The sequence below is a fragment of the Bubalus bubalis genome, chromosome 22 (assembly GCF_019923935.1).
Source record: "Bubalus bubalis isolate 160015118507 breed Murrah chromosome 22, NDDB_SH_1, whole genome shotgun sequence".
Taxonomy (NCBI): domain Eukaryota; kingdom Metazoa; phylum Chordata; class Mammalia; order Artiodactyla; family Bovidae; genus Bubalus; species Bubalus bubalis.
The window spans coordinates 28470483-28614661 of NC_059178.1; the positions used below are offsets into that span (position 1 = coordinate 28470483).

The 144179-nt window shown below is 38.5% G+C and overlaps 1 protein-coding gene and 1 long non-coding RNA gene across 6 annotated transcripts; one reads left to right on the forward strand and one right to left on the reverse strand.

Moving 5' to 3' along the window:
* Positions 1–7499: 7499 nt before the first annotated feature.
* Positions 7500–32852, reverse strand: LOC123331251. Of its 2 annotated transcripts, XR_006547809.1 has the most exons (3): positions 32590–32852; positions 31247–31404; positions 7500–7594 (listed from the first exon to the last, which is right to left on the reverse strand). It is a non-coding gene; the product is annotated as an uncharacterized LOC123331251 (long non-coding RNA). The 2 variants fall into 2 exon arrangements; XR_006547810.1 differs by lacking the exon at positions 32590–32852 and having other exon boundaries at positions 31247–31420.
* Positions 31498–113272, forward strand: RBBP8 (RB binding protein 8, endonuclease). 4 transcript variants are annotated; one of them, XM_006079188.3, is made up of 20 exons: positions 31498–31633; positions 48336–48438; positions 51913–52118; positions 61403–61445; positions 64679–64774; positions 74509–74621; positions 78833–78899; positions 86825–87000; positions 89094–89198; positions 90587–90672; positions 92212–92324; positions 93619–94498; positions 94581–94707; positions 96664–96752; positions 99687–99801; positions 103048–103191; positions 106600–106669; positions 108579–108675; positions 111416–111557; positions 112862–113272. In XM_006079188.3, the coding sequence occupies exons 3-20, from the start codon at positions 52010–52012 to the stop codon at positions 112957–112959; spliced, it is 2670 nt and encodes an 889-aa protein (XP_006079250.1). In that variant the 5' UTR covers positions 31498–31633; positions 48336–48438; positions 51913–52009; the 3' UTR covers positions 112960–113272. The 4 variants fall into 4 exon arrangements, with proteins under 4 accessions (XP_006079250.1, XP_025129450.1, XP_006079249.1 ...); XM_025273665.2 differs by lacking the exons at positions 31498–31633; positions 48336–48438 and adding an exon at positions 48890–49054 and having other exon boundaries at positions 51900–52118; XM_006079187.3 differs by lacking the exons at positions 31498–31633; positions 48336–48438 and adding an exon at positions 48890–49054.
* Positions 113273–144179: the final 30907 nt, after the last annotated feature.

Genomic DNA, 144179 nt, shown 5'->3' on the forward strand with positions numbered 1-144179 from the left:
GGAGCTTCAGCTTCAGCATCAGTCCTACCTAATGAACATTCAGGACTGATTCCCTTTACAATTGACTGGTTTGATGTCCTTATGGTCCAAAGGACTCTCAAGAGTCTTCTCCAACACCACAGTTCAAAGGCATCGATTCTTCAGCACTCAGCTTTCTTTATGGTCCAACTCACATACATACATGACTACTGGAAAAACCATAGCTTTGACTAGACAGACCTTTGTCAGCAAAGTAATATCTCTGCTTTTTAATATGCTGTTTAGGTTGGTCATAGCTTTTCTTCCAAGGAGCAAGCATCTTTTAATTTCATGGCTGCAGTCACCATCTGCAGTGATTTGGGAGCCCCCCAAATAAAGTCTGTCACTGTTTCACCATCTATTTACCATGAAGTGATGGGACTGGATGCCATGATCTTAGTTTTTTGAATATTGAGTTTTAAGCCAGGCCCCCAAATTACAGAGGCCAACTGATGAAGCTAAGCTAGTAGAAGCAAGGTGAACACAGTTATCATAAGGAACAGCAAGTTCATTGAGGAAGTTGGCAGGTAGGGGGAGGTCTGAACCACAGAAATATATAATTTTTTAATAGGGCACAGTACATGTGGGGCCAGATAAATGTGCAGGCAAGAAAAGTATTGCTTAATCTCAATGATGAAAAGAAATCAAAGATGGATGAAACAAGAGACTGAGAGTAACTACACCATTAAAAAAGATACAATCCCTTGGTTGATTCTAATAACTGAGCCGGTTCTCAGAACCAGAACTCACTGATAAAAGGAGAAGCTAGGGTCCTGAGGATCCTAAAGCACCACAGCAAGTATACACAGGATACTTGTATTCAAGTATACACATGATTCTCTTGTTCTTTCCCAAAGACTAGAAACAATATAGGGCTTCTCTTATAGCTCAGTTGGTAAAGAATCCACCTGCAATGCAGGAGACCCTGCTTCAACTCCTGGGTTGGGAAGATCCGCTGGAGAAGGGCTAGGTAACCCACTCCAGTATTATTGGGCTTCCCTTGTGGCTCAGCTGGTAAAGAATTTGCCTGCGATGCGGAAGACCTGGGTTTGATCCCTGGGTTGGGAAGATCCCCTGGAGAAGGGAAAGGCTACCCACTCAAGTATTCTGGCCTGGAGAATTCCATGGACTGTATAGTCCATGGGTCACAAAGAGTTGGACACAACTGAGCAAATTTCACTTTCACTTTCAGAAGCAAAATAAATATTACTCAATATGGAACTAGCTGTGAAAAAGAATGAGGCATCTCTCTTTATATTTTTATGTAGAGATCTCCAGAAAATATCAGTAAATTAAAAGCAAGGTGCAAATCACTGTATATAGTGTGTTAACTTTTGTGTGAAAGGAAAGAATACTAAAATATACACACACTTGCTTTCATTTTCAACACGAATTAATGAAACGCTAAACTAAGGAGGAAAGTGTTATACTGCTCAGTCATGTCCTGATTCTTCCTGACTCAGGAATCAAACCCAGGTCTCCCAAAATTGCAGGTAGATTCTTTATCATCTGAGGTGGCTCAGGTGGTAAAGAATAGGAGACCTGAGTTCAATCACTGGGTGGGGAAGATCCCCTGGAGGGAATGGCTACCCACTCCAGCATTTTTGCCTGGAGGATCCCATGGACAGAGGACCCTGGTGGGCTACAGTCCATGGGGTCGCAAAGAGTAGGACACGACTGAGTGACTAACACAAACTATAAACAAATATAAAAGACATTCTGGGGATGGACAGGTTTTTTGCAACACAAGTCAAGCTTTATTGAAAGCTGCAGTATTAAAACAAATTCTTTTTATAATAAACATTCTTTAAAATTTTTTAAATCTGAGCTCATCCACTCATCAGATTGAATAAAAAATTAAAATAGCATGAATTTGTGCACATTGGAATTGGTTCAGGATAGATGTCCATTCTTTTGTAATGAAAGGGCATGGGAACAGAATTTCTCTGTACTTTATTTTACAGCATCAAAAGGAAAAGGAGTCATTCTGAAGAGTTTTCACTGGACAAAGGACATTTTGAGCATGAAAAAATAATATTTTTTCCAACCAATTAAAGTCCAACAAATATATATAAATCCATCATTTCATAATTAAACTAATTTTAAAAACATCATTTGTTACCATTAGAGGTTTGCTAAGGCACACAAACTTATTATTTGAAAAAAAAAATCATGAATAAAAGGAAAGAGCCAAGCACTTACCCTGCTTCCATACATAAATTCTATTTTAGAGAACCAAAAAATTGATAAGGGAAAGCTTTTCTTTATAGAATTCCAGCTAATCCATCACCATTTTGGAACCCTAGTGAAATAATGGATGTAAGCAACAACCATCAATGGGTGCTAACCTAAACCCTAGGTTAAAAGCTAATGGAAGTTTTCTAGTGGGTGGATCAGGCAAGCAGCACTAACAATAGGACAATTCTTAGTTATCTCCAGATGTGACGTAATAGGAAGCAAAAGACACCACCCAAGAAACATCCTCAGTTCAGTTCAGTTCAGTTGCTCAGTCTTCTCCGACTCTTTGTGACCCCATGAATTGCAGCATGCCAGGCCTCCCTGTCCACCACCATCTCCCAGAGTTTACCCAAACTCATGTCCACTGAGTCGGTGATGCCATCCAGCCATTTCATCCTCTGTCGTCCCCTTCTCCTCCTGCCCTCAATCCTTCCCAGCATCAGGGTCTTTTCAAATGAGTCAACTCTTCGCATGAGGTGGCCGAAGTACTGGAGTTTCAGCCTCAGCATCAGTCCTTCCAATGAACACCCAAGACTGATCTCCTTTAGGATGAACTGGTTGGATCTCCTTGCAGTCCAAGGGACTCTCAAGAGTCTTCTCCAACACCACAGTTCAAAACCATCAATTCTTCGGCTCTCAGCTTTCTTCACAGTCAAACTCTCACATCCATACATGACCACTGGAAAAACTATAGCCTTGACTAGATGGACCTTTGTTGGCAAAGTAAAGTCTCTGCTTTTGAATATGCTATCTAGGTTGATCATAACTTTCCTTCCAAGGAGTAAGCGTCTTTTAATTTCATAGCTGCAGTCACCATCTGCTGTGATTTTGGAGCCCCAAAAAATAAAGTCTGACACTGTTTCTACTGTTTCTCCATCTATTTCCCATGAAGTGATGGAACCAGATGCCATGATCTTCGTTTTCTGAATGTTGAGCTTTAAGCAAACTTTTTCACTCTCTTCTTTCACCTTCATCAAGAGGCTTTTTAGTTCCTCTTCACTTTCTGCCATAAGGGTGGTATCATCCGCAATATCTGAGGTTATTGATATTTCTCCCGGCAATCTTGATTCCAGCTTGTGCTTCTTCCAGCCCAGCGTTTGTCATTATGTACTCTGCATAGAAATTAAATAAACAGGGTGACAATATACAGCCTTGACGTACTCCTTTTCCTATTTGGAACCAGTCTGTTGTTCCATGTCCAGTTCTAACTGTTGCTTCCTGACCTGCATATAGGTTTCTCAGGAGGCAGGTCAGGTGGTCTGATATTCCCATCTCTTTCAGAATTTTCCACAGTTTATTGTGATCCACACAGTCAAAGGCTTTGGCATAGTCAATAAAGCAGAAATAGATGTTTTTCTGGAACTCTCTTGCTTTTTCGATGATCCAGTGGATGTTGGCAATCAAACCTGATTGTAAACAAGTCTCTATAACTTAATACCAGTGTTTAGGAAGTGCAGGATATAGAAGAACAAGTTAAATGACACCAGTAGGTAAAAATGTGCTGAATGCAGAAGATTCCACGGAGGAATGAACCGGTTTGTCCTACTAATCAGAAAAGACAAAGAAGTAGGACGATTACAGATTAAAAGAAACTTGGGAAATATAACCACCTGACGCAATACATAAACTTTGGATCCTGTTTTCCTATTGCTGCTGTAACAAATTAACTGAAATATAGTGGTTTTAAAACAACACAAACTGATTAGATTGGGCTTCCCAGGTGACTCAGTGGTAAAGAATCTGCCTGCCAATGCAGGAGATGCAGTTTCAATCCCTGGGTCAGGAAGATGCCCTGGAGAAGGAAATGGTAACTCACTCAAGTATTCTTGCTTGGGAAATGCCATGGACAGAGGAGTCTAGCAGGCTACAGTCCATAGTGTTACAAAAGAGTTGAACATGACTTAGCGACTGAACAATAACAACAACCAATTATCTTATAAATTTATTATCTTCTGAAGGTCAGAAGGCCAAACATGGGCCTCTCATGGTAAAACATCAAAGTGTTGGGACTGTGTTCCTTCTGGAGACTTTAGTGGAAAACCAGTCCCTTGCCTTTTCTAGCTTCTGAGGGCTGTCTACATTCTCTGCTCACTGGTACCCTTCCAGCAATGACATCACCCCAACATTTACTTCTGCCATCATCTCCTTCTGTGACTCTGACCTCTTACCTCTCTCAATAAGGACCCTGTGATTACATTGAGCACCCAGATAATCCAGGATAATGTTCTCATCTCAAGATCCTTAAGTTAATCATATCTGCAAAGCCCCTAGTGCCATGTAACACAGGCTCCGGGGTTTAGGATGCGCACATTTGATGGGGTGGGTGGTGATAAAAAGGCACTATTCTGTCTACCACAGATTCTGATTCAAACAAAGAAACTGTTTAAAAAGGCACTTTTCACAGAATTGGAAAATATGACCATAGGTTGGGTACCATATATAGGAACTGTTAATTTTTAGGTATGATCATGGCATTTTGGTTATGTTTTTAGTGTAAGCAATCTGTTGGAGATGCTTACTGAATTATTTATAAATGAGATAACATGATATCTGATATTTGCAATAAAATGCATTCTAAAAGAATAAGAAATAAATGAAAACAGAAAAATGCAAAAAATTGTTAGAGTTGAACTTTGATGACATAGGATTCAGAATATTTTTCTCTCTACTATTGTATATATTTGAAAATGCCCACAATTTAAAAGGTTTTTCTTTTAATCAAAGATAATTTAATGCAGTCTAAAAGAAAAGGAATAGACAGAAAAAGGGAGAATTAAATGTTCCAGTGAAGAGTTTTTGTCTATATATCTTTGCATACCAGTGTGAATATATGGCAGGATAAATTCTTAGGCACAGAACCGCATTTAAGATGTTGATAGTAACCTCTTTACATGTATACTGAAGTTGAAGAATTAAGCCACCAGAATGTGGATGAGCCAGGTTTCTCACTGTCAGAGATGGAAGAGGCAGATAAACAAGAAGGGAAGGATGGAATGAACCCTGTGGTGCTGGATCAGAGTCTGAGACATCAGTAGGAACTCATGTTTCAATTAATTTATGTACAGAGAGATAGATACAGACCAATTATAAGTGTATGTGCATACATGGGTTAGTAGGCATACGTATTAATATATTACCCAGCTCAGTCTACTAAGAGGACTGAGAAACAACCACACCTCCGCAGCAAAGAGCAAATGCAGAACCCACTTCTTGGTTTCCAAATACCATTTTCCAATACAAGGAACTAGGGATCCTTGGAAAAATGGTTAATTCTAGAGTGGGGGCAGGAAAAGAAAATAAAAGAGAAGTCTGGAGTACCTTGTAATAACAGAAAGTAAGGAAGCTGACAAAAAACAAGACTGGGGCATGTCAAAGCAACACAGGAGCCAACCTGAAATAGGTCCCATTGGCCAAAGCTGGAACTATTTGAGCACCAAAATAAATAACTCAGTGTTGGATTGTAATCCCAAACTATAAAATAAATATACATGAGTCACTACTAACATACATAAATGGTTAAATAAACACAGTGAATGGGGACACAAGACAAATTGTACTTATTGTGCATAAGTTTTTCCTCAATGAAGTTGAAAAGGAAAACGTAATTGCTGAGTCAATTTACCAGTAGTGTTTACAGCTTAAGTAAAACTCTTTAGACAGTTTGTATAAATTATATATTCAAATATTAACCCCAGGATATTGGAAAAATAGAGTTTTTACCTTTTTCTGTCTCAAGGAGTTCAGAGTGCTATTCTCCATGTATCTAGTGTGTGGACCTTTACTTAGCGGACATTAAATAGGAGTTTTGAAATCAGCCGGCTCAAGCAAAAATCAGGAACCTTTGCTCAAGCACAACTATAAAAAGAGAAATTGTGCTTGTGTGTAGGTTCCATTCTATAGTCCATGTCAACACTGTGGCCACCATGTTACAGAGGACTGCTAGTAGTAACATGAATACCAAACTCTGGTCTAAAAGCTACAGGATTATCAATCCTAAAATATCAAGTAAAAGTGATTTTGAAATTGTTAATTCCTCCAAAAACAGCTTTTTCACACAACTGAAGATATGTGCACTTATTTTTTAAAATGAAGTTGCAACATCATAGAGAAAGTCTACAGACACAACAGAATAATGTGTTTCACAATTAAGCTCAGATCAGTTACATTTGGTAAATTGAACAAAGAGGCAATAATACACATCCCCCAGTGTGTTACAGTCCTCTTTTTAACCAACAAAGAATTGAGCACTTTGTATTAAGCAAAACACTGGAATTCGAGTAAAGAGGCTAGCTGATTATTCACTATTTTTATATAGAGTTTCTAACATTTACAATGGAAGATGAAATTTTTATACCTTTAGACATGAAAGGAATAGGAATAATGAAATCATAAAATATGCCCTGTATTTACTGAAATACACCTCAGTAAATGACAGAAAAGGGGGATCATGCAAAAAAAAAAAAAATCTAGAGATATGAATGACAGTAAGAAAACAGCTTGAAACTTCAAATTACACAGCTAGAAAATAGAAACTTTGATTAGTAATATCAATTACTGTCTTTTGCATTGAAGAGATGAAGTCTTTAAGTAGTCCCGTCCTCCTTTTCCCCTTCTCAGCTATAGCTTGCTCAGTGATCTGATATGCATACCGTCCTCATTCTCCAAGGAATAACATGAAAGTGATTGTTTGAAAATAAAATGAGGGTTTGAAACCTTATACTTCAGAAGACAGAATCAGTTACCTGACATTTAATCCCAGTCCTCACTGTGTTAAGAATGTCAGTGTTTCACATGCCCTGCTCAGGAAAAAGAGTTGTTTCAGTACACGCTTCTGTGGTTTCATTCAGTTTGGTTACACCTCAGGGAGTTTAATTTCATGCAAAGCTTTCAGATAGTGCTTTCCAGTGATAGGAGCAAACACAGTATTATTAGGCAGCAGTTGGAAGTTTAGAAAAAAGCGAAAGCAACCCAGACTGCTAATGCTTGATGAGAACTTTGGCCTTGTCCTGGAATTAGCCTTCAAGAACTGAGGAAGATGCGGAGCGTCGGCAATTTCAGAGATAATAAAAAGTGTAAACATAATGGAAAGAAAGACAACCTGGTTGTATGTGGGGCTTATCTTACGGCTGTAACGAGAAATGGCAGTGAGAAGTGGATGTCAGAGATTTGACTTTACTGATTTCATGCGAGGCTTAAGAATCAGCCTGACTGGAAAAAGAGCCGTAAAACACCTGCGCTACTAGTCCACACACGAACAATGCGTTTATTTTCAAACAAAGAGCAGATAATGCTCAAGCTTTCGAAGGGGAGATCCATTCTTCAGAGAAAGTGTGGACACCTGAAAGAAACACAAGGAGCATTGTGTTTAGGAATGAAACATGTGATCTAGGGAAATGCCAGTTTATCCAAGCTTTGGCTGGGTTACTGCTTTGTTAAGAGAAGGGACATATTTTTGAAACAACGGTGATTAACTGAGTTTTAATGTGCCTTCTTGTAATTACCTATAATTTTCAAAGATTACATTGCAGCTTGTAAGCCTGGTTAAAGAACAAATCAGGTGATGTTTTCTTAAAAATACTTCATATGTGTTTATTGTCTAGAATTTATCCCCAAACACAGAGGAACTCTTATGTTTTGCCACTACTAATTTTATTAATACAGTAATTTTGTTGATTCAATCTGGTTTCTCTCTCTGCCTTTGGTTTCTTAATATGGTCATATTGCCATCAGTTATTCCATATTTCTCCAAGTTTATTAATCATGCTGCTGCTGCTGCTGCTGCATCGCTTCAGTCGTGTTTGACTCTGTGCGACCCCATAGATGGCAGCCCACCAGGCTCCCCTGTCGCTGGGATTCTCCAGGAAAGAACACTGGAGTGGGTTGCCATTTCCTTCTCCAATTACTAAAAAAATCATTCTGCACGATTGTGATTTCAAGTAAAATAAACTTTCACAATTTATCTTGAGTGGGTCTTTTTAAAATTTATTATTATTTTTTCCTGGCTGCCCTGGGTCTTCATTGCTGCTTGCAGACTTTCATTGCGGTGAGTGGCACCTTCTCATTGTGGTGGCTTTCCTTGTTGCAAAGCACGGGCTACAGGACATGTGGGCCTCAGTAGCTGTGGCACACAGCTCAACAGTTGTAGTGAACGGAGTTTAATCGCCCCAAAGCATATGTAATCTTCCCAGACCAGGGATCGAACCTTTGTCCCCTACAATGACAGGCAGATTCTTAACCACTGGACCACTGGGGAAGTCCTAGTGGGTCTTCTTGCTCCATGTTCTCCTTAATTCAAAGGATAACACCTGAGTGAGTTTTTCTTATACATTCTAGAGCTCATAGACACAAGAACCCTCTGAGTCACAACTTAACTCAAAGCCTGAACATAGACTGCTAGCACTGCTTTTTAGATCTCATGCTATTTGTGGACAAGGGAGTGCTCTTCTGGCTCTAGTCTTCTGCAGCTGTGCGACTTCATGCAAGTGTGATACCTCACCTCTCCTCCCCTCCTTTCTCCAGCTGTAAAAATGGAGAGCCAACTATCATACAGGAGTATTCTTAATATTATATTTTTACAGTTAGCACTTATAAAAATTTGCCAATACATTTCACTCTTTTCTTCTGCATTCAGTTGTCTTCTGACTGAAGTACATTGCTCAGTGTTCTGTCACCCATGCATATCCCATGGGACTGAAAGATCTCTGCTTTAACCTAGTCCTATTCTTGTTCCAAACCACCTGATATTTGTCAAAGATGTGTTTCAATTACAACTCTAAAGGAAACACAGTCCACTGCCTTGAACCAGTTCTAGCCTAACTTGCAAGAGCAGCCCCAGTGCAGAGGAATCCTAGAAATGTCCAAAAGTTGCCTTTGCTTCATTACCCTGCTAAGATCTCTGCCCAAGGCCTTGTATCTTGCTAGGCATGGTATCTTCCTTGCACATTAGTGCCATATGCAATGGAGCCTGAGGGACTTCATGTGGCCCAGCTATTTCTGGAAATCTCTACTCTCTCCCTCAATTTCTTATGACACATCTGCCTTTTACCCCATAAAATTCCCCACTTTTCTCCCTTCTGGGAGAAAGGGTCTTTAGAGCATTAGCTCTCCCTTCTCCATTCCTTGATCAATGAATAAAGCTTCTGCTCTGCTTTGCCAAACCTGGTCTTGTTCAATTGGCTCAACTGGCACCAGGCAAGAGAAGGACCAGTTGGGGTCCACCTGGTCTGAGACAGTTGATAACACTTTCAAAAATGATCTGTAACTATACATGATGATGGATGTTAACCAGACATATGGCAATCATTTTGCGATATATATAAATATCAAATCACCATATTGTATACCTGAAGGTCATATAATGTTATATCTCAATTATACTCCAATTGAAAAAAAAAAAAGCAGTACATGGTTCACAAAAGATGCTCAATAAAATATCTGCTGAATGAAAAAACTTAAATCTAATCAACAAACCTCTGCCAAGTTCTCACTAAGTATAGAATTGCTAATACTATGAGAAAAAGAACATACAAGACTAACTTGCCAGAGTTAACCTCACTCACTGAATAATACTTGCAGAGGACTGTCTAGAAAGAAATGTGATGGATGTCTAAGTTTCAACTTGATGTCAAAAAAATTTTTAATAAAAACAAGAGAGATCTCTAATCAACAACCTGTGTACAACTTACTGAACTAGAAAAAGAACAAACTAAATCCAAAGCTAGAAGAATGAACAAAATAATAAAGATTAGAGCAAATATAAATAAAATAGAGACTAGAAGCACCATACAGAAAATCAATGAAACCTAAAGTTGGTTCTTCAGAACAATCAACATGACTGACAATCTTTTAGCTAGATAGACTAAAATTCAATTAATAAAATGAGAAATGAAAATGCGGATATTATTACCAATTCCACAGAAACAAAAAAGATTATAAGAGAGTACTATGAACAAGTTCATAGCAGTATTATTCATGCTAAGACTCAGAAGCAATCCAAATGTCCATCGACAGACAAAGAGATAAGCAAAAGTGGATAAGTGTACAATGGAATGTTATTCAACCTAAAAGAGGAAGGAAATTCTGCAATATGCTACAACATGGATGAACTTTGGAGGCATTACACCAAGTGAAACAAGCCAGTCACAAAAGGACAAATGCTCTATGATTTCACTTCTATGAGATACTTGGACAGCAAGCAAGGAAATGGGGACTTCAGTCATACGACCACAAGAAACTGAATTCTGCCACAGCCATATGAGCTTGAAAAAGGATCTCAGCTCTGGATGAACAGATAGTCCAGCCAACACCTGGATCTTTAAACTTGTAAGGCCTTGAGTAAAAGAACAAACAAGAGAATGTGGCCTATAGACAAGAACAAAACTAAACAGTCAATATAAATCAATTTTTTTAATATAAGTCAATTTTGAGATGGACCAGATGTTGGATTTAATGAAGATTCTCAGAAGCTATTGTAAACATATTCAGTGATGTATAGGAAAATATATTTAAAGGGAATATGGACTTAATATGTGACTAGATAATAAATCTTAGAAGAAAATATAAGCTATAAAAAAAATAAAATCTATCCTTAGATTAGGCAATGGATTCTTAGACATGGCACCAAAATCATGAGCAACAAAAGAAAATTAGACAAACTAGGAATGCTGCTAAGTCACTTCAGTTGTGTCCGACTCTGTGCGACCCCATAGACAGCAGCCCACCAGGCTCCCCCGTCCCTGGGATTCTCCAGGCAAGAACACCGGAGTGGGTTGCCATTTCCTTCTCCAATGCATGAAAGTGAAAAGTGAAAGTGAAGCTGCTCAGTCGCGTCCAAATAATCAAAAATAAAAAATGTTTGTGCTTCAAAGGACCCTATTAAGAAAATAAAAGATCATCTGCAGAACAGCAAGGTATAGGATTTATGAATCACATATCACTTTTAAAGTTTTTGTTTTATATTGGAATATGGTTGATTTACAGCTCTGCATTAGTTTCAGGTATACAGCAAAGTGATTCAGTTATTCATATACACCCATCTACTCTTTTCCTGTGTAAGTACAGAATATTGAGTATAGTTACCTGTACAAATCATGTATCTGATAAAGGATTTATATCTAGAATATATAAATATCTTACAACTCAATAGTAATGACAAATATCCCAAGTAAAAAATGGGCAAGGATCAGAACAGAAGATAAACAAAAAACCAACAAGCATTTGAGAAGATGCTCAACATCATTAGCCATCAGGCAAATGGAAATCAAAACCACAATGAGATATCACTCCACATCCACTAGCATGACTTGAAAAGTCAAAAAATTACTACAAGTGTTGGTGCGAATGTGGAGAAATCTGAACCCTCCCGTGCTACTGGTGGGAATATGAAATAATGTACCTGCCTTGGAAAACATACTTCCTCAAAAGGGTAAACATAGAGTTAGCATATGACCTAGTAAACTTAGAGTTAGCATATGACCTAGTAAACTTAGAGTTAGCATATGACCTGGTAATTCCACTCCTAGGTTTCTACCCAATAGAAATGAAAATATATATTCACCCAAAAACTTGTCCACAAATGTTTTAGCAATATATTCTTAATAGCCAAAGGTAGAAACAATTCAAATGTCCATCAGCAAACAAATGAGAACACAAAATGGGGTATATTTATATACTGGAATATTATTTGGCAATATAGAGAAATGAAGTTCTGATAAACATTGCACCATGTTCAGACCTTAAAAAAAGAAACAAAAAACCATTTTGTGTTTCAATTTGTGAAATGTCCAGAATAGGCAAATCCATAGAGACAGAAAGTAACTTAATGGTCTAGGCTTTAGGGGGGTGGGGTGCTGGGGGTAATAGTTAAAGGATACAGGACTTCTTTTTGGGGTTTCAAAAATGATTGTGGTGATTAATGCACATAGTTTTGGTGTCATATCTAAAATCCATTGAGAGACTTCCCTGGTGCACAATGGATAAGAATCTGCCTGGCAATGTAGGGGACACAGGTTTGATTCCTGGTCCTGGAAGATTCCACATGCCTCGGAGCAACTAAGCCCGGGGCCACAACTACTGAAGCCCACGCACCTAGAGCCTATTTTCTGTGACCGGAGAAGCCATCACAGTGAGAAGCCTGTGCACCACATTGGAGAGTAGCCCACTCTATCTGCAACTAGGAAAAGCCTGTGCAAAGCAACAAAAGCCCAGCACAGTCAAATATAAATAAATAAACAAAATTAAAATCCATTGAGTTGTACACTTTAAATGAGTGAGTTGCATTTTGTGAATTATTTCTCAATAAAGCTATTGTTTTTTAATGGATTAAATAAAAAGTTCACAAAATGAGCATAACAGCACACTGGATAGGACAACTGAAAGAGTCAGTGAACATAAAGACAAATCAACAGCAATTATACACTGAGAAGAACAAATATAAAAATGATGTAAATACACAAAGTGGTTGAAAGTAAAAGAAGAGAAAATAAATGCTATGCAAATAGGAAATGGAAGAAAGCTGGTATGGCTATATTAATGTCAGACAAATTAAGATTCAAAGAATATTACAAGGGATAAAGTGGGAAATTTCCTGATGATAAAAGGACAGTTCAGGGGGACTTCCCTGGCTGTCCAGTGGTTAGGACTCTGCTCTCACTGCTAAGGGCCCAGGTTCAATCACGGGTCAAGGAACTAAGATCTCACAAGTCATGTGGTGCAGCCAAAATAAAAGAACGGTTCATTAGGAAGACCTATCAATCTAAATAAGTACATACCTACTAAGAGCTTCAAAATCCATTAAACAAAAATTAACAGAAATTTTTAAAAAAATTTGTTAAAGAAATAGACAAATCCACAAACAGTATTAGACATTTTTAATAACAGTCTCTCAGTAACTGATTAGCCAAGTAAACAAAAAGCTCAAAAGGAAGTAACTGGTAACCTATGATTTACCAGTTACTTCCTTTTGAGCTTTTTGTTTACTAATTAACCTAATCAATGTTGATAAAACACTCTAGTCAATAACTACAGAATGCATATTTTATTCAAGTGTACATGGAAAGTACACTAAGGTAAGATATATAATAGGCTATAAATAAATCCTCAACATTTTCCAAAAGTTTAAAATCTTACACAATTAAATTAGAAATTAACTATAATAAGATATCTAGGAGACCCACAAACATTTTTAAATTAAATAACACAATTTTATGTAATATTAAAGTCAAAGAAAAAACTCACAGGGTAAATTTAAAACATTTTTGGTGTGCTCTGTGACACCCTTCTGCTGCCTTTTCCAGGGGCAAGGAAACAGTGGAGATAGGCTGATGAGGGTCTAATCTAAATTATCTTTTGCATTCTTTTAACCTTTCTTTTTAAATAATCACAGATTCACAAAAAAGTTGCAAAGGTAGTACTGCTGCTGCTGCTGCTAAATCACTTCAGTCGTGTCTGACTCTGTGCGACCCCATAGATGGCAGCCCACCAGGCTCCCCCATCCCTGGGATTCTCCAGGCAAGAACACTGGAGTGGGTTGCCATTTCCTTCTCCAATGCATGAAAGTGAAAAGTGAAGACGCTCAGTCGTGTCCAACTCTTAGCAACCCCATGGACTGCAGCCTATCAGGCTCCTCCGTCCATGAGATTTTCCAGGCAAGAGTACTGGAGTGGGATGCCATTGTCTTCTCCTCCCTGAACCCTGGCAATCACTAATTTGTTATCTCTATCTCACAATTTTGTCATTTCCAGAATTTTATATAGCTGAAATTCTATAGTATGTGGCCTTTTAAGACTGATGCTTTTTCACTCAGCATAATGCACTTGAAATCCATCCAAGCTATTGTATGTGTCAATAATTCATTCTTTTTTATTGCTAGCTAGTATTCCCTGGTACAGATACACCACCATTTGCTTAACTCATCACCTATTGTAGGACATTTTGATTGTTTGGAGCTCTTACAAATAGAGAGCACTGTGAACATTTATGTAAAGTTTTTTGTGTGAAGATAAGTTTTCATTTCTCTGGGATAAATGCCAGGAGTGTGACTGCTGGGTTACATGTTAAATATATGTTTAGCTGGGTAAACACAAGGTGGATATTGAGCCGGGCAGGATTTGGATAGGCAAGTAGCAAGGAAAAGCATTTTGAGCATATAGTGTTCTATGTACTCTATTATTAACAAACTTTAAGGAAAAAAAGAAATTTTAAGGAATGCAGCTTCTTTCTTAGTCAAAAATGTATAACCAAAATAAAAGATAAGGAGATATGAAGGACAGGCCACACAAATTTCACATAGAAAACCCCCTGAAAAGGTCCTTTATTAATCTATTTCTCCCAAAACTCACTCCCTCTAGTAATTGCCATATCTTTTCAAGCTCTACTCCTTCTCTTCTTCTCTGTAGCCCTTACACATCAATCTCTCTTCTCCTTTATAAAAAGGAGAGTGTTACTTCCCTAACTCCTCCCAAACTCTTCTAACATCAGTTTACAAAAAGCAAAAGGATTATATCATAACTTTCACCCTTAAATGTTAGGAGAGGAAACAAGTTGTGTATGATATGCGAGGTAACCTGAGGGAGGAGCAGAAGTTTTACAGACAGAAAGAGATTTTTTTTTTAACTAGATTTCAGTATGCTGCTGCTGCTGCTGCTGCTAAGTCACTTCAGTCGCCATAGACGGCAGCCCACCAGGCTCCTCTGTCCCTGGGATTCTCCAGGCAAGAGTACTGGAGTGGGTTGCCATTTCCTTCTCCAATGCATGAAAGTGAAAAGTGAAAGTGAAGTCGCTCACTTGTGTCTGACTCTTTGAGACCCCATGGACTGTAGCCTACCAGGCTCCTCCATCCATGGGATGTTCCAGGCAAGAGTACTGGAGTGGGTTGCCATTGCCTTCTCCATACTTCCGTCTATACATGCCTAATTGAGCGCATTTATGGATTACTAAACATAACCCTCAAATGATGGCTTTTAAAGGCAAAGGAAAGGCAAAATGAAGATAACACTAACAAAGCAAACACAAAACCAAACAAGGAAGCAGATAAGTCTCTTCTTCATCAGCCTCAGTTCAGTTCAGTTCAGTCGCTCAGTCGTGTCCGACTCTTTGTGACCCCATGAATCGCAGCACTCCAGGCCTCCCTGTCCATCACCAACTCCCAGAGTTCACCCAGACTCACGTCCATCGAGTCAGTGATGCCATCCAGCCATCTCATTCTCTGTCGTCCCCTTCTCCTCTTGCCCCCAATCCCTCCCAGCATCAGAGTCTTTTCCAATGAGTCAACTCTTCGCATGAGGTGGCCAAAGTACTGGAGTTTCAGCTTTAGCATCATTCCTTCCAAAGAAACCGCAGGGCTGATCTCCTTCAAAATGGACTGGTTGGATCTCCTTGCAGTCCAAGGGACTCTCAAGAGTCTTCTCCAACACCACAGTTTAAAAGCATAGATTCTTCAGCGCTCAGCCTTTTTTACAGTCCAATTCTCATGTCCATACATGACCACAGGAAAAACCATAGCCTTGACTAGACGGACCTTTGTTGGCAAAGTAATGTCTCTGCTTTTGAATATGCTATCTAGGTTGGTCATAACTTTCCTTCCAAGGAGTAAGCGTCTTAATTTCATGGCTGCAGTCACCATCTGCAGTGATTTTGGAGCCCAGAAAAATAAAGTCTGACACTGTTTCCCCATCTATTTCCCATGAAGTGATGGGACCGGATGCCATGATCTTCATTTTCTGAATGTTGAGCTTTAAGCCAACTTTTTCACCCTCCTCTTTCACTTTCATCAAGAGGCTTTTGAGTTCCTCTTCACTTTCTGCCATAAGGGTGGTGTCATCTGCAATATCTGAGGTTATTGATATTTCTCCCGGCAATCTTGATTCCAGCTTGTGCTTCTTCCAGTCCAGCATTTCTCATGATGTACTCTGCATATAAGTTAAATAAACAGGGTGACAATATACAGCCTTGACGAACTCCTTTTCCTATTTGGAACCAGTCTGTTGTTCCATGTCCAGTTCTAACTGTTGCTTCCTGACCTGCATACAGATTTCTCAAGAGGCAGATCAGGTGGTCTGGTGTTTCCATCTCTTTCCGAATTTTCCAGTTTATTGTGATCCACACAGTCAAAGGCTTTGGCATAGTCAGTAAAGCAGAAATAGATGTTTTTCTGGAACTCTCTTGCTTTTTCCATGATCCAGCGGATGTTGGCAATTTGATCTCTGGTTCCTCTTCCTTTTCTAAAACCAGCTTGAACATCAGGAAGTTCACGGTTCACATATTGCTGAAGCCTGGCTTGGAGAATTTTGAGCATTACTTTCCTAGAGTGTGAGATGAGTGCAATTGTGCAGTAGTTTGAGCACTCTTTGGCATTGCCTTTTTTGGGATTGGAATGAAAACTGACCTTTTCCAGTCCTACCTTCATTTAAAAACAAAACAGTATAATCAAATCTCGCAAGAGGCCAGCCAAAATAATTTTTAAATTACTTCTTCAATTATTTAAATAATTCCAATTATCATTAACAATGAATTTTATTATGCACTGAGATTTTACTAGTAATACAGCTACATGTATATAGTTTATGAATAAATAAAGACTCTGATGGTGGAAAAAATTGAAGGCAAGAGGAGAAGGGGGCAACAAAGGATGAGATGGTTGGATGGCATCACCGACTTGATGGCCATGAACTTGAACAGACTCTGGGAGATGGTAAAGGACAGGGAAGTCTGGCATGCTACAATCCATGCGGTCGCAAAGAGTCAGGCACAACTCAGTGGCTGAACAGCAACAACAAAGATCAACAATCAGAAAGGTTTAGAGACCACTGTGCTAGCACCATTCTCTCCAGCTCTCTTACCCTACCCTACTCCCACATTAGATTCATTAGAAGCTTTCAAAGATCCTTTGTTGTTGTTCAGTTGCTCAGTCATGTCCGACTCTTTGTGACTGCAGCACACCCTGTGCTTCACCATCTCCCAGAGCTTGCTCAAACTCATGTCCATTGAGTCAGTGATGCCGTCCAACCATCTCATCCTCTGTCGTCCCCCTGCCTTCAGTCTTTCCCAGAATCAGGGTCCTCTCCAATGAGTCAGCTCTTCACCTCAGGTGGCAGAAGTATTGGAGCTTCAGTCTCAGAAAGATCCATTGATTTCCTAAGTTTCTCTATTCCCTCTTCCCACAAGGTGCCTGGAGGAAGTCTGGCGTTGGGTACCAACTGAACAATCTGACATCTGTTTGTCTTTGCCTCAATTCTAGATAGGTTGCCTGAGCTTCCTTCTCACATTCTAGCTCAACTTCCAAAGCTGGGACCAGAGCCAATCTTTTAAGTTTATATGGTTCATTATTTTGATACCCACCTGGCCATCCTCTCCCTGGTACCTAGGAAAGAGCCTGACAGCCTGTGCGGCTGGGACAGATCTCGGAACAGGGCAAAGAAGGACAACACCTATAGTTCTAATGAGTCATTTACAATAATTTACTCTTGGGATAAAGTTCTTAAAATCTAAAGATAAGAATAAACTTTATTTACAGGTGCTTTTAAAAATAATCATGTAGCCTTAATGGGAAAACTAAGAACCAACTGTCAAGTACCAAACACCTTCCCTATATAAAGATACATTTACACTGATACTTTCAGAGTCTCCAACTCTGTTGGTCTGTGTTCCTTCAAGATGGGGACTGTGCTTCATGCATCTTTGTTTCCCCAGGACTAGCACTGAAAATAATAATTAGTATTATTTGTAACACTTGCTACTACTTTTAAAACATTGACCTCATGCCAGACTCTTGCTAAACACATTGCAAATATCCCATTTAAGCTTTTTAATAATCTTATTATCCCTCTTCATGGGTGATGTGACTAATCTCAGAAGCCCAATAATTTACCTAAGAATTAAACAACTAACACAGGGTTGAACAGGGATTTGAACCCAAGCCTTTCTCATTTTGAAGCCCAGATTCCTAACAACTGCACTATAAGGCCAAGGAGGAAGGACCTGAAGTCGTAGGAAGAGAGAAGTTTGCCACTGCCGTCTAAGCCAGAAATAAAAGCATGGTGCTGCTTAGAAATGTTACCTCCAGCCATGTTTCCAAACTAATTATAACTTCTCTGGCAGTAAAGACACTTGGTCAATACACTCTCAGACGTTGGAAATCTCTTTCTAATATGTGTCACAGCAAAAAATACACAGGCATAAAGTAAAAAAAAAATATATATATGATATATGAACTTTTATAAAGGTGGCTGAGGTTACCTTTCCTTGGTGAGTCTAGTAATTACTGCTGGCACGTAAAGTGAAGCTATTTGCAAATTCATATCTCTTAATTTGGCACAAGGTAGCAATTTAAAGGAAAAAACTATGGGTGGAAAAAAAAAATCACTGCTTACAGCAGCATTTAGAACCACAGTGATGCAATTTTCATTGCATGTCTCCTCAAGTTGGAGAATTCATTAGCACCTATGTAGTACTTAGGTAATTTTGTACAAACCAAGTTGCAATATTTAGCCATAAGTTCATCTTGCTTTGTAGTTTCATGACTTCACATTAGAAGTTTAAGTACACCAATTACATCAACATTAAATACAGATATAAAATACCCAGTTCACATTCTTTCTCTTTTAAGTCTTGATCAATCATAAAATGTTCTCACTAATAAATTCTCAAGGGTTTGTTCTATTATTTAAGTTAGTTTTAGTCATAAAAATTGGAACATATACAATATTGCCCTTTTCAATTCTAAGTACATTTTAATTTACACTATTTATGCTGGTTTTTAATGGTTTTGTTGTTGTTCAGTCTCTAAATCATGTCTGACTCTTTGCAACCCTGTGGACAGAAGCACACCAGGTTCCTCTCTCCTCCACTGTCTCCTGGAATTTGCTCAAATTCACGTCCATTAAGTCCATGATGCTATCTAACCACTTTATCCTCTGCCACCTCCTTCTCCGTTTGCCTTCAGTCTTTGCCACAAACCACAGTCATTCAGGTAGGCAATGTTTTCACATCTCTTATATCTTGTGTTTTTTAAATTTTTAAGACTTTATTGAATGTGTTACAATATTGCTTCTGTTCTGTGTTTTGGTTTTTTGGCTGCAAGGCATGTGAAATCTTAGCTTCCCAACCAGAGATAGAACCCACACCCCCTGCATTGGAAGGCAGATTTTGGACCACCAGGGAAGTCCCCCTGGCCTTCAATCTTCCCCAGCATCATAGTCTTTTCCAATGAGTCAGCTCTTCACATCAGGTGGCTAAAGTATTGGAGCTCCAGCTTCAGTGTCAGTCCTTCCAATGAATATCCAGGGTTGATTTCTTTTAGGATTGACTTGTTTAATGGTAGATAATGTTTAAGGAGACTGTCTGCTGCTGCTGCTGCTGCTAAGTCACTTCAGTCATGTCCGACTCTGTGCGACCCCATAGACAGCAGCCCACCAGGCTTCCCCGTCCCTGGGATTCTCCAGGCAGGAACACTGGAGTGGGTTGCCATTTCCTTCTCCAACGCATGAAAGTGAAAAGTGAAAGTGAAGTCGCTCAGTTGTGTCCGACTCTTAGCGACCCCATGGACTGCAGTGTACCAGGCTCCTCTGGCTCCTAACTATTCTCACTTTGCTGGTCTCATTGGTCTCTGGTCACCCACGATGGGCCCCATCAGCCTGATTTGTACTAAATAATCTCATGCTGGTCAATGCTGACTGATCATGGATGGATATGTTCATAATCTCAATTCTGTCAATCTGATCCTCGGGATTTAGAATTGGAACCCAATTCCAATCAGATAAAGCTGTTGTTTAAACTGACTTCCTATAAGCAGGACTTTTTCCCCCCAATAAATGCTAAGAAGCAAAAGTAACAAAGGTAGAAATTATACTATTTTAGAGACAAATACCAGTGCTATGAGCTGATTTGAGTCCCCTACCCCACGAGCTCAAACTCGTGTGTTGAAATCATAATTCTCTGTACCTCAGAATGTAACTGTATTTGGAGACAGATCTTTAAAAAAGCAGTTAAGTTAAAATGAAGTCATTAGGGTGGGCCCTAATCCAATATTATGGGTGTCCTCATAAAACCACGAAATATGGAAAGAGATACGTACAAAAGGAAGGTGTGGGGAGAAGATATCCATCTACTAGCAAAGGAGAGAGTCCTGGAACAGATTCTTCCCTCATGGCCCTCAGAAGAAACCAAGCCTGCCTACAGACTGAGAATAGAAATGTCTGTTTTTTAACTCACCTAGTCTGTGCTATCTATTATGGCAGCCCTTGTTCAGTCGCTAAGCTGTATCCAACTCTTTGTGACCCCATGGACTGTGGCCCACCAGGCTCCCCTGTCCTTCACTGTCTCCTGGAGCTTGCTCAGATTCATGCCCATTGAGTCGGTGATGCTCTCTCACCATCTCATCCTAGCAAACTAATAAAACCATAAAGGAATGTGTCTTTGTTTGAGTGGCTTAGGACAGAGCATAAAACCCTGGAACTTCCCTGGTGGTCCATTGGTTAAGAATCCACCTTGCAGTGTAGGGGATCCCTAGTTCGGGCACTAAGATGCTATGTGCCCCCAGAGCAACTAAGCCCACACACCACAACTACTGAACCCACACACCACAACTAGGCAGTCCACAACCAAAGATCCTGCAAGACGGAATGTGTCGGCTGCAACTGGGACCCGACACAGCCAAACAAATACATGTTTTTTAAGAACCCTGAGGGAGTAACTATCAGAAGAGACAGAAACAAAAGAAATAGTAAAGCTACTAGGCCTGACATCAGAAAAAATTACTGCCTCCTGAAAAGAGATGGAGAAAGAATTCAGCAGCGGAAGTTTGAAGTGGAAGGACTATGGTGAGTGAAGGGCCAAAGGAAATTTCTGCAGGAGTGGTTCAAGGTAGGTATTCTGAGCAAACAGTACTGATGATATTGCTGTGATGTAAGCCACCCCCCAGTCTTCAACAGAGTCTATGACATGTGGAAACAGGGGCCCAGAGCCAGGGGTGACCAGGAGAGCATCAGTCTGACATTCCCCAGCCCCTTATCTCACTGCCCCTCACTCAGAAATCGATAGAAGTCACATGGAGGCCTCCAGAGTCTCCACTGGTGCGGAATGTGGTTCATGCCAACAGTATCTAAATCTCAGATCCTGGGATACTCTAGCTGACATTTGGATCTGCGAAGAAAGAAAAATGAGGCAGATAAGTGAAGAAATGAAAGATCATGTGCTCCAAAGAGGGAGAAAATGAGAGTCATGAGGCTTTCTATTTCCTGGTTCAAATTCCTCATTTGACCAGACTGACTCCCTGCTTTTGAAATACCTACGTTTCTTTATTCTTCTTAGGATACCTTTATAACCTCAAAATAAATCTCTGCTTTTTTTTTTTTTTTTTGGCTTAAAGTATCTCTAGTTAGTTTCACTTACAACAAAAGAATTTTAACTAAGATCTGTAAAATCTTAGGGCCATGAAAAATATACAGCAAAACCAGGTAGGTAATCATGGGAGATTTAAATCATGCCTGCTGCTATTCCAGGGAGAATATTTGATGTTACAGCAATACAACGAGTAATGGTGCTGTCTCATTTTTCCAAACTAGTGCCCCACAGACTACTTCACACAGTGGTGGGTAGGAGGTTAACAAGTATGATAGTATGCTATAAAAAAAGTATTCTGAGGTCAAATATGTTTGGGAAATACTAACACAGAATAAATAGCATGTAAGCAGTAGAAGAGACTTTTTTTTTTTTTGAAGGGGGTGAATATAAAGCCTTTCATTCCTACTAATTGAGTGGCAGAAAAAAAGAAGGTATGTTATTGAAAGGAACTTTAAAAGTAATTATCTCCTTAACAATAACAAATATAAATAAAAGTAGCTAAATAATAGAAAAATCAATTTGAGGACCAAAATCTAGTTCACCTCTAAGGCAGTAAAGTGTAATGATTAAACACATGCATTCTGGCAATAAGCTGCCAAATTTCTCTATTTCCTCATTCTAAGTAACATGTTTGCATGCTAAGTCAGTTCAGTTGTGTCCGACTCTTTGTGACCCTGTGGACTGTAGCCTGCCAGGTTCCTCTGTCCATGGGATTTCCCGGGGAAGAATACTGGAGTTGGTTGCCATTCCCTTCTCCAGGGGATCTTCCCAATCCGGGGATCAAACCCAGGTCTCCTGCATTGCAGGCAGATTCTTTACTATCTGAGCCACCAGTGAGGCACTCCAAATAATGACTAATTTAAAATGTTTTATGTTAATTACTGAGTTACTATATAAAAATTGCTTAGAAATGGCAAACATCCTAAAATATTAGTTGTGATTATGAAAAATTTATAGTCCCAATACAACATCGAAGGAGAACGAAGTTGGAAGACTGACACTTTGTTGTCGCTGTTGCCCAGTTGCTAAGTCGTGGTCAACTCTTTGCGACTCAGTGGATTGCAGCAGGCCACGCTCCTTTGTCCATGGGATTCTAAAGGCAAGACTACTGGGGTGGGTTGCCATTTCCTTCTCCAGGGAATGTGGGATCTTCCCGGACCAGGGATCAAACCCATGTACCCTGAATTGCAAGGTGGATTCTTAACCACTGGACCACCAAGGAAGTCCCATGGTAGTTTCTTAATGATTCTTAGGATTTGTTAGTTTTAATGTTTCCTTTTTCACTTCTGATTTTGAGTGGTCTCTTCTTTTCTTAGTCTAGCTAAGGGTCAGTCAATTTTTTTTAATCTTAAGAAAAAATAGCTCCTAGTTTCATTGATCTTTTATATTGACCTTTTAGTTTCTATTTGCTTTATTCCTGCTTTGATATTTATTATTTTCTTCCTTTTGTTAACTTTGGGCTTTTTATAGTTCCTTAATATATAAAGTTAGGTTGTTTTATTTGAGCTTTTTCTTTTTCCTTAATATAAGTGTTTGTCCCTATAAACTTCCCTCGTAGAACTCCTTTTACCACGTCCTGTAAATTTTGGTATTCTGTGTTTCCATTTTCATTTGCTTTATGATTTTATAAGTTCCCTTTTGAGTTATTCTTTGAGCTGGAATGATTGTGGGACTCATTTGTTTACTCTCTCTCCAGAGATAGCTGTTTTCTGTTGACTGATGTACAATGTCTTGAAAACCATTGTTTTATACATTTTACCTCTTTTTTTTATTTTAGATGGTAAGGGTAATTCTGATTCCTATAACTCCATCTTGGTTGGAAGCAGAAATCTTAATCCTTCACTTTTAATGTTATAGCACCTACAACCTTCTTCAAAGGCATATTCTCAGGTTACTAGAACCACTTCTAGTGGAGAAATAAAAGTGCCTGGAAGTCTACAAATTTCTGGAGCACCCAGGACCCAGTGACTGGTTCAGGGGTATGAAAGCCTGTTCCTTTGCCTCTAGGTAGGATAAACTCTTTCTTTACAATTTATGCTACAGAATTCCCTGGGCCCAGGCTGATGCTGAAATCATACACTTGCTTTTCTTATTCTCCTTTCTGGTCCTGCCTTCCTGTCTCCCCAACTAGCTTCATATCGGAGCACATTTCTAATAAATCACTTGTACGTGAGTACATACTTAAGTGTCAACGTTTGGAGAAAACATCCTAAAATTAAACTGCATTTTTAAATTGCTCTTCTGTAAAATGTCTCCTTGATCGGTCTATCTTGCTTTTGCTCTCACACTTTGTGGATTGTTCACTTGCCCCAAAGAACTTTAGAATAAAAGTGTTGAGTTGAATAGATACCTAGAATATATCCAATCAAACTCGCTCTTTTAATAAACAAAGCAACTGAGGCTCAGGATGTGAAATAAATAACTAACCCATGTTTCCATACTCTAAGGACAATTGAGGCAAGTTTCAAAATCGGGTTTCCTGATTTGGTCTTATACAAGTAAAACATGCTCTTAATTTCACTGTGATCAGGTTTTACTAGCTGTTGAATAGTATGTTGCAAGCCTTTACTTATGAATATTGGCAGATATGAATGTTTGTGCAAACTTTTTCTGCAGGTGCAGGTTTGTACTTGTACCAGTTTGTCTGCTTTCCTCATTTTATGATCTGTGAATATTAACCCTTCGTAAAATGTAAAGTGACTACTTGCATTTAAAGAAATCTTTTACATTTAAATCTATAACCGAACACTAATCCTCAGATCTCTTTCTCTCCTCTTCTCCCTCCCTCTCTCTGTCTGTCTCTCTCCCTCTGGCCCTCTTCCCTTTTCTTCCCTCAATCATAGGCAATGTGAATTTGAAGTGAAAGTCATGGAACCTTCACACTTCAAACTTACTAGTGTGCTGTGGTCTTAGAACTGGTAGTTGGCCATGTTGAACTTTAAGCAAAGAGAAGAAATGGAGCTACTTCCAGATTCCATATTTTCACTTTTTCCAATTTATTCTTATTTTGTGACACATCTTTCAGTACCTTCTTAATTTTACTTTCTGGTAGATTTCCTTAACTGTATCTTCCAACTCATGTGGACTTAATTTCTGCCATCATATTTTTACTTTCCAGTATCTCTTTTTTAGCAGTCTATTATTTTTTTTTAACTGGATCATAATTGTTTTACAATGTTGTGTTAGTTTCTGTTGTACAACAATGTGAACCAGCTGTATGTTTATATACCCCCTCCTTTGTGAGCCTCCCTCCCACCCCCATCAACTGACTCCTCTAGGTCATCCAATATCTCTTTTTTATCCTCCAGAAGTTCTACTTTTAGATAAGATTTCTGTTCTTATTTCATGTAATCAATATCTCCTCTTATTTCTTTGAAGAAATTAATATAGTAGATATTTAAAATTATTACTATTCTATTCCCTACATTGACTATTTTCTGTAAGTTCTTTTTATCTACAGGTTTCTTTTTGTCTCCTTCCTGTTAGATACTCTCTATATCTTAGAATGAGGCACAAAAATGCTGATTTGCAAATCTGTGTGCCAAGGCAGGACTTACTTGTTTATATTAGGGTGCTGTTGACTGGTAGGCTTAACATTAGAGTAGAGTTTCTCACCTTTGGCACCACTGACATTTTGGATCAGATAATCACGTGAGGAGGTAGTGAGGGAGGTGGAGGATATGCTGTCCTGTGCATTGTAAGATGTTTAGTAGCATCCCTGGCCCCCATCAGATAGATGCCAGTATCATACACCTCCCCTACGTCCCCTGTTGTTGACAATAACAAATTTCTCCAGATATTGCCAAATGGCACTTGGGGGCAAGATCATCCCAGGTTAATGACCCCTGGCTTAGGGTGATGAATTCTTAGGCAAGAATACACAGAAGAACTGTACAAAAAAGATCTTCACGACCCAGATAATCACGATGGTGTGATCACTGACCTAGAGCCAGACATCCTGGAATGTGAAGTCAAGTGGGCCTTAGAAAGCATCACTATGAACAAAGCTAGTGGAGGTGATAGAATTCCAGTTCAGCTATTCCAAATCCTGAAAGATGATGCTGTGAAAGTGCTGCACTCAATATGCCAGCAAATTTGGAAAACTCAGCAGTGGCCACAGGACTGGAAAAGGTCAGTTTTCATTCCAATCCCAAAGAAAGGCAATGCCAAAGAATGCTCAAACTACCGCACAATTGCACTCATCTCACACGCTAGTAAAATAATGCTCAAAATTCTCCAAGCCAGGCTTCAGCAATATGTGAACCGTGAACTTCCTGATGTTCAAGCTGGTTTTAGAAAAAGCGGAGGAACCAGAGATCAAATTGCCAACATCTGCTGGATCATGGAAAAAGCAAGAGAGTTCCAGGAAAACATCTATTTCTGCTTTATTGACTATGCCAAAACCCTTGACTGTGTGGATCACAATAAACTGTGGAAAATTCTGAAAGAGATGGGAATACCAGACCACTTGACCTGCCTCTTGAGAAATTTGTATGCAGGTCAGGAAGCAACAGTTAGAACTGGACATGGAACAACAGATTGGTTCCAAATAGAAAAAGGAGTACATCAAGGCTGTATATTGTCACCTGTTTATTTAACTTCTATGCAGAGTACATCATGAGAAACTCTGGACTGGACGAAACACGAGCTGGAATCAAGATTGCTGGGAGAAATATCAATAACCTCAGATATGCAGATGACACCTCCCTTATGGCAGAAAGTGAAGAGGAACTCAAAAGCCTCTTGATGAAAGTGAAAGAGGAGAGTGAAAAAGTTGGCTTAAAGCTCAACATTCAGAAAACGAAGATCATGGCATCCGGTCCCATGACTTCATGGGAAATAGATGGGGAAACAGTGGAAACAGTGTCAAACTTTATTTTTCTGGACTCCAAAATCACTGCAGATGGTGACTGCAGCCATGAAATTAAAAGACGCTTACTCCTTGGAAGGAAAGTTATGACCAACCTAGATAGCATATTCAAAAGCAGAGACATGACTTTGCCAACAAAGGTTCATCTAGTCAAGGCTATGGTTTTTCCTGTGGTCATGTATGGATGTGAGAGTTGGACTGTGAAGAAGGCTGAGCCCCGAAGACTTGATGCTTTTGAACTGTGGTGTTGGAGAAGACTCTTGAGAGTCTCTTGGACTGCAAGGAGATCCAACCAGTCCATTCTGAAGGAGATCAGCCCTGGGATTTCTTTGGAAGGAATGATGCTAAAGCTGAAACTCCAGTACTTTGGCCACCTCATGCGAAGAGTTGACTCATTGGAAAAGACTCTGATGCTGGGAGGGATTGGGGGCAAGAGGAGAAGGGGATGACAGAGGATGAGATGGCTGGATGGCATCACTGACTCAATGGATGTGAGTCTGAGTGAACTCCGGGAGTTGGTGATGGACAGGGAGGCCTGGAGTGCTGCGATTCATGGGGTCGCAAAGAGTCGGACACGACTGAGCGACGGATCTGATCTGATCTGATCTAGGGTGATGAGAGTTTTGATTTTTGGAGGGAAATTCTCCAGTTTTCTGCTTTCGGAGTGAGGAACATGAACCTGGTCATCAGCATTCAGAAGCCAAGCGGAGGAATGGATCTGGGCATCTCACCACTCAATAGAGAAACTTTGACCTAATCTCTAAGGGAGGCAGAAAAATGGTCTCTCAAAGATGTCCACATCCTCATCCTGGAACCTGTGAATATGTTCTATCACACAGTAGAGGAGAATTAAGATTGCAGATGAAATTAAGATTGATAATCAGTTTACCTTAAAATGGGGAGAATACACCAGAATATACAATTGGATTTAAACATGAAAGAGGAAGGCAGCAGAACAAATGTCAGAATGATGCAATGTAAGAAAGACTGGACTGGCCATTGCTAACTTTGAAGATAGAAAAAGGCCATGAACCAAAAGCACAGGCAGCCTTTAGGAGTTGGAGAAGACAAGAAAACAGATTCTCCCCTGGAGCCTCCAGAAGAGAACTCAACCTCGCTGACTCACTATACCTTAGAATGTCAACCCTGCTGACTTCAACCCAGTGAGACCCATTGTGGACTTCCAACCCCCAGCATTATAAGATAATAAATTTGGGTCCATTTAAACCACTAAATTTCTGGCAATTTGTTACAGCAGCCATAGGAAACAGATACAATCTCATTACCATTCACCCTCAGCTCTGTCTGCTACTCTTAAGTCCAAAACCAACCTGAGACAATCTCTTCCAGCATGATTCAACAAATGCCGCCTATTGTTCATCAAGGTTGAAGAGGGGCAGTCTCCAGGCTTCTGGACTGGGAAGGGATCTAGGGAGCAAACTGTTCTTTAAGTATATTTTCAACTAATCCTCCATTTGGAGTGTGCCCCCCACCACCTATACCCCAAACTGTTTAGAAGTACCTGTACCTCCAATTCCTGAAGGTTTCCACGATTTTGCAGAGGAGACGGACTTGCTTTTATTATTGCAAGTAGACTTCCTCTTTCTCTATCCTATTATATCAATGACCACTCATCTTCATTCCTTCATTCAAAATTTATGGACACTTCTTGCCTGTTACTTCTCTCATTCTTCTTGATCCTTAAGAGTTTATGCTGCTTTTCTATGTGTGGTGTTTTTTTTCTACTGCCCTGGGTCTGTCTTTGTTGGGATATTTGCATAGGCTTTCTCTAGTTGAGGCGAGCAGGGGCAACTCTTCATTGCAGCGTTCGGGCTTCTCATTGCGGTGGCTTCTCTTGTTGTGGAGCACAGGTTCTAGGCGCGAGGGCTCAGTAGTTGCGGTGCACAGGCTTAGTTTCTCTGTGGCACGTGGAATCTTCCCAGACCAGGGCTCAAACCTGTGTCCCCTGCATTGGCTGGAAGATACTTATCCACTGCACCACCAGGGAAGTCTGAGTTCATGCTGTTTTGATTCTTTACTATCATTTTATCAAATTTTATGAAATAATGGAAATAAACATCCATGTTCAACTACCATGTTTAACTGGTCTTATTTTTAGCTGACTTTTATTGGATCCTCACTGTATACTAAGTAAAGAGTCAGATATGACTGAGCACGCACACGTGCACTCACACACTGTGTACTAAATTTTTGGATAAAGCCTCACATGAATTATATTATTTGAACTTAACAGTAACCCTAAGGGCTAGTTACTGCCGCTTTCATTCACATATTATAAATAAAAGGGTTTCCTGGTTTAGGTGACAAAGCTAATATGGAAAAGAATTGGGATGGAATCCAAGTCTTTTTGACTTACAAGCCTATTTTCCTAACCAATTATGCAATCTTGCTAATTTTCACAAGTTACACTCTAGAGCAGGGGTCAGATCCAGCCTGCTATTTGTTTATAAAATTTTATTGGAACACAGCCATCCTCATTCATTGACTACCCTTTATATCTGCTTCTGAGCTACAATGTTAGATTTGAATAGCTAAAACAGACACGATCTGTCCCACAAACCCCAAAATATTTCATCTCTAATCCTTTACAGAAAAATTTGCTGACCCCTGCAACAGAAAATAACCTTATTACAAAGTTTTGAGGTCATGGTGTGCTCAGGTATCTACAACTTTTGTTGCTATATCAAAGGCATTCTTTTTATTGTTCCTTCAACCTTTGGTTATCCTGCAGATAGCAATCTTTGGTCATGATTAAAAAGGAAAGTCTCTAAACCAATCTCCTTTGTGAAGTCTTTCCCATACTCAGTCACACTGGCTCCCTTTTCTTTGTTCCTATCTTAATTATTCTAATTATTCTACTTAATGCAGTTTGATTCACATAGCACTAATTGTGATTCCCCCTAGGATCTAGCAATGTTGCCCCTGAGTACATATTTACTGAACAAGCATTTATTAAACACTTTCTAAGCATCTGTGCTAGACACCAGAAATATAAAGATGAATATGGCAACTTGTGATTAATATCTAATCTATTTAATTAGGTACAACAATATAAAGAAGCTGAGCAATGGAGGCTGAGCCTATATCCCTAAAACAACTGTAGCAGGATCACTGTAACTACTTTGGTAAATCTCTACTTATCAGACTCCCTGGAGGTGTAAGTAAGTGTTAGTTGCTCAGTCGTGTCCTGTTCTTTGGAACCCCATGGGCTGTAGCCTGCCAGGATCCTCTGTCCATGGGATTCTCCAGGCAAGAATACTAGAGTAGGTTGCCATTCCCTTCTCCAGGGGATCTTCCCAACCCAGGAATCAAACCCAGGTCTCCTGCATCACAAGCAGATTCTTTACTGTCTGAGCCACCAGAGAAGACTTAAGTAAGTAAGTGGTGGTACGGTCCAGAATAAACTTCAGATTATACTTTAGCAGGAATGTCATAGAATCACTCCATCAGTAGATAGGAAAAACTATTTCTAAATGTGTAAGTATTATGAAAGAGTAAGAACAAATCTCACATGATCTCCCTTAATACAAACTAATTTCTGTCAAAATGTGATCTCGTGTACAAATGAACTTAATTACAAAATAGAAACAGACTCAGAACAAACTTATAGTTACTAGGGTGGAAGAGTGAAGGGATGGGATAGCTAGGGAGTTTGGGATGGACATGTACCCACTGCTGTATTTAAAATGGATAACTAACAAAGACCTACTGTATAGCGCAGGGAATTCTGCTCAACATTCTGTGGCAGCTTGGATGGGAGGGGAATTTGGGGGAGAATGGATACATGTATATGTATGGCTGAGTCACACTGCTGTCCACCTGAAACTATCACATTGTTTATTGGTTATGTTGTTATTGTTTAGTCACTAAGTTGTATCTGATTCTTTGTGACCCCATGGACTGTAGCCCACCAGGCTCCTCTGTCCATGAAATTTTCCTGGCAAGAATATTAGAGTTGATTGCCATTTCCTTTTCTAGGGGATCTTCCTGACCCAGGGATTGAACCCGCATCTCCTGCACTGCAAGCAGATTTACCACTGAGCCACTGGGGAAGCCCATGAAAAGTTAAAAATAACACGTGATCTTGTGATCTTAGAAGTGAGTGTTGCTCACTTCTTCCATCCAAAAGACTAACAGACAAGCTTCACTGGGAACCTGGACATTTTCCCCATCTCTTACCAAATTTGTCCTTTTTCACCATTGCAACCCTGTACCTGGCACAGTCTGGCACATAGTAGTTATCAAGAATTTGCATTCAACTGTTGACTATCCAAAGTAAAACCTCTCTAAGTTGTCCTAGTATGTAGAATAGGATTTTTTCCAATTTTAGACTGGAATGGTATGAGGATCTTTGAGTACAAGGAAGATAACACCCCAAGCAAATGTTTGGTCCACCCATATCTTGTTTTCCTCCCTCTAGAAATGCTTCCTTCAAACTCTCAGGGCCACTGCCCTCCTGAGGAATATAAACAACCCCTCAAGGCTGAGCTAGACCAAGTGGAAAGGTCAGGCATTATGGATTCTTCTTCATTGTAATCTCTTTCTAGAGGCTTTAGTCTTGAAGTGAATTTTTAAAAAGGATTACCTACCTCTGAGGATGAGATATACTCAAGTTATCTACAATGAGAGGTTTGTAACAATGGACTGTTGCTGTACCTGACACAGATCTTCCCCTCCCACTGGAACTCTGAATTATTTTGCTGCAGGCTACAACATTCTGAGCAGTGTGTTGGGAGTTGACGGGAGGTGGGGATAACTCACCTGTACGAGCTTAGCAGAGCTGAGCCGCTGCAGCTTGTTGGGCTAGCCTTTGATGCAGACTGGTTGGACGGGTTCTGGATCTACAGAAGAACCGGTCTGACTGGGCTGTTGTGCCAACATATTCTGGTTTGATTCCATGTTCCACAGACGGCAGAAACCTGCCCAGCCAGTTAAATGAAAGGCATATTAGGTTATCCATTGCACACCTTATATAGCTTAGATGCAGCAGAACTCTTCCACACAGCAGTGGTGTCTAGCAAACTCTAGCATGGTCCAGAGAGGTGTCTCCCACTGATTACTGTGTAAGTTCATAGCTTCAGGGAAAGTCCGCAGTGAAACACCTTCTGCTTTTGACCAAGAGCAGAAGTTTTCTAAATAAATTGAAGGGTAAGTTAATATATTTTTTTATCTTTCTCAATTTTCTATGCACTTTTAGAAGGTTAAGAAATTAAGTTTAAGATGATATCTTTTTAACATGGTAATACCTGCATTGTACCTTTTATATAAATTTGCTTAAATATTGTTTTATAGTACTTGCATACATATATTTTCATTGATTTGTTTGAATAAAGATTACTTGCCATATAATACATTTTCTATACTTTTTTGGTAAGTCATGCATGGCTATGGTCATTAAGAAAGCTCGGTTGAATAATTTTGCTAAATATATTTCACCTATTAATGTAATGATTCATCTTAAGCCATCTACTCCTTTGATAATATACTATTATGTTTTACAGGCTGTTGCTATATGGTAACATTTTATATGGCAAATCTAATTGTGGATAAAATAATAACTGCCTTTTTAAGGCATTAAAAAAAAAAAAAAAACAGTGCTATTCTTCTTGGTGATCCTCAGCACATTAAAAGAACAATTCACAGCAAGTGAGGAGTGCGAAAAACAAAGATTGTGGAATCTGGTAACTGATTAACTATTGGAGCTCAAAAGCCCTTGCTGAGCTGAATAGAAAGGAATGAAGACAGGTTTTGTCATGCCTATTAGGTCTGAAAACCTTTTTAGGTTAAAGAATATTTGGATCTTCTTTTAGTTTATTTTTTAAAATAATTCTTTTACCTCTCTTTTCCACTGATCCAATTAATTTATTTTAGTAATTTGTGTCATTTAAAATGAAAGTTACCAATCCCTTTAGATTTATGTTGGCATACCAACCTACTCCTTAGTTATTAGTATTAGATTGAACTGAATGCACACATCTTCTGGGCAATTTAATATAACAGCTGATATACGAACTTTATCGTGGAATTAAAAATTACTTTTAAAAATAGATTTATACTAAATACTTTCCTCTCAAAGACTATCTGCAGATCATCATATGACTCACCTTGAACTGAGCAAGACTGATGCATTCTTTTCATTGTCCCTTTAGAGTCTTCACTTTGTCATTATTTTCAAATTCAAAGGCTATAAGAGTTTCTTCAGGATGATACTAAATAATTTTTTTTTAAGTGTTTAAATGTTCAGATGAGATTCAGTTTTTGCAGGGAAACCTTTTCGATGCTTGCCTACTCCAAGGCAATTCTGCGTAAAGCTTCTGATATTCAGCTGAATTTATAAAAAGCTATGTAATGTTGAATCTGCAAAAGGAATGTGCTGATTCAGCAAAGCAAAAAATTAATTTTATTCAGCATAAACTGTAGTATGACAATTTTTGAAGACAATAGGGATCAAAAATTTCAGTTGATTGAATTTTTCTCTTTTAAATTAGTTTTCAGGCTAAATATAGATATATGTCAATAGTGTATACTTACACTGTTTCTGGTAAATATATTATACCTAGTAACTTAAAATTTTAAAATCTCACTATATTTATAATACAGAGCTTATTCTTTAAAGATAAACTTAATTTGGGATTCCAGCTTATTTACTAGGCATTTTTTATGTTTATGGTTTTGAGGAAAGCTATTTAGGAAGTAGATATATATTTCATATAAAATTTGTGGGTAAAATTTCAAGTCTAATGCTACATTTTGGAGAGGGATCTGCAGTTTTCACTTTAATGGAATTTTAATTTCAAATATATGATTTCCTATTAAATATGACTTTTATATATTTTCCATAAATTGATTACTTTAAAATATTGATACAGTGTGATACTTTGATTAAAATTAAGGATATACAGATTTATCAATCAAATTAGGAATCTGTGTATGCACATATATTTTATATAGCCCTACATTATCTGAGGGCCTAGGTCAAAAACTGTTCTAGTCATTTAATAACCTTTTTACTCTCTAAGTCTAGCTGGGGATGCATTCCTTTATCTTTATTGCTGGCCATACAGTTTCACACAATGACTCTTGTTGTCAACCATGCTAGCTTTCTTAACACCTATAACCTCCTTCTTTCCTGAATGTATTCATGGGTTTCCTATCAAAAGCCCTTAGAATCATGACATTTCTGAGCTAGAAGGACTCTTTCCAAATGACTGATGAATTCACTTTTTAGTTGAATGAAAAGCCCCAAAATGTAGCTGAATAACATAGTCTAAGGGTAGAGGTGGTACTAGACCATCCCAGCTTCCTGATATCAGCTCAGACTAATATTTTTTCACCACTCTACATTGATTCTTCTGAATACTACATAAAATCTACTCTGTGTTCTAAAAGATTCATAAAAAGGTAAAATTGTATAAGTTATGTTAAGGAGTATCTGCTGAACCAAGAAACTCTTTGCTTTGGTATTTTAATCTATTTAATTATTGCCCCTGAACTTTTTTTTGGTATAGTGGCCAAATTTATGGGATTGCCATTGGTAAGGAAGATGACTACCTCTTCAAACCCTAATCTCATAAGGCCATCACAAAATGTTGTATCAAACTGATGAGTATCTCACATTACTCCATCTTTATCCAGATTATTTGTGGATACTGCTGTCATTTTAAAACTTATTATTACTTTATACTGTCTCAACTGTTTATTTTTTTAGTATGTGTATGAGTATATATGTATTTTTGTATTGTTTTAGTCACTCTTACATGGATACAGTTTAGGATTTGCCTAAGAAGGTTGTACTTCTAAAATTTGGTTAAAACTGACAAAAACATTTCAAAAAGTAGATGAAGCCCAGGATTACAGGACTCAAAACCCATCTTAGAGATGATAGAACCTGTTATATAAAGGGTGATATCTTAATACAGCGCTTTGTACACAGCGCTCAAAAATGCTTTAAGTGTTTTTAACTTGAGGAATTCCAAGGTAATAGGACCACAGAAAGCTCGAGAAAAAAAGGCTGAAATTTTTCAATTCTGATTCTTCAAGGTAAAAGTTAATTCTCCTAAGCTCTTTATCTTTTCACAGGTAAAATCTTACCAGGGGGATGTTTCTAAATTTGGTAAATTTAGTTCAGTCCAAGTGGACTCTGGAAAAAACTTTGTTTCTTATCTTTATACTCAAGAGAAAAGGTAGTATATTGAAAAACATATGGGGTTTTGGCCCAAACTGAGATGGATTTGAATATTCACTCTACTACAAACTAGTTTACCCTTGGGAATTATTTAATGCTGAGTTCTCTTTTCTCCATCTGTAAATGAAGAAAATGGAAATCATTCTCTAAGAGTAGTTGGAAGAATCAAATGAGATATTGTATGTAAATACCTAGGGGAGTTTCTAGAACATAGTAGGTATAGCAGTCAATATTCTTCCCACCTTTTTAATAGAATATATAATAAATTTCAACAAATACCTTGAGTAAGAGAAGTCAAAGCTTTAACTTAGAATATACATTTTTGTCAGAGATAAAATTTAATCAGCAATCTTGGAAAATATTAAGATTTAATATTTTAATCTTGTTAAATCTAAAAAATTAAAAACCCATATAATTGAACCCAATTAAAGAATCATTTCAAAGACACCTTTGTTAAATGTATTTTGAGAGCAATATACCAATGTGATTAAAAGGCTTGGATAATTTTAAAAAATTCAGTCATCCTTACCAAGCTCCTCTGTCCATGGGATTTGCCAGGCAAGAGTACTGGAGTGGGTTGCCATTGCCTTCTCCGTTTACCAAAGGAAGGATGTGACAAAGACAGTGCAAATTATGCCTTACTCGTACCTAGTATCTGTTCTTCAAAGGCATTTTACATCTATTTATATATATCATTTAACACGACATCAGATTAGCTGGCCAAGGATTTCTATGTGTTCTAAGGATTGTGCTTTCTATTACTGATTGAATTATTTCTTCAGGGCTATAGAGTATGTTTTTTCCTCCAAAAGATTCTCTGATGAATTAATTTACTGTAGGTTAATATGAAATTATATTGCATTCCCTTGATAGTAGATAATGATAGGAAGAGTGTGTCCAAAACTGGATGTAAGAAGTAAGATACAATAGGATTCAACAGGTTCTAAAAATAATATTAAATTAGCCACAGATTGATAAACTGATTAGGAAATGGAGCCAATGAACAAAGTTCACTAATGAGATATCTCATCTCATCAGTCAGAAAGGAGTTCAGAATAGTATGATAAAACATTTTAAAAGCTTATCTAATGGAAGTTGGGTCAATTGACACATCTTCCAATGTGTGAAGAAGGAACAGGAAAGAGATTATGACTTGATATTAAAATCAACAAATAGATCTACTTTATAACACAAACTGATCTTACTGGGCCTTTGCAATCAATTTTAACTTCCTGAAAGATGTTTAACTGCTATACAAATAAGCTTTATGGGAACAATATAATTCAAATTTATATCCATGGTAAATGCATTAAACTGAAAAGCTCATGTGTATACCTAAAAACAAAAAAACCACTTCACCAATTTAGCCCACTAACTATACATTCTTACTAAAACTATTACATCCATAAGCAATTTAACCTTATATGACTATTCATTAAATTAGCATTTAATTTCCATTTAGTTTTCATACATTCAAAGTGGATATTACTCTAAACAATTGAAAAGCACACACGTAATTTTTAAATGTTTCTCTATAAATAGTTAATTTGAATAATACAGGACTAACAACCAAACTTGCTATGCATCAAAAACTAACTGGGAATTAGAGAATGGTATAGCTCATTATGTTAAAGACATATAGTTTTAAAAATAATCAGAAAACTATTAACTTAGAAATTATGTATTATTGACAAAGTGGAAATACAACTTACATGGAAAATTTTTTTTTCAAAGTTCTGTCTCCTAAGTCTATTCCCTTGTAGGTTCTGCATCTGTCTCTACAATGATTTAAATTAGGAATGAGAAACACTTCCAACGTGAAAATAGTTTAAACTGAATGAATTTCTTGAAATGAATAAATGAATCTTGAAACATTAAGAAATAAGGTTTTGATAACTTTAATAACATTAAGAAATAATGATTGATAACTTTCTGTAGCTTGCAGTATAATATTCATGGACATAGAGCAATATTACAGAGTTCTGTGATGAGGAAAAAATTTACATTTAACATATACAGATTTTCCTCAACTTATGATGATTCGTCAACTTAAGTCTCCATGAATCCACTGTAAACTGAAAATATCACAAGTCAAAAATGCGTTTAGGGACTTCCCTGGTAGTCCAGTGGTTGAGACTCTGCTTCCACTACACAAGTTCAATTCCTGGTTGGGGAACAAAGATCCCTCATGCTACATGGTGTGGCCAGAAAATAATTTAAAAAAAAATTTTTTTTAATGCATTTAATACACCTAACCTACTACACATCATTGCTTAGCCTAGGCTACCTTGAATATGCTCAAAATACTTAAAATAGCCTACAGGTGTGCAAAATCATCTAACACAAAGCCTATTTTATAATAGTGTTGAATATCTTAAATAATTGATTGAATACTGTACTGAAAGAGAAAAACAGAATGTTGGTCTGGGTATGGAATGGTTTAAGGCCACCGACTGTTTACCCTCATGATTACATGGTTGAATAGGAGCTGCGGCTCAAGACAGCTGCCCAGCATCATAAAGACAACATCATGCTGCATATTGCTAACTCGGGGAAAAGATCAAAATTCAGAATTAAAATTATGGCTTATACTGAATGCATATGGTTTTCACAACATTGTAAAGTCAAAAAATCATTAAGGTCAAATCATCTTAAGTCAAGGACCATCCATACAGGTCTACATTTGGAGGTCTTCTAACTGAAAGTAGCTGAAATGCACTCTGAGATCAAAGGATTATTTGCATTTTTGAAAATATTAATATTGTGATCAATTTTCAATCATATATTATAATAAGTGTGCATGTGTGCTCAGTCCTCAACTGTGCCCAACTCTTTGTGACCCCACGGACTGTAGCCCATCAGGCTCCTCTGTTCATGGGATTTCCCAGGCAAGAGTAACAGAGTGGGTTACCATTTCTTTCTCCAGAGGATCTTCCCCACCTAAGGATCGAACTTCCATCTCTTACATCTCCTGCAATGGCAGGTGGATTCTTTACCACTGCACCACTGGGAAGCCCCCCAAATAAGTACTGAATGGTAAATACACATCTACATAGAAGTTCAGTGAGCCCTTATCTTCTGCTCTAGTACCTGTCCAAGAACTCGTTTGATGAAAGTTAAAAGAGATAAATGTTGCTCAGGAACAAGTATGTCTTTTAACTATAATATAGAACCAACCACTGGAACTGACTATTGGCCAGGAACCTGAACCCTGGACCTGGAAACTGGCAATAGGCCATTCAGCATGAAAAGCTGTTCAGTCCATTTCAGCACAACAATACCAACCTCTTTTCCCACAGTTTTACTTGTTAAGATGAATGACATGTCATTCTAGTTCCACCAGTAGGTGTAAATTAAACACATTAGTGTAAATTCAATTCTCAGCAGTTCCTTTGGTACCACAACAAACCACATGTTAATACTAAATGTTAAAACCAGAAGTCAGATGAGGGCTGTCAGGTTGGACTGGACAAACTGCTGGCACTGCCATGACTGGAGCGACCTGGGCCCAAGAGGAGTCCAGATCCATTACAGAATAAATATGGTAAAACTATTTTTTCGTTAGTTTAACAATATATGTTTAACTAATACACTGTACAACTAAAATGGATTGTTTGAGAAATGAGTATAGCAATTTCAAATGGAAAGTGAGGAACTTTAGCCTATTTTTGTCTGATGTATTTGATCCATTCCCACAAAACCTGAGCTGCACGGAAACCTGATCTTCTGTGAGAAAGGTATTTTCTAATAAACTACATTTCATTTCCTGAATTTGGCTGCCAGTTTTTAAAGAGCCAAACAGTCACAGAATGAACAATTAGTATGTACTCTATAAATACTTTTATGTCCAGCATTGATCTGAAGACTATTGTTTAAGTCTACATTGGTAAAACTATAAACCTTGCATCCTCAAATAACACTTATTACTGTAGTAAAACACAGAATTTTGAATACTACAAGTTTGTCTTGGACTATTCTCAATAGGGTCCGGTTACAAGAACTAATTCATTATAACATTTAATGTGATCCTGGAGCATGGCTCTGAAAAATATGTTAGATGAAGGCTCTAATCAAGTTCATTAAAAATAGAAAACTGAATAGCTAGTTATATGCTCTAATTGAGTAAATACCATATTTGTTTGCATAAGGATAGAAACTTAGCTTAGAGAAAATGAGGAAGAAATAGGTACAATTGAAAAAGAAATCTGATTAAAATCATATCCTCTTTTCATTTAATTTGAACTATGTCAGAATAGAATAATTATCTGAATTTTTTAAAAACAACTCTTTCTTAGAAAGTGGTTAAATTAGCTACTGAACTGAAAAAGGGAAACTAGACTGAAGAAGGCATTGAAATAAGAAAAAGTGGGAACATAAACTGCTGAACAAAGTCCAATAATAGCAGATACTATTTTAAAAAGGAGTTATCAAATGTACTCAGATCTTCACTAAATTAGCTCAAATCACAATCAACTTGATCCCAATGTTCCCTTTCCCAAGAAGCTGAATAGATCATAAATCTCTGTTAAATAAATGATTCCTTACAACAATCAATTTCTGAAATAAATGAATAAATTAGTTTCCCCTTTCCTTACAATTCTGCAGTTGGGCAGTTGTTAAAAACCCCCTAGAGAAGAGAATGGCTATTCACTTCAGTATTCTTGCCTGGAGAATTCCATGGACAGAGGAGTCTGGTGGGCTACAGTCCATATGGTCTCAAAGAGTCGGTCACGATCGAGTGACTAACACTTTAACACTTAGAATATAACAGAAATAATAATATAATAACTACCTGACTATTTAACTACCTGACTTATTTAAACTTAATCATTTGAATCAAGTAAGATATGTAATACCACTTAATAAATTATTATTTAATCCCTTCTATAGTTATAAATCTCTCACAATTTGCATACCAATTCAACAATTTCACTACAATTACATAACATTAGCAATTGGAAACATCTTTTTGATTAGCCACAGCTCTTAAATTTATCTATTATTAACAGTTTCTTATAGTATCTAAATACCTACATATAACCAGTCAGGCTTCCCTGATGGCTCAGTCAGTAAAGAGTCTGCCTGCAATGTGGGAGACCTGGGTTTGATCCCTGGATTGGGAAAATCTCTTGGAGGAGGGCATGGCAACCCACTCCAGTATTCTTGCCTGGAGAATCCCCATGGCCAGAGGAGCCTGGCAGGCTATAGTCCATGGGGTCTTCAAGAGTTGGACATGACTGAAGCACAGCACAACACGTATAACCATTCAGTCCTTAACAATCCTGTGAAATATCCAAGGTATGCATTATGATTGTCATATCACTGATAAACAACTGAGGCACAGATAGGTTAAATTACTTGCTTTAAAGAGGATTATAGTTAAAAATTATAATTCATTCAAAAAACTAGGTGGAGCTGCTGCTGATTTCCCACTATCAACCTATACAAATACATTGCACACGTGCATGCTAAGTTGCTTCAGTTGTGTCCGACTCTTTGTGACCCTGTGGACTTAGCCCACCAGGCTCCTCTGTCACAGGGATTCTCCAGGCAAGAATACTGGAGTGGGTTGCCATGCCTTCCTCCAGGGTATCTTCCCAACCTGTGTCCCTCATATATCTGGCATTGGCAGGCAAATTCTTTACCACTAGCGTCACCTGGGAAGCCCACATAAATACATTATGGTACACTTACAGTTTCCACAACTCAGCGATTTTCCATAGCAGAACGTTTGCACATGCCTTCTGCCTAGAAAGCCTTCTACCACTCTGTTCCCAATAGGCAAGCTGCTTCAAACTTCTGTGATGTGTTCTCTAAGACGTTTCACAAATAATGTCTCATTTTTACAACAACCCTTTTGGACACAGTAAGAATGAGTATTCTCATTTTCCAGTTGAGGAAGTAAGACTTGACTAGGAATTATACAAATAACCTGAGGCAGGGCCAGAGCATAAATCCTGGTCACCTCTCAGCTCAGGACTCACACAGTAACACAGGCTGGGAATATGGCCATATGCCATCAATGACTGTAGAACAAGGCTACAGCTTTTTGGAGCACTTCCTACTCTGGTCCCTTCTGAGGTTACAACATAATTCAAGGCCCTTCAATCTATTTAGTTTTCAAATAGATTGAAAAATCTTACTACATGAAAAATCTAGCTAGGAAAGCTAGAATAAACACTTTCACTAATTCCATTAGAAATCAATTTATATTCCTCTTTCAAATGTCCACGTCTACTGTAAGCCAAGTGAAAGAACACATGTGCCAAGAAATAAAATTGTTTTTGCAAAACAGTCTTTAAAAACTGAGATAAAAGTGCTTCACTCCTACCCTGACCAAGAGAACCCTGTTTATTTTCCTTTTTCTCAATGAGACTTAAATTGCTATCAAATTTAAAAGTCCTTTTAGTAAACTCATATCATGTAAATCTTTCTGAAGTAAATAGAAAAATGCACTGGAACTGTAAATTAGCATTTAGGTAATAATAATTTCTGAATAATTTTTCAGAAACTTTATTTGGTTATTTTCTCAAAACTATTTTCTAAATTAAAAACAGAAAAGCACAGAGTAAGTTTCATATAGAGTCTATTATTCAAAAATAGCAGAGTGTACTGAAAAGATCATAGATAAAGGACTCATGTCCAGAAAACTTTGGAATCTTGGGTCAACTTATCTACCAGTTTGTACATATAGTGCTAGTCACGCCACCTAATTTATCAACTTCTCTGAAAAGATGAAAACTGCACCTGTTCTACCTTTATGACATAATTATTTTTAGGTTCAAAAGAGAAGATAAGTAGGAACAGTACTTTGTATTTTTATCATCATAAACTTTTCTTAAATCCATTTTCTAACAGAATTAAATAAACCACTTCTCAACTAATGGGAATTTCAAAGTACTATCAATAAATCAAAAAGTGTAATTCTTTTATGGCTTACATTATCTATATCACAATATTCTTTAAAACAAGTTTAGATAGATCTGTATATAGTTGAGAAGGAAATATTCCTGCCAACAAAGGGTCATTTGAATCTTCCCTTTTTTATTATGCTATATTTCAAATTCCCTAAACCTTCTGACCATTTGACTTATCACTCAAACCAGGATATTTTTTAGAGTAAATGGGAGCCCTGTTAATAGCTAAGCCAGAAGAATAGACATTAACCAGAACTGTTGATGGTAAGCCAGGCATATGAGCATTGTATATAAGAAGTGTACTAAATTTGGGAAGAGGAATTCTATCTATCCTAAATAGCCTGCAAAAACAAATTGTCCTAAAGGGTGAGAAGTGAATTAAAACATAATTTAATTTCACTTTTCATTTATAATAGTTCAGATTATAACTTATAAAATTTAAAAGTATTGGCTAAAACTGAAGGTCTCTAAGAGCTGAATTTTGAACATAAAACATTTTTGGAATGGTAACAATCAAAGCTTCCTTAACCTATGACTAACACATGGATTAGGAAAAGGAAAAAGACATTATTTTTTTTAAAGTCTATTTTTCTCAAACATAGTTAGAATAGGGAAAATATGTGGGGGGGAGTCAGCCAGTGTGTTTGAAGACATATCTGTAATTTGTGAGGCATGAACACATTAAAGGTCACAACTATTTGCCATCAGTGAATACATTCACCAGTTTACTGATGTGAATCATTATATTTTTAGTGGACAAAGCAATGACTATTAAATGTGCTTGCTCTTTTGAACCTATCAAGGAATGCTTTAATTAATAGACTCCAAGTGTCAGTGATTTGTTCCTACAGTTCATATTATTTTCCACTTACATTACTGTAAATAAGTATTGTTCCCACAGCTGCCATCATGGTAGCATTACACACACACACACACACACATATATATACACACACATTATATACGTATATATATATTTGTATTTTTATCATCATAAACTTTTCATAAATATATGTGTGTATATATATATGTGTGTATAAATTATACATAAATATGTGCGTGTGTGTATATATCCACACACAGGACAATGTTGTATAGAACAACATCTGCTGAATTAAATATTAGTTTTTCAAGATTCCGAAAATACAATCCATTTGTATTTTGATCTCTATAGATCACCCTACAGTCTTAGTGATCACTCTTAAATTCTTTTATCATCTCTGTAGCAGTTGCGCTCTGAGGTTCTTACAAATGTCAGTGTTAAAAAAAGGGTCTAAGGCCTATCCAACAAAATTTCTGGGCTTTACAAATCCGTATGCAGAGATATAAAATATTGCCCAAGCAGCCACTATATAGAAACAGATGATCTGGAAGAAAAAGACACCCCTTTCCTTTGACAATAAATCACTTTGCAGTACCAGATCATAAACATTCTTGATCAGCCCACCATCATTTAAACCTATGCCAACAGGCAAGCACATGGTATACTGTATAAGACTATCAAGTATAAAGAGATAGTTCCAAAATTGGGGAAATTATGTATCTAATAAAACTTTGCCCATTGCTGATGTGAAATGAAGTAGCTAAGTACTTAAAAACACAAACAACTTTAATAGCTTATCATGGGAAATGAAGATGCTCTATGTAGCCATAGTGATAATCAAAATAAATAAAGCTTCTTTACCAAAATAAAGTTGGAAGTTGGCTAGACTAATGAAGCTAATTTTTCTAATTAGAAAGCAATGTATAATCTTTAATGTCTGTTATAAGCACTTTAATGACCACCTAAGACTATCAAAATAAAAACTATGATACTGACATCCTCCATGAATGTTAAATATATCTTTAAAACAATTACAAAACTGCTCAACCTAACTGGAATCTTGGCACCATCCACTCAAATCATGAAACATTTTGGCACTTGGGGCAAGATCACTAATTGATGTATACCCCTACCCCCAAACAACAGTTCATAATTACTGTAAACAACTTTTTAAAAATTAAATCAAGTGTTCATTTAGGTTGACATAAATTTTGACAGTTAACATAATTTTCTATTATGTTAATACTTCTCTCCCCTCTTACCTCTCTTATTATACTTAACCTCATTATTTTTATCTCTCTCTGTCTTATTATCTCCTTTGTTTTGCTCTTGAAAATAGTTCTGACTCTAGGGATACAGCTCACCCCTAGTATTGTGTGTTCACGTTAGAAGTGCTGGACTTTATTGTAAACAATCATAATGGGTTTAATCACTAAATTTTTTGCCTGGGGATACAGGCCTCAGTGCTGGGAGGGGAGGAGAAGATGATGTATAGAGAGGGAGAAGAGATGGGAAATGGCCAGCACAAATAGCAGAAATAGACTATGAATCAGCTCCATCCTGATTCATCAGGTAAACCATAGAACCTCATTTATTCATTATATATGATAGTCTTGGGCTATCCAATATGGTAGACACTAGCCACATGTGGCTTTGAGCACTTGGAATGTGGCTAACCCAAATTAAATGTCCTATAACAGTAAAAGACACATCAGGTTTTGAAGACTCAAATTAATGAAGAAAATTAATGTAAAAGGTCTCATTCATAAATTTGTACATGGATTACATGCTGAAATAATATTTTAGACAAACTAGGTTAAACAAAATATATTAAGTTAATCTCACCTGCTGTATTTTACCTTTTTAAATGTGGCTACTAGAAAATTTTAAATCATATATGTGGCTTTATTAGATAGTACTGTGCTAAGACTGGAGAAGGGATAGGCTACCCACTCCAGTATTCATGGGCTTCTCTGGTGGCTCACACAGTAAAGAATCCAACTGCAATGTGGAAGACATGGATTTGATCCTTGGGTTGGGAAGACTCCCTGGAAGAGGTCATGGCAACCAACTCCTGTATTCTTGCCTGGAGAATCCCCGTGGACAGAGGAGCCTGACAGGCTATATAGTCCCTGGGGTCACAAAGAGTCGGACACAACTGAGCAACTAAGCACACACACACACACACACACACAAGACTTTCTGGTAAGAACTAGGAATACTGAGAAGAATAAAGAAAGCACAGTCTCTGCTATCAAGGAACCTCTTGCAGTCTAGTTGGGTAAAAGCTTTAAAAATAATTACAATATAATGGCATTAAATGCAGTGATAAAATACATACAAAGAGGAGTATGGGAGAATGAGGAGGGCTATTAAAGGAAGAGGGTAGGAAGGAGCAGTGATGAGAGACCTTAAGGTAGTCTCCTGGAAGCTGCACTGCCTGAGCTAAGTCTTTAAAGGCTAGGTAGAAATATAAAGTATCTGGGTGGAAGTCATTTCAAGAGAAGAGGGTTATATGAACCAAGACAAAGAAATAGCAAGGAGCTGGAAGGAGGAATATAAGCAGTCTCCCTAGTTGGAAGGCATCACCGACTCAATGGACGTGAATTTGAGCAAACACCAGGAGACAGTGAAGGACAAGGAAGCCTGGCGAACTGCAGTCCATGGGGTCATACAAAGTCAGACACAACTTAGCCACTGAACAACAACAACAACCTGTTTTAGAGGGAAAGAATGATGTGGTGGTTAGAGGTGCAAGGTTAAGAGGGACTTCTTTGACATTTTTTTAAATTGTCAATTTTATTTTTTTTTAATATTTATTATTTATTTATTTGGTTATGTTGGGTCTTAGTTGCGGCACTTAAGATCTTCAATTCTTGTTGAAGCATGTGGGATCTATTTCCCTGACCAGGGATTGAACCCAGGCCCCCTGCACTACAAGCGTGGAGTCTTAGCCACTGGACCACCAGGGAAGTCCCCGGGATTGAATTTTAATCTTTAGGTAATAGGGAGTTTCTGAAGGGTTTTAAGCAAGGGAGTGCCAAGATCAGAAACAATAGTTGGGTTCTCTGGCAGCTGTGTGGAAACGACATTTAGGAGCAAGACTGGAAGCACGGTCTAGGTAAGAAATATCAGAGCCCAAGCTAGGGCTATAAGAGTGAGGAGGAAAGGAAAGCACTAGTTCAGGACTCTATTTAGAAGATAACATCAGTAGAATACAGTAATTGACTTGTCCTGATTCCATAGAAAGGGAGTTGCTATTATTCTCAAGTGATGGAAAGACCTTGGAATGTCTTAAGCAGGGGAGTGTCATGTTCTGACTTAGGTTTTAAAGAATCATTCTGACTGCTATTGCTGAATACACTGTAAAGGGAAAACAGCGTAAGTAGAAAGATAGTTGTTTTTTTTAAAGGAAGGCTATTGCTGCACAGGTCGCTCAGTCGTTAAGAATCCACCTGCAATACAGGTAGGTTCAATCGCTGGGTCAGGAAGAGCCGCTGGAGAAGGGCATGGCAACCCACTCCAGTATTCTTGCCTGAGATATCCCATGGACAGAGGTACCTGGCAGCTTATAGTCCTTGGGGTTGCAGAGTCAGACATGAGTTAGCAACTGAGTATGTATTGCTTTAGAAAATGCTTGAGATGATGGTGGAGAGGCCCAGATTGGATACAGACAAGGTGATGAGAAGCAATTGGATTAGGGTTGCAATTTCACTGCAAAATGGTATTGCCTAATTCAGAGTTGAGAAAGGAAAAAGAAAGTTCAGGAAGATCACACTTGTAGAGACTAACTGTCTTGTTTAACCAGGAGGTGAAGGTGTTAGCTGAGAGTGAGTACTCTGTAGAGGCTTGAGGAAAACAGTGAAGGTTTGGAAGACAGCAAAGGAAACAGAAGGAACTGAATAAAGGCTACCTGAGAGATTAACTGGTGCCCTATATGAGGTCTGAAACCATGTAATTTTAGTGATGTCAGTCTAATCTGTTATGTGATTTTTCCTTCACAACCCTCAACTACCCAGCTATAGGAGTTAAGCAGATTGTAGAATGAATCAACAAAGAGTTTCAGTTGTAAAACGGCTTGAGTTAGATGACTCCAGGGCTTCCCTGATGGCTCAGTGGTAAAGAATCCACCTGTAATGCAGGAAATACAGGTTGCATCCCTGGAAGATCCCCTGGAGGAGGAAATGGCAACCTGCTCCAGTATTCTTGCCTGAGAAATCCCATGGACAGAGGAGCCTGGCAGGCTACAGTTCTTCGGGTTGCAGAGTCAGACATGACTTAGCAACTGAGCCTGCATGAGATGACTTCAAAATCTACAGTTTCAAAAGTGTACACTTCTAAGAATCCTAGAGTTTTTAGTGCATGATTTTTCTTATTTCGATTAAATGTACATATATGATTTAACCACGTTCAGTTCAGTTCAATCGCTCAGTCGTGTCCGACTCTTTGCGACCCCTTTACACACTTTAAAAATCAAGCATCCTAAGTGCCTCTAATAGATTATACATATGCTAAGTCACTTCAGTCGTGTCCGACTCTGTGCGATCCCATAGACGGCAGGCCACCAGGCTCCCCCATCCCTGGGATTCTCCAGGCAAGAACACTGGAGTGGTTTGCCATTTCCTTCTCCAATGCATGAAAGTGAAAAGTGAAAGTGAAGTCGCTCAGTCGTGTCCGACTCTTAGCGACCCCATGGACTGCAGCCCACCAGGCTCCTCCATCCATGGGATTTTCCAGGCAAGAGTAGGACGTTAAACTCCCAGACCTCAAGGGGGCAGTGCTGGGCGTGAGGTCGCTAGAATCCTAATTTCTGTTGCTCTGGGTGGAAGCAGTCTGATCGGTTTTACAATAGGTAATACAAGTATTCATTTCCCAGGTACCCAATAAGCTTGGAAAGCATTGTTTTAAGCCATAAAATTTGTGAAACGCAAATACTACAAAGAGTTCAAGTATCTGCTTCTCTGTTAAAGAAGTTTTCTCAGAGATGTTCAGGATTTCGTAATTTATTCCACCATGCAGGTCTTAAAGCTCCTTATTGTAGGCAAAGATCTAGAGTATGCCCACTGTTTCCACCGTTAAAGTTATTATCATAAAATTCCATAATGAGAATCTAAGGATTTTGAATGGATTCAAAGATACTCTCTGCTTAAATAAAAAGAGGAATCCCTCAACGGATGCCCAATTCATTCATATTTACACGGAGGTTGCCTCTCTGGCAGGTACTGAGTTAGTTTCTGGTGATTAAAAAAAAAGTGAACAGGATGTGGTTTTGATCTTAGGAAGCTTAAGAGTCTGGTGGAGAGACAGAATTAAATAATGAAAACTGTAATAAGTGTCAGTAGTACAGGGTGCTGTAAGAGGACCTAATCAAAAAGATTAAAACAAGATAAAATTTGGAAATGAATGAGAGTTGCTTTAACAGGGTAATGAATGTTCAGCAGCCCCAAAAGCATTTGCTAGCATGCTACAGAAACGTCCTGTTATGCTCACTCGCAAGGAGTAAGCCGCGATATTCATCCCTTATGATTGGGAAAGAATGAGAAAATTACCTTTACGTTTTATACCTATGATTTCCTAAATACAACTTTTTTTGGGTTTTTTTGTGTGTTTTTTTTACAACTTAACTTTTTTAAGTTTATTATGTTATCCTCTGTGTTCCTCCCAGGTCTTGTAAGTGTTAAAGTACTTAACTAGTTTAAAAGATATTGTGATTCTTGCCTATTCTGCTTATTTTCTTCACCTTTATTTATAGAATTTCTGATACTAAAAACGCTTCTTTTGGAAACCAAATAGGAAAACATACTAACAATTTCAATGTTTACAAACAAGCACCGACAGAAAACGTCGACTTAAAAAGATTATCTAACAGCATGTTCATGTTGTTCCAATAAACAATGGCGAACTTCTGATTCCGTCTCATTCCAGGTTCGTCAGAAACCGTCTTGAACCTGAGCATAATATACACTGCGTTTATTTTGCTACACGGCCTCGCCACCCAGTCCTGTCACGTCGCATCACTAGACTGTAGGTAAGAGCTACGTGGCGGAGAGCGACGTTAGACTGATACGTGTCCCTTAACTCAATTACCTTTAACTTTCCATTTGGTACAGACCAAACATGCTTTCCCAGAAACGGACTTAAGTCCGACGTATCTGAATATGCCTCAGGAGAACTCGAAGCTCCGCAGTCAGAACAGCGTGAGCTTTCTCCGGGGTATCTCAAAACCGCTGTGGCGGCCGCCAGCTCTTGGAGCCCCTTCCGACCGCTCGGAGGCGGCGCCCCACCTCGCCAGTCACCGCCCACGGTGGTGGGACTGCTCGCCGACCCGCACCCAACCTGGGAGCGACGCCTCACACCGCCGAGAGAGGAGGAGGAAGGGGCGTGACGTCGCGGGAACTCCCACGCGACGTTGCGTGACGTCACGCGAGGCCCGGGCGGGGCGAGCGGGGTTGGCAGCCCTCGGGCCCTCCCCCAGCCCGGGAAAGCGCGGGCTGCCCCAAGGGGGCGGCTTGGCCGCCGCCAGTTTGGTAGGTTAGTCAGGGAGCGAGGAGAAAAGCAAACGGCCGTCTCAGACTTTCCAGTCTCAGAGCGTGTCTGCTTCCCAGCTGGGGGCGTCGGAGAATCTCGAGGCCGTCTTGTAAGCTGTGAGTAGAAGGAATCCCTTTCCCCCGACCCAGAGCGCTGGGTCCTAGCGACTACTTCCGGTCCGCAGTTGCGGTCTGACCGAAGGCGTTTGGCCCCGGGGTGAGGATGGCTGTTTGGTCATCGGTCTGAGTCAAGGAGCGGGCTGGGGCAGGCCTAAACTCAGGGGAGGTGGACCTGAGTGCTGACCGGGTACCGCTCGGTGCAGTTCTGGGTCTCCTCACCAGCTGAGAGCTTGACTGCCGGCGCCGAGCCCGCCCCGCGCATGCGTGGACCTGCGCCCGGGGTGGCCTCGCGCGGTCTAGGCGCCAGTCCTGTGGATCGCTTCAGTGAGGGCCGCCCACCAGCCCTTCGAGCCGCGGGAGAAGCGGCTGATGGCAAAGGGTGCTGGGATGGGAGACTCTGGATCTCTGCTCTGCTCGCGAGAGGACGACTCAGAGTCCCTGTTCAGTGTGTTCAGAACCCTTGTGTGACCCGAGGCGCCGCTCTTAGCTCACCTGTGTAAGCATATGCGTGGTGTGACAGGAAAGAAATCTCTTGAGTACATTCAGTGTGGTGATTTATGATTTACACTGCAGCAGGATGCATAGAAATGTGTTAAATGATTGCCGACCATTCAGCCCAGAATGCAACTTGAAAGGAAAGATGCACATTTCTGAGAAATTGAAGGGCAACATCGTGCCAATAAATAACGGTTCAATATCAAAAGAGATGCCAGCAATAAGTGCTAAGCTTGCAAACTAGAGTGGAGAGGGTTTTGTGATCCAGACTTTGCAAGTTTAGTATTGATACATTGTTATGTGCGGGGCAAAAAAAAAAAACAACCTTTTTACTATCTCTGAAGATAGATATATTTATTAAAGGAAGTTTTATTTTACACTATTGGCTTTAAACCATTTAATACTAAAATATACAATTTTAAATTGTTCATTAAAGTAACAAATATTGATTTGAACTTTTTGATTAATAGAAGTAATTAACTTACTTTTTTTTTTTTTTTTGGCTTCTTAGAAGTATTTTGGAGTTCACTGACATCACAACTTGAGTTCCAGCCTTGATGTAGCCTCATATTGTGACCTTGGGCAAATCATTTCATCTCTTAAGCCTGTTTTCCTCAACTCTAAAATGAAATTAGTAATAGTGGCTGTTTCATGCAGTTGCTCTGACGATTAAATTAAAAGATAATAGAAAATGACACACTCCATGGTATATGCTGCTGCTGCTGCTAAGTCGTTTCAGTCGTGTCCGACTCAGTGCCACCCCATAGAGGGCAGCCCACCAGGCTCCCCCGTCCCCGGGATTCTCCAGGCAAGAACACTGGAGTAGGTTGCCATTTCCTTCTCCAGTGGTATATAGTGAACACTTAATAAATGGTGGCTTATATTGATGATAGAAGAGACCCATTGCTTTATCTTTTAGAACAGGCCTCTGAAGATAAAGCTGTATTAATTCAATGGACCCACTTTTAAAAACTTTATTAATAAATCATATAGTAATGCATTACTATATTATAGTAATAATATATATAATACTTAATATGATGTATATTATGTAAATAATAATAATACACACTAGAAAAACACTAGAATTATGAAACCTTCATATACCTATCTGGTTGCCCAGCTTCAATAATTGTGATAGTTCAACCCTTCTTGATTTATCTGTCCACCCAACATTTATTTATTTTCGCTGGAGTATTTTAATGCAAGTCCCAGTGAATCTTCAGTTTACCTATAGAGACCACAGTATTTATCACTTTAATAGATAAAGAAAGGGCTTTCTTTTTATCATATACAATAAAATTAAAAAATTCTTAACATTATCTAAAATCTAGTACTTGTTCAGTTTTCACTATCTTTAAAAAGTGTAGTCACGATTTTGGAAAGCCTTAATAAATGTATTTTTATTTCTTTAGTGCTTTATAGTTTACCAAGTGACTCTGCACATATATTGCTCCCTTTGGAAATGGCCATTGCTTATCTTAGCCTCTTCATCAGAGACCTCAAGAAATAGCAAGAAACACTTAAATCTATTTGGGCACTTGTTGGCAATGGTAAGGCATTGGCTAAGGAGCAAGATGTGAGGTTTAGTAGACTTGTTAATCATTTACTTTTTTTTAGTAGTAACTAGCTAATGGTTTCAGTTTAAGAACACATACTAAAATATTTATTAATTCACTTGAATTTCCTAATAGCCTTTTGCTTCCTTCAGGGGTTACACAAATAATGATCATTCACCTTTACTCTGAGAGGCACAAAATAACTTTTCCCTAGTTGCTTTATTATTAGTTGTTTCTGTCTCCATAGATCTTTGCTGTGTTTCTTGCTCACGGATTTCTCTTACAAAAAAGCTGTTCAGATACTTGTGTTATGTCAATCATCTTTCTTGCTCTTTTAAAGTGTGCGTGTATGTCTAGATGTGAATGCCTAAGTCAAGAATACTTCAGAATGCTTTCCATTTTTTGGTTCAAAATGTTGTATTCCATATCAGCTCAGAAGTTTAAGAAGCAATAAATTCTTTAAGAATGGTGAATTGGTTCTGACCATGAATGATTACAAACCTCTCTATGTAAGAGTCCTTTCAATATAACACAATGTAGGTAATTGCTCCTTTTTTGGCAGAATAAGAAAAAATTCACCTGAAAAAAATTTGCGTGACTTAAGGCCAGATAACTGAAATTGGGACTTTTCTCTCCATAATCACCTTTTTTTCCTAACTTCTGCACCTCAAATTCTAAAGTGATTGATCATAGGTTAAGAAGGAAAACTTGAGTATAGCTGGCTGGGCTTGAAGTCATCCTGGTTTCAAATTACATAAAGATAAATGTAGAATTCATTTACCTTGTAGTCTGTTGTTTCAGGTATTTCAACTGGCCAAAGGCAACTTCAGACGTATATAATGTAACAGAAAAGGTTAGGAAACATTGACCAATAGAAGCGTGGAGCGTATTAAGCAAGATGAACCTCTCAGGAAGCAGTTGTGGAAGCCCTGGTTCTGCAGATGTATCTAATGATTTCAAGGATCTTTGGACAAAATTGAAGGAGTATCATGATAAGGAAGTACAAGGTAATTTTTTTCTTAAATACCTATAGCATTATTCTGCTGAGACATAGTAGTAATAACTAGTCTGTGTGACAGTTCAAAGATCTCCTTCTTAAGGGACCTTTACTGTTCTAATTTTGGGGGATTCATATTTATGGTTGAGTTGTTGATTTTTGACTACAGACAACTACCATAGGATGTAGCTCTTGCACAACTTGTAGTTACTTGTGTTAATGTGTATGGTGTGGTGGAAGGGGCATAGAAATGGTTGATTGAAGATCTGGATTTGAATTCTGATTTCATTTATCTACATGCTCTGTGATCTCAGCCAAATTATATAACCGCTACAGTTAATTTTCTTCTGTGAATTTATTTACAGGATTTTTTTATACACTTCTTAAGTTCAACAAACCTTGAGAATTTGTTTCGCAGTGCTTGGGTTTGCCACCAGGCCCTGTGATCCAAAAATTAATAGCAGTTTGCCTTCAGAGAGTCTGCATTTTGGTAGAGATAAAGTCATGTGAACAGATAATTACAGTGTAATAAGAACTAAAACATTTATATGAAATGTAGTGAGCATACAGACGATTGAGCTGTTGTGGTTGGATAAGTATATAAATATTACATGTGATTGTGAAAATGTACTATGAAAGCTGATCTCAAGTTTGATATTAAACCTTAGTATACCTATCTAATTCTGTGACTTTAATGTAATACATTTGTCCCATGTGTGGAAATGCTTTGTTTTACACGTATTTCTTGATTATGTGTTGCCACCATAGGTTTGCTAATACAGTGCTTTGTAAGTCACATAGCTTTTTCTTTTTTTAATTGAAGTATATTTAATTTACAATTGTGTTGGTTTTAAGTATACAGCACAGTGATTCAGTTATACGTAAATATGTATTCTTTTTCAGGTTCTTTCCCATTATAGTTTATTATAAAATGTTAGTCACCTGTGCTACACAGTAGGTCCTTGTTGTTTACCTGTTTATAGTATATATAGTAATGTATATATGTTAATCCCGAACTGTTAATTTAACTCACCCCATCCATCCCCTTTGGTAACCATAAGGTTGGTATTTGTGTCTTTGACTCTATATCTGTTTTGTATTTGTATCATTTTTTTTAGATTCCACGTATAAGTGATATATTTGTCTTTCTCTGACTTATTTCACTTAATATGATACTCTCTAGGTCCATCCACGTTGCTGCAAATGGCACTGTTTCATTCCTTTTTTATTACTGAGTAATATTCCATTGTATATCTGTACCACATCTTCTTTAACCATTCATCTGTCAGTGAACACTAGATGCTTCCGTATCTTGAGTATTGTAAATAGTGCTGCTATGAACATTGGGATGTATGTATCTTTTCAAATTAGTTTTCTCCTGATGTGTGCCCAGGAGTTGGATTGCAGGATCATATGGTAACTCTTTTTTTAGTTTTTTAAGAAAACTCCATACTCTTTTTATTTCCCTAATGATTAGTAATGTTGTTTTTTCGTGCTTATTGGCTATATTATCTTCTCCTGTTTATTGGCTATTTGTGTACATTTGAAGAAATGTCTGTTCAAATTCTTTGCCTATTTTTTATCAGATTGGTTTTTGTTGCAGTTGAGTTGTAGAAGTTCTTTGTATATTTTGGATATTAATCTCTTATCTGATACATGCTTGCAAGTATTTCCTGCCATTCTGTGAGTTGCTTCTTCACTCTGTCAATTGTGTCCTTTGATGCATAGAAGTTTTAAATTTTGGTAGAGTCTAAATTATCTACTTTTTTCATTTGTTGCCTATACTTCTCTTTTGTTCCAAGAAATCATTGTCAAATCCATTGCCATTAAGCTTTTCCTTTGTGTTTTCTTTTAAGAGTTTTACCGTTTTAGCTTTTATGTCTAGGTCCTTGATCCATTTGAGTTCAAGTTTGTATTTAGTGTAATGTAAGAGTCTAACTTCCTTCTTTTGCTTGTGAAATTTCACTTGCCCAGCACCATGTGTTGAAAAGACTGTCCTTTCCTCTTTGAATGGTCTTGGAACCCTTCTCAAAAACCATTTCATCATATCTGCAAGAGTTTATTTCTGGGCTCTATTCTCATTGGTCTATTTGTCTGTCCTTGTGCCAGTACCACATTGTTCTGATTATTGTAGCTTTTTATTTTGTTTTAAAGTCAAGAAATATGTGGTGTCCAACGTTGTTCTTTTTCAAGATTGTTGTGGTTATTTGGAGTCCCTTGAGATTTCATAAGAATTTTAGGACAGATTTTTCTAGTTCTGCAAAAAATATCATGGGGATTTCAATACAGATTACATTGTATCTGTAGATCACATTGAGTAGTGTTGACATCTAAACAATGTTGTCTTCTGTTCCGTGAACATAAGATGTCTTAACTTTTAAAAATTTCTTCCAGCAATGTTTTGTAGTTTTCATCATACAAGTCTCATCTCCTTAGTTAAGCTTATTCCTTAATTTTGTATTGGATGCTACCATAAATGGAATTTTCTTGATTCCCTTTTCAGATTGCTCATTGTTAATATAAAGAAACACCACTGATTTTTGTGTGTTGACTTTGTATCGTACAACTTTACTGAAACTATTTATTAATTGTAGTTTTTAAATTTGTGGCTGAGATAAACATTAAAAACTCTTTAATTTTATTATGAAAGGTTGGAGTTTCAATACATCTTCCAGTTCACTTGCATACTTTACTGCTCTGTTATGCTCATTCTTTGATAAATTATTCTGATCTGTTTCCTTTAGAGCTCTCTTTCAGCATATTAGGATTGCTGATATAGTCTAGGTACATTAGTGTTCATTTAGAAATCCGGGTATCAGTGGAGTTATTGTTGTTTTACTGTGTTTTTTAATTATTATTTAAACTTTTTTTCTAAAATTGTCAAAGTACAAAATAAACAGTAAAAATTTATCCCTCTCCTCCCCACACACTAAAGGTAACCACTTTTTATTACCTTTTGTGTTGTTTTCTATTTTTTTTTAATTTGAATTTTAAGACTAATTTTAGGAAATATTACCCACTTACAGAAGTAAAGAAAATTGTATAAAGAACTCCTACTTACCCATCACTCAGCTTCAGCCAACATGGCCAGTCTTTACCCATATTCCATTTGCATCTTTATCCCTCTTCCACTCAATTATTTTGAAGTTTCTGACATAATTTCATATATGAACATTTTAGTATATTCCAGGAGTCTTTTTTAACCAGAAAATACCATTATCACACTAAATAAATTCTTTAATGTCATCTCATACCTATTAGGTGGTCATGTTCAGCTTTACTCAGTTACCTAAAATGTCTGTTTATAGTTAGTTTGTTCTAATCTGTATCGAAAACATATCTCCATGTTGTATTTTATTAACATATCTACTGAAAAGTGTAGTTTTAATTTATATTTCCCTTATGAGTGAAATTAAGCATCTTTGCTTATGTTTGAGGGTGGTTTGCATTTCTTTTTAAGAACTGTTTATATACCTGATTATTGGCTTGTTGGCCTCTTCCCTGTCAATTGATAGGAGCTGTTTATATCTGAGGCATGGTATTGACTTCAAATATTTAAAAATTTAGAAATTCAAATTTGTTGTTAATGATAAAGATCTGATTTTAAAGTGATTATGCTTGTGGTCATATGTCCAGGGACAAATATGAGTATTTTACATTAATTCTACTCTTCACTTGACTACACTATTTCCCCCCAGAAAATATATTGTGAAACATTGAGGAAGGATTCTGAATTTTAGTACTGACTTGCTATTCATTCAGTGAGTAGTTACTGAATTATATACTGGGAATCATAGCAGTTGCTGACAATATAACCATGAAGAAGATACAGTGGGTTTGGGGAGCATTGTATTCATTTCTCCTTAGGAAAATACTAATACAGTGTAATTATATAACGAAGTGATAACAAAAATAAGCCAAATATAAGACAGTCTGTCTTGGTTACACATAATAACAATATAATCAGCTCCATGAGCTTTTAAATCTGCAAAGGAATAATAACATCTCCCAACTTCTGTTGAAGAGCAGCCTTATCTTCCTCTTGGTTTATTATACTGTGACCCCACCATGCAAGTTTACCTGTAGGAACAACTTGAAGTTTAAACTATTATAAGAGCAATACACTATATAAAAGCTTATTCTTTGTGACCTGGAGGTAAAACAAACATAGTATCTCCAAATGATTTAAATAGGACCAGACGTACTTGAGTTTTTATTAAACATTTGATAGAGAATTAGCATTATGCCATCTTCAAGCATAAGGCTAAATTCTTTATCCTTCAAATAATTACTTTCTGTTGTATAACTGCTTTTTAAGATCATTAAAATTTTATCATACAGAGTCCATATCTTACTCATCTTTCTACTTGCATTTCCATAGGTAAAAGTGCTTGGCATGTAGTAAGAAATTAGTAAATGGTATCTGAATGAATTGCATAGTTTATATCTGCATCAATGGAGCATTTTCTTGAACATAAGTTTTCAAAATCCCATAAGAGAATTCCTTGGCAGTCCAGTGGTTGGGACTCAGAGCTTTCACTGCCGTGGCCTGGGTTTAGTCCCTGGTCAGGGAACTAAGATTCCACAAGCCTGTGGCATGGCCAAAAAAATTTTCCATAAGATATGAAAATATCAAAATTTTTTGTCTCTGAAACCCTAAATACTTTACTACTCATTTACTTTAAATTTTTTATTTTTCGATGATACTGTAAAAGCATCATTTTATAAGAATGACAATTGTCTATTCTTTTCTAGTTTTAAGAGAAATGTATGTAGCTTATTGTATTGTTGTGATCCATGTACATACTGTTTTATGTGTGACTTATTTTTGCTGTTATTATTAACCAAACTGCTTGTTTTTCATGTGGCACATAATCATCATCATTTTAGAATTTTTATGCATACCCATTTAAAACTGGGACAGTTTTATTTTTTAGGCTCATAACAGGGATAAAATATTTGTTAGATTTCTTCATGTTTCTTGGTGTGTCAGATTCTTCAGGAAACTCTATTAATATCTGTGCTTTATGAATCATTTGATATACATGATATATCAAACATATCTAACATTGGATATATGTTTGAGTTGAGAGAAGATAACTTCTGGCATATTTTAATATATTAGGCAACTTTTACCAATTTCAAGATTACTTATGGATTCTTAAAGATTTTAAATGATCGAGCACTATTTTTAAAAAATTAGTATTTGGGCTTCCCTGGTGGCTCAGACGGCAAAGAATCCACCTGCAATGTGGGAGACCTGGGTTCGATCCCTGGGTTGGGAAGATCCCCTGGAAAAGGGCATGGCAACCCATTCCAGTATTCTTGCCTGGAGAATCCCATGGACAGAGGACCCTGGCAGGCTGCTGTCCATGGGGTCGCAAAAAGTCAGACACGACTGAGTGACTAAGCACACATATGTTATTTAAAAATATTTTGGTGGGGCCTGGCAAATTTGCTGAAAGGAAGACTCTTGACAGTCCCTTGTCAGTGTGTTCCACATCGTTCTGTGTAAAATCAGGTCCTGTGACTCTTACTATTACATCAAAGACATGCCTGAAGGATACTTTATTTTTTTGTTTGAAAGTAGAGGATCCATTTGGAGAAACCAGTGTAAGAGGCCACTTGAAAGACATCAAACATGGACTTGTCCAGACTTCGCAGGTTTTAAAGTATATACAGGAATCAAAATTGACTCATTACTTCTAAAACTTCATGTCCAGGTTAAAAAAAATGGAAGTTATTAGTGAAATACTTGAGTTAGATAATTTTTCTTAGATATGCATACAAACTTAAATACATTTGAATTCATTTGAATGCAGGGGTTTTGGGGGTTTTTTTCACGTTTTAAAATCCCTGTCAGTATCTGGTTTATTATTTTAAGAGCACAAGTTGTAAGATGAAATTTAGAATATTTTTCAGAGTGCTACCATTTTAATAAATAGTTTTTTGTCCATGCTACATTCTGTCATCAACATCTCATAATATTTTCTGTATCTGGTAAATATGGTAATCAGTTTCATAGAAAGTGAGGCAGATTTGTGAGGACAGAATTGGACCCCTTTGAAGAAACGGAAAGTACGGAGGCTCTAATATGACAGGATAAATATGTCTTGATTCACTTTTGGATTGCTCCATTTATTTTCCCATGTTTCATCAAAAATTCCAAAAAGATAAAATTCATACTAAGACTATACAAATTAGCAATGAAAGGAATGACAAGTAATTTTGGTCCATAACATCAGTGTCCTGTTCATTATTATGACAAGCTAGTCATCAGGAAAGTGCAAATCAAAAGGGCAATGAGACATCACCACATACATGTCAGAATGACTTATAAAGAACACAAATAACAAATGTTGGTGAGGACGTAGAGAAAAGGGAGCTGTCATACACTGTTAGTGGAAATATAAATCAGTGCAGCTACTGTGGAAAACAATATGAAGGTGTCTCAAAAATCTGAAAGTATAACTACCCTATGACCCAGCCATTTCACTCCTGGGTATATATTTGAAAATAAAAACACTAATTTGAAAAGGTAAATGCACACCAGTGTTCATAGCAGTGTTATTTACCATCGCCAAGATATGGAAACAATGTAAGTATCCATCAGCAGATGAATGGATAAAGATGTGTGTAAATACACACACACACACACACACACACTGAAATATTGCTCAGCCATGAAAAGAATGAAACGTTGCCATTTGCAGTAACATGGATGTGCTTAGAGGGTATTATGCCAAGTGAGAGAAGTCAGACAGAGGAAGACAAATACTATATGGTATCACTTCTATGTGGAATCTAAAAAATTAAACAAATGAGTGAATATGACAAAAAAAAGATGCAGACCCACAGATAAAAAGAACAAATCAGTGGTTACCAGTGGGGAGAGGTAAGTGGGGGTCAATATAAGATAAGGGATTAAGAGGTATAAACTATTAGGTGTAAAATAAGCTACAAGTATGTATTGTACAACACATGAAATACAGCCAATATTTTATAGTAACTATAAATGGAGTATAATCTTTAAAAATTGGGAATCACTAATTATACACATGTAACAACAACAAAGAACATAATATTGTACATCAACTATAATTCAGTTTAAAAAAGAATACTGTCATTAACTGTCACATGTATTATTTTCCATTTGTATTAACATAAATTCAATAAAATCTGCAAAAAATTAATTTACCCATTTTGATATAATTAAATCTTAAAAGTAAACTAAACACACCCTAAAAGTAGCTGCATTTTATAAGACAAATGTCTTTACTTTGGAGTTGAAATTGATTAGGCAGTTATCGAAATAGTAATGTTTTTGGTAGAAGTTTAATTATTTAAGCCATATGTAAAGCCACCATTTGTCAAGAAAAATATTATTAGACTTACAATTTATCATTCAAAACCGTAAATACTTTTTTTTACAGTGACAGTATATACATAAATGGTTTGTTCTCAGTAGCAAATGAAAATGAGTATAAATTAACATAGCAATGATTTTGTTTATGACAAGTTGAGTTCTTGCCTTATTTCTGAATTCTTAAATTTGTTTCTTCTGGTATGTGAGTACACGTGTGGGCCCTTAATTGTTTCATTTTGTCCAAAATTCATATACACGTGGGTGTTGGGTGTACAGTGCTTTTGGTCTTTTGAGCACTGTTTTCTCATTAGGTGTCTCAGGTTTCCAGTGTTAACAATCCCAAATACTTTTTTGAACAGACTGCCTGTTCATACAGGAGCTGCCTTGTCGTATAGCCTCATTCCTTCCGATGGGTGTGGAGCAGGATTAAAGCACACTTTATAGGGGTTCTAATTGTGGATGCCTAATTGACTTGATGAATAGCAAATGCTAAAATTTAAACACACATACACACACATACAAACATAAACCTGCTTCAGGGCTGGTCTGCATGACAGAACAAATGCCTTGCAGGTGTTGAACGCTTATAAGATAAAAGAGTAGTCTTTCCATGTTTCCCAAGAATTTTCTTTTGAAGTTTTTTAGGATTTTCTATCTCATTGTTCCTTTTCATAAAATGGTTCATAGCAATAATCCATTTCATCTTGGGTGCTACTTTTCACTTCTAAAGGCAGACCTGAGTTTTAGAAGTCAGCCAAAATTAAATTTTCACACACTTTGGGGAGGGTAGAAGAAAGTGGAAAACTGCTGACTCTAGTCTTTGGCCTAGTGGGGTCACAAGTTCTTTTCTTAATTCTTCAAAAATGAGTTAATGCTTTACTAAGTACTTTAAAGGTCTTCTGAGTAGTCATCATCACCTGAAAAAGAAGAAATCTTCCCCAGCTAGGGAACTAACTTGACAGATGGAAAAGACTTTTTGAAAATCAAAAGATCATACCAGTTTTTATTTTTAACATTAAAAAATTTTTCCTTTTATTATAATGCTTTACATTTTCACAGTGTTCCAACTCTCTCAATACTTTTCCATAAATTTTCTTTGTTTTGAACTTATTATAGATTCACACTGTATGTATACCCTTTACCCAGTTTACCCCAGTGGTAATAACATCTTGTATGGGCTTCCTGTGTGGCTCAGTGGTAAAGAATCCACCTGCAGTGCAGGAGACGCAAGAGACATGGTTCCATCCCTGGGTCAGGAAGATCCCCTGGAGTAGGAAATGGCAACCCGCTCCAGTCTCTTGCCTGGAAAGTCCCATGGACAGAGGAGCCTGGCAGGCTACAGTCCATGAGATGGCAAAGATACGACTGAGCACAGCACAGTAGCATAGGGAGTAGTTTTATATTTTGTTATCTGACTCAAAATTAAAAATACATATAACACATGTAATACATATCTTGAACTAGATACAGTAGTGCCTTTTGTTAAATACCTTGTCAGCAGTTGTGTTCCTAGTCCAGGACTTCCTGACACAATCTGTTTTAATCCCAGAAGATTTGAGTCTATATAAGCAGTATTGCTGTTAGCAAAATACATAGGCTATGCCAGAACATAAACCTTCATTCATAATGAACATCTAATTATATGCTTGCTCATGCTATTAGGAAGTAACTTTAGGTGGAGAAAATTTCATTCTATTTGGCTGTCATACAATAGACTCGGAGCAACAATGTTGCAGATATTTTGTGACTTAAGGGTGCGAATAAGGGAAGTATATTCTTCAAACTAATGGGACTTGGCTCATTGTTCAGAGGCCAGACTCAAGTGATTTAATAGTGTTGTATTAGAGTCATAAAGAAACTTAGATTAACTGCTTTAGAAATAATAAAATGTATAAATAAAATACTGTGGGTTTTTTATTCTTTTTCAGGTTTACAAGTGAAAGTAACCAAACTGAAAAAGGAACGAATTTTGTAAGTATCAGTATATATAATACTGGTGTCTTATTTATAAGGTGACTGATATTGATGTCCTATTTGACCTACTTAGTGTGGACCTTGTATGCTGCTGCTGGTGCTGCTAAGTCGCTTCAGTCGTGTTCGACTCTGTGCAACCCCATAGACGGCAGCCCACGAGGCTCCCCCGTCCCTGGGATTCTCCAGGCAAGAACACTGGAGTGGGTTGCCATTTCCTTCTCCAGTGCATGAAAGTGAAAAGTGAAAGGGAAGTCGCTCAGTCGTGTCCGACTCTTAGCGACCCCATGGACTACAGCCTACCAGGCTCCTCCGTCCATGGGAGTTTCCAGGCAAGAGTACTGGAGTGGGTTGCCACTGCCTTCTCCCAAAATTCTAAAGGAAAAATAATAATAATTTATCAATAATTATAAGTAATAAGAGTATAGCCTTAGGTATTATTTTAATATATTTATATTTTAATATAATTTTAATATATATATATAATCTTTTTCCTTATACTTATTAAGATGGAAACTGATCTATATATCATTTTGATCTGTTAATGGCATTTTTTTTCTCACCTATGGTTAATACCTGGAATTTAAGATACTACAAGATGGGGAGCAGAATAATTGTGGGATTTCTAACTCATAAGAAATGGAAACTAAATGGATATTCTGAGACCCCTTTTAACTAGTTTGAAATTCCCAGCAGTTCCCCTGAATTGTTTTGATTATTAACCCCAGAATCAGATCTGATTTTCTAAGTCAGGAGCAGATTTTACTCCTGGTTTTTTAGAACGTCTACATTCAGAAATCTGAAACAGATGGCGTAGTGGAATATTATTATTCATGACAAAATTTAACATCATTGTGATTAATAATATTGTACTTGCTTTACAATATATATACCAGTAGGTCTCATTTCTTTCATATTCCTGAATCTTCCAAGGCTTTAACCAGAAGCTAGAGTTACCAACCGCTCATCAAAACATGCCTCACTATTTTTTCTATTATAATCTGAAATTGGAAATTGTGAAGTTTTCCATTACAACTAGAAAGTGATGTTTGGAAGATGACTTACATACAGAAATATGAAATCATAAATTTTTAAAAGTTTTTTTTAAAAATAATTTTATGATTCTTCTTGATTAGTGGCACTTTTAAATACTTTGCATGTTGAAAGTCAACATGTTCCTACCTTAAAGATGTCATTTTAAACATTTAAATTTCAGGATGTGTATCTTATTAGTTAGGATATATTTTTTATACAAGAGGTATTTTTCCACGTGTCTAACCAAACAACCACATGAGAAACCTTAAATTTGTAAATGACTGTTGAATATTACTTTCTTAAAAGTCACCTATAACATTTCTAAATCTATGCTTTACTTCACTGTATGGTTCACAGTCATTTGATCTTCTTAGCAGCCTTTTAATATATATTGTGATTACTCTGTGCCTTGCCTACCTTAGGTAACTTGGGGTTACACATTTTGGAAGCACGGGTAAGTAAGTAAATCCCTCTGAGTTATCAGAGAAGTAAAAGGATGCTTCATTTTTCAGAAGGCTAGGTCATTTCTTTGTGGGATCAGGAACTTGGATTTAACCCCCCTGTCCAAGTATATTTTACAATAGACCTCCATGGTACAGTAACAAGATCTCTGGTCTCCATATTGTTAGAACAGCTTTATTTGTAAAATATCTCAGTCCTTAGGAATTCCCACCTAGAAGAAGCAGTTAGAAAAGAAATCAATAACTATAGTATATTTATCTATCATGTAATTGCTTTAGGCCTGTGTTCTGATGTTAAGTTGTCTCTGTACATAGCTAATGCTTCTCTTTTACACAAAATCATTTACAAAATGATACATGTAGAAATGTTGACTGTTGAATTTTTGTTGACGGCTTCCAAAATAGGATCAGTGAAAACCTAGTGGTGCTTCTGAATTAAATATACTTTCAAGAAGTATTGGAAGTTTTTTGATTACTAGTTTCAGCTATCTGTTACTTCCAAAATTTATTATCTATACATATGCTACCAGAACAGTGTTTGTTGTATAGCAGGAGACCACTCTCAGATGTATTGGTTTGTCATTCAATATCAAATATTCAACCAATATTTAAGACATACCCTCATTGGTATCTGACATTTTGACTTAGTTGTTTTGCTCATCTGTTTTTTGCTCATACTACATTCATTAGCAATTTCGATACCATCATATGGACATCTCCTTTTTTGTCACCTTTATTTGATTTGATATTTTTGACCCTTGAGAGATCTTGGGGAAGGTGTTTGAACCACTCCATTATCTTGTATTTTCAGCTTCCACATCACACAGAGAATCCCAATTCAGTTTCTAATGGGTTTTCATAAAATAAATGCATATTTTATATATGTGGTTTTTTGTTTTCTGAAATGTAATGACAGAGGGGTAAAATATGGCACAGCCTTGGAAAATAACTAGATAGTCTACTAGAAGAAAATTTTAGATGTCTTTGTTTTTTCCTGACCATAATCAAAATGGTAAATACTTAAATAGAGTTTACTATTTGCCAGCACTGTTCTGCATGCTTTATATTCATTAGTACTTACTTCGTCCTTGCAGATGCCTTATGAGGTAGATACTAATGTATCCACATTTTTGGGGGTACAGAGAGTTTAGGTTACTTGCACCAGGTCACACAGATGGTACCTGGCAGCTGAGATTCAAACCTAGGAGGCATCAGAATAGGGTTGGTTTGCATCTACTTCACAGTAGACCCTGGCTTAAAAGTGATACCAGGTAAAAGTTTAAGCAACACAAAACTTCGTAAAAACACAAAGTATCGATTCCTCATAGTTGGAATAGAAGCAATGTGAGTAGAGTTACCTGCTATTTATATTGATAAATGTATGTGAAATAATAAAAATAACCAGTAAGTGTACAGTTTAATAGCAGTTTTGACTATGTTGAGTCAGTGGTGGCATCAGAATTCACTCTGTGTTCCATCCAGCATTGTGTAATGAATATCTGGTGCTTAGGAAGATACTTCTATAGAACATAAAAATACTGCAGAGCAAATTCTAGTATAATTTGATCTCAGATTAACAAAATATTCAAATCTCACCTTTTGTGTTTGTTTTGATACAACAGATTCATAATATGTAAGTCGTGAGATCATGCTTTGGAGTTCTAAATGACAGAATAGTCTTGTTAAGAGTGTTTTTCCCTTAAAAAGGAAAAAAACAACTTACTGCTTGACTTTCAGAGATGCACAAAGACTAGAAGAATTCTTCACCAAAAATCAACAGCTGAGAGAGCAACAGAAAGTCCTTCATGAAACCATTAAAGTGTTAGAAGATCGGTGAGTCTGGTTCTTAGGGTCCTCTTGAGTAAGAGGTGATTTCCCTCTTAATAGAGAATATACATTGGTGTTCATTTGTAATCAGTTCTGAGGCTTAATTAAAGTGATCTTTTTTCCAACTTTAGGTCAACTTTGGATAAATAGCTTATGAAATTAAGGATATTCTCTTACAGATTTGTTTTTTCATTAATTACAGCAACCACATCTGTTTATCCTTTAAATGACGTTTCTTTATCTGGTGTTTGATGTAGGACAAGCTCAAGGGTAGCAGTGTTCTAATGCATTTGATGCTTTAATTCCATTTTTACTTCTGAATAAGTGGCAACTGCTTTACAGTTCCATTCCTATCTAACTCCTGTCCTGCCATTCTCTTTTCTTCTTTGCATATTTCTCCACTTTCAGGCATTCTAGGGATTCTTTTTACTGAGAATTCCCAAGATACTGCTATTTCACCTCCACCTATCAACTTTCTTTTTTCCCACTTCTATGAAGTTAACACTACATTAGAAAAGACTTTGAGATTTTGCTGTTTTCCCTTGTCTGAACTGTAAGTGCTATTTAGGACCTTGAACTACGTACAAAAAACCATGTCTCTTCTTGCTTTATTTATAGTTAATGTTTTTCCTTTATTATCATTTCTGTGTATGTTACAAGAGGGCTGGTGGTTTGATTTTGCTGCTGTGCCTTTACTGGTGGAATAATCTAATATTTCGTATGCATGCAAACTAAAGTTGAATACTCTGTCATCTACGACTACTATTTCTGTGGATGTACACTTACTGGAATAAGCAGCCTGTTCTGGAATATATAAAACTCCATATGCTTTAGAATCAGAGATATGAATTTGAATTCTAATTTCACACTGTAGCCTTAATTAAATTTAACAATAAATAGTTGAGCCCTGTACCACATTCTAGGTGTTGCTCTAGGGACTTGGAATAATACCATCCCTCTAGGTATACCAGATCAGATTAGATCAGTCGCTCAGTCGTGTCCGACTCTTTGCGACCCCATGAATCGCAGCACGCCAGGCCTCCCTGTCCATCACCAACTCCTGGAGCTCACTCAGACTCACGTCCATCGAGTCAGTGATGCCATCCAACCATCTCATCCTCTCTTGTCCCCTTCTCCCGCCCCCAATCCCTCCCAGCATCAGAGTCTTTTCCAATGAGTCAACTCTTCGCATGAGGTAGTCAAAGTACTGGAGTTGCAGCTTTAGTGTCATTCCTTCCAAAGAAATCCCAGGGCTGATCTCCTGCAGGATGGACTGGTTGGATCTCCTTGCAGTCCAAGGGACTCCCAAGAGTCTTCTCCAACACCACAGTTCAAAAGCATCATTTCTTCGCGATCAGCCTTCTTCACAGTCCAATGCTCACATCCATACGTGACCACAGGAAAAACCATAGCCTTGACTAGACAAACCTTTGTTGGCAAAGTAATGTCTCTGCTTTTGAATATGCTGTCTAGGTTGGTCATAACTTTCCTTCCAAGGAGTAAGCGTCTTTTAATTTCATGGCTACAATCACCATCTGCAGTGATTTTGGAGCTCCCAAAAATAAAGTCTGACACTGTTTCCACTGTTTCCCCATCTATTTCCCATGAAGTGATGGGACCGGATGCCATGATCTTCGTTTTCTGAATGTTGAGCTTTAAGCCAACTTTTTCACTCTCCACTTTCACTTTCATCAAGAGGCTTTTGAGTTCCTCTTCACTTTCTGCCATAAGGGTGGTGTCATCTGCATATCTGAGGTTATTGAGATTTCTCCCGGCAATCTTGAGTCCAGCTTGTGTTTCTTCCAGTCCAGTGTTTCTCATGATGTACTCTGCATATAAGTTAAATAAACAGGGTGACAATATACAGCCTTGACGAACTCCTTTTCCTATTTGGAACCAGTCTGTTGTTCCCTGTCCAGTTCTAACTGTTGCTTCCTGACCTGCATACAAATTTCTCAAGAGGCAGGTCAAGTGGTCTGGTATTCCCATCTCTTTCAGAATTTTCCACAGTTTATTGTGATCCACACAGTCAAGGGTTTTGGCATAGTCAATAAAGCAGAAATAGATGTTTTCCTGGAACTCTCTTGCTTTTTCCATGATCCAGCAGATGTTGGCAATTTGATCTCTGGTTCCTCTGCCTTTTCTAAAACCAGCTTGAACATCTGGAAGTTCACGGTTCACGTATTGCTGAAGCCTGGCTTGGAGAATTTTGAGCATTACTTTACTAGCGTGTGAGATGAGTGCAATTGTGCAGTAGTTTGAGCATTCTTTGGCATTGCCTTTCTTTGGGATTGGAATGAAAACTGATTTCTTCCAGTCTTGTGGCCACTGCTGAGTTTTCCAAATTTGCTGGCATATTGAGTGCAGCACTTTCACAGCATCATCTTTCAGGATTTGGAATAGTTCAACTGGAATTCCATCACCTCCACTAGCTTTGTTCGTAGTGATGCTTTCTAAGGCCCACTTGACTTCACATTCCAGGATGTCTGGCTCTAGGTCAGTGATCACACCATCGTGATTATCTGGGTCGTGAAGATCTTTTTTGTACAGTACTTCTGTGTATTCTTGCCATCTCTTCTTAATATCTTCTGCTTCTGTTAGGTCCATACCATTTCTGTCCTTTATCGAGCTCATCTTTGCATGAAATGTTCCTTTGGTATCTCTGATTTTCTTGAAGAGATCCCTAGTCTTTCCCATTCTGTTGTTTTCCTCTATTTCTTTGCATTGATCGCTGAAGAAGGCTTTCTTATCTCTTCTTGCTATTCTTTGGAACTCTGCATTCAGATGTTTATATCTTTCCTTTTCTCCTTTGCTTTTCACTTCTCTTCTTTTCACAGCTATTTGTAAGGCCTCCCCAGACAGCCATTTTGCTTTTTTGCATTTCTTTTCTTTGGGAATGGTCTTGATCCCTGTCTCCTGTACAATGTCACGAACCTCATTCCATAGTTCATCAGGCACTCTATCTATCAGATCTAGGCCCTTAAATCTGTTTCTCACTTCCACTGTATAATCATAAGGGATTTGATTTAGGTCATATCTGAACAGTCTAGTAGTTTTCCCTACTTGCTTCAATTTAAGTCTGAATTTGGCAATAAGGAGTTCATGGTCTGAGACACAGTCAGCTCCTGGTCTTGTTTTTGCTGACTGTATAGAGCTTCTCCATCTTTGGCTGCAAAAATATAATCAGTCTGATTTCGGTGTTGACCATCTGGTGATGTCCATGTATAGAGTCTTCTCTTGTGTTGTTGGAAGAGGGTGTTTGTTATGACCAGTGCATTTTCTTGGCAAAACTCTATTAGTCTTTGCCCTGCTTCATTTCGTATTCCAAGGCCAAATTTGCCTGTTACCCCAGGTGTTTCTTGACTTCCTACTTTTGCATTCCAGTCCCCTATAATGAAAAGGACATCTTTTTTGGGTGTTAGTTCTAAAAGGTCTTGTAGGTCTTCATAGAACCGTTCAACTTCAGCTTCTTCAGCGTTACTGGTTGGGGCATAGACTTGGATTACTGTGATATTGAATGGTTTGCCTTGGAAACGAACAGAGATCATTCTGTCGTTTTTGAGATTGCATCCAAGTACTGCATTTCGGACTCTTTTGTTGACCATGATGGCCACTCCATTTCTTCTGAGGGATTCCTGCCCGCAGTAGTAGATATAATGGTCATCTGAGTTAAATTCACCCATTCCAGTCCATTTGAGTTCGCTGATTCCTAGAATGTTGACATTCACTCTTGCCATTTCTTGTTTGAGCACTTCCAATTTGCCTTGATTCATGGACGTGACATTCCAGGTTCCTATGCAATATTGCTCTTTACAGCATCGGACCTTGCTTCTATCACCAGTCACATCCACAGCTGGGTATTGTGTTTGCTTTGGCTCCATCCCTTCATTCTTTCTGCAGTTATTTCTCCACTGATCTCCAGTAGCATATTGGACCTGTCAAATATCCATATATCTAACCCTTTTGAAAAAAAAGGGAAAAAGGAAGGTCTTAGGCTGCATTGTATTTTAGAAAAGGTTTGACAAGGCCAGTGGGGGGTTCTGCTCTGCTCATTCATTGGCTGGCTTCTGACTGAGATGCTTGGTGTGCTCACCTGTCTGAACAGGTGAAGGATTTCAGAGCACAACAGTTGGAGCCAGTGATTTTACTTCCTATAATAGGAGATATGTTTTCGTGGTTGCCACACTCGAAGACTGATTGTATTTATTTCCAGCACTCTTTCTGTTTAGTTGATCATTCACAAATTGCTTAGGACTCAAGGTTAGTACACTGTAGAAAAAATCACAAGACAAAGTTTTCATTATGTTTTGCATGAATTGGCTTAATACAGTTGGCTCTCCATTTCATCCCCAAGCTATGGTTGTCTTTCATTTTAGCTTTTGAAGATATTCCTTTGTAACATATTCAGAACATTTCTTCACTTTATGGTTTAAAGTGTTTGCTTCTTTGTTATTCTTTGCATCTTGTGCTTCTTTTCTTAAGCCAGTTGTTCTTCTCTGGGCTCATTCTGAGAAGAAATGACAGTGGATGAGTGCCCCTTTCCCAGAGAAGTATTTTCTACATTACTCTCCTTTATTTGGTGAATACATTTAATTGTTAAAATTACCATTTTTATTCTGCAGTTTTTAAAAATGATTCTTTTCTGTTTATTGGCTGTGGTAACTGATTTCATGTGGGTGTTACACTTCTCCACTGTTTCTTATTCCTAAATGTTCTTGTTGCCTTTCATTCTGATCACCATTACATTTTTAGGCAGGTGAACCTATAATTCACTACGTTGTGTTAATTTGGGGGTGGGACAAGGAGGGTAGCTCATTCCTTTATTCACATGCTTTTTCTCTCCTTTCTTCAACTCTAAAATTTCCTTCTGGGATTATTTTTAGGTTTGTCCCTCATTTTATGAAGCTTCATTTAATGAAACTGAGAATGATCTAGATCTGACCATTATTTTTTTAATGTAGGATCTGATAGGTTTGAGGGCTCACGTTATACCCAGGTATCCAGCACTTGATCTTCACCTTCACCCTGTGAGGTAGATGATAAATCAGTTTTACAAATGAGGAAGCAATACTGAAAAAGAGTTAAACTTTCCCAAGATCACGTAGCTAATGAATAATTAGGTTAAATTTGATCCCCAAACTTCTCAATTTCTACTGTTTGATATGTGTTGTCTTAATTTTATCAATGTTGTATAAATAAATCACAACTTAACTGATTATCTCAGAGTATTTGTGTTTGATATCAAGTTACTAAAACAAGTACTCTGAAATATTAAGTCTTCAATATTGCCTGTTATCATAGTCTTGTTTTATTGGAAGGTTGGTTTGTTTTTGGTTATTTTCCTTTTAAATTGCTACTAACTAAATGCTACTTTTAAATGTCAAAGTAGGTACCATTTAGTAAAGTTCTACTTACTTAAAATTTTACTTTAATTTTATGTCATATGTAAGAATGAATGATAGTCTAGAGCAAGTTTTTCTGAGACCTTTAAAAAATAACATGTATTTCATTAAAATTTCTTAATGGTAATTCTGCAACTTGCTGTTTACTCTTCATAAGATGAAGTGATTCTTACTTCTTAGCCTAATATTGTGAAAACAGCAAGAGATGTTTAGATGAAAGGAATTAATACAATAAAGATAAATTAGATAATAAAATGTTCTAATTTAATGTGGCTTGCTTGTTTGTGTTTTACTACTACTGTTATTATATTACATTTATAGACTTTCCTTCAAGGAAGCAAAGTATTTCCCTTAATCTAAGGAACAGTCACTGTGCTAAAGAAGTAGATAGAAGATATTTTTTTAAAAATCTGAACTAAGCAGTTAAACCATGGTTGTCTGATAGATTTTAATATCTTTAAAAGCTCTTTTGGCAGTCATAGGAAACGCATGTTTCAACTGTTGTTAAAAGGGAAAATCGGTACTTATAATCAGAGGATTTGTGGTTCGCTAGTTTTCAAATACTGAACCAAATGTCTTCTTTTGTCTTGCTAAGTCTTCTTACTCATAGATTTGAATTTAAATGTATTCCTCAGGAGACCTTCCCTGACTTCCTAGACTAGGTTTAGTTCTGCTGTGTGCTTTCATGGCAACCCACTCCAGGACTCTTGCTTGGAAAATCCCATGGACAGAGGAGCCTGGTAGGCTGCAGTACATGGGGTCGCACAGAGTTGGACACGACTGAAGCGACTTAGCAGCAGTAGCAGTAGCAGTGCTTTCATAGTATCCTGTATTTCCACTTTAATGTGAATCCTATGTATGCGTGTGTGTGCTCAGTCGTGTCCAATTCAGTGTGACACCATGAACCGTAGCCCACCGGGCTCCTGTGGTTTTCTAGGCAAGAATACTGGAGTATGTTGCCATTTCCTGCGCCAGGGGGTCATCCTGACCTAGGAATCGAACCCACATCTCTTGCATCTCTTGCATTGACAGGTGGATTCTTTACCTCTGTGCCACCTAGTCATGCTTTATTTTAAATACTTACTATTGTCTGTCTGTTTCTAGTGGACTGTAAGCCCTTCTTTAAAAGAAGTGACATTATCTTGGTCACTGTTGTATTTTAGCACAGACAGTACTCATTATAGGTGTTTAGTGAAACCCTTTTGAATGAAATGAATAAATCTGAGGAAGTCTTTTTAGGGTATAGAAAACAATTGAACATACTTGTTTATATGGTAAGTTTTACTGCAAAGTGAACGCTTTTATTTCTTCATCTCTATGAACAAGCTGGAATATAACTCAGAATGCCTAATGCTTTTCGGCCGTTAAAAGTAGAATTACTCTTCTTTCCCTTTTCACCTGCTTATAGCTACTGAAATTGCATTCTTCTGTGAAATTGAGGCTGTTTTTTCTTTCTCTGAAGCAGCAGTAAAAGGTAGGCAAGAGGAAAGAAGTGGAATCCTACTGATAGAAATAGGAACTATCCTATTTTCTCACATCCATTTAAATTTAAGCTAGGATCAGTGAACGATCAGGAGTTGACTCTTTACAGATACTTTAATATTAAAAGTGGCAGTAAACTGGAGAAAACTAGAAGTAATAAACAAGCCGGGGAATATTGCTTCATTTTATAACTGCCTATACCAGTGACATTTTTAAGCTTGGAAACTAAGGGTTTCAAGAGGTGGTGTTCCATGATATCTTATGACATTTTAATATATCAGAGTTGAATTCTTGGAAACAATAAGGAAAATGGTAGGGTAATGTTTAAAAAATACTTTGTTAGAATTGATTAATGCCACTTAGCTCCTTCAGTGTTTTTTGGTGACCTTTCAATGCCAGTGCTCTTTTTGGCCTCTAGATTTAATAGTTCTAGAGTTTAATAGTTTAGAGTGAATAAATTATTTACCTGTAATCAGAACTATTTGAATGTTATTGCATGAAGCCCAAGCTATTAATTTGAATAGATGTTGAAAGAGAAATATGAAATGTGAAGTATTTTTTTTAGTTTCTATTTGTCTACCAGCTCATTGCTTTCAATTTGTTTGTTTGCTTTCTTTCCCATTTTCCGTCTTCATTGTCTTATGTCTTTAAAAATATATATGTGTGTGTGTGTGTCTGTGTGTGTAGTGGGATTTGGGGAGAGAGCCATAATAGATGCAGATGTTCACTTTGTCATCTTTTCTTAGATCTTAATTGTCCTAATTCCTGTCTCTAGAATCTACTCCAATTAAACCATGACGCTCAGTTCTTTATCCTTTGTTCTAGACATTTTAGTCCTATTAATGCAACCTATGATGTCTAATCTTTATTTTTTATATCCATATCAATACTTGTTGATATGAGTTTTACTTTTACATAAAAATCTCTAGGTTCTTTTTGTTTCAGTTGTCTAGTTTTCATGTTTTTATCTCCTTGTTTTAAAATTCATGGCATGTCCTACAATGCTATTACTTCCATAGACATTTATGTATATTTAGTATCTTACTAAGTTATTGAGTTAAAATTATTATGTAGAATTTATATTTGCTAAATTCCTAAAGTGGAATGTGTGTCTTTTTTTTCAACCATATTTTTTCCTGGTTATATAAATAATAAAATTAGAGAAATTTTGAAAAATAAGCAAAATACTAAGAAGAAAATCTTCTGTATTATTGGTACTTATGAGATAACTATTAGTAACATTTTGGAAAACACCTTTCTTTTCATCACCCACCCCTTTCATGTATGTATTCCCTCTTCCCTTCAGCCCTCAAAATAATTACTAAAATCTATTTTGTAATCTAACATTGGATTCTTTTATTATTTATTTATTTTTAATATAAATTTATTTATTTTAATTGGAGGCTAATTACTTTACAATATTGTATTGGTTTTGCCATACATTGACATGAATCCACCCTGGGGTACACGTGTTCCCTATCCTGAATCCCCCTCCCACCTCCCTCCCCACCGCGTCCCTCTGGGTCATCCCAGTGCACCAGCCCCGAGCATCCCCTGTATCATGCATCGAACCTGGACTGGTGATTTGCTTCACATATGATAATATACATGTTTCAATGCCATTCTCCCAAATCATCCCACCCTCGTCCTCTCCCACAGAGTCCAAAAGACTGTTCTATACATCTGTGTCTCTTCTGCTGTCTCGCATACAGGGTTATCGTTACCATCTTTCTAAATTCCATATATATGCGTTAGTATACTGTATTGGTGGTTTTCTTTCTGGCTTACTTCACTCTGTATAATAGGCTCCAGTTTCATCCACCTCATTAGAACTGATTCAAATGTATTCTTTTTAATGGCTGAGTATACTCCATTGTGTATATGTACCACAGGTTTCTTATCCATTCGTCTGCTAATGGAAATCTAGGTTGCTTCCTGGAATCTTTTTAAAACTGAAAGAACATAACTTTTTTTTAAACTTTGTATTCTTTGACCCTTAGTATTCATTCAACTAAAAAAGTTGTTGAACACTCACTATGTGTGATATGCTATGCTGGGCAAAGCAGATGCAAGTTTGCATCCAGTCCATTGGTACTGGACTGGGTGCAATTTTTGGGTCTAATAAATTAAAAAACAAGGTCAGTTTTTTCAATAAATAAGTTCCCCTCGAATAGAGTTTAAAATTAGCAGATTTTTATAGAATTGCACTCAGAATTGCAGCCTGTAGAAAATGATATAGCATGATTTCAGCCTATATGGGAATATGTGAAAGGCATTATAACTAATTAATTTTCTCTGTATTTTCCAAGTCAATTCTTTAATTATTCCTAAAGTATAAAAATCCTGAAATTAATATATGGAGCAGTATCTTTTAGTAGTTGAAAAATGTTTTTTATTTCAGTTTAATTGAGGCATAATTGATAAATAGTTTTTAAATGTTTATCATGGTGATTTGATAAATGTATACATTGTGAAAGGATCCCTGCTGCTGCTGCTGCTAAGTCGCTTCAGTCGTGTCCGACTCTGTGCGACCCCACAGACGGCAGCCCACCAGGCTCCGCCATCCCTGGGATTCTCCAGGCAAGAACACTGGAGTGGGTTGCTATTTCCTTCTCCAATGCATGAAAGGGAAAAGTGAAAGTGAAGTCGCTCAGTCGTGTCCGACTCCCAGCGACCCCATGGACTGCAGCCTACCAGGCTCCTCCGTCCATGGGATTTTCCAGGCAAGAGTACTGGAGTGGGGTGCCATTTCCTTCGGTAAATTAATACATCCATCACCTCACATATTTTTTATGTTTATTTTTTGATAAGAACATTTTAGTTCTATTGTAAAAATACTTTGTTTTTGTTTCATAGATTAAGAGCAGGATTATGTGATCGCTGTGCAGTAACTGAAGAACATATGCGGAAGAAGCAACAAGAATTTGAAAATATTCGGCAGCAGAATCTTAAACTTATCACAGAGCTTAGTGAGTTTCCTTTCTTCACTTGCTAAGTATTTAAAACATAGTATGCTACTATGTTTTATGCTATTATTATTTTATGCTATTATTAAATTGGTTACAACCGGATGGGTTGTTTACATGTTTTCTTCATTTAGACACAAGGTCAGATGTCATTTTTTCCCCTTTTTGTAGATTTAATCTCATGCTTATTTTAGTGAGAAATAGGGTATAGATTGTTTGTTGTTTTGTGATCCCATGGACTGTAGCTCCACTGGACAGACTCCTCTGTCCATGGAATTTTTGAGGGTGTAGAAAGGTTGTACAAATACTGTCCATGTTGGCCTTAAAGTCTTACCAGCTGTAAGACAAGAAGCACATTTTCTTTGTATATATCCATATTTGCTTCTTTGGTTTTATTTCATGTAATTTGATTATTTATATTTAGTAAATATAGACACAAAGCAGACAATGTAGAATTCTACAAAGATGTATACTTTCCTGATTTTCACTATTTTTTTACACACTGTTACACTGTTACAAGTATATCATTTTCATATTAGTCTACTTACCCATTTCATGTAGGATTTTCTTACATTTATCTTCCTTTCCAAACTAATTCCATATATTGACTTTATTTTTTTTCTATTAATTATAGTGCTGTCCTCTGGTTACTCAAGCAGAATATATGAATATATGCTCATTATTATAAAATGAGATAGAAAAAACATAGTTTTGTTTTGCTCCCAGAGGTAACTACTATTAAGAACATAATAAATATCTTTCCAGGTCCAAGTTTATCTATCTTTTGTTTACCTCTGTCCCTCACTTTATCCCCTCCTCTCTCTTCTTTTTTAAATTTTAATAGGATCATCTCCAAAATATTCTTATTGTTCTGACATATGTTGTTTTGGACTGTAAGAAATCTTTACATGTCTATATAGTTCAGTTCAGTCACTCAGTCGTGTCCGACTCTTTGCGACCCCATGAACTGCAGCATGCCAGGCTTCCCTGTCCATCACCAACTCCCGGAGTTTACCTAAACATGTCCATTGAGTCAGTGATGCCATCCAACCATTTCATCCTCTGTCATCCCCTTCTCCTCCTGCCCTCAGTCTTTCCCAGCATCAGGGTCTTTTCAGATGAGTCAGCTCTTCTCATCAGGTGGCCAAAGTGCTGGAGTTTTCAGCTTCAACATCAGTCCTTCCAATGAACACCCAGGACTGATCTCCTTTAGGATGGACTGGTTGGATCTCCTTGCAGTCCAAGGCACTCTCAAGAGTCTTCTCCAACACCACAGTTGAGAAGCATCAATTCTTCGGCACTCAGCTTTCTTTATAGTCCAACTCTCCCATCCATACATGACTACTGGAAAAACCATAGCCTTGACTAGACGGACCTTTGTTGGCAAAGTAATGTCTCTGCTTTTTAATATGCTGTCTAGGTTGGTCATAACTGTCTTTCCAAGGAGTAAGCATCTTTTAATTTCATGGCTGCATTCACCATCTGCAGTGATTTTGGAGCTCAAAAAAATAAAGTCAGCCACTGTTTCCCCATCTATTTCCCATAAAGTGATGGGACTGGATGCCATGATCTTAGTTTTCTGAATGTTGAGCTTTAAGCCAATTTTTTCACTCTCCTCTTTCACTTTCATCAAGAGGCTCTTTAGTTCTTCTTCACTTTCTGCCATAAGAGTGGTGTCATCTGCACATCTGAGATTATTGATATTTCTCCCGGCAATCTTGATTCCAGCTTGTGCTTCCTCCAGCCCAGCGTTTCTCATTATGTACTCTGCATATAAGTTAAATAAGCAGGATGACAATATACAGCCTTGATGTACTCCTTTTCCTATTTGGAACCAGTCTGTTGTTCCATGTCCAGTTCTAACTGTTGCTTCCTGACCTGTATACAGGTTTCTCAAGAGCCAGGTTTAGACCCATAGATTTTGTGGTGTGTATGAATACTTGTATGCATGCATTTATTTAGGAATATAAGGTTATCAGTGAGTAGAAAAGTATTACATTTTCATTTATGACATTGAATTCTTGAAGAAGTAGGACTGTTTTCTAAAATTATGCCACCCTCTGAATAATCCTCATCATTTTCTTTACCTTGTTTATTTCCTATAAAATAGAAATTGGATCTGAAAGTTTGGTAGGTCCAGATTAAACCTTTTTGACAACCGTACTTCATGGGTAAAATTGTCTACTTTATATTGCATCCTATCAGGATATAGGTATTGTCAGGTTCTTCCACTCTTTGGGGGTTGATTGTTAGATTTCTCCATTATACAGTTGAATCTTCCCCTGGTACCAAGTAGTCTGAGTTGGAAGGATGGATGTGTGATATTTTGAAATCTTGCAAAAATACAGTTCTCCCTTAATCTTTAATAATTTTAGTATCCATTGGTGATTCTGGCCTGAATCAATTATTTAATTACAGATTACAAAATGATAATTTTCCATTTCTGTTATTCTTCTTACATTCATCAGATGACATTTTTTTGTAAACAAGAATTCTCCCTCATCAGTTAGGGCTACTGGTTACCGTAGGATGTAGTTCCTACTAGAAAGGCATGATACATCTTAATATTTTCCCTTTAATTTCCAGTTTTCAGAATTCGATCTTATATATTAGTTACCTACAATGGTGACAAATGAGGTGTTGTGTGTTGCGTATGTTATGTTTTGTTTTGCTTTGGAGGTGAGTGGGGCTTTCTCTGTTTTGAGCATAATAGACACTTGGAATTTTATGTATTTAGTGTGTCAGTTATGTTAATTATTATATCGATACTGATTACCTCAGTCTTGTCTGCCTGCTCTCTTTTGGTAATCACTTCTATCATGTTAGTTCGAGGCCCTCCGTCTTTTAAATCTTTAAACATTTTATTATTATGTAAAGTAATGCTGTTATCTGAAATACTTGGGAATCTATATATGAGTCATTTTCTACTGACTCTAGTGGTCATTGAATTAGGATCACTCTGGCTCCATTCCAGAAGTTCAGGCTTGAACTGGAAATTTCAAGTTCAGTTCCTCCATCAACGCTGATACCAACAACTGCTTGCTGACTCTGCTTGGATTTCACTCACAGTTTGTTTTTGTTGTTGATTGTGGCAGTGGTGTGGGAGTCTCTTGGATGTCTCTTTCTGTCTCTGGCTCAGGTGTCCTCTCGGATCCTTTCCTGATTTTCTTAACAGGCCAAAGTAAACCTTTTTTTCCTTGGAATTTCATTTAGTATTTTATCTGTGCTTCTTTTAACACCTTTGTTACTTTCAGCAGTTTAAAAAAAAAGTTTATATAATATCTTGTGTCTTATTAGACTATACTTTCCTTTAGGTCACTGTCATATCTTAAGGTTTTTGTGGAGTTTTTTCCCCGATCCTCCAAAGGAGGCAGTTTAGTAGCCCTCACATATTGTATATAGTCAACAAATTTTTATTTACTCAATGTAAGAAAATATGTTGAGATTTTTAAACCACTAAATTATTAACAGATTTTTGGAGTGTGATTAACTTTCTTTATTAGAGGTTAATTGTACTTATTCTGACTTGATCTCTTTGATATATTCCTCCAAGTAAAACACATGCTTAACCAGTGACATAATATCAAGGATTAATAAAAATTTTGTTCTGGCAGCCAAAGAAATTATAGCTCCAAACTGAGTTTTTGCTTTATAAATAAGGATGGATAGGAAAATTTAGTCAAGGTAGAGTCAAACAAGGAGATGCTACTTCAGTGGTATATTAAGTTATTGATACCATAATTATTCATGCAACATAGAGTATGACTAAGGAAGAAAATCTACTTAAGTGTGCTTCTGTTATAAAAAATTATACTGATATTCACTGTTATATTTTATGATTAGATTTATTTTGAGATAAATGACTCACTAAAATGGTATTTGAAATTAGTAGGATTGAGTAACCGGGTGGAATGCTTTCTTGTCTTCAGTATGAATAATTAAACTCTACTGCCCAGGACATGAGGTCCTCTTTCTTTTTTGCCCACAAGCATTACATAAAATTATCAGTTAATCATTTATGTGAAACTGGCATAGTGTGAGGTGTAGTAATCACTACCTAGTAACAAATTAGTTTTGAATAGTAGCATTAACCCTAACATACAACTTAGAATTTGAAATCCTAATTTCTCCATGAATGTTGAAATTATTGAAAGAGCCTGACATGCATCCTAATATAGCTATAATTTATGCTTTCTTTTCATATTATATTTAAGTGAATGAAAAGAACACTCTACAGGAAGAAAATAAAAAGCTTTCTGAACAGCTGCAGCAGAAAATTGAGTAAGTATTTTTTCTTAATTGTGGCAGAAAATTGAGTATTTTCCCCTACCTTCTCTTTCTTCATTTTACTTAGCTATGCAAACTGTAAAGGTATAGTAAGAATCAAAGATTTCTTTTTTAAAAATTATAAAGTATTCTGCAGTTGAAAATACAAGGAAAATCACTGTATTTTTGTTTCAGAAGTATATATGAAGACTTTGTATGCATCTCTTATCTTATACTCTTAGAAGAGTATAAAGTATATACTTTAAAGAGTATATACTATAAAGAGTATAAAGTATGAGTATACTCACAAGAGTATACATGTGAATGTATAAATTATCAAAACATTTTAATTTAAAGCATTTTCATTTTTATAACTTATAAATTATTCAAATAAATTATTTGAAATACTTCTATTTTAAATAAATACTGAGTTTTGTTACCACCTTTCCAGCTCTGTCCTAGAAACTTAATAAAAGTAATATGAATGATTATTTCCTCTTACATGTTTCTCAGGCCTGGAGAACTTCCTCCTTTCCCTCTCCCCCAGTTTTTGTTAATAAAAATAATAACTTTTATCCTGTATACCAGTTACTCTTCTTTGTGTTCTATGTTTATTATTTCTAATCCTCACTGTGATTCTTCAAGGTAGTTTTATTGTCTCTACTTTATGGACAAGGAATCCACATCTTACAGAAGTCAAATAACTTGCCGTGGTCTCAAAACTAGTAGATAACGAGACATCACTCAGAACCCCATCTTCTGACTTAGAAGACTCTGTTCTCTCCATTATTTGACAGTGTCTCAAAAAAAGAATCTGTTTTTCTGGGTCTAGTCTGATACAGAGCAAGAGATATGGCCAGTTCCTAGTTCCCATTTGTGTCAAGTTTATGTAATATCTTTTTAAGAGTTACAATTCAGGGTAGTCTTAATGGTTTCCAAGGTTTTTAAAGACTGTTGAATTTAAGTGGACATCTGCAAAAACTTTGCTAAACTATGTAGACATAAGATGATTTTGCCTTAGTTATTGTCTTATGTATAAACACATCTCACAAGTGGAATTAGCATCTTTAATCATATCAGTGCTTTTTTTAAGTAGTTGGTGTCCAAAAAGATTTTGATATTTTTGCCATGTTAGCAGTCCACTGAATATTGGTAGCCAAGGAGAATTTTGAGGGGGGATAACAAATGAGGAAAGAAGGATTTGGGGCCAGACTGAGGTTATTAAACAAGTGTGTATGAAGATGTCAGCACTTACTGATTTTACTTGTGCTGAATATTGAAATGAGGCTAGAACACAAATTCACAATCATTTCTATATGATTCCAAAGCCTCAAATGGTTTTTTTGAAATGTTACAACATACCCTCACCTCAACTGACAAGATACTTTTTATTATTGTTGTTCAGTTGCTAAGACACATCTGACTCCTTGTGACCCATGAAATGTAGCCCACCAGGCTTTTCTATCCTTTGGATTTAGCAGGGAAGAATACTGGAGTGGGTTGCCATTTCCTTCTCCAGGGGATCTTCCTGACCCAGGGATCAAACCCACATCTCCTGCATTGGCAGGCAGATTCTTACCACTGAGCCACCAGGGAAAGCCCAGTTTTTATTATAGTCTTCCTTGTTTGTCCCACTTCCTGTAAGCATTCCTGTGCTTTACTGTGATAGTGTCAGTGTGCTTGATTGCAGGGTGATACCTCAGGCTCCACTGAAAGTGTTTTGTAACAAACTATATATTCTCTGTATTACCCTTCATTTTTAAAAAAACTTGAGTTCTGAATTGCATCTGGTTCAAAGATTTCAGATGAGTGGTGGTTGACCTACATTAATTTATGTTCTGTGATGTAAAGGTCACCCCAATCATATCAGTGAGTTTAGGGCATGTATCTTTTATTTAGTACATGCCTTCCTCAGGACAGTATAGGGGATAATCTGTTGTGTCTTTCAGTTCTCTCCTGAAATTTAAGACATTTATTCACATAAGCCAGCTTATTCTCCTCAAACATATTCTCTTTTGCTTTCAATTGGAAAAAAAGCAAGTATTATCTTGTCTGAAGTTTCTCTGAACTTTAGAAAAAGTATTATTTTATTTATGTTTTTTCTTGCTAAATGCAGTAATTCTGATTCACCTAATCTGGGTTAGATGTTACAGATACCTTTTAAGGTAGGACAGTTGTTCAGTGACAGTATAGTAAATTATTCAGAAAAAGGTTTGCTGTTATGAAATTTAAAATATATATTCAACTGTACCAGTTACAGAAAGAAAATAATTAAGTTTTGAGGACATGACTCACTTTGTTTTGGGAAATGAATGTCCTGGGTGAGTGAAAGTCAAAGGAGTCTTTTTTTTTAAAACCCTCACCCTCGGCATTGAAAGTGCAGAGTCCTAATCACTGGGCCAGGGAAATTCCCTCAGTGTTCTCTTTTAAACTGAATCCCTTGTATAACTTAAAGCACCATTATTTAAATACCTTTTATATAGGTTCGCTGTCTCCCAAGTGTATTTAATTTTAGTGAGATGATACTGTTATTAAGTTCTAAGTCTGGGTAGAGATCACTTTACGGAGTGATACTTGCTGAGTCTGATTTTAATTTCTGGGACCATCTGGAACAAGTTTACCCCTCCTTCTACTTGATGGCCCTTTGTGTGCTTTAAAGATAGGTATGGGGCCTTCCTGAGTCTTCATCATAAGTAGGTAAATATGCAGAGTAAATATTTTCTGTTCATTAACTATTCCTCATGAGACATTACTTGAAGACTCTTCAAATTATTTCTCTTTTAATGTTTCGGTTTGTCAATATTTTAATTAAGTCAATCCTCTAGGTATAGTCTGACCAGTAGAGTAGTACTGCCTACTCCATTTTTCTGTATCTTTTTACTTACATTGTATGTGCTGCATGCTCAGTTGTTCATTCATGTCCAACTCTTTGCAATCCCATGGACTGTAGCCTACCAGGCTCCTCTGCCCATGGGATTCTCCAGACAAGAATACTGGAGTGGGTTGCTATTTCCTCCTCCAGGGGATCTCCCTGATGTGGAGCTCAAACCCACATCTCCTACATTTCCTGCATTGAAAGGCAGATGCTTCACCACTGACCCACCTGGGAAGCCCTAATACTAATGTGGTCAAGATAGGTATATTTTGACCTTACTGGGTTTACTGCTAACTAGAACCTTCAAGTCAAAGTCTTCCCCTATCCTCTACTTGTAGACTTTTTGTGGTGGTATAAAAGTACAGGACTTTAGAGTCATGACTTTGTAGTAGTTGTTTGTGAAAACCTTACATCAAAGGAGTCTTCATTGTAAAATAAGGTGCAATATTGATTAAATACTATTTTCTGGGCATTGCATTACATTTTTACATATATCATTTCTTTCAAATTTTCCAGAAAAATGAAGTAGGAAAGTACAGTACTGTATCTACTTTAATAGATGAGGTAACTGAGACTCAGAAAGGTTAACTAACTTACCCAACATGACTAGTAAGTGTGGCTCAGATGGTAAAGAATTCTCCTACAGTGCAGGAGACCTGTGTTCAATCCCTAATTAACCAAAAGGTGTGGCATAAACTTTTAACTTTTCTCAGAAAATCAATGAGACGAAATGCTTTAAAGAAGAAATTTAATGAAGATATGGAAAGTTGTATTTTTCCCTTTTTCTTTTATGACAAAGGACAAAGGAGGACAAAGCCAGCACTTGTTTACTTAGTTTAGATACCTCTAGTTAGAGCTGGTTTTTTTTGGGTTGGGGGGGGGGGTTCCCTTTTGTGATCCCAGCTACTTCTAGATTGACTGCCAGGAAATCAATTTCTTCTCGTGACTCATTCATGTTTCAGGTTGAATTTTTATGACTAATAGGCAGGTAGCCTGTGACGTGATTAGTTAAAGCAAGGTCAGATAGATTTCACACTCCATTAATTTGTAAGACTTTCTCATATGACTTTAGCTTGCTTTGTTTTTTACAGAATAAAATGGTAATTGTAGGTAGATATTAGCTCTAAAGATTTTCCTTGGAATGGAGCATAGGATTATAGACCACAATAATACTGATATTATCTAGAAAATTAAGATATAAATCTGTTAGGAAAAATTAATCTCAATTAAAAAGACTTGGTCATAGTTTATAAAAATCTCATTCTTTGGAAATACATAGTCATACAAATTGATAGGACTATATTAGAAAAGACTGGTTTTGTCATGTAAAACTTAAATGCCTGACAGACTGATAAAAATTATTGGCAAATAAGGTCAGAATGGTTTGACATGGGAAAGTCAGTTGAGTTAAAATGAATTTATTTTACTCAATACCCACAATTCAATCATAACCCAATCTTTGTGTACCTTCAGTCTTGAATTGAATTGGGCAAGAACGTATGCCTAGATCAGCATGAATTTATTTTTCTAGTGGAATCAGGAATCTTCCATATTCATTCATTCAACAAATACTTATTGAGCATGTACCAGGTACCCACTGTTGCAGATACTCTTGATGTATCAGTGAGCCAAAAAGAGGCTTAGCCTTTTGGAGCTCACAATTCTGGCCAATGCGCAGTAGACAAATCAATTATGTACTAAATTAGAAAGCAGTAAGTGCTATGGATAAAGTAACAGCGGAATACTAATAAGGAATGGGAGTACTAGGGTGTGGGAAGGGGGTTGCAGTTTTAAATAGCATGTTTAAGGCAGGCAATGATGAGAAGGTAAAACTCTAGCAAACACTTGGAAAAGATGAAATAATTAGCCTTGTGATATCTGGGGGTGGGCATTCCAAGCAGATGGGACAGCTGGAGCAAAGAACATAAAGTAGGAATGTGCCTGGTGTGGAGCCTTGGGGAAACGAGGGTGGCTGGAGTAGAATATAATTTGAAAGGGGTCAGATGGGTAATAAGGGGAGGGAGATAAATCAATCATTGTAAAGACTTTGGCTTGTGTTTTCAGTTAAGTGGGAAGATGTGGCAGGTTTTAATCAGAAGAGTGACATAGTATGACTTGTTTTAATGGAACTGTTTGAGTCCTACTTGTAGTCAGTCATTAGTTCCATGGTCTATACCAAGGATAATAGTATTGTCTTTGGGAGTCTGGCTGCCAGGGTTTAGATCTTGTTTCTGTTACTTACTTTTATTTTAGTAAGTCACTTAATCTCTATATCTTAATTTTTCCTTTTGTAAAGTGAGAGTAATACCTTATGCTTAAACTGATACATGTAGCACTTTGAAGAGTGCCTGCCATTGCAAGCCTGTAACTAACATCGGTGCTATCAGTGTTGGTATTACTTCAGTTCAGTTCAGTCACTCAGTAGTGTCTGGCTCTTTGCGACCCCATGGACTGCAGCATGCCAGGGCTCCCTGTCCATCATCAAATCCCGGAGCTTACTCAAACTTACATTCATTGAGTTGGTGAAGCCATCCCACCATCTCATCCTCTGTCATCCTGTTCTCCTCCCGCCTTCAATCTTTCCAGGCATCAGAGTCTTTTCAAATGAGTCAGTTCTTCTCATCAGATGGCCAAAATATTGGAGTTGGAGCTTTCAATGAATATTGAGTACTGTTTTCCTTTAGGATGGACTGGTTGGATCTCCTTGCAGTCCAAGGGACTCTCAAGAGTCTTCTCCAACACCACAGTTCAAAAGCATCAGTTCTTTGGTGCTCAGCTTGCTTTGTAGTCCAACTCTCACATCCATACATGACTGGAAAAATCATAGCTTTAACTAGATGGACCTTTGTTGGCAAAGTAATGTCTCTTCTCTTTAATATGCTGTCTTGATTGGTCATAACTTTTCTTCCAAGGAGCAAATGTCTTTTAATTTCATGGCTGCAGTCATCATCTGCAGTGATTTTGGAGTACAAAAAAAATAAAGTCTGTCACTATTTCTATTGTTTCCCCATCTATTTCCCATGAAGTGATGGGACCGGATGCCATGATCTTAGTTTTTTGAATGTTGAGTTGCCAACTTTTTCACTCTCCTCTTTCACTTTCATCAAGAGGCTCTTTAGTTCTCCTTTGCTTTCTGTTATAGTGTGGTGTCATCTGCATATCTGAGGTTATTGATATTTCTCCTGGAAATCTTGATTCCAGCTTGTGTTTCTTCCAGTCCAGCATTTCTCATGATGTACTCTGCATATTCGTTAAATAAGCAGAGTGACAGTATACAGCCTTGTATTATTTAAGACACTTAATCTCTCATTTGCCAATCTTATTGATGTATGCAGGTCAGGAAGCAACAGTTAGAACTGGACATGGAACAACAACTGGTTCCAAATAGGAAAAGGAGTACGTCAAGGCTGTATATTGTCACCCTGCTTATTTAACTTATATGCAGAGTACATCATGAGAAACACTGGGCTGGAAGAAGCACAAGCTGGAATCAAGATTGCCGGGAGAAAAATCAATAACCGCAGGTATGCAGATGATACCACCCTTATGGCAGAAAGTGAAAAAGACCTAAAGAGCCTCTTGATGAAAGTGAAAGAAGAGAATGAAAAAGTTGGCTTAAAGTTCAACATTCAGAAAACTAAGATCATGGCATCTGGTCCTATCACTTCATGAGAAATAGATGGGGAAACAGTGGCTGACTTTATTTTTTTGAGCTCCAAAATCACTGCAGATGGTGACTGCAGCTATGAAATTAAAAAGCGTTTACTCCTTAGAAGGAAAGTTATGACCTAGACAACCTAGACAGCATGTTAAAAAGCAGAGACATTACTTTGCCAGCAAAGGTCCATCTAGTCAAAGCTATGGTTTTTCTAGTAGTCATGTACGGATGTGAGAGTTGGACTATAAAGAAAGCTGAGTGCCAAAGAATTAATGCTTTTGAACTGTGGTGTTGGAGAAGACTCTTGAGAGTGCCTTGGACTGCAAGGAGATCCGACCAGTCCATCCTAAAGGAGATCAGTCCTAGGTGTTCATTGGAAGGACTGATGTTGAAGCTGAAAGTCCGATACTTTGGCCACCTGATGTGAAGAGCTGACTCATTTGAAAAGACCCTGATGCTGGGAAAGATTGAGGGCAGCCAGAGAAGGGGAGGACAGAGGATGAGATGGTTGGATGGCATCACCGACTCAATGGATGTGAGTTAGGGTAGACTCCGGGAGTTGGTGATGGACAGGGAGGCCTGGCGTGCTGCAGTCCATGGGGTCGCAAAGAGTCGGAGATGACTGAGTGACTAAACTGAACTGAAATGAAAACTTACTGGTTCTCTTGTCAGTGTTTAACACTGGTCCCTTTCTTTCCATACCTATCTTCAGAATTCCAGCTCAAACCTGCAGATGCTCCTGCCTAGACTATTACAGCCACTGCCCCCTTTCTTTCTGTCCCAGCCAATCTTGCACAGTCCTGCTGCTAGACTGTCACATTACTGCCATCTCTAAAACCTTAATTCCTTTCCTCTTGCTTTCTAAATGATGTGCATACTTAACTCGAGGCTCTCCTTCATGTAGTTCCAACGTGTCCCTCTCTAACACAAGTACACGGTACTACTGCCTGCCTTTCTCAAACTTGCAGGATCCTCTGTGGATTTTCTCTGCTGTTTAAAATTCTTTTAATTTTCGCCTGAAGTACCACCAACTACACTTTCTACTTCACCTCTCACAATAATATTTTCCACCTGGTATTCTAGTCATTTGAGTATATCTCTGATCCTTGTATTTAGGAATGTTAGATGCAAGGAATTATTTCTCTTCCAACTTCATACCTGTGTTTGGCTGCTGTTGTTTATTCACTCAGTCTTCATGTCTTACTCTTTTGCAGTCGCATGGACTGCAGCCCACCAGGCTCCTCTGTCCATGGGAGTTTTCAGGCAAGGATACTGGAGTGGGGGTGCCATTTCCTCCTTCAGAGGATCTTCCTGAGAGTGTTCTGCTATAGCTCATACTATGTGGCAGATGTTTTAATAAATATTTATTGAACTGATTTTCTTTTAATTATCCTTATTTTCCACTAGGAATGATCAACCACATAAAGCAACTGATCTCGAATCTGAGGAAGATGTTATTCCAGATTCACCAATAACAACCTTTTCATTTTCTGGCACTAATCGGCTACGGAGAAAGGAGAACCTCCGCGTCCGATATATAGAGCAAACACATGCTAAACTGGAGCACTCTGGCTGTGCACATGGTGAGGATTAGAGTTGTAGCTTAGTTACCCAGTTCTGTTTTAAAAAAAAAAGTTTTCGTCTATTGTTAGGAAGATAGTCACTGTTCAGGGTAACGTACATTACAACTATAACCTTAACTTCCATCAGTGAAGTGACTGGGAAGGTATCTTCTGCCTCTGTTATGTATAGACATGATTTGCTCATCTGAATATGTAAACACTCAGCATTTTACAAATGTAGGGAATAGTTTTTTCCTTGTTATTTAAAAAATATCCCTATGTGTATATCTGAGTGGGATACAATGAAAGAGGAAGGTAGGCTAACATTGAGTTCCACCTCCTGTATGGTGGTTATTATGCTGAGTTATTTGAATACATTGTTACTGTATTTTATCTCTCAGGACAGGATTGTGGGGTAGCTTCTAGCATCTTCGTTTTATAGATGAGGAAAGATTTGTTCCTAAAAGGACTTAAATAGACTGTCAAGTGGATGAGTCAAAATTCAAATATAGATCTTCCTGCCTCTAAATTTTTGTACTTTGGAAGTATTATCCATAGCTACTCCCATCAAAGCTTTAACTACCTATTTTTAATTTTTCTAATGTGTAGCACTTGGTGGTAAATGAGGAAATGGTTTTATAATGTTTCTAGATTGTGGCTTATCAGTGGCATATTTCTTAATTCGAGGCGCCATTTCTGGTAAATGCTTTGAAACTACATTTTCATGTAGTCCTGAAATTTATCCTGTGGTGTGTCACAGTGCTCATTCCTTTTAATATTTATTCTAATATTATTTCTAATATTTATTCTAATTTAATATTTATTTAATATTTATATTCCTTTTAATATTAAGTAAATCAGTAATTAGAACTTCCATCTTTAACCTAAACTCTTTGTAACAAGGAAAGCATTTGAAGAGAAGGAGTATATCTAGTCTTAGAGTTATTTTTATAATGCAGATAAATTGTTGACACTAGCTCTGCCTTTAAAAGAAAATAGTAGTCTTAATTTTTGATATTGGAAAATTGACACCGTTTTTCCCCATTTTATATGAGCTTGCATCACCATCTAGTGGAAAACAAAAGCATTGTTAAAAATCTTATACGTAATTAGGAGCTAAAGTAAAATGTAACATCTTGGATCTAGAATGAACATTTGTGGGCCTTTTAGTCTGGTATCATACAGGACATGAATAACCACAGATGAGCATCAGCATAGTTTAGATCATGTTTAAATCTATCTGAAAGAATATCCAGAAAAACAAATCACAGCAATTTTCTTTTTCAGGAAAGTCATCTTGTACAAATGCTCTTGGTTTATCTCTTTGTTATATGAGAATAACTTGTAACTGTTTAAAACCATGTCAGTTTTAATCTTGTTCTGATCATTTTTACTTGGACTATGAAATTTTGGTTTTAAAATATCACTTTTGAGCCATGCAAATTATTTTAAAACTAATTTAATGACTAATTACTCCTTTTCTTTGTCTAATACCCATGCTTGTTTATTTTAAAATGTGTGTTTGTGTGTTAACCACTCAGTCGTGTCTGACTCTTTATGGCTCCATGGACTATAGCCCACCAGGCTCCTCTGTCCATGGAATTCTCTGGGCGAGAATATTGGAGTAGGTTGCCATTTAGTGCTTTTTAGGATAAGTTCTAGTTATAATTAGTAAAAATCTATTCCCCTTTACTTTGTCCTTCTTTTGGTTTTCTTTGAATTAAATCCTTAAATAGTGGAATGATTTCTGATAAAGTATGTTTCAGATTTCCTTCCAGAAAATGAAAACTCTGAAATAAAGACGAAAAGCAATATGATGCAGTATTCATTGCAGATGAACCCACTTATTTCCACAAGGAACGGTCACCTTAAAATATTACAACACTAGAAGGCTTAGGTCAGAAGAAGTTTATCTGTTCCAGTCCTCTTCTCCCCCACTGTCTTAACTTCCAACTTTTTTTCTTAGTGAAACTAAAGGAATAACCTCTTTATTAGACTGTTAAAGTTATGTCAATAAAATAAACTTCCAGTGCATTTAAAGATATTTGTATTGGCATGTTAATTCTATCATGATTGTTTGTTTATTTATAATCTCTCCTGTTTTTTTCCCTTAGAATTGAGAACAGTACCAAAGTCTTCAGCTCATCCACAACATAAACCTAAGGAAAGTGAAATTCTAGTGGCTGACACTTGTGATCAGAGTCAAGCTCCAGTGGCTAGTAAGCAAGATACTAAGATTATAAATTGGTGGGCAAGAGTGGCCAACCATGTGAATTTAGACAATATTTTAAAATATTTTCCATATAATTTTGTTTGTATTACTTGTTTAGTAGTCTTTTTCATATTGGAAAGTAATGTATCCTGTTATTAGTTCATATTAATATCCGTGGGCTTCCCTTGTGGCTTAGATGATAAAGAATCTGCCGGCAGTGCAGAAGACCCAGATTCGATCCCTGGGTCAGGAAGATCTCCTGGAGAAGGGAATGGCTACTCACTCCAGTATTCTTGCCTGGAAAATTCAATGGACTGAGAAGCCTTATCCATTTTAATACAAATTGTTAGTAATTTTAAGTAAATAAGGCTTTACTATGGTTTACTCATTCATTCAACAAGTATTTGAGTGCCTACTGTATACCAGGCACTAAACAAAATGTTTAACCTTATAGAGCTTACAGTCTCGTTGGGGGAGAATGAAAGTAAATATGTGTTAGAGGAAACAGGAGTTCTAAAGAAAAATAAAGCAGGGTAAGAAGAGATTTTAGAAAGTTTCACATTAAAAAAAAGTAACATTTGAGCAGAGACTGAGGGAAGAAGGTGAGTCATGTGGATTTCAGGGCAAAGGGCATCCCAGGTAGAGACATCAGTGAGCACAGAGGCCTTGATGTGAGGGTGCTCTTTGGTTTGTTTGAAGAACATTAAGGAGCTCTTTGTGGGCAGGGCAGAGTGAGTGAACGGGAGATTGTTTTGGGCAACTCAAGAGGAAAGAGACTGGTAGCTGGAGGTTTGCAGGATGGAGCTGAGGATTGCAGGATGGAGCTGAGGGTTGGTTAGAAATCAGGAGTTTGTTTTTGAAAATATATTGTTTCAGATACTGAGTAGACATTCAGGTAAATATTTTGATGGGTAGGTGAATGTGAATATAGATGAGTCTAGGATAGAGGTTGTTAGCATGTAGGGGAGATCTGAAGCCATGAGACTGGGTGAGATTGCCAAGCAAGTGAATGATGATGGGAGAAGTAGTTCCAATACTTAGACACAAGGCTCTCCATCACGGAAAGGAGTGATTCTCAACTGTATTGTATTTTCACTCCCAGTCTAAAAGCCGTTTTAGACTTTTTTCCCCCCTCCAATTACTTTCTCCATGGAATTTTAATATAGCACAAGAAATCCATTTAATTATATATTTTTAATGATAATTTTTTCAGTGGCAATAAGCCTGCAACGTACTGCAATTTATAGTAGTTCTGGCTTTATAAAACAAAATTTTTAAAATTGTTCAGTGCCATTTTGTAAAGTGGTCTTTTGAGCTTTTTATTTGCTTTTTTGTACGTTTTCATATGGCTAGTTTCTACAATTGTATAATTGTGTTTTTTTCCCTTAAACTTAGAACCACATGGAAAAAGCAGTTATCCTCCTGATAATTTAGCTACAGTAGTTGCTGAAACGCTTGGACTTTGTGTTCAAGAAGAATCTGTAAGTAATTGTTTAGTTTGGTAATAAATATGAATTAATTAGTGTCCTTTGAGGTCAGTTTTTAGAGAATTAAGCAAGAGAAAAAATTTTTTATCCAAAGATTATTAGATAAAGAGAACAAAATTGATGTCACTAGAAAAGGCCCATTTATATTATTCACTCCAGGCAGTTGCAGAAAACTCTGCAAGTCTTTAGAATTCTTGGGATATAGGTTATGGGTTGAGTCAGAATTTATAGGGAACTCTGCTCAGTGTTATATGGCAACCTGGATGGGAGGGGAGTTTGGGGGAGAATGGATACATGTGTATATATATGGGTAAGTCCCTTTGCTGTCCACCTGAAACTATCATAACATTGTTAATTGTCTATACTCCAATAAAAAGTTAAATAATGAAAAAAAACTTAGCTTAGAGGGTTTAGCTAAACCTCTTCCCTGTCCTCTCTCCTCCCTACACTGTTCCAACTTAAAGAGAAGATTTAAACCTTTAGATTGAGTTCAGAATTTATTGGGTCTTTTTGACATCCTTTAAACTGGGCTTTATTTGGAAAACAGACTAAATTCTTAGGTCTACTACAAATGTTTTAATTCATCTTTGTCCTTACAAATGCCAGTGCAGTTAGACCACATCCTTAGGGATTGAGTCAGAAATTAACCCCATGATTTTCTTTTCATTATTTAGTGCTTCCTTACATCAGATACATTCACTATTTTTCTTAACCAATCTCTAAAAAATGGAAGCCTTGAATTCATCAATCTTAAGGAAGCTTCATTTTGATACAGTTTTGAAACATATCCCTTTGCTTTAGTCAGTAAGTGTATATAGGCTCTTATAAAGTTTTCTTGCTGTTGAATTTCCAAAATTGAATTGACTTTTGACTACATTTGAATTTTTTTTGTGTGGGGGCGGGGTGGGATGGGGTTCTTTCTAGTTTTAAAACTGACTTCAAGTGATGGTGGTTAGTTTTTACCCTTTGAACTCTAAACGTTTTAACTTTTTAAAATCCCCTCCTACCAATAAACTTGGCATGTCAGTAGTTTAGACACCAAATCTATTGAGGGAACTGCTCTCTAAAGATTTGCTGCTCAAAGTGTGATCCACAGGCCAACAGCATCTTCATCCCTGGAAATCTGTGAGAGAGAGAAAATCTTAAACCCAGCCCAGACCTACTGAAAGAGAACTTATGTTTTCATAGGACCCTCAGTTGATCTGTGTGTATGCAAAAGTTTGGGAAGCACTGCTCTTTAAATATCCTTTTAAATTCGTCTCCTATAAGTATAAATAATCATCTCTGTTCCCTTCCTTTCATCTAACTAATCTGGTTTTTTAGAATTAGCAATTATCAGTCTGCTTTCTGTCCTTAAGAATTTACATATTCTGGATAACTTACTTAAACGGAATTACATGTGTCTTTTGGGTCTGGTGTCTTTCACTTAGCCTATTTTCGAGTTCATCTGCATCACAACATGTATCAGTATTTCATTCCTTTTTAAGAATAATCCTCCATTGTGTTTATGTACTTTATATTTTATTACTGAAGGAATCTCGAGGCCCTCAGAGCCCTCTTGGTGATGAGCTCTACCATTGTCTGGAAGGAGATCACAAAAAACAAGCTTTTGAGGAATGTAGAAGAAATAGTGAAGATAATTTAAGGTAATTTGGGGCACTTTGGTAAAAACTTATAAACTGTTAATGAAATTCCATTGCAGCGAGTTCCACAGATTTAAACTGTTTCTCTCCCTCAGCTTGTTATTCTGGTTGTATTTTTATTTAAAAAAAATATTTCCCCCAGTTTATGACCTGTTGAGGGCTTTTTGCATTACTATAGAGATCGGGATGTTACTATTAGGTTCTTTCTGTACTTCTGTCAAGCAGTGCCTCAGAGGTCCCAGCCTCATCTCTTTTTAGGATCCGGTCATCCCTCCTGGATTTGTATTTTCTAAAACTGAATGTTGTATGAAATCCATCATTAGCTCTGATGAACATTCAAGATTGGGATACACTGTTGCTTTTACTAATTTTAGAACATCCATTAACTAACAGTACTATATTTATGTAGCATTTTGCTTCTTTTTTAAATACATACATCACATTTAATTGTCATTATACTAAGTCATTAAAGTAGGTTTTATTACCCCCATATTTTACAGTCAACATAAATGCAGCCGCACAGAAGTTAAATGTCTTTAAGGCCACACAACTATTAAGTGGGCTTCCCGGGTGGTGCTAGTGGTAAAGAACCTGCCTGCTATTGCAGGAGATGTAAGAGATGCAGGTTCAATCCGTAGGTCGGGAAGATTTTCCCTGGAGAAGGGCATGGTAACCCACTCCAGTATTCAGTATTCTTGTCTGGAGAATCCCATGGACAGAGGAACCTGGTGGGCTACAGTCCATATGGTCACAAAGAGCCAGACATGACTGAAGCGACTTAGCCTGCACGCACAACTATTAAGTAAGAAAGTTGGGGCTCTTAGCCATTCCACTTCTTCAGACTTAACCCTAATGATCTTTCTACTACCCCAGATGTCTCCTCTGCTACAGGCAGGCTGGGTCATGAGTTATGTTCTGTAGTATAAGAATTTTGTTTCTTGGAGTTAACTCTTGATAAGATTTCATAACAACAAAAGAATTTGAGATTTGTTCAAATATTTTCTTATATAGTGAATTTATTTAAGTTACTTAGGAAAAATATTTATAGATAGGAATATCATGGTTATTGAGATAGGTTTGCTGTATCATTTCCCTCTGCTTTCTGTCAGCCAAATAAAGAGAAGCCAGCAACTGTATTGTATCTTAAATTTTGGTCAATGATCTGCTTCTAATATGTGGATAAAACCTTACTGTTAATAATTCTGTATTAGCAAAAGTTTTCTCATTATGCTTATCTTTTAATTTTTACCCTGTTTCTTTAATAGGAAAAAAGTTTTACCACTCTTTATTTTTTTAGGTTTTCAGATTCAAAGACTCCTTTTCAAGAAGAATTGACTACTCGGGTATCATCTCCTGTATTTGGAGCTCCCTCTAACGTGAAAAGTAGTTTAGGTTTGAATACAAGTTTGTCCCCTTCTCTTTTAGAGACTGGGAAAAAAACCCATCTGAAAACAGTGCCCCTCAGCAATACTTCTGCTCCTGGACCAGAGAAACCTAGATCAAAATCTGAAGATGGAACCCTTATCACACATCATCTTCTTGGGACTGAAGTGAACAAGATCCCTAGTCAGTCATCTTCTAATAAGCAGATGCTTATAAATAAAAATACAAGTGAACCTGTAAGTGAGCAGGATAATATTGGTCACAGTAAAAATACTGATAGAGATAAACATGTGGTACCCCTGAAGTCACTGGGAGGCAGAACCAAAAGGAAGAAAATTGAGGAAGAAAGTGAAGATGAAGTAATCTGTCCCCAAGCCTCCTTTGATAAAGAAAATGCTTTTCCTTTTCCACTGGATAGTCATTCTTCCATGAATGGAGACTATGTGATGGATAAACCTCTGGATCTGTCTGATCGCTTTTCAGCTATCCAACGTCAAGAGAAAAGCCAAGGAAGTGAGAACTCTAAAATCAGATTTAGGCAAGTGACTCTCTATGAGGCTCTGAAGCCCATTCCAAGGGACTCTTCCTCAAGCCGCAAGGTCTTGACCGGGAGCTGTGGGCTAACCAAAGACTCCCCAGAAGAGCCCTGTTTACAGGAGTCCCTTTTCCAGTCCTTGAGTAAATCTCCAGATAATAAAACACTGTTACAAATAAAGGAAGAAAACCCAGTATTTAAAATCCCTCTTCGTCCACGTGAAAGTTTGGAGACAGAGAATCTTTTTGATGACACAAAGGTATGTGTTCAATATTCAAAGATTTTGATTAAAATGGTAGTTTGTGATTTTTCCTAGATGCTAATAATTTTTTCTGTTTTAGGGTGCTGGTTCTCATGAGCCTATAAAGATAAAAACCAGATCAGTCCGTGGAGCATGTGAAGTTGCATCAGTTCTTCAGTTAAATCCATGTAGAATTGCTAAAACAAAATCTCTACAAAACAACCAAGGTATGTAAACTATAAATAGCATTTCCACTCTCTTTTTAATGAATTTATATTGAGTATTGTAATTTATTATTTACATTCTTTGGATAGATTTCATTGTTTCTGGAAAAAATAGTTTATCTCTGTGTTTCTGTGTTTATAGCACAGTTCTTACTGGTTTCACCTTAAAATTTTCCTGCTCTTCTACTTTTTGAAAAAATAAATTGATTTTAATAAATTGATTAAATCTTTAATAACCTACTTTTATAGGTGATTTTATAGATTTAATTCTTTTATGTAGTTGTTTCTTGTTTTCTTTACAAAAAGAAAGCTTTAAAAATTTAAACTATACAGATTTTTAAAATATAAAAAGTAGAAATTTATCATCCAAACCTTGTTCCTCACCATATAGATAACCAGTCCTTTTTTTGTATTTACATATATATATCTCTTAACTAGTTGTATATACAAATTTATATGGGTTTTTAAACTTGTTGTTTGAAAACATTGTTTGCCCTTTCATAATTTTGCTGTGTTTTGAAGTCTTTTTGGTTTTTTTAGCTCCCAAATATTTCTGTACTTCATATGCAGTATTTATTCCTTATTGGAAACATTGCTTCATCTGCGTTTATTTTCCTTTTTTCCTGAAGCTCATTCTTTAGTAATTCTTACAGTGAGGGTTTCAGTTTCTATATAAAAACATTTATCCCTGATTTTTTTTTTAATCTTTTTGTTTTTATTTTTATTTTTTCCATGGTTGCTCTAGGGATTGTGGTATACTTACTTAACCTTTCACAATCTACTTTTGAGTTTATACTGTACCACTTTATGCTCTATAACTGTACCTTATGTAGTTGTCATGTATATTAATGTACATTGAAACCTCCTCCAGTGTTACAGTTTTAACTTAAAATTTTTTTTATTGAAATAAAAATCAGTCATTAAAGTGTACAATTCGGTGGTTTTATGTAGTCACGATTGTGTCAGCATCACTGTACTCTTAGGTTTAGAACATTTTCATCACCATACAAAGAACAGTACCTGCTTGCTAGCAGTCACCTTCCATTTCTCTCTCGTCTTCCCCAGTCCTAAGCGGCCACTTAATCTACTGTCACTATAGATTTGCATATTCTGAAGTATTCATATAAATGGAATTGTACAATATATGATATTTCATGACTTCTTTCACTATTTCAGTTTTTTCACTGTTACAAGTAATGCTGGTTTGAACATTGATATATAATTTTGTGTGGATGTAAGTTTCATTTTCCTTGACTTATACCTAGAAGTAGAATTGGTGGGCCACATGCTAACTCTGGGGCTTCCCTGGTGGCTTAGATGGTAAAGAATCTGCCTGCAATGCGGGAGACCTGAGTTAGGAAGATCCCCTGGAGGAGGGCATGGCAACCCACTCCAGTATTTTTGCCTGGAGAATCCCCATGGACAGAGGAGCCTGGTGGACTACAGTTCACGGGGTTGCAAAGAGTCAGACAGGACTGAACGACTAAGCACAGGACATGCATGCTAATTTCTTTTTCCAGAGGAGCTACATCAGTTTATATTCCCACCAGCAGCATGTGAGAGTTCCTGTTTCTCCATATTCTCACCAACACTTGTTTTCATTGTCCGTCTTTTTGATTCTAGCCATCCTATGGGTGTGAAGTTATTAATATGTCTCAACTGTGCTTTTGGTTTGCCTTTTCTTTGATGGCTAATGATGTTGAGCTTCTTTTCATGTGCTTACTGGCCATTTTCATTTTCTTTGAAGGATTGTCTATTCAGATCCTTTGCTTATTCTCAGTCGGAGTAATTGTCTTATTATTGAGTTGTGAGAGTTCTTTATGTATCCTCAGTGCAAGTCCTTTATTAGACACATGATTTGGAAATATTTTTCTCATTCTGTGAGTCCTATAATGTTTTAAAGTGATGAGAATTTTAAAAATCTGTTTTTAATTGTGTGTTTTTTTCTCCTTATCTAAGATGTATCCTTTGAAAATATCCAGTGGAGTATAGATCCAGGAGCAGACCTTTCTCAGTATAAAATGGATGTCACTGTAGATGATACAAAGGTGAGTTAGAAAGTAGAACCAGAGCCCATGTGGTTATTCCAGTGTGTTGTTAGTCACCCTGCCCCCCGATTCATTCTGTGACCTTGAGACAGTCACACACCTCCTATAACCTTCATATATTTATTCAGAAACGTACAAAATAATAACATTTATTTTCCAATTTTATGGTATTTTTGAATGGGTAATAATACTTTCTGACTTTTTAGAGACGTTTGCTGAAAATTATAGTTTTAAAATAATGTCAAATGCTAATTACATATTAAATAACTATTTTTTATCAAAATAATCTATTGTATGCATTGATTAACTTAACATACCTTCAAGAAGTAAATTTCATTTTTCCTAGTTGGCTGTTTCTTTAAATGCTGTGTATTTTCTTTTGAGTTAAAATTCATAGCAGAAATTACTTTTTTGGCTTGTATTTAGGTTCTACATAGTTTGAGAAGTTCTCTTGCACATGGTAGCATATTAATAAAATATTTAACAGTTGCTAGAGTAAGAGAAAAGGAAAGATATAAGCATCTGAATGCAGAGTTCCAAAGAATAGCAAGAAGAGATAAGAAAGCCTTCTTCAGTGATCAATGCAAAGAAATAGAGGAAAACAACAGAATGGGAAAGACTGGAGATCTCTTCAAGAAAATTAGAGATACCAAGGGAACATTTCATGCAAAGATGGGCTCGATAAAGGACAGAAATGGTATGGACCTAACAGAAGCAGAAGATATTAAGAAGAGATGGCAAGAATACACAGAAGAACTGTACAAAAAAGATCTTCATGACCCAGATAATCATGATGGTGTGATCACTGACCTAGAGCCAGACATCCTGGAATGTGAAGTCAATTGGGCCTTAGAAAGCATCACTATGAACAAAGCTAGTGGAGGTGATGGAATTCCAGTTGAGCTACTTCAAATCCTGAAAGATGATGCTGTGAAAGTGCTGCACTCAATATGCCAGCAAATTTGGAAAGCTTAGCAGTGGCCACAGGACTGGAAAAGGTCAGGTTTCATTCCAGTCCCAAAGAAAGGCAATGCCAAAGAATGCTCTGACTACCACACAATTGCACGCATCTCACATGCTAGTAAAGTAATGCTCAAAATTCTCCAAGCCAGGCTTCAGCAATATGTGAACCGTGAACTTCCTGATGTTCAAGCTGGTTTTAGAAAAGGCAGAGGAACCAGAGATCAAATTGCCAACATCCGCTGGATCATGGAAAAAGCAAGAGAGTTCCAGAAAAACATCTATTTCTGCTTTATTGACTATGCCAAAGCCTTTGATTGTGTGGATCACAATAAACTGGAAAATTCTGAAAGAGATGGGAATACCAGACCACCTGATCTGCCTCTTGAGAAATCTGTATGCAGGTCAGGAAGCAACAGTTAGAACTGGACATGGAACAACAGACTGGTTCCAAATAGGAAAAGGAGTTCGTCAAGGCTGTATATTGTCACCCTGCCTATTTAACTTATATGCAGAGTACATCCTGAGAAACGCTGGGTTGGAAGAAGCACAATCTGGAATCAAGATTGCCGAGAGAAATATCAATAACCTCAGATATGCAGATGACACCACCCTTATGGCAGAAAGTGAAGAGGAACTAAAAAGCCTCTTGATGAAAGTGAAAGTGGAGAGTGAAAAACTTGGCTTAAAGCTCAACATTCAGAAAACGAAGATCATGGCATCTGGTCCCATCACTTCATGGGAAATAGATGGGGAAACAGTGGAAAAGGCAGAGGAACTAGAGATCAAATTGCCAACATCCGCTGGATCATGGAAAAAGCAAGAGAGTTCCAGAAAAACATCTATTTCTGCTTTATTGACTATGCCAAAGCCTTTGACTGTGTGGATCACAATAAACTGGAAAATTCTGAAAGAGATGGGAATACCAGACCACCTGATCTGCCTCTTGTGGAAACAGTGTCAGACTTTATTTTTTTGGACTCCAAAATCACTGCAAATGGTGACTGCAGCCATGAAATTAAAGACGCTTACTCCTTGGAAGGAAAGTTACGACCAACCTAGACAGCATATTCAAAAGCAGAGACATTACTTTGCCAACAAAGGTCTGTCTAGTCAAGGCTATGGTTTTTCCAGTGGTCATGTATGGATGTGAGAGTTGGACTGTGAAGAAAGCTGAGGTCCGAAGAACTGATGCTTTTGAACTGTGGTGTTGGAGAAGACTCTTGAGAGTCCCTTGGACTGCAAGGAGATCCAACCAGTACATTCTGAAGGAGATCAGCCCTGGGATTTCTTTGGAAGGAATGATGATAAAGCTGAAACTCTAGTACTCTGGCCACCTCATGCAAAGAGTTGACTTATTGGAAAAGACTCTGATGCTGGGAGGGATTGAGGGCAAGAGGAGAAGGGGATGACAGAGGATGAGATGGTTGGATGGCATCACTGACTCGATGGACGTGAGTCTGAGTGAACTCCGGGAGTTGGTGATGGACAGGGAGGCCTGGCGTGCTGCAGTTCATGGGGTCGCAAAGAGTCGGACACGACTGAGCGACTGAATTGAACTGAGACTAATCCATAGCCATCAAGAAGTCAAATTTGACTTACGAACTTTTCAGTGAACATTGATGTTCATTTCTGTGAAGCAGATTAGGGAAGAAAGGAAGCTTCAGGGATTTTGGTAATATACAGTTCTCTCTTCCTTGGCAGCAGTCCTTTTCCTGGACTTGAGAGATGATGCTTGTATATCAAAGATAATACATTAGGTTTAAATGCCTGTAAAATGTAATATATCTATATTCCTTTGGGTAAAAGTAAATATTACTTAATGCTACTAAAGTGTAAGTGTTACACTTAAAAAATGGTTAAAATGGTAACATTTATGTTACGTATATTTTTACCATCCCCTCCCCAAAAATATAACTATAAGGTCATAAAGGGATAACAGTTAAAATTTTGAATTTTTAAACATTTATTCAGGATGGCAGTCAGTCAAGATTAGCAGGAGAGACAGTGGACATGGACTGTACGTTGGTCAGTGAAACCATGCTCTTAAAACTGAAGAAGCAAGAGCAGAAGGGAGAAGAGAGTCCAAGTAAGATTTGGTTTTTTTTTTGTTTTTGTTTTTTAATACAAAGTGGAAGGAAGTTTATAGTCATACCATTGCACTGAAGAGCATAAATGACCTTTTCACCATAAACCAGTTTTTCCCCTGTTCTACTAATAGTAGACTTCTCTTTAGTAAAGCTTAGTTTCCATATTACAGCAAAAAAAAAAACTTTAGTAAAAATAATTTTTATTTTCAAAAGAATTCAAGTTGTGTCCAGGAGTCAGCAAACTTCAACCAGCTGCCAGTTTTGTCAGTAAACTTTTGCTGGAACCCAGCCTCACTCACTTGTTTAATTTATTGCCTACGGCTGCTTGTGTGACATGGCAGCAAAATTGAGTAGTTTCTGCAGAGACCTTATGGCCCCACAGGCCTAAAATATTTACTGTCTGACCCTTTAAGAAAAAGTTTCCTGATCCCTCGTTAAGATAATTTTTTCATAAAAGTTGTAAAGGGAATCTTCAGAGTCCTGTTTTAGAACTATTATTTTCCAAAGCAATTTGATAAGGAGAAAAAGGAGGGATTCTACTGAGAAGTATTAGTTGTTGTTCAGTTGCTAAGTTTTGTCCACCAACTCTTTTGAAAAGTATTAGTACAGATTTGCAAATAAGCAGTAAACTCAGACTAATAGTGTATATGATGAGTGATTCTGCCGTTTTCTTTTTCTGTAGAAAAGATTTGGCTAAACTAGGGGTCTACAGCCCTTTGTAGTAAGAAACTGATAATTCTTTATCTAAAGCCTTGATTTTCTGAAAGAGGTGGGAACGTGGAAGGATTTGGGTTGGCACCACCTTAGCAGTGTTTCTGACTATAGAGGCGTGTGACACGAGATCAACTAGACTGAATAGTTGTCACTCTTCACCCTCACGTGTTGAACAGTTAGGACCTGCCACATCAGGATGCAAGGCTAAAAGCAGAGGCATTTTCCAATGATCCTCTGTTAGAAACTGAGGACACTCCGACTGTGTGTGCGTTTCCTGTATTCTGCTGCGAATTCTCCAGTCTACCTGCTCAGGGTCCCAGGTCTTGTTCTTGCTTCTTTTTGTTGTTGTTCTTGCTTCTTATAAAACGCCTTATTTCTCACTGCAGTAAGTGCAGTAAGTGAGAGAAAATTTTAACAGCCTTTTCCTTAATTCTTTGTTCTTTAGTAACGAATAATTATCTATACAATCAAATAGCTGGCTGCCTACAGTGAAAAGGACAATAGTTATTAAAAGGAGAACCTTAACAGTGATTTAGACTTTTTATAGTGAATGACACATAACTTTTTTTTTAAGAAGATGACTTTGCTTTTAAGATTATTTTGTTCCTGGTACCAGTTCCTGATGTTTTCCTATTTTGTAGAAAAGGGCAAAACTAAAGTATGGCAGCTTTGGCTTCTAATTTATCTAGCTAATCTAAGAAGATGATAGCTTCCCAAATATATTTGAAACAAGTAATTTAAGGAGGTGAAATTAGTACTTAAACTAATGAGTGGAGATAATTTTGGTAAATAAGGCATAATGAATACTGTTGCTGCACAGTAGGTCACTCCAGTAAATCAGAGGATTAGAACAATAACAGTTTTTTTTATCTTTCATAGTTTCTGTGCCTCAGGAATTCAGGAAGGGCTGGGCTGGGTGGTTCTATCTCGGTCTCATACAGATGGTGGCTGGAGCTGAACAGCAGAGAACTAGACAGAGGGAGACTCTTGGCTGCTCTCTCATTCAGTCTCAGGGTTTCGCCATGTAGTCTTTACATGTGGGCTAGTTTGAGCTTCCTTACCGCACAGAGACTAGGTTCCCAGAGTAAGCATCCCCAAAGAGCAATGTAGAAGTGCACAGCATTTTGATGATCTGGACTCAGTAGTTGCTCAGGAGGAGGAGTGCCACTATCACATTTATAAGAACAGCAAGGTGGGATAGGAGATATTGTTGAGCCCATACTTAGGAAAAAACAGTCTGCACATTTCACCCATAAGGTAGATTTTTTTCATACTTAGAATTGATGAAATATAAACTTAAAGATGAAACATAACATTAAATGGTACTGCTAATATTCAATTCAAAAAAATTTTTTTATATCTGTGTTCAACTTATTAGATGCTATGATAGATATATATCCTTATATATCAAAAAAGAATGTAGTCTGTCCTCAAGCATTTTACAGTCAGAAGTCAGCAACAAAAAGAAATCATTAAATCATTAACTTACTATGATTTATTGACAGCATATACAGAATGCTTTGGGAATGCCTAGTGCACAGGAATTATTTTTACTAAATTTGATCCTCAGAATGAAAAATGAACAAATGTTTCATCATTCAGTAATTACGGAGACACAATTCTATATCAGGAACTGGAGCAAATAGTAAACAAAAGTACCTGCCTCTTATGGAATTTACATTGTAATAGGGGAGAAACAAGTATTGTGCGCTAGATGATGGTACGTACTGGAGAAAGATAGAACAGGGTGAGGTGCTAGAGCATCTGCACTGGGGGAGGTGGCTGGTAGTGATTATATAGAGTAATCTTGGCAGCTTCCAGTTTTGTCACATTTGTTAGCCAACTGAATTTCTTTCTATTTTTGGTAAACTGGTGTTTTAAAAAATGTGATTATACAGTGGAAATGTATTAGGTTGGCCCAAAAGTTCATTCGGGTTTTTCCATACCATCTTACAGAAAAACCCAAACAAATTTTTTGGCCCACCTAACAGTTAGTACTCTGAAGATGAAATTAGCATTTGCATATCAAATATAGAATTGAATTCATTATTTCTATAACACTGAACTACCAAGTGTTCATAATAATGCGAGAAAATACTTTTCTGATACATTAGAAAAATAAAGAACTAAACAAAACTTTATAGAGGTTTTATGTCAGTTATTTATACACAGATTATTTAAACTTCATATTTATCACCATTTATTATGCTGTATTTTCTCTTCCTCACAATTCCTTTGGTAGTTCCTTTTGGTTTACTATGAATTATACATGAGCTGATAGAAAAATATGTTTTAACATTTATAATGACAGTAACAAAAAAACCAGCATTCTCAACACATAAATAAAGGACAGTTGAAGGCATAACATTAAAAACCTTTGGAAATGTACAGTAATTACCCAGACTTGGGGTTTATTCTTGCCTAATACACATCTAAATTATTTTGCGGCAGTTCTTACAAGTTTCTGTATATTAGTCTACCTAGAAAGCAAAACGCTTACTTGTGGCCTAAGCCGATGCTCTTTCGCATAGATGGAGAAAGAAAGATGAATGATAGCTTGGAAGATATGTTTGATCGGACGACACATGAAGAATATGAGTCCTGTTTGGCGGAGAGCTTCCCCCAGGTAGCAGATGAAGAGAAGGAATTGTCAACTACTACCAAAAAACCAAACAGTAAGGCAGTTTTCTTTCAAATTGTGTTTTTTTCCCATTACACTGAATTTAGTAAAGTAAGTTATCAATCTTATTAACAGAGGCCTAATGAGGTATCTTAACAATTAAAAAAATGTTTATTGAATAAATCTTTTTTCAGTTTTTTTAAAAGATAATTTCAGATTAATAGAACAGTTACCAAAAATAGTTCAGAGGGTTATGCTTCAATGAAAAGAAGATATTTGAATGGCCAGTAAGCACATGAAAAGCTGGTGAACCCTCCTGAACATCAGGGATGGTGACAATACTTCACAGCCACAGAAATGGTTGGATAACATGTATCTCTAGCAAGGGTGAGGAGCAGCTGCAACTCTCGCATTGCTAATGGAGTAGAAAATTGGTTATACTTTGGAAACCAGTTCAGCAGGGGGCTTTTTAAACAGCTTTATTGAGGTCAGTCAGTTTTTTGTAAAGTTAAGCATATACCTGTGTTGTGACCTAGCAATTCCACTGCTCAGTATATACCCACAAAAAATGAAAACATGTTCATACTACTTCACAACAAAAAGGAGGTAACTACTAGACTCAGCAATGTGGATTAGTCTCCAAAATTTGTTGAGCTAGACAAATGCAAAAGATGGAGAAGAATATATGGTATATCATCTCGTTGATATGAAGTTCTAAAACAGACATAACTAAGCTACAGTGATAGAAATTAAATGAGTGACTGTAGGGGAGGGAAAATAAGAGAATGTTCTTGTGCATGAGAGATAACAGAATAGGTAACTTGCATGGACATGTTCACTATCTTGATTTGGGTAGCAGTTACATTGGAATATACACTAGTCAAAATTCATCTCAGTGCACTAAAATAAGTATATGTAAATTATGCCTCAGTAAAGTAGATGGTTTTAAAGTCTTCAGTGGTTTCCCAGTGCACTTAAAATTCAAACTCCTTCTTTTGGCTCCCAAGGCCCATCATGGTCTGGTACTTGCCCACCCAACATCTAACCCTGCCCCCGTCTTTCCCAACAGTTTCCTTTTTTGGCAGATTAATCACACTGTCCTCTTTTTACATCATATAATATACCAAACTTTTTGCCATTGAGGACCTTTACGTAGAACATTCACCATTCGTATTCTTGTCATGATTGACTTCTCTTTAATCATCAGTTATTACCTGAGATATTCAGGTAGGCTTAGCTGTCTGCTTGCTTAATGTCTGTTTCCCTCAGTTCAGTTCAGTCGCTCAGTCGTGTCCGACTCTTTGCGACCCCATGAATCGCAGCACGCCAGGCCTCCCTGTCCATCACCAACTCCTGGACTTCACTCAGACTCACGTCCATCGAGTCAGTGATGCCATCCAGCCATCTCATCCTCTGTTGTCCCCTTCTCCTCCTGCCCCCAATCCCTCCCAGCATCAGAGTCTTTTCCAGTGAGTCAACTCTTTGTGTGAGGTGGCCAGAGTACTGGAGTTTCAGCTTTAGCATCATTCCTTCCAAAGAAATCCCAGGGCTGATCTCCTTCAGAATGGACTGGTTGGATCTCCTTGCAGTTCAAGGGACTCTCAAGAGTCTTCTCCAACACCACAGTTCAAAAGCATCAATTCTTCACTGCTCAGCTTTCTTCACAGTCCAACTCTCACATCCATACATGACCACTGGAAAAACCATAGCCTTGACTAGATGGAGTTGGCAAACTAATGTCTCTGCTTTTGAATATGCTATCTAGGTTGGTCATAACTTTCCTTCCAAGGAGTAAGCGTCTTTTAATTTCATGGCTGCAGTCACCATCTGCAGTGATTTTGGAGCCTAAAAAAAGAAAGTCTGACACTGTTTCCACTGTTTCCCCATCTATTTCCCATGAAGTGATGGGACCAGATGCCATGATCTTCGTTTTCTGAATGTTGAGCTTTAGGCCAAGTTTTTCACTCTCCACTTTCACTTTCATCAAGAGGCTTTTTAGTTCCTCTTCACTTTCTGCCATAAGGGTGGTGTCATCTGCATATCTGAGGTTATTGATATTTCTCCTGGCAATCTTGATTCCAGCTTGTGCTTCTTCCAGCCCAGCGTTTCTCATGATATGCTCTGCATATAAGTTAAATAAGCAGGGTGACAATATACAGCCTTGACAAACTCCTTTTCCTATTTGGAACCAGTCTGTTGTTCCATGTCCAGTTCTAACTGTTGCTTCCTGACCTGCATATAGGTTTCTAAAGAGGCAGGTGAGGTGGTCTGGTATTCCCATCTCTTTCAGAATTTTCCACAGTTTATTGTGATCCACACGATCAAAGGCTTTGGCATAGTCAATAAAGCAGAAATAGATGTTTTTCTGGAACTCTCTTGCTTTTTCCATGATCCAGTGGATGTTGGCAATTTGATCTCTGGTTCCTCTGCCTTTTCTAAAACCAGCTTGAACATCTGGAAGTCCATGGTTCATGTATTGCTGAAGCCTGGCTTGAAGAATTTTGAGCATTACTTTGCTAGCGTGTGAGATGAGTGCAATTGTGCGGTAGTTTGAGCATTCTTTGGCATTGCCTTTCTTTGGGATTGGAATGAAAACTGACCTTTTCCAGTCCTGCGGCCACTGCTGAGTTTTCCAAATTTGCTGGCATATTGAGTGCAGCACTTTCATAGCATCATCTTTCAGGATTTGAAATTCCAGGAACTGGAATTCCATCACCTCCACTAGCTTTGTTCGTAGCGATGCTTTCTAAGGCCCACTTGCCTTCATATTCCAGGATGTCTGGCTCTAGGTCAGTGATCACACCATCGTGATTATCTTGGTCGTGAAGATCTTTTCTGTGCAGTTCTTCTGTGTATTCCTGCCACCTGTTTCCCTCATGCAGTGTAAATTCCATTAGGATGGCAGACCTGGCCTCCCTGTTCTACATTGGCACAATGCTCAATAAATTTTCATAATTTGAACAGATGATAGCAATTAGCTATTTGAGTCTAGACAACTTGAAATTCAGGTCCCTGGGCTTTCATTCTTATTCTGTCACCAGTTTTCTAATAAAATTTTAAAATCATTTTATTTCCTATTTATCAACTACCTTAAAGTCACATTATAAAAATCAACACTACTAATAAGTGTACAGATTAAAACCTATCTTGTTATTGTCATTTAGAGCCAAATGATAATAGGCATCTGAGTAGTTCTTTTAAAGTCTAAAATACTTTTATGGTTATGATTTTCATCTCTTCAGTAATTCTGAGGTGAGATAATCAGCACTGTCCTTATTAGGCAGATGAAAAAGAAAGGAAAAAATTCATTACAGAGAACTTAAACTAATTGCCTAGGGCCTAGAGTATGAAATCCAATAAAAGCAGATGTTTTGGCATATGTTTTTTCTCCCCCCCAAAAAAAACCAAGTTACTTTTCAGTAAGTTCTACATTAAGTTTGTGGTATGCTTGTTTTGTTTACAGCTCCTGGTGATAAACAAGATAAAGTCAAACAGAAAGCATTTGTGGAGCCATATTTTAAAGGTGATGAAAGGTATGTTGGCCTTGGTTAATACCAGCAATATGATTGGAAGTACAACAGAACTATCTTTGTCAGAACATCTCTGAACTGTGAAAATTGCTACTTTGGTTAAAATAGAATGCATATCATTTACCTTCCAACCATAACAAAAATGGAACTCAGGTATAAAAAATGACAAATTTTTAAAATAAGGAAGTTTTTTTTAACCATCACATTCTTTTTTGGATGGTGGTGACAGTTATTTTTTCTGCTCTGTTATAACATACTTTATTCTTACCCTATTTTATTGTGAACTGTATTTGAACTTCAGGAATTTGTTAAATACTGTAACTTGGGCTTCCCTGGTGGTGACTCAGCTAGTAAAGAATCCTCCTGCAATGTGGGAGACCTGGGTTCGATTCCTGGTTGGGAAGATCCCCTGGAAAAGGGAATGTCTACCCACTCCAGAATTCTGGCCTGGAGAATTCCATGGACTGTATAGTCCATGGGGTGGCAAAGAGTCGGACACGACTAAGTGACTTTCACTCACTAACTGGGTGGCAAACCTTAGGTTTGTGCTTCAGAGTTATTTTAGGAGAATTTTTAAATCTTAAAAAAAATTTAAACAGAAACAGATGAGATTCTGAGCAAAGGACATGACTAAATTCTGTATAAACTTAAGAGTCCATAAACTTTTTGAAAGAAAATATAGTTGTAGCAATATTGTTTTATCACCTCTTTCTCAGCCTTCCTTTTTAAGTTCACTGTTGATCCATAATTGAGAGTTGTTGGATTTAAGCACAGTAAGGACCTAGACTCTTAAACGTTTTGAAATAGAGCACTTAAAGCTTTCCTTTGAAGAACAGCACTGCCAACTATCAAAATACCTTAAAAGAGTAGATGTGATACCCACAAGTCATTTTAAAATATCTGTTTTTTTGACTCAGACTGATTAAATTCACTGGGGTTATTTCTGTTATAAACAAATTATGATGTTACATAAGTCTTCGCTTAATTATAAGTTTGGAGTTTTCTATATTGGGCTTCTTAAAGCAGGATACAAGTATATTAATAAAGATTCCTGATTGCTTTTTCTGACCAAAGTACCGCATACCCATTACTCCATAATACCTCAGTAGCTTTGACCCTTCCTAGGTTTCCAGTGGTTCACGGTAGGATCTGATCCATTTAAAGTGAAAGTGTTAGTCACTCAGTCCAACTCTTTGCAACTCCATGGACTGTAGCCCACCAGGCTCCTCTGTCCATGGAATTCTCCATGGCAATAATACTGGAATGGGTAGCCATTCCCTTCTCTGGGGGATCTTTCAGACCCAGGGATCAAACCCAGGTCCCCTGCACTGCAGGCAGATTTTACCATCTGAGCCACCCAAGCACAAATGATAGTTGTGCCTAATGTTTTGAAGAATTTAAGGTGGACAGAAGCAACAAAAGAAACTGTTAGAGAAAATAGCAAATTCATGCAGACAAATGAATCTGTTCTTTGGGGAGAAGCAGGTTAGCCCTGATACCTGGTTTCATAGTACTAGAAACTGAGTTAACAGAGACAGTGGTCTCTCTCAGTTATGTTACTGAATACCAGTTACCGAGTTTAATAATACAGCATTCCTTTTTAATTAGGTTGTTTTATATTTTACCACACAACCTAATAACTAATTTCAGCCAGCCAGAGGCAAAAATAGGAAGTAATAGTTATCTTTTTCAGTTAGAAAAAAGTATCTGTAAAAATACCTGATATGTAGTAGGCACTTAATATTTTAGTGAAGAGAGAATGAAGAAATGCTTTTGTCTCTCACATACTGAGGAAGCATTTCAAATAAAATGAATGAATGGGGATTATTTTTCCTTTGGATGCTCACGTTTGCTAATTTAAAATGTAAGCCAAAGGTCTCTATAGTAACAGATAAATTTATTTTTTCCCCAGAGAGACTGAATTACAAAATTTTCCTCATATTGAGGTGGTTCGGAAAAAAGAAGAGAGAAGAAAATTGCTTGGACACACATGTAAGGAGTGTGAAATTGTAAGTACAAATGTAAACTCTGTTATATGGGGTTTCTTTGAAGTTATGACTTCATGTACATGATTTTAAAATCATAGATATAAACCATATTTGTATCTAGAAACAAGCTTGAGCCAAGAATAACAGAGTAAGTACATAGAGTATACAGACTGGCTGGGACCTGAGAGAGAAATGGAGAGGAAAGCCTCCATTTCTCTTAGAGTCTCTGTAAGCGAATGAGGGGCCTCAGTACTGGTTCTTACTTCCGGCTTAAGACATTTACACCGTTTGTTTTTTCTCTACTTATTTGTATTTCTTTTAATTTTTTCCCCTCGTGTTATATTATAGTGGAGACTTTAATACATATATTATTGGGGAAATTTTCGATATTTCAGTCAGAAACTTTGCTGTAATATTTTTTACTTAAACACCAGCACTCTCAGGAAATGAGGTATACTCATAATTGTTTTTCTAAATAACCAGTACAACCATAAGCTCTTTTTTTTCTTCCCTAAACATTTTCCTTTCTAAAAATACAATGAACAGATTCCACTTCATCCTTAGAACCCACCTGCATTTCCCCTGTTTACTTTGGGTGTCTTGGACTAGATGTATATCTTGAAGTAGATTGTACTAATTGTCCTCTTAGTGAAGAGTCCTAGGCAGGTTCTGTGTTTTTCTGAAACTTGCTGTTTTTGTTTATTCTTTTTGTTTCTTCCCTTGCTGTCCTTTAGCCGTTGGATACTTGTTTCCAGCAATGTATTTATTTCCCCCTTAAATTTTATTTTTAAAAACTAAAGCTAGAAAATCTCATGCACAGAGGAGCCTGGTGGGCTGCAGTCCGTAGGGTCACACAGAGTCGCGTGTGACTGAAGTGACTTTGTCTGCGTGCACACACACACACACACACACACACACACACACATTCACACAAGCACATTAAAGTTCTGTGTGAATAGGTTACAGTGCAGGTAAGCATTTGGTGAGACAAATGCTCTCATAAACTTGAGTGAGAGTGTAAATTGAGATCACTAATTTGGAAAGCAGTTTAGAGATAACAAGCAAATGTATCTTGAGTATCAGTGTATCATGAGTTTTCATAATACAAATTGAATATATCATGATTTCTTAACTAAGGAATGTGATCTATACTAACTGAACCTCCAGTTTTTATAACTAGAACTAAAATTACCAATTAGAAAAAACTCTTTCACTGGAAACTCTTACTTTCCTTCTCAGAAATCATTTTTTTGTGTGTGCTGTTATCCAGTGTCTGAAAACATTGTTTCATGCATTTTATTCTTTTTTTTTAAAGTTTTTTAATATAAAGGGTAAATCTGTTCCCTGTTATTCCTTCATGACCAGGAGTCAAAGTGCCAGCCACATGTATCTAAATACTGTCTGTCTGCTTACAGTTCTGAAATATTTCCTATTTCATATTCCATGTGAAATATTCAGTGAACACGCAATACACGTGTGGCTGTGTAATAGTCACCTCAAATTTCACATCATAAAGCGAGCATACACTTTCTACCTCCAGTTCTCAGACCTTACCTCTAAGCCTTCTATATGTCCATTCTCCTAGTTGTTTAAGCCAGAGATCTTTTAGGTATCTTCTTTCATCTCTCATATCTCAGTAATGGATCTACCAGCAAATCCTATTGATTGTCTGTTCAACACAGCAATAAATGGTCTCTTCTTCCAAATGATCTTCTTAGAATAAAAGTTAAATCATGTCAGTCTTCTGCCCAGAATCTTTAAATGTCGTCTCCTCTAAGAAATGAAATCAAAGCCCTTATCAAGGACAACAAGCTCACACCCCGTGTCCTCTCTGACTTCATCTTCTGGCACTCTCCCACCTGCTCGCTGTGTTACAGCCACCCTCACCTACTGTTGTTTTGTCTGTGTGAAAGAGAAATATGTTAAAACCTTCATTTAAAAAAAAATTCTGATCCTAGTCTGCCACTTGCAATAGGTGATATCTTTGATAAAATATCACTTGGATTTTCAGTTCCTCAAGTGTAAAACAGAATTAGCTGGATTGTGTGATCCAGTCATCTGTGTTTTATCAAACTTTACACCATTGCTTTGTTTTCTTTGGATCTAGAGCTTGAAGACCTGTATAGTTTTCACATAGAAGTTTTATCTTTCTTTGCACGAAGTTTAGGGTCTTTTTGGTCACAGTTGCAAAAAATAATATGCCTTTGATCCTAATTGATAGATCTAGTTTAAAAGGGCAAAGTCATGAAGCCTACAACCTTCAGAGCTAAACTTTTATTTTAAAAAATAGTGAAAGGAAAATCACTTCAAAACATACGCTATATCCAAATAACAGTTGAGAAATGTGCTGTTCAGAGCACAGACCTTGGCTTTTTTGTTACTGGTCTGAGAAAAATTAATAGTTTGTATGTATGTAAATCAGCTCAGTGCTTCACACTGAGCACACTCACTGTGGAGTTCAGCTGGCTTTTTTTTTTAGTTGTAATACTATTGATGAAGGATACAGTATGTTGCCTTACACTGTGATACAAGCCCTCTTCTTTGTGGAGCAAACATTTCACAGACCACTAATTATTATCAGTAATTTATAGGTAGTAATTTACTGGTAGGTGGTATAACTTACTAATATTATCCATAGGAATTCATTTTCCTTAGCATGCTTAATACTTTAGTAGTTTTTTTAGCTTCTGGTTTTTAATCAGTAAGCATAACACTCCATTTATTATTCCTCAGTGGAAAACCTAACCAGTTTTATTATCAGTATTATGCAGATTTTCCAGCAGAAGAAAGAGAAAAGAAGTTGGCTTCCTGCTCAAGACACCGATTTCGCTACATTCCACCCAACACACCAGAGAATTTCTGGGAAGTTGGTTTTCCTTCTACTCAGACTTGTATGGAAAGAGGTGAGAGTATAGCTTATGACATTTTGGAACTTTTTAAAAAAATACTGTGTATAATATATATACCCAAGTCTAAACATTAAACTTTTTCTTCATGGTTCTCTACCTTCTGCTATAAGTTGAGAGCCAGTTTTGTGGCACAAATACAGTTTTCTAAAGATAAAAGGCTTACGTTTAACTCTTCAAATAACTTCATTGGAATCATTGTTTACAAGCATGTTAATGAACTGTGTATGTGTTACCCTTCTTTTTTTAATCATTCAAATTTAAGAAAGTAATTTCTCTTCTGTCTAGTCATCGAAATGGCTTTTAATAAAGTAACTTTACAAAAGTTGCCAAAGTTACATTGTTGAAAAGCATCTTTTTTTTTTAAGAGGCTGCTGTGAATTTGGATGTTAAAACTTCACTTATCAAGAATGCTAGTTATTTATAAACCATATTTGAGTAAAAAAGACTTTTGTTTGGGAAACTGTTAACATGCAACTCACTCCTTCAAATACAGCACTTACATTTAATAGAATCGAAGAACATACGCAGCTTTAAAGCTCCAGGTTTCTTAGCCGTAAGAAGCTTTTCCAGAAGATGCAAAGTCTATTACAGGTGTTACCATACTTCCACTTTCCCTTTAGCAGGTCCTCTTTGACGTGATGTCTCTGCTTGCTCATCAGATAGAATTAGTCTGGATAGAGCCTGTGTTTGCACCCCTGATAAGTTCTCAGGGTATGGCAGACACAGTCCTCCCTGAAAACTACATCATGGAGGAGACACCCTTAGGAGAATCAAATAGTCTGAAGAGTATAGGGACCATGTTATCGCATCTCATAGCTACTGGAAAAAAGTCTTCTTGATAAGCACCTACATTTATCCTAACAATCGAAAGATCATATTTAACACTTGTCCCCATTTGCACCCAATGGGAGGTAGAATAGGAAAGTGCCTAACAGCCCCAGTTCTGGAGTCAGATGTTGGCAGAGTCCCCACTCACTTGCTTCCCAGCTCTAGGAACTTGAGCGAGTTATCGGACTTCCCTGGGTCTCCATAAGCTCAGCTGTGAAATACGCGTAGTGGAAGCTACTGCAGAGGACTATGAGTTATCCCAGACAATGTTGTATACAGCACACTTGATAAATGTCTGCTGTTATTTTTAGTACAAATGAGAAAGCTGATGCTAAGTCATTCATCATCACAAGCGGCTAATAGAAAAATCATGTGAACTTAAAAGGCATGACATGAGACAGATGTTGACTGGATATATGCTAAAATATGTATGTTGCAAATATAGTCTAAATTTGTGATTTATTTTTAAGGTTACATTAAAGAAGACCTTGATCCTTGTCCTCGTCCAAAAAGACGGCAGCCTTACAATGCGATGTTTTCTCCAAAAGGCAAAGAGCAGAAGACATAAATGTTGAAGCAAAAACAGAAGAGAGGACAATTTTCTTTTTAGTTATTTAAAGTTGGTGTTAAACATTGATTTTTTTTGATCTCCTGTAAACTCGTTTATAAATCATTTTTCTATTGAAAGTGTTTTTAAATGGCATTTACTCATCACACAGACAACTATTTAAAAATGTGGATAAGTTTATGTTGTATTTTCTTGCTTTTGCACCTTGAAAATAACAAGGTGCTTTTATTTTGCACTCTAAATTAAGAGTTGTTTATTACTTTATTTGGTAATATGTAATTACAATTTTGAAAATACATTTGTTGTAGTCTGATTTGTTTCCTCTCTTCTTTTTACTCCATCTTCCCTTGCTGTTCACATTCAGCAGTGACTTCATGTTAACATTACAGATTTTTATTCTCCTATGTAGATCATTTTAATCCCCAACTTTCAAGTCTTTTTTAAAATGCTAAATTTTAATATTCCTTTAACTTTTCAACTTGAAGTACTGTTCTGTTGGAGAAGGAAATGGCAACACACTCCAGTATTCTTGCCTGGAGAATCCCATGGACAGAAGAGCCTGGTGGGCTACAGTCTATAGGGTTGCAAAGAGTCAGACACAACTAAAGAAATTTAGCATGCACGCACACACTATTCTGTAGTGAATTCCTTTCAAAGTGACTACAGATAACTTTCTTTCCTTTGCCATGTATTATAGATTAACATCCTCTGATCATAATATTCCAGCCTCATCTTCCTCATTGATCAGGGTTAAATGACATCAGTTTTATGTTTTCACAGGATTAGAAATCACTGATATGTAGTATCTACTTATATGCTAGACCCTCTTTGTACATTGTTTGGCTCTGAATGTGATCTTAGTTCTTTTTATAAACAGCTCTATCATAGCTTCTATTCAGCACTTCTCTTCTCTTCCCTTCCCAGATTGTTTATCCTGTGTTTGATTTTTGTTCTCTGCTGGCAGTCAACTAATCTCTCCCAATAATAGCCGCTCACTGGTCACCTACTATATGCCAGGAACGGTGCTGCACTCTTCACATAGTTTTTTTCTTTTAATCTTCAAATAATCTTGTGAATTTATGAATCAATACTAAGCTGTAAAAAAAAAAAATCAACCCCCAAATCAGATTAAATAACAAATGACTAGTTTTTTTTTTCTCATGTTGAAAAGTTTGGAGATCAGTGGTCCAAAGCTGGTCTGTGCCCTCGTGGTGGACCCAGATTTCTTCTGGCTTTCTGCTCTTTCATACTTTATATGTGGCCTCCATCCTTTTATTAGTTATGCCACCTCTAGCATCATGTCCATGTTCTAGGCAGGTAGAAGAGAAAAGAAAAAAAGCACACATCATTTGTTTTTGTCCCTCTTTAAAAAGTTTTCCACAAGGCCCTTTGCAGTGACTCGGCTACCTCTAATAACAGGTGAAGTTCAAGCTCAGGGTTGCCTGATTGAAGAATCAGCTTGTTTAGCGCTTCTGACAGGCGGGAGTCAGAAACACCTGAGTTGGAACAGGGCACCACAGGATGAGCAGTTACAGCTGTATGTGTCTATAGTGATTTGGTTTTTTAAAAGGTAACATAAGCAGAGACAATAGGAGATTGTCTACCTGATAGTGGCTTGATAGCATTCCAACCCCTTAAGCAGCATTTTTCATTTCTCCTCAGTTACCCTGTGAGATTGGGAAAGCTGAGGTCTCTTTCCACTGTTGATCAGCTCTACCTTTAAATGAAGTAACAGACACTTTTTAAAAACACTTGTCACATACATTTAAATGGAGAAGTGCAGTTTGGTATTTAATATGTATGAAAAGACTGTCTTCATTTGTAAAGCATCATAGATGTTAAACAGTATTTTCATACAGACATGTATCAATCACTGTATGTAGTTACATAGTTTCAAGTTGCCCAGTGAGCTTTTCAAAGTTGAAGACCTGTGATTTAAACCTTTGAAAACATGCAAAACATCTGTTGGCACTTTAGATTAACACCTTTCCTGCCTTTGACAGGCATTCTGATTAAACCATCTGAAACCTAAGGTTGTCAGAGGTAGCAATCTAAATGAGTTAATCATGGTACCCAGATACATACAGAAGATAATAACATGCTACCTAGAGAAAAGAACAAGTGAAGCAGAAGAATATTCCTAACACCTTTCATGTACTGAAAAATTTCCCCAAATCCAACTGGAAAGGCAGCTATTAGTAGGCTTAACATATTCGTAACTCAATTTAAATTGCATCTAGCTTATGTATTTAAAAAATCGGAGAACATTCTTAGGCCCTCTAAAACAACTCTGAAAGACTGCAAAGATTTTTCCCTAGGTCGTCTTTAATTCATAATGTAATTGCCAAAAAGAAATAGTGTTGCAAAAAGCTATTACATAACACTGGTAGGTTTATATAGCATCACGGACTCAGTGGACATGAATTAGCAAACTCTGGGAGATGGTGGAGGACAGAGGAGCCTGGCAGTTCACGGGTTTGCAAAGAGACATAGTTTAGTGACTGAACAACACGTTTCTTAAGCATTCATCAAAGCACTTTTATCTTTACCAGGTATAATACATACAAGTATTGCTACTGCTACTGCTGCTAAGTCGCTTCAGTCGTGTCCGACTCTGTGCGACCCCATAGACGGCAGCCCACCAGGCTCCCCTGTCCCTGGGATTCTCCAGGCAAGAATACTGGAGTGGGTTGCCATTTCCTTCTCCAATGCATGAAGGTGAAAAGTGAAAGTGAAGTAGCTCAGTCCTGTCCGACTCTGAGCAACCCCCATGGACTGCAGCCTACTGGGCTCTTCCGTCCACGGGATTTTCCAGGCAAGAGTACTGGAGTGGGGTGCCATCGCCTTCTCCGACATACAAGTATTAGAATCAGGCAAATCTTGACAATTTTTTTTTCCAATGGGGCAAGTTTTAAAGAACACACCTGAGAATCAGTTACTCCTGACACCCTAACAAGCATGAGTTTAATTCTGAAAAATGCCACTTCAGAATAGGCATTTAACTCAAGTTTTACCATTCAGGTGTGTATTCTCAGCAACCCTAGCAGTTTAAAACATCTCAAAATCTTTCTCTTTGCTGAGCTGATGTTTTTAGAATGGTTCCTTAGAAAACTGAAGTGTCCTTGCACTTGGATTCTTTACTATGCTCTTAAGGAATAAGTGAAGAAGTTGTCTGCTGTCAAACCAGCAGAGGCCACAAGAGAGCTATTTTTGGAAAATAATGGGACCTACGGGCTGAACACTCATAGGAGAAAATTTATAGGCTAAATAGGATATAAATTAGAAACCTTTGGTACAGTAATGCGAGCTCACTTACCAAAAAGCTTTCAGCCTAGTTGCTGTTGATTAAACCAATGACAGGCAAATAATTCATGGTCCTGACAAAAAAATAACAAACATGTACTTACTAAGATCATGGCATCTGGTCCCCTCACTTCATGGCAAATAGATGGGAAAACAGTGGAAACAGTGAAAGACTTTATTTTGGGGGGCTCCAAAATCACTGCAGATGGTGACTGCAGCCATGAAATTAAAAGATGCTTGCTCCCAAGAAAAGCTATGACCAACCTAGTCAATGTATTAAAAAGCAGAGACATTACTTTACCAACAAAGGTCCATTTAATCAAAGCTTTGTTTTTGCCAGTAGTCATGTATGGATGTGAGAGTTGGACTATAAAGCAAGCTGAGCTCTGGAGAATTGATGCTTTTGAACTGTGGTGTTGGAAAAGACTCTTGAGAGTCCCTTGGATTGCCAGAAGATCCAACCAGTCCATCCTAAAGGAAATCAGTCCTGAATATTCATTGGAAGGACTGATGCTGAAGCTGAAACTCCAATGCTTTGGCCACCTCATGCGAAGAACTGACACTGGAAAAGACCCTGATGCTGGGAAAGATTGAAGGCAGGAGAAAGGGACGTCAGAGGATGAGATGGTTGGATGGTATCACCAACTCAAGGAACATGAGTTTGAGTAAACTCTGGGAGTTGGTGATGGACAGGGAGGCCTGGCATGCTGCAGTCCATGGGGTCACAAAGAGTCGGACGCGACTGAACTGAACTGAACTTACACACTGGGCATTTATATACAAGAGATACATGACCTCAGTTATTATCCAGTAGAAGACCAGACATCAACATACAAAGATGCTCAAGAGGTCAAAGAAGCTTGGACTGAGTGCCAAAGAAATATTAAGGATAATTAGAACTTGAACCATACCTTCGGATGAGTTAACCTCGAGAAGAAGAGACAACACAATCTAAGTTGGGAAATGAACCCAAATGTGGAAATGCTAAAATACTAAGAAGCTCTGGACATATTTTGGTTCTGGCCCCTCACTTTGTAATGAGGAAAGAAAAGCCCAAAGAGAGTGACTTGCAAGGTCCTAACAGCCTGGAACAAGATTAGTCTGAGGCCTCGGTCTGGTGCTCTTTCACCTTGAAGCATACTGCCCACAGATAAATTGGAGCTTGAGAGGAGGGCCATGTGGCATTATTTGTGAAAGAGGCAATAAACATGTTTTAAAGGCAAGTCTTATAAATAGAGTTTGGACTTGAGTCCATAGTCCTGTGGTTTTCCAACTGTTAATAGCAGATCCCATTATTCAAATTAAATCAGTTTACACAGAATATCAGTAATCAGTATTTTAAATGCACATATTTATGTTAAGCATTCAAATCTGTCCTCTTATAAATCCATTCAGTGTGTGTGCACACATGCGCACACTCCATCATGTCTGGCTGTTTACAACCCAATGGACTGTAGCCTGCCAGGCTCTTCTGTCCATGGGATTCTCCAGGCAAGAATACTGGAGTGGTTGCCACTTCCTACTCCGGGGGATCTTCCCAACCCAGGGATCGAACCTGTGTCTCTTGCATCTCCTTGCATTGACAGGCAGATTCCTTACCATTGAGCTACCTGGGAAGCCGCAATCACTGAGGTTAGATAAACACAAAATTCTGAGATGAATTATGGATGGCTGGTTACATCAGCCTCAGCATCCATGATATCCTAGTCAAATGCTCCTTGTGCCCCAATTCCATTAAATCAGAGTATCTGGGGTATGGTCTAGGCATGAGTTTTCTGGGGTTTTTTTAAACCACCTTAGGTGATTCTAGTGTGCAGCCACATCTGAGAACCACTACCCTAAGTCACTGTTGCAGCCTAGTTACACTGTATTTGAACTTTAGTGTACATCAGAATCACATGGAAGATTTATTAAATCAGATTTCTCAACCCCAAAGTGAGAAGGTGCCCCAAATTTACATTTTCATACTGTTCCCAGATGATACTAATGCTGCTAGTATAATAACCACAGGTACCTAATTATGAAAGTCACCCAGATACTTAATAGAGATTCTTGGGCTTGTCTTGTGAGAATTTTGATTCAGGTGTAGCTTGAGCATTTTTTTAAATTCTCAGAGTATTATGAGTCAAATCTAAGAAATACTGCTTAAGACAACAGCAAAAACTAAATAGCAACGTGCTGAGCTTTCAAGCATTCTCTGACAAAAAGATTGAGTTGGGTAGTAATGTGTTCATTTAGATATAGTCATCAGGCAGCCATATACATAAGATGAGTTTGGTGAGGGACAAGGAGTGATCACGCACATTACTGCTACTGTTTGGTGTCTGGGTGGAAGGACTGAAACAAGCTCTAATACTTTGGCCACCTGATGCACAGAACTGACTCTAGAAAAGACTCTGATGCTGGGAAAGATTGAAGGCAGGAGGAGAAGGGGACGACAGAGGATGAGATGGGTGGATGGCATCACCAACTCAATGGACATGAGTTTGTGCAAGCTCCAGGAGATGGTGAAGGACAGGGAAGACTGGCGTGCTGCAGTCCATGGGGTCACAAAAAGTCAGACACGACTGGCCAACTGAACAACAACAACAAATTTAGTAATCTGCCAAGGAATCAGGCTTCCCAGGAGGCACTAGTGGTAAAGAACCCGCCTGCCAATTCAGGAGACATAAGAGACGTGGGTTCGATCCCTGGGTTGGGAAGATCCCCTAGAGAAGGCAATGGTAACCCACTCCAGTATTATTGCTTGGAGAATCCCATGGACAGGAGCCTGGTGGGCTACGGTCCACAGGGTTGCAAAGAGTCGGACACAACTGAAGAGACTTAGCATGCACACCAAGGATGAAGAATATTTGGGCCAAGAACATGGCAGTAAGAATGGGGAAGAAATTTAAGCCACCACTTACTGGTTATTACCAGAACTTGGCAGTTGAGGGAAGATATGAAGATGAATATGACAGTTGCTCAGTGAGCTGATAACTAACTCAGTGGTAACAAGGGACATAACAGAATCAGTTGGATGGGGGTCTACTGGAAATGGGAAGAGACCCTAGCTTTACGTCATCTATATTGTGAAACACTTCAGTTCAGTTGCTCATTCGTGTCTGACTCTTTGTGACCCCATGAACCACAGCACACCAGGCCTCCCTGTCCATCACCAACTCCCAGAGTCCACCCAAACCCATGTCCATCGAGTCAGTGATGCCATCCAACAATCTCATCCTCTGTTGTCCCCTTCTCCTCCTGTCCTCAATCTTTCCCAGCATCAGGGTCTTTTCCAATGAGTCAGCTCTTCTCATGAGGTGGCCGAAGTACTGGAGTTTCAGCTTCAGCATCAGTCCTTCCAGTGAACATCCAGGACTGATCTTCTTTAGGATGGACTGGTTGGATCTCCTTGCAGTCCAATCTCAAGAGTCTTCTCCAACACCACGGTTCAAAAGTATCGATTCTTCGGTGCTCAGCTTTCTTTATAGTCCAACTCTCACATCCATGCATGACTACTGGAAAAACCATAGCCTTGACTAGACAGACCTTTGTGGACAAAGTAATGTCTCTGCTTTTTAATATGCTGTCTAGGTTGGTCATAACTTTCCTTCTAAGGAGTAAGTGTCTTTTAATTTCATGGCTGCAATCACTGTCTGCAGTGATTTTGGAGCCCAAAAAAATAAAGTCAGCTACTGTTTCCACTGTTTTCCCATCTATTTGCCATGAAGTGATGGGACAAGATGCCATGATCTTCGTTTTCTGAATGTTGAGCTTTAAGCCAACTTTTTCACTCTCCTCCTTCACTTTCATCAAGAGGCTCTTTAGTTCTTCTTCACTTTCTGCCATAAGGGTGGTGTCATCTGCATATCTGATGTTATCGATATTTCTCCCGGCAATCTTGATTCCAGCTTGTGCTTCCTCCAGCCCAGCGTTTCTCATGATGTACTCTGCATAGAAGTTAAATAAGCAGGGTGACAATATACAGCCTTGATGTACTCCTTTTCCTATTTGGAACCAGTCTGTTGTTCCATGTCCAGTTCTAACTGTTGCTTCCTGAACTGCAAACAGGTTTCTTAAGATGCAGGTGAGGTGGTCTGGTATTCCCATCTCTTTCAGAATTTTCCACAGTTTATTGTGATCCACACAGTCAAAGGCTTTGGCATAGTCAATAAAGCAGAAATAGATGTTTTTCTGGAACTCTCTTGCTTTTTCCATGATCCAGCAGATGTTGGCAATTTGATCTCTGGTTCCTCTGCCTTTTCTAAATTCAGCTTGAACATCTGGAAGTTCACAGTTCACATATTGCTGAAGCCTGGCTTGGAGAATTTTAAGCATTACTTTACTAGCGTGTGAGATGAGTGCCATCGTGAGGTAGTTTGAGCATTCTTTGGCATTGCCTTTCTTTGGGATTGGAATGAAAACTGATCTTTTCCTGTCCTATGGCCATGGCTGAGTTTTCCAAATTTGCTGGCATATTGAGCGCAGCACTTTCACAGCATCGTCTTTCAGGATTTGAAATAGCTCAACTGGAATTCCATCATCTCCACTAGCTTTGTTCGTAGTGATGCTTTCTAAGGCCCACTTGACTTCACATTCCAGGATGTCTGGCTCTAAGTGAGTGATCACACCATCGTGATTATCTGGGTCATGAAGATCTTTTTTGTAGAGTTCTTCTGTGTATTCTTGCCACCTCTTCTTAATATCTTCTGCTTCTGTTAGGTCCCTACCATTTCTGTCCTTTATTGAGCCCATCTTTGCATGAAGTGTTCCCTTGGTATCTCTAATTTTCTTGAAGAGCTCTCTAGTCTTTCCCATTCTATTGTTTTCCTCTGTTTCTTTGCATTGATCGCTGCCCTTAGTCCTCTCAGTTCATCCACCTTTAGTCCGAAGGCTAGAGAGGTGGTATAACAACCAGCCACAGGTTAATATTGTACAGTGGCACCTTTCTCCCAAAGTGGACCTAGATTATTTTAGCAGTCATACGTGGGGCCAAGTAGAAGACAGGTGAAACCTGTAAGTCCCTTTCTAATCCTCTTCCTCTGGGGCAACAAACACAAAGCACTGGCACTTACCTGTCAATCCCAAGGCCACTTTATAACATGTTCCCCTGGGGGGTAGGCCTACGGCAAGGACAAAGGTAAGATATGGTCCTGACCAACAATTGGCAACAGTCCTTCAGTGGTCAACCGGTGATCTCGGCTTGTGTTGACAGGTTGCTTCTGGGTTAACGCCGTGGAGGCTGTTGCTCCTGGACTCTTGCTCCTGGGACACGTCTCATGTTGAGAGCCGGGCTCCTGTCTCATCAGTAAGTAATCAGTAAGCAGCCCATCCACTGCCTAGAAGCAGGGGGATGATATCAGCCTATTCCTGAACTTCATGGTCGGTAAAGTGGGTTCCTTGGTCCCTGTCTATGTCCATAGTGGTGGTGGTGGGTGGAGGGGGGTCCCATATGTCGTGCACAGCTGTTCTAGACCCCACATGGTGGGTTTTTGTGTTGCTCAACAGCTCAGGCAGGCCTTTTGTAACGTCTTTCACCTGTTGTGACACTGTAGGCAACACATGGCCATTGTCCCATCGCACATATTGCTGCTCTGCCCCATTTCACAGGTGGGACCAGAAGCCCGAGAGTGCGCATTCATTGTTTTGCCACTGCCTCAGGCCCCCACCAGACCTTTCTGGCCACACCCACAAGCCTGGCCCTGGGTTAATATCCCTAAAGCCAGTGTCTAATTGTTTAGGACTGGTGGGTCTGACAGGGTATGCCTGTCTCACCTGACCAAGGAACACCCAATTATTTGATAGACAGTCCAGATCCTTGCATTTGGTCTGTATTCGCCAGCCATCACCCTGCAGTCAGATGAGCCACAAGCCATGGTGCTGCTACTTTTAAACTTCAAAGAGACTCTGAGGTTAACAGGATATCATCAGTATAACGGAAGAGCTTTCTTTTCCATCATCTCCCATGGTGGTCAGCTGCCACAGGGCCCCACATACTAGTAGACGGCCACCTCAGGATTTCCCAGCAATGTTCCATTCCCCATCCTTATTTCCCACCATCTCAGGGTTTACACAAGTTTCCTCAGCCTCCCATTTGCTCACCAATTGGGCTGCACCCCAAAGGTCTGAAAGCCTTATGGTTGCCCAGACTTGAAGCTAGAGAAAAAGCCCAGAGATAATGACTTATCAGACAGGGGGATCTTACACGTCCAAAACAAAGGGTCCTGGAGTGACTCTCCACCCTCTCCCGGCAGGCGGGCCATGGTAGCAACCTTTGCCACCAGGGGGAGGAGGCTACCATTTATTTATAAGGGGAATTGACCTCAGATCAGCTCATCAGTTACCAGGGCAAACTACCAGGGCAGGTCTCTCCCAGCCCCTCAGGTTAACCACCATCACAAGGGTAGATATTTCCCTTTCAAAAACTAGCAGGTGGAGTTGTTCTGGCCTAAAGACCAGAATGATCACTAGCCTGGGCAGAGGGCAATCCCATTCATGTGAGCAGGATGCTAGTCCGTACAAAGAACAAGACAACAGCCATCTTGAGTGGCCTGACCATACAGACCATATGATCTACTTCAGTAAGATAGCTGAGAGGAAAAAAGTGGACTCAAAATAAAGGGTGAAAGGGGTTTCCAGTAATCCAGGCAATGGTTTAACAAACCTCAGTCAGTAGTTCTTGGAAAAAGAGAGAAAGGCAAGCTAGGGAGATCCTCTACATTTAAATGAGAGAAGGGAATTCAGGTTTCCAAGTGGGACAGTTTGGAAAACATACCATCTCTAAGTGCCCTAGAGCTGCTGAAGAGACAATGGCTGAAGATACTAAGGTTTTAGAGAGATGAGATGCCAACAGGGGAGCTGCATTCTGCTATCTGTGTTTCCCTGGGGAGGAGGCTGAGGCCTCCAGGCCTCGCCAACCAGAGGGTCTCTTCCAGGAAGAGGGGAGAGCCCAACAGGACCACCGGGGGTCTCCCAAGGCTGCAGTGACAGAACTGAAGGCCGAGGAGCCTCCTTCAGCTTCCCCTCAAGGTGTCTGTCACATGTTGAAGTTATACTAGAAGGAGGCTCAAAGCTGTGCTAAAAATCTTAAGATAATGGCTAAAATGGTAGCTTTTATGTATCACAATAAGAAAAAAAAATTTTTTAAGTTTTCAACAGACTATCTTTGATGCTAATTTGTGGTTATGGTTGTTTTAACTGCAAAGTCATATCCAGCTCTTTGTAACCCCATGGACTATAGCCCACCAGGCTCTTCTGTCCATGGAACTTCCCAAGCAAGAATACTGGAGCAAGTCACCATTTCCTTCTCCGAGGGATCTTCCTGATCCAGGGATCAAACCTGTGGCTCCTCCACTGGCAGGCGGCTTCCTGACCACTGAGCCACAAGATGCTAAAGAGACCAACAAAGTCCAGGGCTTCCCGTGGCTCTTAGTTGAAACAGTTATCTAACTTACCAGATTAACTATCTACCATACTCTTAGTTGGAAAGCCTGGTGGGCTATGACATAGGAACAGGGGCTGCGAGGGAAGGCCTTGCTGAGAAGATCAGAAAGAAGAGACGTGAATGCGGGAATCTCTGGGAGAAGATCTTCTCAAACAGAATAGCGACATGAAGCCCATGCGGTAGGGGCACGTTGTTGGCATGTTCAGCTCTTACCTGGAGCAGAGCAAACCAGGGAATCTAGGGGAGATGTGGTCAGAAAGAAAGGCAAGGACAAGATGATGTGGTTCCTTGTGCCCAGAAAGGGCTTGGTTTTAGTCTAAGTGATAAATGGAATCGTAAGGAAAGAGGACGTGATTTGACCTGGCCTATTTTAAAAGGATTATTCAAGCTGATATGAGAAAGGGCTGAGATAACGGGGCGGGGGGAACAGTGGGAGCAGAGAGTCACAGATTACTGCAGCTATCCTGAGCAAGATGGTGGTTTAAGAGTTGGTTATTTGAAGGCTGAGCATCAGTAGGATTTACTGGTGGTTTAGTCACCAAGTCACGTCTGGCTCTTTGAGACCCCATGGACTGTAGCCCACCAGGCTCCTCAGTCCATGGGATTTCCCAGGCAAGGGTACTGGAGTGGGTTGCCATCTCCTTCTCCAGGGGTCTTCCTGACCCAGGGATCAAACCCAGGTCTCCTGTATTGCAGGTGGATTCTTTACCGACTAAGTTACCAGGGAAGCCCAGAATGATTTTAAAAGGTGGCGTGCTGCGGTTCATGGAGTTGCAAAGAGTCAGACACGACTGAGCGACTGAACTGAACTGAACTGAAGGTAAATCAAGAGTTAGTTTTTGTTGTTTAGTCGCTAAGCCATGTCCAACTCTATGCAATCCCATAGACTGCCACACGCCAGGCTCCCTTATCCGGAGTTAGGGGTCACTCCAGAGTCTTTGGCTCCAATGTAGCTGCTGAGTGTGAGACAGGCCGATGACCAGGGTTCCACACTGGGATATCAGTGGTGCATGGCACTTCTGCACAGAGCCACACTCAGAGGAGGCGGGGGCTTCACTCAATCCCCGTTCTAAGGTAGCTTTTGGTGTGGCTTCATTAAGCTCACAAAAGGAGCCCCCAGAGAGCGTGCAGCAGGAAAGACACTCAGGGTTCAACATAGTGCCTTAAATGTGGGAGGATTCAATATATGTTTGTTGAATGAATAAATGATGAGCAAGACTGAGAACCAGAAAAACTGTAAAATGAGAAGAGTGGGCAATATGACCTTGGCAGTCCCACCTAGCTTCATCGGCTTCTCACAGTGAAACGACTGACACTTTTCAGGAGGGCAGACTGAAGAGGCGTTAAAAGAATGGCCTTCAGAGCCAGACAAACCAGGGCAGGAGTTACAGCTCTGTCACTTAGAGTATGACATGGCCAGTGCATGCAAATTCTCCAAGTTTTCTGCACCTTCAAGGTACAAGGTTATTGCAGGGATTGAATGAGATGCTACAGGAACTTACTACAGGGCCTGGTACATAGTAACTCTTTAAATACTGAGACCTGTTATCATTATTGTCAGTATTGCACAGGTGGTGGTGATGAATCAGAAAGCCTCTTGGAGAAGTCAGAATTTGAGCTGAGCCTTAACAACTAGGTAGAATTTAGAGGGGGCTTCCCAGGTGGCGCTAGTGGTAAAAAACCTGCCTACCAAGGCAAGAGATGCAGGAGACATGGGTTCAATCCCTGGGTTGGGAAGATTCCCTAGAAAAGGGCATGGCAACCCACTCCAGTGTTCCTGCCTGGAAAATCCCATGAACAGAGGAGCCTGGCCGGCTATAGTTCATGGGGTCACAAAGAATGGACACGACTCAGCGAGTGAGCACGTGCGCACACACACACACACAGGATTTACAGAGAACCAGGGGACCAAGATGGGAGAGAGGGGTCATGCAGGGGAAGGTTCATGGAGGCAGGAGAACAGGAGGGGTATTTCAGGCAGTGGTGGGGGCTCCAAGGAAAAGAGAATTACCAAGTAGGAGAGACCAAGGAAGTCACAGCCCATAGGCCACATATGGGTGCTTAAGCTGCAATCTCTAAGGAAAATTGCACAAAGGAGGCTCTGTGACCCCAATACTCTCTAAGCCACTGGATCCTCCCCACTTCCTAAATGTTCAAACTCTGGAGGATAGATACAGAGCAGGTGTCACTTCTAAGCCATAGAGTCATTTCAAATGCTGACATTTTTGAAAAATTTATTTAGTTCTATAAACCTTATTCCACAGATATGAATTGACCACTACTCATTAGCTCATATTAAAGTCAGCAGAGACCAAAGGCAAAAGTGGAAATGTCTTCCCAGGCCCAGATGAAAAAGACCAAAGTAGCACTTTTAGAAGAACATATACAAAGGGATTTTCCAAAACGTGTACAACCTTGTTTTATAATTCAGGGCTTGAAAGAGAAGCCAGGTGGCCTATCTGCAGAAGCAGCACTCAGGAGGCTGATAACTCAGCTCATGGGTGTGCATTTCAGGTACAAAGTGTCTGCTGGGGTGCCCAGGAAAGTAAGGTGGGGGACAGGGGTAGCCAGGTTAACCTGACACAGCTGTTGAATTATCCAGATGCTCCCTGGCACAACCCTTGCCCCCTCTTTCGACATAGAAAACAGATGAAAACCTCCTCATCAGGAAATCTACAGTGGGAGGCATGTCAAGGAGACTTCCCCCCAAAATACTAAAACATGATCTATGTAAGTAATGTCCAAACACCTCCAAGGGCTTCCCTGGTGGCTCAGATGGTAAAGAATCCACCTGCAATGCAGGAGACCTGGGTTCGATCCCCAGGTTGGGAAGATCCTCTGGAGAAAGGAATGGCCACCCACACCAGTATTCTTGCCTGCAGAATCCCATGGACAGAGGTGCCTCGGTGGATTACTACCCATGGAGTTGCCAAGAGTTGAACACAACTGAGCAACTAGCAAAAAAAAGAAACATCTTCAAGGGAAAACAGTGTGGAAATGTTAGAAATACGACCACCCGGGAAATCAGCTCTGTAAGTGAAGACGCACATCGTGGATCTATGCATCCTTTGACCATGTAAATACTGCATGTTTTTCATTCATTAGCGGCTGAAATAAAATCCTACGGCCTTTCATCAGAAGGAGATAACCCACTGCTACGTGGATTTTTTTCTCCCTCCTCCAATCATTTAATCAGTCAATTCATCTGACTTGCTCTCAGCTGTCAGACCCTTGATGTCACTTCAGGGCTCCAGAATCACCCCCATATGCCTGTGATCCTAGTAAACTGCTCCTCGTCACAGAATTATTTCTTTTTGGTCGATTTTCTACAGAACTCCAGGAGGCTCTTGTTCAGATGTGAGCGTGCCTGCCTCCCACACTGAACATTCTAATGGTCATTCTCACCTGGGCAGCAATTCATTTCTCAGGTAACTAGCTGCCACATTGAAAAAGGAGAGAAGTGTCTTGGGGCAGGGTCTTCTGGACGGTGACAGCTGAAGAGAAGAATACGAGGTCCGGTGTACTCTGTGGAGCAGTGAGATCAGGGAGTTACCCAGAAAATGCAGTGGAGTGGAATCCAGCCCGAGAGCGGCAACTCTTGAGCCCGCATTCCTAGAACGCATGCTCCACAACAAGAGCTTCCACTGAAGTGAGAAGCCCTCACTCCACCACGAGAGAGCAGGCCCTGCTTGTCACAACTACAGACAGACTGCACGCAGCTAGACCCAGCACAGCCAACAATAAACAAACAACAAATTAATTTTTTAAAGTGTCCTTGCTGAAGCAGTAAAATATCTATATTAATTGTATTAAATTTTATCATCTTTGTAATATTCTGTATAGGGATGGTTGTCTTGAGGTAAAGCACTTGTACAATTGAATTGCAAGTCCAACTGTCACACTTAAGATTTATGCTCTTTTAGTGAAAATTGTAATGATATAAGTGTAGTTTCACATGCAGTTGTGAGAAAGAATACACAGAGATCTCATGAACACTTAACTCGGGATCCCATGATGCTACCATCTTGCAAAACTATAGCCCAGTATCACAGCCAGGATACTGCCTTCAATACTAGCCTCCCATCTTAGTCAGATCTCCCCAGTTTTATCTGTACACCTGTGTGTGTGTGCATGTGTGTGTGTGTGTGTGTGTATTTAGTTCTACAGTTTTATCATCTGCTCAGGTATCCACCACAGTCATCTGACAACTGTTTTCCATTTCTAAGCTTCTCTCATTTCAAAGATGTTACATAAAGTGGAATATATAGCCTGTAACACTTTGGGATTGGCTTTTTTCACTCAGCATAATTCATCTAAATTGTTGCACGCATCAATACTTCATTCCTTGTTATTGCTGACTGCTGTTCCACGGTGTAGATGTACCACAGTTTGTTTATCCTGTTGAAGGACATCTGGGCTGTTTCCACTTAGGGGCTATTACAAATAAAGCTGCGATGAACATTCACGCATTGATTTTTGTGTGAACACAAACTTTCATTTCTCTGGGAAAATGCCCAAGGGTGTCATTACTGGATCGTATGATAATAGCATGATTTGTTTTGTAAGAAACTGCCAAACTGTTTCCTAGAATGGTTGTAGCTTTTACATTCTCATCAGCAATGTATGAGTGATCAACTTCTCTTCATCCTTGTCAACAACACCAAACACCAAATCGTTGTCACTCTTTTAGGCACTCCAGCAGATATATAGTGATAGCTCATTGTGGTTTTAATTTGCATTTCCTTGAAGGCTAATGATGCTGAACATCTTTTCATGTGCTTATTTGCCATCTGTATATCATCTGTATTCAGAACAGCTTTTGCCCATTTTCCAATTGGAATTTTCTTTTTTGACTGTTGAAAATGATTTTTATTGAAGTGGAAATTTGCTTACTTTTCTCAACAGGAAGTCCATCTTGTAAAATTCATTTAACTGGAAGTTAGCTTTACCCTAGAGCAGTTTCAGAGGTGGTGCTAAGGGTTGTTTATGCTCGCTTGGTAAGTACTAGGGTTTTTTTTTAATCTTTTGTTTCTGGCTGCGCCGTATAGCCGCACAAGGGCTTTCTCTGGTTGTGGTCCCTGGGCTTCCCCTTGCAGTGGCTTCTCTTGCTGTAGAGCGTGAGCTCTAGGTTCACGGGCTCAGTAGTTGCATCCCCGGGCTCCAGGACTTGGGCTCCATGGCTGCGGCGCAGGGGCTTAGCTGCTCTGTGGCACGTGGGGTCTTTCCAGAGCAGGGATTGGACCCATGTCCCCTGTAGTGGCAGGCAGATTCTTTACCACTGGACCATCAGCGAAGTCCTAGTACCAGTTTTTAAGATAGGATCAGAAAACAATAAAGCATGTCGACGCCTTAGATGCTTAGGTTTTCCTACCTTCTAGAGATAAAGATTCACACACACACCCTTCCCACGACTGTGCTGATTTATACCCATTCCTCTGAGCAAAAGGGTGCCAAGCCCAGGTGAAGATAGAGACTGAAGTGGCTTGTTTCCGCCCAGAGCACCTGCCCACTCTGTTCCACAGTGATGGGCTTGAGGATCACCTGGACACAGCTGAGCAGGTTCCTCCTGGGTGATCACTAGCTCACTCTGTAGAAACTGGGCCCAGAACAGACTCAGTTTCCAGAGTCACATGGCCAGGGGGTGTGGACAAGAGTTAAGGAATGGACGGCAGATGCCTGTAAACTCAGGGTTTGGAGGCTAGGAATTGGAGAGCAGTCAGCGAGGAGGAAGGTGACTGGTGTGTATTATCCGACCTTAGTCAGCAATCCCAATCCTTCAGTTCTCTGCCACTACCTACTTTATCAAGGCTCTTAACATATCAGCACCAACCAGCACTCCACAACGTAGAAAGCTTTTCTAAGCCTGACAAAAGACCTTAAAAATGTATCTGGAAGTACCCTTCATTGCAAGCTTTGATTCCACTGTCCACCCATCCTTTGATGTCACAATAAAAGATTCGTCACGCTGACCTTGTCCTGCTGAACACGACTCTACCACTTGCTCAGAGGAACTGAAGATGTCTGCTTTCTCCTTCAGAAAAAAAGAAGACAAAACTTTTCCCATTTGCACTCTTTTTTCAGTTCCTCTTAGGAGATATGTGGACAGGGAAACACCCTGATTGGTTATGCTATTTTTAAAAGAATTTCTAATAGCAAATAATTTGTTCCATCTGGGAAAAGGCCGATGGCATGTTCAACAACCAAGCATGAATCAGGATGGGTTATTTCCAGCATTAAAAAAAAAAAAAGTTTATTTAGATCCACATTGCACTGGTCATTCAGTGTCATTGGCATTTCCTGACCCTAAAGAGGGGCCAAGCCCTTGGCTGCTCTTCTCATCCCTTGGGGCTTCCTTGGTGGCTCAGTTGATAAAGAATCTGCCTGCAATGCAGGAGAGCCTGGTTTGATTCCTAAGTCAGGAAGAGCCCCTGGAAAAGGGATAGGCTACCCACTCTAGTACTCTGGCCTAGAAAATTCCATGGACTATACATCCATGGGGTTGCAGAGTCAGACATGACTGAGCGACTTATAACCCTCAACCCTTGAGGCCACTTGCCTATCACAATAATAAAGACATTTCATTCACCACCCCTCCACTCCTCCGTGGTTTCTGCCAGCAGTTTCAGGGTGGCCGTGGTGGGGGCCATGGTGGTTCACAATGTGGGGCTAGTGAACTTAATCCAGCCATCAGCAAAGGCATGAGGTGGTGTCATGCCCTAGTGGCCAGGCTTTTGGCCTCTCTGGGTGCTGTTCCCAAAGCACACAGCCTCTCACTGGAGAAGAGGGAGCAGAAACAGCCAGCAAGAATATAGGGAGAACAGAGATAAGATGGGTCCTGGGGCCTCATTCTGACCCATCCAACTCTCATCTGCCCTCCAGGGCCTCCAGAATTAAAGGCATTCATAAAAAGGAAGGGAAGAGCAGTCACGTGTACACTCACGTTTATAGCAGCATATTCACAGCAGCCAAAAGGTGGAAACAACCCAACTGTTCCTAAATGAATGAAGAGATAAACAAAATCTGTGGTGTAACTGTCGGTGGGAATGTGGATTGGTGCAGCCACTATGCAGAACAGTGTGTGTGCGTGCATGCGTGCTAAGTCACTTCAGCTGTGTCCGAATCCATGCAACCCTACTGTACCTCACCAAGCTCCTCTGTCCATGAGATTCGCCAAGCAAGAATACTGGAATGGGTTGCCGTGCCCTCCTCCAGGAGATCTTTGCAACACAGGGATCGAACCTGCATCTCTTATGTCTCCTGCATTGGCAAGTGGGTTCATTACCACTAGCGCCACCTGGGAAGCCCAGAGAAGAGTGTGGAATTCCCTTAAAAATCATGATTCAGCAATCCTTTTCCTGGGTATATATCCAGAAAAGATGAAACTCTAATTTGAAAAGATACATACACCCCCGTGTTCATAGCAGCACTATTTATAATAGCCAAGACATGCAAACAGTGCCCTTCAACAGAAGACTGGAAGATGTGGTATAGATAGAAAATGGAATATTACTCAGCCACGAAAAGAATGAACTATTACCATTTGCAGCAACATGGAAGGACCTAGAGAATATTATACTTAAGTGAAGTAAGTTAGAGAAAGACAAATATTATATGACATCACTTACATGTGGAATTTAAAAATAATACAAATGAATCTATATTCAAAACAGAAATAGTCACAAATTTATGGTTACCAAAGGGGAATGTGGAGGAAGGAGAGGGTGTAACTCAGTGGTAGAGAGCATGCTTAGCACCCAGAGGTTCAACTGCCAGCACCTCCAGGTTTGATTGATAAAAATAATAATAACTTTGGGACTTTCCCGGTGGTCCAGTAGTTAAGACTCTGTGCTTCTACTGAAGGGGTCACAGGTTCAATCCCTGATTAGAGAACTAAGATCCTGCATGCCACACAGCACAACCAAGGGGAAAAAAGAAAGGAAAGTGGAAAGTGGGGTGCACAGGTGAAATAGGGAGTATGGAATTAACATACAACTACTATCCGTTCAGTTCAGTTCAGTTACTCAGTCGTGTCCAACTCTTTGCGACTCTATGGACTGCAGCACACCAGGCCTCCCTGTCCATCACCAACTCCTGGAGCTTGCTCAAACTCATGTCCATTGAGTCGGTGATGCCATCCAACCATCTCATCCTCTGTCATCCCCTTCTCCTCCCGCCTTCAATCTTTCCCAGCATCAGGGTCTTTTCCAATGAGTCAGTTCTTTGCATCAGGTGGACAAAGCATTGGAGTTTCAGCTTCAGCATTAATCCTTCCAATGAATATTCAGGATTGATTTCCTTTAGGATGGACTGGTTGGATCTCCTTGCAGTCCAAGGGACTCTCAAGAGTCTTCTCCAATACCACAGTTCAAAAGCATCAATTCTTTGGTGCTCAGCTTTCTTTATAGTCCAACTCTCACATCCATACATGACTACTGGAAAAACCATAGCTTTGACTAGATGGACCTTTGTTGGCAAAGTAATGTCTCGGCTTTTTAATATGCTGTCTAGGTTGGTGATAGCTCTTCTTCTAAGGAGCAAGCATCTTTTAATTTCATGGCTGTAGTCATCATCTGCAGTGATTTGGGAGCCCAAGAAAATTAAGTCTCTCACTGTTTCCATTATTTCCCCGTCTATTTGCCATGAAGTGATGGGACCAGATGCCATGATCTTAATTTTCTGAATGTTGAGTTTTACGCCAACTTTTTCACTCTCCTCTTTCACTTTCATCAAGAGGTTCTTTAGTTCTTCGCTTTCTGCCATAAGTGTGGTGTCATCTGAGTATCTGAGGTTATTGATATTTCTCCCAGCAATCTTGATTCCAGCTTGTGCTTCTTCCAGTCCAGCATTTCCCATGATGTACTCTGCATAGAAGTTAAATAACCAAGGTGACAATATATAGCCTTGACGTACTCCTTTCCCTATTTGGAACCAGTCTGTTGTTCCATGTCCAGTTCTAACTGTTGCCTCTTGACCTGCATACAGATTTCTCAGGAGGCAGGTGGTCTGGTATTCCCATCTCTAGAAGAATTTTCCACAGTTTGCTATGATCTATATAGTCAAAGGCTTTGGCTTAGTCAATATAGCAGAAATAGATGTTTTTCTGAAACTCTCTTGCTTTTTTGATGATACAACGGATATTGGCAATTTGATCTCTAGTTCCTCTGCCTTTTTTAAATCCATCTGGAAGTTCACGGTTTTGAACTTCTGGAAGTTCACAGTTCACGTACTGTTGAAGCCTGGCTTGGAGAATTTTGAGCATTACTTTGCTAGCATGTGAGATGAGTGCAGTTGTGCAGTAGTTTGAGCATTTTTGGCATTGCCTTTCTTTGGGATTGGAATGAAAACTGACCTTTTCCAGTCCTGTGGCCACTGCTGAGTTTTTCAAATTTGCTGACATATTGAGTGCAGCACTTTCACAGCATCATCTTTCAGGATTTGAAATAACTGGAATTCCATCACCTCTACTGGCTTTGCTCATAGTGATGCTTCCTAAGACCCACTTGACTTCACATTCCAGGATGTCTGGCTCTAGTCCACTGATTACACCATCATGGTTATCTGGGTCCTGAAGATCTTTTTTGTACAGTTCTTCCATGTATTCTTGCCACCTCTTCTTAATATCTCTGCTTCTGTTAGGTCCATACCATTTCTGTCCTTTATCGAGCCCATCTTTGCATGAAATGTTCCCTTGTTATCTCTAATTTTCCTGAAGAGATATCTAGTCTTTCCCATTCTATTGTTTTCCTCTATTTGTGCTGATCACTGAGGAAGGCTTTTTTCTTATCTCTCTTTGCTATTCTTTGGAACTCTGCATTCAAATGGGATATCTTTCCTTTTCTCCTTTGCCTTTAGCTAAAGGCAAAGGACAACTACTATACATAAAATATATAAGCAATAAGGATTTACTGTATAGCATGGGTAATTATATTCAATATCTTGTAAAAATCTATAATGGAAAATAATCTGAAAAATATAAATATATAACCGAATCACCTTGCTGTACACCCAAACACAATATTGTAAATCAGCTATGCTAAGTTGCTTCAGTCATGTCTGGCCCTTTGCAACCCTATAGACTGCATCCCACCAGGGTCTTCTGTCCTTGGGATTCTCCAAGCAAGAATACTGGAGTGGGTTGCCATGCCCTCCTCCAGTGGATCTTCCCAACCTAGGGATCTATAAATCAACTGTACTTCAATTTTTAGAATGCAGTGCATACATACCATAGAATATTATTCAATCATATAAAAGAAAGGAATTCTGGTATATGTTATAACATGGATGAATCTTGAAGACATCATGGTAAATGAAATAAGCCAGATACAAAAAGAACAAATATTGTATGATTCCACTTATGTAAGGTACTGAGAGTAATTAAATTTGCAGAAACAAAAAGTAGAGTAGGCGTTATCAGGAGCTGGGAAAGTGGAGAACATGCAGTTGTTTAATGGGTAGAGAGTTTCATTTTGGCATGATGAAATGGTCTGAAGATAGTGATGGTTGTGCAATAATAATGTGAATGTACTTAATGCCACTGAACTACACACTTAAAACGGTCAGAATGGTGGACCTTAATAGGGATATGCTAAGTGAAATGTCAAAAACAAATACCATGTGATTTCACTTACATGTGGAATCTAATAAACAAAACAAATGAAAAAGCAAAACAAAATCAAACTGACACAGACTGGTGGTTGTAAGAGGGAAAAGCGGGTTAGGGGTTAGGCAAAATGGATCAAGGGGGTCAAGAGATACAGATTTCCAGTTATATAATAAATAAGTCAAAGGGATGTAATGCATAGCATGGGAATCACTGTCAATAATATTGTTGTGCAAATCTGAAAGTTGCTAAGAAAGTAAATCTTAAAGAAAGTCTTTTTTTCTTGTAATTTTTCTCACCACAAGAAAAAGAAATTGTAACTTTGTGTGATGACAGATGGTAATTAGACTTACTGTGAACATTCTGCAATGTATACAAATGTTGAATTGTTGTACACCTGAAACTAACATATCATTGTATGTCAATTATACTTCAATTAAAAAGAAAAATCCAACTTTAGAAATTTGTTATTTAACTTAAAAAATAAAAATAAGAAATAATAGTATTCCTCATTATAGATACCTACACATAGCAATTGCCATAAGATAAATATATCAGAGAAAAAGAAAAAAATGGGGACTTCTCTGATGGTCCACTGGCTAAGACTCTGTGCTCCCAATGCAGGGGGCAGGGTCTGATCCCTGGTCAGGGAACTAGATCCTACATGCCACGACCAAGAGTTTTCATGCCACAAGTAAAGATCTCCACATGCTGCAACTAGCCAAATAAATAAACAGATATTTTTTAAGAAAGAAAATAGACTTTCTTCATTTAAAAGAAAAAGAAAAACATGGTTAAAATGTTAAATTTTATGTTATGTATCTTTGGCCATGATTTTTTAAAAGGACATTAAATATATTTATGCTTTTCACTGCCTCCAGGTCCTTTTCTAAAGGAAGGCTTCTGGGTGTCATGGTTGCTAAGTGAAGCAATGATTAGTGACTTAATTACCCAGAGACGCGCTGGTAAATGTTTAACAATGGGCTCTCCAACACGAACAAAAAATACTCGTGTGCAAATATTGGTACACAAGTTTAGTATAAGTTTTACTCATGTAAAGGATAATGAGTCACCCAATTTATTACTGCTACTAACAATAAAACATACAACATTCTAAGTTCCATATAGCAATTGATTTTCATGGAATTTCACTGACTTGCAGAACTCCTGTGTCTGCAGCCAACAATAAACAAGTACAGTTCTGTCGAAAATGTTGACTGATATTTTCATGTATTTTAATAAGACACAAGTGAAATGATGTAATGATGTAAGCAATTTTTCGGATGAATCAGATGAAGGTTTTTGAATACTGGAAAAATATTTCCTCAATTTTTTTGTGTTATTCAGAATGTAACGGCCACACGCACAACATGGTTTTAAGCTGAATCTATATTATTATTGTCTCCACCATATTACTGCATCTAGGCAATCAATAAAACAGTATTTTTAAGCCTCGATTTATAGCCTTTGCTGATTGGCATAGTGTAAATACTTCCACTGTGGCAGATTTCAATCTACCAATGTGAAGTCACTTGAAGGCAGAGTCACGGAGGGGTCACAGAGTCCAACATGACTGAGTGACTAACACTTTCACTTCACTTTCATGCAGTGACAACCACTGCATAGTATTTTCACACAACAGACGTACAGTGATAGATGTATAGATAGTAAATATGCTTAAATTATTAGAACATGATGAGTTTTTAGTATTATGTGTTTTAAATATAATGTATTGAGTTGTGCGTGTGCGTGCATGCTAAGTTGCTTAAGTTGTGTCCAACTCTTTTTAACCCCATAGGCGGTAGCCTGCCAGGCTCCTCTGTCCATGGGATTCTCCAGGCAAGAACACTGGAGAGGGTTGCCATGCCTTCCTCCAGGAGGATCCCAGGGACGGCTGCCCTCTAAATGGGGTTTCATTATTGTGAGAAGATAGCACAGAAGGAACCAGAGGAAAAAGTTAGTGAGCCTGAGGGAAGGTCCTTGACCCCATTGGCCATGCACTCCACGTCTCTGAGCTGATCTCGCCCCATCCTGGCGTCCAAACAGAAGTCTCTATGAACTGCTCGGCCACAGCGGACTCGAGGGAAGCTTGGGGGATGAGGCGCAGGGAGACCAGCTCACCCAGCTCTCCCACTGCTGTCAGACCTGCCCCGCTGTCACTTCTCACACAAGCACTCTGCATAGCTGCCACCTTCTCGCAGAGTTGCAGATGGAGAGAGAGATGCAATACCTCGGCCTCCTAGCTCCAGGCCTGTCTGAACATTTTTCTGCAGCCTACCTCCTCCCCTGGATTCAGCCCAGGAAAAGTCTACCCAGCAATTCATCCACGCTTTCTTTTCCTACTTCCCCTCCTTCAAAAACCTCGATGACAGACCCTCCAGGAAAAAAAAAAAAATGTGCAGGTTTGTGGTATTTGCCAACTTCTGTGCTAAAGACACTTCTGCCACGGCCAATTTCCAGCTCCTGGACATGAAGTTGAGAAGAGAGGTCTACAGTCAGCTCTCAGGAACAGGTGCAGGCACACCCCTGAATGTTGAGGCCACTGGTTATTGATGGTCAAAGCCGAACTTCCAGAATTTAAAATCCTTCTCTGTCTTAAAAATCCAGCTCTTGACAACAGAAGCCTTTGCTTTCAAGACTTCTGTCCTTGCGGTGCATCTATTTTACCTATTTTAGAATTCAGAGCTAAGACTTTGTCTCTCTGTCAACTCTCTCCTGATACTACATTTAAGCTCCTACTCCGTGTCCCCAGTGGTAAGAGAAGGTCAGTGGGTACAAGAAAACATGGAGAAAAACAGACCTTGGGACTTCCCTGATGGTCCTATGGCTAAGACTCTGCACTCCCAATGAAGAGGGCCTGGGTTCCATCCCTGGTCAGGGAACAAGATCCCACATGCTGCAACTAAGGGTTTGCATGCCACAGCTAAGATCTGGTGCAGCCAAATAAATAAATACTAAAAAAACCAAATTACTATCTCAAAACATTATCCACTTACAACTTTTCTTTAGGATTTAAAATAGCAACTACACTGCCAATCGAGGCCACACTAACAAATCTCTAGCAAACTTGGGATGAAATTAAAGGAGAGGCCAGGTACTAGGAATCCTCCATGAATGAAGGAGGGAAAGATGGAGGGAGAGGGTGAGGGAGAAAAGAGAGAGAATGGATGCAGAAGAAGGGAGGGGAAGTAGAGGCAAAGAAGAAAATTGCTATGTGCTAAGAGTTACCAAAAATGTGATATATTTTGTTCACATTTAACAAATTAATGGTTTCAGCACAGGCACTTGCTAGGTTCAACTGTATGCCTACCCTCATTTGCAGCTGTCATAAGACTAGACTGGAGTTCATGAAGAAGGCGAGGCGCAGGTCACCGAGGGGCCCTCCCTAACCTCCCCCCACCCCAGGGCCCATGGCCACTGCAGGAATGGGAGCTGAGCCGCCATCAAGTCAAAGCTCAGTTTTTGTTCCCAGTGCCTTCCCTCTTTCCTGTTCCTCTTGAGACTGGAGGGTCAAGTTCCATACCCCACCTCCAGCTTCCAGCCTGGTAGGAGACCCCAGCGGTGAGAGAGTCGGGCTGTGGATACTCTGGTCCTTTGACACCTGGTCCTGAGATGTCTAAGACCCCATCTGGAGAATGAAAAGTAAGAGAATCTAAGACCCCACCTGGAAAATGAAAAGTAAGAGAATCTTAAATATCAGGACTATCTTCTGATCACTTGCAAATTGTCTTCTTTCCTGCCCCTCTCACTCTGACACACAGAGGGCTGTCTGAGGTACCTCAAAGTGCCTTTGACTTTAAACAGTGAGAAATAATTAAAAGCGAGAAGTGACAAAGACATCAGGTTCCATTAGCCTAACTGCCAATTCCTTCTGGAACCTGGGGAAAGCATGGGAGCAAGCCCAGGGGTGTCTCTGTCTACTAGTTGTGTGACTTCTCAAAAGTTGCTTGGCCTTTCTTAGCTGTGGTTCCCCCATAGGTAAGTGGAAATGATGCTTACACTATGAGGTCAACATAAGGAGTAAGTGGGGCTTCAACAGTGGTGGTCAAGAATCCACCGGCCAAAACAGGAGACTCGTGTTCCTTCCCTGGATTGGGAAGATCCCCTGGAGAAAGAAATAGTAACCCACTCCAGTACTCTTGCCTGGAGAATCCTAAGGACAGAGGAGCCTGGAGGGCCACTGTCCATGGGATCCTCACAAAGAGTGGGACAGGACTTAGTGACTAAACAACAACAAAGGAGTAAGTGACAGTTTACATGAAAGAGTGATTTGCAAATCAATGGGTTTTGTTTGGGTTTTTTCTTTTTTATTGTTTCCCCTTTCCAGTGCCTCCTATTCTAGTCCCCTGTCTACATATAGTCACTGTTACCAATATAATGTATACGCCTCCAGGCTTCTCTTTAAGGAGTCGCCCCTAGGAAAGATATCTGTGTGTGTGTGTGTGTGTGTGTGTGTTAACAGAAGTGACCCATCCATTGTTTCATTGAACAATGTAGCTTAGATGACTTTCTATGTCAGTACAATTAGGTCTACCTCATTTTAGAATGTAGCAGCACGGTCTTCTATAAAAGCGGTGCACAGTTAATTATTTATTAAATAACTTTTTATGACTATTTCTTGTTGTTTTGAATTTTTCCACTGTTATAAATAACACTGCAGTGAAGAAGATACTTGTACTTGCGTCCTTCAGCACATGGTTTAAGTTTCTCCCTGGGGTAGCGATTAATAGTAGAACTTCAGGGTAGTGGGTTATACAAAGTGATCTCTTTTTTAAAGACTAAATATCACTTATTGCTGTTCAATTTCAGAGTGACTTCTTAAGTGGCTGTACTCACACCCACATTCCCTCCAGCTGAGCATGAGTATACTCAATGAATTTGAATTTCCTCCGTTAAAGTGAGGCTGAGCACCAGTGTATATAAATCTTGATCATTTTTATTATTTATTCTGTGAATTACTGGTTTATACCCTTGGCCCATTTTTTCAATTAGATCCTATTTTTCTTTAGATGATGTTGTTGATTCTAATCCTTAGTTTTGTGTGGTTGTTGTTGCTTGTCAAAACTAGAGCTCTATACAGACCAATGTTACCCTTATTCAATGCTAATTTCCTTAAAGATGAGAGGTATTTTATCTTTTAACCACAGCATTAGCAGAGAGCCTCCCCCAGAACCACTCTCCATGAATGCTGGTGGACTGAAGTGTCTCTAGAGGTTGGATGCCCATGCCTCCTGAGGACTGTAACTTTTTTCTTTTTATTTTTTGTATTGGTGCATTTATTTACATACCTGGTCTTAGCTGTGGCACACAGGAACTTTGATTTTTGTTGGGGCATGTAGGATCTAGTACCCTGACCAGAGATCAAAAGATCAAACTTGGGCCATCTGGATTCAGAACTCAGACTTAGCCACTGGACCACCAGGGAATTCCCTGGAACTTTTTAAAAATTACCTATTTTATCACATCATGACTGACTGCTCATTAGAAGGATGGGGCTATGTATGAATTCTAGAACTGGGAGAGCAAGCCAAAGGTAACCACTGGCCCGTCAGTGTCCATCCTGTGCTGTAGATACTATTTGACAGATCACAGGATAAAAGGAAAGCCAATGTTTATAGGACACTTACCATACGTGCTGGGCTTCCCTGGTGGCTCAGACAGTAAAGAATCCACCTGTTATGCGAGAGACCCATGTTCAATCCCTGGGTCAGGAAGACCCCCTGGAGAAGGGAATGGCAACCCACTGCAGATTTTTGCCTGGGAAATCCCATAGACAGAGGAACCTGGCAGAATACAGGCCATGGAGTCGCAAAGAGTCGAACACACCTGAGCAACTAACACTTTCTTTCACTTACTGTATGTGTCAGGTCAGAGATAAGTAAGTTTTATACCCACATTCTCATTTAATCCTCACAAGCACATGATGAGGTAGGTTTATCCATCAACCTTTTGTGAGTTTGATTAGTGGGATTGGTCTCCCAAAGCCTGATTTGCCCTTGGGGATCTGATGATGCTGAGTATCTGAACTTGCAAAGCTAAGAGTGGGGAACGTGGTGACTCTGCCAACATACAGTCACCCTGAGGGTGCCAGGCTGAAACAGATGGATGGACTCTCTCTAAAATTTCTTGATTACCAAAGCGATCATCTGTTCCAGCCCTTGGTTGACCCAGGGAACTAATCAAAGTCATGCTTTCCTTGCAAGATGCGAGGCTCCAAATACGCAAAACCCAAACTGCAGGAGAGAAGTGATAGGTGGAGTACAAACGGCTGGGCCCTGCAGAAACTCAAACTGTTTCAATCAAAAGTTTTACTTTCACGCTTGCCTTTCATAAATAGAAACAAAGATGCCTTCCACTAGATACAGTTGACAGATCTCAAGTGTGGGGTGGGGAATGCATTGGCAAGGATCCTAACTTCCCAGGAAAGAAGAGAAACACCCATTCCCCACCCCACCCCCCCATACTATACTCCTACTACAAAATGTAAATCTCCAAAAGAGAATTACAGTCATTCTGACATGATACAGCTTTCAGCCTCATTGCAGACTGAGCTGATGAGTCCTGAGCTGATGGCCTGTGGCATGTGGCTCACCCGTCGGCTGCCCTCACATAATCTAAACCAGCAGGCACAGGAGGGGCTGGCGTGCTGTTACTGCACTAAGATGAAAGTGGCTGGTGAAGTGAGTCTGGCTTGGCTATTAAGACACTTTATTGTAGCTCTCAACAGTAAAGTGAGGCCCAACAAATTTGACAGTAAAGTATTCCTTCTTTCTACCAGACATCGATACTGGTCTAAGAGGTCTATGCTTATAGCAATGAAAGCATAACATATGAAGACTGAAGATAAAACTCATCAACAGTACATACTAATGATTTGAAGGACAATGCAACCATCTCCAAATATATTCTTAGGCATGGATTAATGGAGACCCCATTGCATTGACATGGATGTATTTTTAAACTATTAAATGTATCTATATTTATTATAGTTCATTTATACATGTTTAGCATATATATTTCCTAAAGGCTCTTTTCCCTTCTAATCCATATCTTCTTGAAATTCATGATGATACAGTATCCTGGTGTCCTCATTCACTCAACCGTCTCCTTTATCCTCAATCAGATAAGATTGTAAACAATGAGCCTGGTGTTTGTGGGCTTTCAGCTTAAGTATGTGGGGAGGTGTTCAAAAGCCCATCTATTTGTAAGACTGTGCCTGCACACACAGGGGCAGAATCCTTCCAACAACCATTCCAACTGTCTCTTTCAATCAAACCAAGCGTGGTGATCTGTCCGCGCCCCAGTGTGATCGGAACATCTAATCCTTCCAAATCTCCATGGCCGTGTAGACAAAAAACATCGATCAATCCGAGCAAAAGCTACAGCCAGAACAATTCGTGGGATGTCCCTATTGCAATTATTTTAAGAAGCAGTTTCGGAAGGATGCCAATGGCAAACTGAATGAAAGTCTGCAGACCAATGAAAATAATTTATAGGAAGAAAATGGTTTTTAATTTTACATTTTTTTTTTCTGATTACTAAAGTTTGCTTTCCTGGTAGCTTGGATAGGCTTCCCTGGTGGCTCAGATGGTAAAGACGCTGCCTGCAACGCAGGAGACCCAGGTTCAATTCCTGGGTCCGGAAGCTCCCCTGGAGAAGGAAAGGGCAACCCACTCTAGTATTCTTGCCTGGAGAATCCCATGGACAGAGGAGCCTGGCGGGCTACAGTCCATGGGGTCACAAAGAGTTAGACACAACTGAGCAACTAACACATACATACAAACAAAGTTATACTGCTCATTGCAGAAAACGCAGCAAAGCACAAAGGAAAAAGAAAAGGAAAGAATCACAAATAACCTCCTCCGACCTGGCTGTGAACAGCTTTTCAACCTAAAGTTAAATAAATCTGCAGCCAAATGAATCTTCTAGGATCAAGAAATGTCCTTAAGTGTTCTGGTGTCTGCCCTTCATTTCAAGGGTTCCTCACCCACAGTCCCAGAGCCCTTGTTGATCCTTCCTGTGTCAGCCTTAGTCTTGGGCAGAGCTGGGAGCCCCTATCCAGGGTCCCCAAGGAAGCTTGTGTCCAGACATATCTGTTTCAATCCACTCCCTACAACCAAAACTCAGGAAATAGCACTTGTCATTTCACAGTGAAATTTGGTTAAGGACAAATACCCATTGCCTTAAATTCGTTCACACTAAAATGTAAATGAGGTCTGTTTGATGTTTCTGCAAGGGGAAAGTGGGGGAAAGCCCATAACTCTAGGCATCTCAGTTAGGAAGCAGGATGCCATGAAAGACGGTCCTCATTCAGGAACAAGCCATTCTAATATCAGACAGCCCTTCTTGTTAGTGTCTTTTAAAGCCTGAATAGATCCTGTTGTAACCTGAAACATGGCTATTCTGTGAACCAGCCACCTACTACAGGGCTTGTTCTCTGTGAATTGGCACTCTGCTACCTCCATCACCTGGGAAAGCTGGCCTGGCAGTCACAAGTCAAATCACAGACATCATTTCTTTTTTACCTTCTTCTCTTTTGGAAAAAAAAGCTTCTTTGTATGTTTCCTAACTGTTCAAGTGAATTCAAACAGGAGAGAGCCCTATCAGGCCAAGCTGTCCAGTTTCACGTGAGAATTTCTCATCTTTCCATGGACTTCTCAGCTTGTTTTTGTGCTTGAATTAGACATGGCTTAGGGGTCACTGAACCCCAAATAGATTAAGTCCCTTAAATTATCTTTGAGAAAGGGTAATCTTGTGTATTTATTAAATAAAATTATCTAATGTCTTCTTTCAGATTCTTTTACAATGAACAAACTCCCTTGTTTCTTGGGAATTCTTTGAAGTTCCAAAAGCATCTGGCATATTTTACATGAGACTTTTCTAGGTTCTTCTTCATTAGAAACAGGAAGTTGACAAAAAGCCCCAAACATTTATTTTAGTTCTCCAGAATGGGAAGGGAGATGTCCAATAGGTTCTAAAAATAGTAAAAGCCCTTCCACATGAATGTGGTCTTTACCCAAAGAGTCACTGGATTTAACTTGTCTGAAACTTGTCCAAAACCCACCTGGAGACCTCTTTGCATTCAATATTCTTAGCCCTGAAAATAGTACACCTGGAAAATGGCTTTATTTCTGTTCCTTGATAGGATAAATAATTATAACAACAAACATGCTTGACAATAAAAACTCTGTCATTGAACCATCCTATTCTCTCTCTTGTAACAGGAATTGGCATATTATTGTCCATGGGCCATATGCACCTTGTTACCTGGTTTGTTTTTTTTTTAATAATTTGTTCAGGTGAAATTCATGTAACAGAAAATTAACTCTTTTAAAGGGAGCAATGCAGAGGTAGTTAGAACATCCACAGTGTTGTGCAACACCACCTCTTTCTAGTTCCAAAACATTTCCATCATTCCAGAGTAAAACCCTGTACCTATTAAGCAATGTCTCCCCTGCCCCCCCTTCCCCAGCCCTTGGCAACCACCGATCTGTGTTCTGTCTCTATTTATCTACAAGTAATAAATAAACATTATTATTTACTTATAAATAATAAGAGTAAATAAACTTGGAGGTTTCATATAAATAAAGTCACACACATTTAGCATCATGGCTTGGAAGTTCATCTACATTGTGGCACGCGTCAGTACTTCATTCCTATTTATGGTGGGATGATATTCTCTTTTATGATATGCTCTTGTATGTGTATACAATGATTTGTTTATCCATGGATGGACATTTGGCTACCTTCCACCATTTAGCTCTTGTGAATAGTGCTGCTACAAATCTGTGTGTATATATACCTGTCTGCTGCTGCTGCTAAGTCGCTTCAGTCGTGTCCAACTCTTTGCGACCCGATAGATGGCAGCCCACCAGGCTCCTCCATCCCTGA

Coding starts and splice junctions, on each gene's coding strand:
- RBBP8 (XM_006079188.3), top strand. CDS start 52,010: ATGAACCTCTCAGGAAGCAGTTGTGGAAGCCCTGGTTCTGCAGATGTA. Junction 94,499..94,580: donor ATCTTTTTGATGACACAAAG/GTATGTGTTCAA, acceptor TTTCTGTTTTAG/GGTGCTGGTTCTCATGAGCC. Junction 94,708..96,663: donor ATCTCTACAAAACAACCAAG/GTATGTAAACTA, acceptor TCCTTATCTAAG/ATGTATCCTTTGAAAATATC.